Source organism: Euprymna scolopes, chromosome 46, assembly GCF_053919585.1.
Source record: "Euprymna scolopes isolate OS-2025 chromosome 46, ASM5391958v1, whole genome shotgun sequence".
Taxonomy (NCBI): domain Eukaryota; kingdom Metazoa; phylum Mollusca; class Cephalopoda; order Sepiida; family Sepiolidae; genus Euprymna; species Euprymna scolopes.
Window position 1 is genome coordinate 131,382,463 of NC_136527.1, and position 129,828 is coordinate 131,512,290.

General features: G+C 35.3%; 3 protein-coding genes across 3 annotated transcripts; all 3 read right to left on the reverse strand.

Moving 5' to 3' along the window:
* Nucleotides 1–24,393: 24,393 nt before the first annotated feature.
* On the reverse strand, nucleotides 24,394–28,131 carry LOC145270207 (uncharacterized). Its single transcript, XM_080125840.1, has 3 exons — nucleotides 27,656–28,131; nucleotides 27,278–27,362; nucleotides 24,394–24,495 (listed from the first exon to the last, which is right to left on the reverse strand). Exons 1-3 carry the CDS (start codon nucleotides 27,949–27,951, stop codon nucleotides 24,394–24,396), a joined length of 483 nt encoding a protein of 160 aa, XP_079981966.1. The 5' UTR covers nucleotides 27,952–28,131.
* On the reverse strand, nucleotides 28,004–73,392 carry LOC145270208 (uncharacterized). Its single transcript, XM_080125841.1, has 9 exons — nucleotides 72,184–73,392; nucleotides 71,658–71,750; nucleotides 69,200–69,254; nucleotides 67,750–68,108; nucleotides 67,368–67,452; nucleotides 64,466–64,563; nucleotides 29,104–29,158; nucleotides 28,978–28,990; nucleotides 28,004–28,014 (listed from the first exon to the last, which is right to left on the reverse strand). The coding sequence occupies exons 1-9, from the start codon at nucleotides 72,447–72,449 to the stop codon at nucleotides 28,004–28,006; spliced, it is 1,035 nt and encodes a 344-aa protein (XP_079981967.1). The 5' UTR covers nucleotides 72,450–73,392.
* Nucleotides 73,393–97,960: 24,568 nt separating this feature from the next.
* Nucleotides 97,961–106,111, reverse strand: LOC145270755 (uncharacterized). The gene is made up of 6 exons (XM_080126355.1): nucleotides 105,471–106,111; nucleotides 104,941–105,033; nucleotides 102,709–102,763; nucleotides 101,266–101,624; nucleotides 100,888–100,972; nucleotides 97,961–98,104 (listed from the first exon to the last, which is right to left on the reverse strand). The coding sequence occupies exons 1-6, from the start codon at nucleotides 105,734–105,736 to the stop codon at nucleotides 98,003–98,005; spliced, it is 960 nt and encodes a 319-aa protein (XP_079982481.1). The 5' UTR covers nucleotides 105,737–106,111; the 3' UTR covers nucleotides 97,961–98,002.
* Between the last annotated feature and the right edge of the window lie 23,717 nt (nucleotides 106,112–129,828).

Below are 129,828 nucleotides of genomic sequence, written 5' to 3' on the forward strand. Positions count from 1 at the left end.
AGTCAACGTGTATTCAATGTAAAATTTCTAAGTCCAAACAAGAGGGGATGTGGATATAGGTAGATGAGAATCCTATAGACCAATGCAAGTCAACGTGTATTGAATTGAAAATTTCTAAGTCCAAACAAGAGGGGATGTAGATATAGGTAGATGAGAATCCTATAGACCAATGCAAGTCAACGTGTATTCAATTGAAAATTTCTAAGTCCAAACAAGAGGGGATGTGGATATAGGTAGATGAGAATCCTATAGACCAATGCAAGTCAACGTGTATTCAATTGAAAATTTCTAAGTCCAAACAACAGGGGATGTGGATATAGGTAGATGAGAATCCTATAGACCAATGCAAGTCAACGTGTATTCAATTGAAAATTTCTAAGTCCAAACAAGAGGGGATGTGGATATAGGTAGATGAGAATCCTATAGACCAATGCAAGTCAACGTGTATTCAATTGAAAATTTCTAAGTCCAAACAACAGGGGATGTAGATATAGGTAGATGAGAATCCTATAGACCAATGCAAGTCAACGTGTATTCAATTGAAAATTTCTAAGTCCAAACAAGAGGGGATGTGGATATAGGTAGATGAGAATCCTATAGACCAATGCAAGTCAACGTGTATTCAATTGAAAATTTCTAAGTCCAAACAAGAGGGGATGTGGATATAGGTAGATGAGAATCCTATAGACCAATGCAAGTCAACGTGTATTCAATTGAAAGTTTCTAAGTCCAAACAAGAGGGGATGTGGATATAGGTAGATCAGAATCCTATAGACCAATGCAAGTTAACGTGTATTCAATTGAAAATTTCTAAGTCCAAACAACAGGGGATGTGGATATAGGTAGATCAGAATCCTATAGACCAATGCAAGTCAACGTGTATTCAATTGAAAATTTCTAAGTCCAAACAAGAGGGGATGTGGATATAGGTAGATCAGAATCCTATAGAGCAATGCAAGTCAACGTGTATTCAATTGAAAATTTCTAAGTCCAAACAAGAGGGGATGTAGATATAGGTAGATGAGAATCCTATAGACCAATGCAAGTCAACGTGTATTCAATTGAAAATTTCTAAGTCCAAACAAGAGGGGATGTGGATATAGGTAGATGAGAATCCTATAGACCAATGCAAGTCAACGTGTATTCAATTGAAAATTTCTAAGTCCAAACAACAGGGGATGTGGATATAGGTAGATGAGAATCCTATAGAGCAATGCAAGTCAACGTGTATTCAATCTAAAATTTCTAAGTCCAAACAAGAGGGGATGTGGATATAGGTAGATGAGAATCCTATAGACCAATGCAAGTCAACGTGTATTCAATTGAAAATTTCTAAGTCCAAACAAGACGGGATGTGGATATAGGTAGATGAGAATCCTATAGACCAATGCAAGTCAACGTGTATTCAATTGAAAATTTCTAAGTCCAAACAACAGGGGATGTGGATATAGGTAGATGAGAATCCTATAGACCAATGCAAGTCAACGTGTATTCAATTGAAAATTTCTAAGTCCAAACAAGAGGGGATGTGGATATAGGTAGATGAGAATCCTATAGACCAATGCAAGTCAACGTGTATTCAATTGAAAATTTCTAAGTCCAAACAACAGGGGATGTGGATATAGGTAGATGAGAATCCTATAGACCAATGCAAGTCAACGTGTATTCAATTGAAAATTTCTAAGTCCAAACAAGACGGGATGTGGATATAGGTAGATGAGAATCCTATAGACCAATGCAAGTCAACGTGTATTCAATTGAAAATTTCTAAGTCCAAACAAGAGGGGATGTGGATATAGGTAGATGAGAATCCTATAGACCAATGCAAGTCAACGTGTATTCAATTGAAAATTTCTAAGTCCAAACAAGAGGGGATGTGGATATAGGTAGATGAGAATCCTATAGACCAATGCAAGTCAACGTGTATTCAATTGAAAATTTCTAAGCCCAAACAAGAGGGGATGTAGATATAGGTAGATCAGAATCCTATAGACCAATGCAAGTCAACGTGTATTCAATGTAAAATTTCTAAGTCCAAACAAGAGGGGATGTGGATATAGGTAGATGAGAATCCTATAGACCAATGCAAGTCAACGTGTATTGAATTGAAAATTTCTAAGTCCAAACAAGAGGGGATGTAGATATAGGTAGATGAGAATCCTATAGACCAATGCAAGTCAACGTGTATTCAATTGAAAATTTCTAAGTCCAAACAAGAGGGGATGTGGATATAGGTAGATGAGAATCCTATAGACCAATGCAAGTCAACGTGTATTCAATTGAAAATTTCTAAGTCCAAACAACAGGGGATGTGGATATAGGTAGATGAGAATCCTATAGACCAATGCAAGTCAACGTGTATTCAATTGAAAATTTCTAAGTCCAAACAAGAGGGGATGTGGATATAGGTAGATGAGAATCCTATAGACCAATGCAAGTCAACGTGTATTCAATTGAAAATTTCTAAGTCCAAACAACAGGGGATGTGGATATAGGTAGATGAGAATCCTATAGACCAATGCAATTCAACGTGTATTCAATTGAAAATTTCTAAGTCCAAACAAGAGGGGATGTGGATATAGGTAGATGAGAATCCTATAGACCAATGCAAGTCAACGTGTATTCAATTGAAAATTTCTAAGTCCAAACAAGAGGGGATGTGGATATAGGTAGATGAGAATCCTATAGACCAATGCAAGTCAACGTGTATTCAATTGAAAATTTCTAAGTCCAAACAACAGGGGATGTAGATATAGGTAGATGAGAATCCTATAGACCAATGCAAGTCAACGTGTATTCAATTGAAAATTTCTAAGTCCAAACAACAGGGGATGTAGATATAGGTAGATGAGAATCCTATAGACCAATGCAAGTCAACGTGTATTCAATTGAAAATTTCTAAGTCCAAACAACAGGGGATGTAGATATAGGTAGATGAGAATCCTATAGACCAATGCAAGTCAACGTGTATTCAATTGAAAATTTCTAAGTCCAAACAACAGGGGATGTAGATATAGGTAGATGAGAATCCTATAGACCAATGCAAGTCAACGTGTATTCAAATGAAAATTTCTAAGTCCAAACAAGAGGGGATGTGGATATAGGTAGATGAGAATCCTATAGACCAATGCAAGTCAACGTGTATTCAATTGAAAATTTCTAAGTCCAAACAAGAGGGGATGTGGATATAGGTAGATCAGAATCCTATAGACCAATGCAAGTCAACGTGTATTCAATTGAAAATTTCTAAGTCCAAACAAGAGGGGATGTGGATATAGGTAGATGAGAATCCTATAGACCAATGCAAGTCAACGTGTATTCAATTGAAAGTTTCTAAGTCCAAACAAGAGGGGATGTGGATATAGGTAGATGAGAATCCTATAGACCAATGCAAGTTAACGTGTATTCAATTGAAAATTTCTAAGTCCAAACAAGAGGGGATGTGGATATAGGTAGATGAGAATCCTATAGACCAATGCAAGTCAACGTGTATTCAATTGAAAATTTCTAAGTCCAAACAAGAGGGGATGTGGATATAGGTAGATGAGAATCCTATAGACCAATGCAAGTCAACGTGTATTCAATTGAAAGTTTCTAAGTCCAAACAAGAGGGGATGTGGATATAGGTAGATCAGAATCCTATAGACCAATGCAAGTTAACGTGTATTCAATTGAAAATTTCTAAGTCCAAACAACAGGGGATGTGGATATAGGTAGATCAGAATCCTATAGACCAATGCAAGTCAACGTGTATTCAATTGAAAATTTCTAAGTCCAAACAAGAGGGGATGTGGATATAGGTAGATCAGAATCCTATAGACCAATGCAAGTCAACGTGTATTCAATTGAAAATTTCTAAGTCCAAACAACAGGGGATGTGGATATAGGTAGATGAGAATCCTATAGAGCAATGCAAGTCAACGTGTATTCAATCTAAAATTTCTAAGTCCAAACAAGAGGGGATGTGGATATAGGTAGATGAGAATCCTATAGACCAATGCAAGTCAACGTGTATTCAATTGAAAATTTCTAAGTCCAAACAAGACGGGATGTGGATATAGGTAGATGAGAATCCTATAGACCAATGCAAGTCAACGTGTATTCAATTGAAAATTTCTAAGTCCAAACAACAGGGGATGTGGATATAGGTAGATGAGAATCCTATAGACCAATGCAAGTCAACGTGTATTCAATTGAAAATTTCTAAGTCCAAACAAGAGGGGATGTGGATATAGGTAGATGAGAATCCTATAGACCAATGCAAGTCAACGTGTATTCAATTGAAAATTTCTAAGTCCAAACAACAGGGGATGTGGATATAGGTAGATGAGAATCCTATAGACCAATGCAAGTCAACGTGTATTCAATTGAAAATTTCTAAGTCCAAACAAGACGGGATGTGGATATAGGTAGATGAGAATCCTATAGACCAATGCAAGTCAACGTGTATTCAATTGAAAATTTCTAAGTCCAAACAAGAGGGGATGTGGATATAGGTAGATGAGAATCCTATAGACCAATGCAAGTCAACGTGTATTCAATTGAAAATTTCTAAGTCCAAACAAGAGGGGATGTGGATATAGGTAGATGAGAATCCTATAGACCAATGCAAGTCAACGTGTATTCAATTGAAAATTTCTAAGCCCAAACAAGAGGGGATGTAGATATAGGTAGATCAGAATCCTATAGACCAATGCAAGTCAACGTGTATTCAATGTAAAATTTCTAAGTCCAAACAAGAGGGGATGTGGATATAGGTAGATGAGAATCCTATAGACCAATGCAAGTCAACGTGTATTGAATTGAAAATTTCTAAGTCCAAACAAGAGGGGATGTAGATATAGGTAGATGAGAATCCTATAGACCAATGCAAGTCAACGTGTATTCAATTGAAAATTTCTAAGTCCAAACAAGAGGGGATGTGGATATAGGTAGATGAGAATCCTATAGACCAATGCAAGTCAACGTGTATTCAATTGAAAATTTCTAAGTCCAAACAACAGGGGATGTGGATATAGGTAGATGAGAATCCTATAGACCAATGCAAGTCAACGTGTATTCAATTGAAAATTTCTAAGTCCAAACAAGAGGGGATGTGGATATAGGTAGATGAGAATCCTATAGACCAATGCAAGTCAACGTGTATTCAATTGAAAATTTCTAAGTCCAAACAACAGGGGATGTGGATATAGGTAGATGAGAATCCTATAGACCAATGCAATTCAACGTGTATTCAATTGAAAATTTCTAAGTCCAAACAAGAGGGGATGTGGATATAGGTAGATGAGAATCCTATAGACCAATGCAAGTCAACGTGTATTCAATTGAAAATTTCTAAGTCCAAACAAGAGGGGATGTGGATATAGGTAGATGAGAATCCTATAGACCAATGCAAGTCAACGTGTATTCAATTGAAAATTTCTAAGTCCAAACAACAGGGGATGTAGATATAGGTAGATGAGAATCCTATAGACCAATGCAAGTCAACGTGTATTCAATTGAAAATTTCTAAGTCCAAACAACAGGGGATGTAGATATAGGTAGATGAGAATCCTATAGACCAATGCAAGTCAACGTGTATTCAATTGAAAATTTCTAAGTCCAAACAACAGGGGATGTAGATATAGGTAGATGAGAATCCTATAGACCAATGCAAGTCAACGTGTATTCAATTGAAAATTTCTAAGTCCAAACAACAGGGGATGTAGATATAGGTAGATGAGAATCCTATAGACCAATGCAAGTCAACGTGTATTCAAATGAAAATTTCTAAGTCCAAACAAGAGGGGATGTGGATATAGGTAGATGAGAATCCTATAGACCAATGCAAGTCAACGTGTATTCAATTGAAAATTTCTAAGTCCAAACAAGAGGGGATGTGGATATAGGTAGATCAGAAACCTATAGACCAATGCAAGTCAACGTGTATTCAATTGAAAATTTCTAAGTCCAAACAAGAGGGGATGTGGATATAGGTAGATGAGAATCCTATAGACCAATGCAAGTCAACGTGTATTCAATTGAAAGTTTCTAAGTCCAAACAAGAGGGGATGTGGATATAGGTAGATCAGAATCCTATAGACCAATGCAAGTTAACGTGTATTCAATTGAAAATTTCTAAGTCCAAACAAGAGGGGATGTGGATATAGGTAGATCAGAATCCTATAGACCAATGCAAGTCAACGTGTATTCAATTGAAAATTTCTAAGTCCAAACAAGAGGGGATGTGGATATAGGTAGATGAGAATCCTATAGACCAATGCAAGTCAACGTGTATTCAATTGAAAATTTCTAAGTCCAAACAAGAGGGGATGTAGATATAGGTAGATGAGAATCCTATAGACCAATGCAAGTCAACGTGTATTCAATTGAAAATTTCTAAGTCCAAACAAGAGGGGATGTGGATATAGGTAGATGAGAATCCTATAGACCAATGCAAGTCAACGTGTATTCAATTGAAAATTTCTAAGTCCAAACAACAGGGGATGTGGATATAGGTAGATGAGAATCCTATAGAGCAATGCAAGTCAACGTGTATTCAATCTAAAATTTCTAAGTCCAAACAAGAGGGGATGTGGATATAGGTAGATGAGAATCCTATAGACCAATGCAAGTCAACGTGTATTCAATTGAAAATTTCTAAGTCCAAACAAGAGGGGATGTGGATATAGGTAGATGAGAATCCTATAGACCAATGCAAGTCAACGTGTATTCAATTGAAAATTTCTAAGTCCAAACAACAGGGGATGTGGATATAGGTAGATGAGAATCCTATAGACCAATGCAAGTCAACGTGTATTCAATTGAAAATTTCTAAGTCCAAACAAGAGGGGATGTGGATATAGGTAGATGAGAATCCTATAGACCAATGCAAGTCAACGTGTATTCAATTGAAAATTTCTAAGTCCAAACAAGAGGGGATGTGGATATAGGTAGATGAGAATCCTATAGACCAATGCAAGTCAACGTGTATTCAATTGAAAATTTCTAAGCCCAAACAAGAGGGGATGTGGATATAGGTAGATCAGAATCCTATAGACCAATGCAAGTCAACGTGTATTCAATGTAAAATTTCTAAGTCCAAACAAGAGGGGATGTGGATATAGGTAGATGAGAATCCTATAGACCAATGCAAGTCAACGTGTATTGAATTGAAAATTTCTAAGTCCAAACAAGAGGGGATGTAGATATAGGTAGATGAGAATCCTATAGACCAATGCAAGTCAACGTGTATTCAATTGAAAATTTCTAAGTCCAAACAAGAGGGGATGTGGATATAGGTTGATGAGAATCCTATAGACCAATGCAAGTCAACGTGTATTCAATTGAAAATTTCTAAGTCCAAACAAGAGGGGATGTGGATATAGGTAGATGAGAATGCTATAGACCAATGCAAGTCAACGTGTATTCAATTGAAAATTTCTAAGTCCAAACAACAGGGGATGTGGATATAGGTAGATGAGAATCCTATAGACCAATGCAAGTCAACGTGTATTCAATTGAAAATTTCGAAGTCCAAACAAGAGGGGATGTAGATATAGGTAGATGAGAATCCTATAGAGCAATGCAAGTCAACGTGTATTCAATTGAAAATTTCTAAGTCCAAACAACAGGGGATGTGGATATAGGTAGATGAGAATCCTATAGACCAATGCAAGTCAACGTGTATTCAATTGAAAATTTCTAAGTCCAAACAAGAGGGGATGTAGATATAGGTAGATGAGAATCCTATAGACCAATGCAAGTCAACGTGTATTCAATTGAAAATTTCTAAGTCCAAACAAGAGGGGATGTGGATATAGGTAGATGAGAATCCTATAGACCAATGCAAGTCAACGTGTATTCAATTGAAAATTTCTAAGTCCAAACAAGAGGGGATGTGGATATAGGTAGATGAGAATCCTGTAGACCAATGCAAGTCAACGTGTATTCAATTGAAAATTTCTAAGTCCAAACAAGAGGGGATGTAGATATAGGTAGATGAGAATCCTATAGACCAATGCAAGTCAACGTGTATTCAATTGAAAATTTCTAAGTCCAAACAAGAGGGGATGTGGATATAGGTAGATGAGAATCCTATAGACCAATGCAAGTCAACGTGTATTCAATTGAAAATTTCTAAGTCCAAACAAGAGGGGATGTAGATATAGGTAGATGAGAATCCTATAGACCAATGCAAGTCAACGTGTATTCAATTGAAAATTTCTAAGTCCAAACAAGAGGGGATGTGGATATAGGTAGATGAGAATCCTATAGACCAATGCAAGTCAACGTGTATTCAATTGAAAATTTCTAAGTCCAAACAAGAGGGGATGTAGATATAGGTAGATGAGAATCCTATAGACCAATGCAAGTCAACGTGTATTCAATTGAAAATTTCTAAGTCCAAACAAGAGGGGATGTGGATATAGGTAGATGAGAATCCTATAGACCAATGCAAGTCAACGTGGATTCAATTGAAAATTTCTAAGTCCAAACAAGAGGGGATGTGGATATAGGTAGATGAGAATGCTGTAGACCAATGCAAGTCAACGTGTATTCAATTGAAAATTTCTAAGTCCAAACAAGAGGGGATGTGGATATAGGTAGATGAGATTCCTATAGACCAATGCAAGTCAACGTGTATTCAATTGAAAATTTCTAAGTCCAAACAACAGGGGATGTGGATATAGGTAGATGAGAATCCTATAGACCAATGCAAGTCAACGTGTATTCAATTGAAAATTTCTAAGTCCAAACAACAGGGGATGTGGATATAGGTAAATGAGAATCCTATAGACCAATGCAAGTCAACGTGTATTCAATTGAAAATTTCTAAGTCCAAACAAGAGGGGATGTGGATATAGGTAGATGAGAATCCTATAGACCAATGCAAGTCAACGTGTATTCAATTGAAAATTTCTAAGTCCAAACAAGAGGGGATGTAGATATAGGTAGATGAGAATCCTATAGACCAATGCAAGTCAACGTGTATTCAATTGAAAATTTCTTAGTCCAAACAAGAGGGGATGTGGATATAGGTTGATCAGAATCCTATAGACCAATGCAAGTCAACGTGTATTCAATTGAAAATTTCTAAGTCCAAACAAGAGGGGATGTGGATATAGGTAGATGAGAATCCTATAGACCAATGCAAGTCAACGTGGATTCAATTGAAAATTTCTAAGTCCAAACAAGAGGGGATGTGGATATAGGTAGATGAGAATCCTATAGAGCAATGCAAGTCAACGTGTATTCAATCTAAAATTTCTAAGTCCAAACAAGAGGGGATGTGGATATAGGTAGATGAGAATCCTATAGACCAATGCAAGTCAACGTGTATTCAATTGAAAATTTCTAAGTCCAAACAAGAGGGGATGTGGATATAGGTAGATGAGTATCCTATAGAGCAATGCAAGTCAACGTGTATTCAATCTAAAATTTCTAAGTCCAAACAAGAGGGGATGTGGATATAGGTAGATGAGAATCCTATAGACCAATGCAAGTCAACGTGTATTCAATTGAAAATTTCTAAGTCCAAACAAGAGGGGATGTGGATATAGGTAGATGAGAATCCTATAGACCAATGCAAGTCAACGTGTATTCAATTGAAAATTTCTAAGTCCAAACAAGAGGGGATGTGGATATAGGTAGATGAGAATCCTATAGACCAATGCAAGTCAACGTGGATTCAATTGAAAATTTCTAAGTCCAAACAAGAGGGGATGTGGATATAGGTAGATGAGAATCCTATAGACCAATGCAAGTCAACGTGTATTCAATTGAAAATTTCTAAGTCCAAACAAGAGGGGATGTGGATATAGGTAGATGAGAATCCTATAGACCAATGCAAGTCAACGTGTATTCAATTGAAAATTTCTAAGTCCAAACAAGAGGGGATGTAGGTATAGATAGGTGAGAATCCTATAGACCAAGCCTTCTAAACCTGTATTCAATTGAAAATTTCTAAGTCCTTACAGGGGTGGACGTAGGTATAGGTAGATGAGGAGCTACTAGACCAACACATGTCAAGTAGTATTCAATTGAAATCTCTAAGTTCAAAACAGTGTAAGTAAGTGTCTTGAAGTGCCCGATCGACGCCTACTGCCATGTTGGGTGCATGTAGGCGTAGCAAAATGCCTTCTAATCTGCTAAGCACATCGGGACTTAGTTTTTTTTCTGTCCTTTCTCTGCACCGTGTAGGTTGGCGTCTGGATGTGCCTCATCGACGCCTACTGTTACCTGGGATAGCAAGACGGGGAATAGGGATAAAGAATAAGAAAAGGGAGATAGACAGATCTAGATAAATACAGAGGTATAAAGAGAGACAGGCAAGGGAGATACATTTCATGATTCAACTTATATGCTAATAAGAAATAGTTGGTGTATCAGGAACACAAGCATTGTTTTTACTGGTTAATTCTACATCAGAATACACTTGTAGATTTTATGTAGCTTTTTTTCTATAGGGAACATGCAAATAGCACACATAACATCTAGACATATAAATATATACATAAAACAATTATAGTTATGAGATATATCTGAACTAATCCAAAAAGACAATAATGATGAATATCATCACTTACCTTGGAAAATTATCCAGGCTGTATGCCTACTCACATTCCATCAAACACCAGGAAATCATGAGCCATTGCTTGGTTGATTTTTTTTATTTTTATTTTTTTCATACACATTTGTAATTGTGTTTTGCTTTATCAAGTATTTTTGTAGTTAATCTGTGGTGTTGGGAGAGGTGTTAACATGAATCAATTTTGCTTAACATTTTTTATTATGTATATTTTTTTCAGTTTACAGAGTCATTGCAGTACCAAGTCTGACACTGTAATTGCTTGAAAAGTATTGCATTGGGAAGGATTCTTTTTTCTTTCTTTTTTTTTTTTTTTTTTTTGAGGTGTGCAGGAATTTCAGTAGGGGAAGTTTCTACTGATTTCAGATTCCAAGACAGCAAACTTGTATTTTATTGTTTGTGCATTCTTTTATCAAGTTTTTACAGATGTTTTTGTGTTATGAAAGTGAAAATGAATGAGTTGCAAAGACATTTACATTTTTGCATCCTTTTTTTAATTCTTCACCTTGTGTGTTTTAATGTCCCAAGAGTGAACCAAGACGGATGAGTCTTATTCAGCAGAGTGGAAAAAAACAGGTTACCTTTGGTTGTCCTCAATGGATTTGTCCATAGTATAATGTGTCCAAGTTATTGCCCTAATAAAGTGAGAACCATACCCCAAAACTAATGCAGAACTCTACTTACGTATTGCACAGCTACAAGAGTTAACTTGTCTAGGATAAGTGCCATATAAGTTTGCACAAGTCACTATATAGCTCTATTTATTAACTCATATGAACTTAAATTGCTGAACATGTCTCAAAAATTTTCTACAGAGCTCTACTTAGAAATGAGCACTCTCAAAGACAATTTATCTAACATAATTTTGAAATATGTTTTATAAAGTTACCATAGAGCTCTCAAATATATTAGGCACTCAAATAAGAAACTTGTTTTAAATACTTGTCATATATATATATATATATATATATATATATATATATATGTATATATATATATATATAAATATATATATATTAAACACTTACAGTATATCTATACTTACATATTGACATTTAGGTTTTCAAAACATACTGCAGAGCTCTTCATGTTTTCTGAATTTTATTCTTTCGTCTACTAATGTATTGAGCACTCTTAAGTATATTCGTGTAGCTGAATTGCCATACGTTTTTTGAAAGTCTATATTTAGCTCTACTAATGTATTGAACTCTGTCAAAATAAATTTATGCAGTTGAAATGCCATATGTTTCTCAAATGTTTTATTTAGCTCTACTAATATATTGAGCACTCTGGAAGTAGATTTGTCTAAAATAATTGCCAAAATGTTTCCAACTCTTACTACAAAGCTCTATAAATGCATTGAGCACTCTTAAAGTAAAATCGTCTTGTATAATTAAACAAAGCAATTTTTAAATTTACTACACAGCTATATAAAACTATGGAGCACATGCAAGAATCATTGGTAAATATATAAATCACATAATTATTAGAAGTTATTTTTTTAATTGAAATACATATATATATATATAATCTATATATATATATATATATTCAAGGGAGACAATTTGTATATAGATCACATAATTATTAGAAGTTTTTTTTATTGAAATAAATATATATATATATATATATATATATATTCAAGGGAGACAATTTGATATAGATCATATAATAATTAGAAGTTATTTTTATTAATTGAAGTAAATATATATATATATATATATATATATATATATATATATATATATATATATATATATATTTATTTCAATTCAATCAATGAGACATAGAGCAAAAAGTCATGTTATTTAGATTTTTACTTAATAATAACACTTTAAAATAGTGCTCAAAACTAGACAGAGCTGATATTATAAAACGTTTATTTTATTACAGGATAAGTAAACATTAAGATTTAACCAGAGTTATATAAGAGTGCTCAATAAGACATAGAGCAATAAAGACATTTTATTTAGATTTTTATTTAATAATTACACTTTAAATAGTGCTAAAAAAAGGGAGACAATTTGTATATAGATCATATAATTATCAGAAGCTGTGTGTACATTTCTGTCAATTTTAGTCTACATATTCCAAATTTTGATAAAAAGGGTACTGAGATTTTGGAAAATCTATGTGATTGGTACTTGGACAGAAATTTGGCGATTGAGGGGTCAAACTTCAATGATTTGGCCTTTGAGAACCCTACAAATCTCCTCCGACAATTATGGGTCTAAACACTTGAAATTTTACATATAGTTTCCTTGGACATGGATCTAACTTAATATCTCATTTGGAGCCCAAAACAATAAATTTTAAGGGTTCAAATTTTAAAAAATTAACCGTTTCTCTGCTTTCTTTTTTGTTGGGGAGGGGGGCAGCATACACCGCTAAACACCGGGGCTACGCCAGTAACCCATGCTAGTATAATATATATATATATATATATATATATATGTATATATAAAAATGTATTTATTTCAATTTAAAAAAATAATTCTAATAATTATCTGATTTATATACAAATTGTCTCCCTTGAATATATATTTATTTCAAATAAAAAAAATAACTTCTAATAATTATGTGATCTTTATACAAATTGTCTCCCTTGAATATATATATATATATATATATATATATATATTCAAGGAAGACTGTGAATATAGATAACAATTATTAGAAGTTATTTTTTTAATTGAAATAAATAAATAAATATATATATATATATATATATATATATATATTTGAATTAAAAAATAACTTCAAATAATTATATGATATATATACAAATTGTCTCCCTTGAATATATATATATATTTCAATTAAAAAAATAACTTCTAATTATTATGTAATCTATATACCAATGGTCTCCCTTGAATATGTATATATATATATATTCAAGGGAGACAATTTGTATATAGATTACATAATTATTGAATTTATTTTTTTTATGCTTAATTGAACTTTAATGCTTAGTTTTTCCATCAATTGTTTGACTTGGGTAATTTTTTTTAATGTATATTTGAAAAAAATCTATGCACTAGTTGAGATAAGAAATAAAGAAAATTCTTACCTGTTACTTCCCAGGTGTTATCTCCACTTTTTCTCTTTTCTGCTTCTTGCTGAAACTCATGGCAATTTCATGTTTGTTTGTGTTCTTTGTTACATATATATAATTTTTACTGTGATGATTTTTTTCCTTTTAATAATTTAAAAACTTTTTTTTTTTAATGATATATTTAACTTTCTGGTTATGATCAAACACCCATGTACTACTTTTTTTTTGTAGTTGCATAAGTTAGCTGATGAGAAGAAATACAAGCAGAACTGCATTCATTTAAATAAAGCTAATAGTTTAGAATTTGATTGTACCCAGATGTGCATGTACACAAAGAAAGAAACACTTACTTGAGGACTTCTGTAACTACAGGAAACATGTGGCAGCTAGGATAGGTGATGCTGCTGGATTCAGTTGTTTTTTCCAATCCACATAATTCTCACAATAGCTGATAGTAGAATTCCATCATGATCAAGAGGAGTACCTGAAATTATAAAGATATACACACAGAAGGAAAGAAAAAGAATACTTACTCTACTTCTATGACAATGATTGCTGCCAAGACTTCGAGATGCTAATGTTGGAAGAAACAGATAGACATACATCATACGCAGTTTGATTGTACCCAGATGTGCTTGAACGCAAAGAAAGAAATACTGGATTCAAAGTGCACAAGACATGTGGCAGACAGGAACGGTGATGCTGCTAGGTTTCATTGCTTGTTCCAATCTATAAAAAAGAGATGATATTTATAGTGTTGATAATCTACTGCTGTGTAAAAGCTGGAACAATGGAAACAGTTAAATTAAATTATCAAATCACAAAGACTGAAATCGAAATAAAAAGAAGAAAGGGTGATACTATACTCATCTTCCTGTCGGTGCAGACCACTTGCTGGTGACTGTTCGTTCGCCATTAAACTGGAAAGTAAAATAAAAAAAAGAAAAAAAAAAGAGGTTCCACCGGAGAAAGCTCTCGTCTGGGCAGCGAGGTGATGAACTCCCGAAAGGAGGGGCACTATATAAAAACAAGCTTTGCTGCGAACATCTCCTAAAAAGCGGTTTCTACTCAGAATAACAGGCGGAGCAGAAAACAGAGGTGTTCTCTCTACCCAACAGGATTCGTAAAGAGACCACTAGTTTGTGTTCATAAGACGGCGATGATCGCTCACAAAACTGGCATTCCTACTATCATATCGGAGGACCGTCATATATAATTGCACTACCATTTCGTATTGGAGGACGGTCATATATAATTGCACTACCATACCGTTTCGGAGTTCCTAGACAGTAGGAATAATAAAAGCGGCCTTAAAGCGGCTTGTGAGCACACAATCTAGTCGAACTCTAGTCGTCCTTAGTCGAGTCGAGGCAAGCCTGCATTACATAGTAACACGAGCACGTGTCGCCTGCTTAGAGGGTAGCCCCCTTCGGGAGATTCGAAAGCGCACCTCACAGCGGAAGAGCTTCGGAACCAATCGGACCGTACCCAGACTTGCAGCTATTTGTTAACTTGGAAGTGGAGTCAACACCCCGACACTGAGAAAAGAGCTTTCCAAAAGCTCAAAACCAGTTGCATGCAAAGTCGGGGAAACTGGGAGCAGGCTGGGGAGAACACGGGGCCTTGCAGGGAGGCCCATTTTTCTCTTTCGTTCGGTTTACATCTTTCGGGTATTGTTCTCCTTTCAGCCTGCCCCCATCACGCCTTTTTGCTCGCCACATGCAAGCGTATAAAAAGACGACCAGATGACGGACGCAACAAACTAATGCCGACATTTTCTGGATTTTTTTTTTTTTTTTTTTTTGCCAGAGCCCATTTAGCCGTGTAGCTGTTAAACTACAACGTTACACCCCCCTACCACGGTGAGGATAGGGTTGGACTTTAGGGGGGAAAATACACATCCAGTATTTTATCCAAAAAAAGAACGGTTTATAAACTGCACAATTGTCACGGTAATTCTACAGTTTATGGACCGCCCTTAAATAATATTATATACATGCTTTCATCTAACAAATTTAAAAAAAAGACGTTAATTTAGATTTAAATTAAAAATATTTTATCCAAGAACAGCACGGTTTATAAACTGCACAATTGTCACGGTAATTCTATAGTTTATCGACCACCCTTAAATAATATTATATGTATGCTTTCACCTAACAAATTAAAAAAAAAGACGTTAATTTAGATTTAAATTTTAATATTTTTTCCCCAGAACAGCACGGTTTATAAACTGCACAATTGTCACGGTAATTCTATAGTCTATCGACCGCCCTTAAATAATATTATATGTATGCTTTCACCTAACAAATTTAAACAAAAGACGTTAATTGAGATTTAAATTAAAAATATTTTTTCCAGCAAAAGCACGGTTTATAAACTGCACAATTGTCACGGTAATTCTATAGTTTATCGACCACCCTTAAATAATATTATATGTATGCTTTCATCTAACAAATTTAAAAAAAAAGACGTTAATTAAGATTAAAATGTTAATATTTTTTTCCCAGAACAGCACGGTTTATAAACTGCACAACTGTCACGGTAATTCTATAGTTTATCGACCACCCTTAAATAATATTATATGTATGCTTTCACCTAACAAATTTTAAAAAAAGACGTTAATTTAGATTTAAATTTTAATATTTTTTCCCTAGAACAGCACGGTTTATAAACTGCACAATTGTCACGGTAATTCTATAGTCTATCGACCGCCCTTAAATAATATTATATGTATGCTTTCACCTAACAAATTTAAACAAAAGACGTTAATTGAGATTTAAATTAAAAATATTTTTTCCAGCAAAAGCACGGTTTATAAACTGCACAATTGTCACGGTAATTCTATAGTTTATTGACCACCCTTAAATAATATTATATGTATGCTTTCACCTAACAAATTTAAAAAAAAAGACGTTAATTGAGATTTAAATTAAAAATATTTTTCCAGCAAAAGCACGGTTTATAAACTGCACAATTGTCACGGTAATTCTATAGTTTATCGACCACCCTTAAATAATATTATATACATGTTTTCATCTAACAAATTAAAAAAAAAAGACGTTAATTTAGATTTAAATTTAAAATATTTTTTCCAAGAACAGCACGGTTTATAAACTGCACAATTCTCACGGTAATTCTACAGTTTATCGACCGGCCTTAATAATATTATATATATACTTTCATCTAACAAATTAAATTAAAAGACGTTAATTTAGATTTAAATTAAAAATATTTTATCCAAGAAAAGTATGGTCTATAAACTGCACAATTGTCACGGTAATTTTTATTGGCTGGGTTTCTAACAGTATTTTGTATAATAAAATATAAAATTAAATATAAAAAGACGTTAAACGTGAAAATCGTGTAAACTACACAAGTGTCGAAATTTGAAAAGAAATTCGACTTGTTTATGAACTGTGCGCATAGTAACAACGTTCATTTGAACACTCGTGCAGTTTACACACCTTAAATAAATGCGTCGTCTACTTTGAAATGAGGAAAATATAAATACCTTAAATTTGTTTGACATCAGAGAAATAGGCAAAAATAAAGCAGCGGCAGGGCGGCGGTTATCTTTTCAGACGACGGGGGTGGTAAGTGGCGGCCAGTCGTGCTACTTCGGTGATATGTATCAGGGTTCTTCTTCTTTTTTTTTGTAGGTCGGGTGGAAGAATGTCCGTGCGTTCACTGACACAGCTGGGCGAATCTCTGTTCTTCTGCTTTCTGGTCCCCTCGTTTTATAGTCGTAAACCGGCTCCCAGCGGCTGTCATATTTCAGGCCTTTATTTTCGGCGGGGAGCTCTGCCATTGGTTCATAATTCTTTTTATGGTTTCTTATTTTTCTTTTTCCAAACGGAAGCGATGCGTGGAGCCATGTGCAAACGAAGATTTTTTTATTTTGTCTCTATGCTGGAGATGTTAGCATCCGGTTGGCATGTTCCCACAAGTTTGAAGAGTGAATGTAGACGTGTGTGCGTCTGTATATGTGTGTGTTAATGCAAGTGTGTGTGTATGTGGGTGTGTGCGTCGTTGGTGGACGAGAGCTGTCTCTTTCGGTCTCTCCCCCCCTTTTCCCTCTCTGTCTGTCTATATATAAGGACACGGAGAAGCGAGAGAGAGAGAGAGAGAGAGAGAGAGAGAGAGAGAGATAGATAGGCAGGTGGGGGGGAGTGGGCGAAGGGAAGGGGAATTGGCAAACGAAGTTGAAATGAAATCCATTTCGTTAACTTTCAAATTCGCTTGACACTTATGCCACCCACCCCTCCCCAGCTCATGACAGTTTTTAACGGAAAGTTGATTTGTGTTGGTGTGTATTTGTGTGTACGTGTGTGTCTGTGTATGTGTATGTTTATGCGAGTGTGTGTGTTTATGAAAGTGTGTGTGTATGTGTGTGTTTATGCATTTATATTTAAAAATACAAACAATAATATCTCGAAAACTATTTGTCTTTCTCTGCTAATTTTCCTTGCGATATTCGTTTTCAGCATACCTAAACAAACAGAGGCTTGGCCCCTTTCATATGCCGCCTGTTCAAACATGGTCGCCAGTGATTTACATTTCAAAATACACGCATTAATAAAACTAGCTCGAAAACTAGTAGTCTTTCTGTCTGTGCTAATTTTCCTTGCGATATTCGTATTCAGCATACCTGAACAAACTGAGGGTTGGCCCCTTTCATATGCCGCCTGTTCAAACATGCTCGCCAGGGATTTACATTTCAAAATACACGCATTAATAAAACTAGCTCCAAAACTAGTAGTCTGTCTGTCTGTCTCTGCCAATTTTCCTTGCGATATTCGTTTTCAGCATACCTGAACAAACTGAGGGTTGGCCTCTTTCATATGCCGCCTGTTCAAACATGGTCGCCAGTGATTTATATTTAAAAATACACGTAATAATAAAACTAGCTCAAAAACTAGTAGTCTGTCTTTCTCTGTCAATTTTCTTTGCGATATTCGTTTTCAGCATACCTGAACAAACTGAGGGTTGGCCCCTTTCATATGCCGCCTGTTCAAACATGGTCGCCAGTGATTTACATTTCACAATACACGCATTAATAAAACTAGCTCCAAAACTATTTTTCTCTGCTAATTTACCTTGCGATATTCGTTTTCAGCATACCTGAACAAACTGAACAGTACGAGTTTTCCGGGTACCGTTTTTCCGGAGACGAGTTTTCCCGGGACAAGTTTTCCGGGCACTGGTATAAGTGCTATGGATTCATCAGAGCACATCTCATTAAAGTACTTGTAAACAGGGATGCAACACTGAGGCGATGGGACAGACTTTGGAGATTGGCCTATAGCACGCACGGGGCATTAGATACTCTTTTTGTTTTTGTTTTTTTGCTCAACGATAAAAACCGACTTCTTCATTTGTGTTTGCTTCTCATTTTAACTTTTGCTCTAATAAGAGTTTCGCTAATGTGAAAAAGAAAACATGTTCGAACGTTTGCTGACATTTATTGGATGTGTTGCTTTGCTACCAGTATTTTGCTTAATTTTCGAGTTTGGAGCGATTGTCGAGTGTCACAAGATGACTGTAAAATATCAGACACTTATTTATTGTTCTAACTTAAAACTGTGCGCTACTTTTGTTTGTGTTAAATAAACGTTTTAAAATAAGTTAAAACAACATTTTCTCATATATTTATTTGTTCACTACTTTTTCGTTTTGTTCTTATTGAATGCGAAATATTCGCCGTAGAATTTCCACGGGTCACGATTATTTCGTTTTATTAATCTTAAGTTTCATAGAATAAAAAGTTCAGACACAACTTTGTCGAGCCATTTTTTAAAACTTACGTTTGACCCCGGCACGTGCAGTGCAGAGAACACGACCCTTTCTCTCCTTCACCCACTTTCTCTCTTCTTTAGCTTGCTGACAAGCGAATGCTTATGTGTGCGTGCGTGTGTGTGTGTGTGTGTGTGTGTGTGCGTGTGTGTGTGTGTGCGTGCGTGTGTGTGCGTGCGTGCGTGCGTGCGTGCGACGTGCCAACGTCAAACGAAGTTTAAATTGAAATTCATTTCGTCGGTTTCAACAAAATTTAAAAAAATAAAAACGTTTTTCCCCGACCGGCCGGATTAGGGTTGTGAGGTGTGGTTAGAGTTCATGAAAATAAATGTTAGCAATAAAAACTTTTTAAAACTAAGTTAGAAAAATGAACACAATTTGCTTCCCCACCAAATTATCGTATTATTGGAGGCCCCGATTCTTCTTTTTTTTAGGCGATGTAATAAACCATATTTTTGAGTAGGTTTCCTCCTCTCTTTATTTTGGTTTGTATATTTTTTATGTTGCAAAAATGCTTCCGGGAGATTTTTTTAGGATTCTAAACGTTTACTTTTTTTTTACACTTTTTATTATCTTCGAAAAATGTACACAAATGTAAACAATCAGTTTACGAGTTGAAAGGCATCGTTAAAATATTTGTAGCGAGTTCTTTTCATTTTATATTTTTATTTCGTCCTCTTCAAGTCCAATGTAAACAAGTTCTTGATAAGCCGTTCCTCTTAAGGAATCCAATTTACAAAATTTATACTTCTAACGATTACTATGATATTGTCCCATTGACTACTGCACACTCTTTAAACCCTCGAGTGGTCTCTGGGCCTTGATAAGTAGTGATCCCTTTGTAAAACAAAAAATATTTCAATACTTTGATGTGCTAGTTTTCCTTTTCATTTCAAAATGCACGCATTAATAAAACTAGCTCCAACACTATTTGTCTCTGCTAATTTCCTTACGATATTCGTTTTCAGCATACCTGAACAAACTGAGGGTTGGCCCCCCTCATATGCCGCCTGTTCAAACATGGTCGCCAGTGATTTACATTTCAAAATACACGCGTTAATAAAACTAGCTCCAAAACTATTTGTCTCTGCTAATTTTCCTTGCGATATTCGTTTTCAGCATACCTGAACAAACTGAGGGTTGGCCCCTTTCATACACCGCCTGGTTAAACTGTTCAAACAGGGTCGCCAGTGATTTACATTTCAAAATACACGCATTAATAAAACTAGCTCCAAAACTATTTGTCTCTGCTAATTTTCCTTGCGATATTCGTTTTCAGCATACATGAACAAACTGAGAGTTGGCCCCTTTCATACACCGCCTGCTCAAACATGGTCGCCAGTGATTTACATTTCCAAATACACGCATTAATATCTCGAAAACTATTCGTCTGTCTGTGCTAATTTTCCTTGCGATATTCGTTTTCAGCATAAGGGGCAAGTTTTCCGGGCACTGGTATAAGTGCTATGGGTTCATCAGAGCACATCCCATTAAAGTACTTGTAAACAGGGATGCAACACTGAGGCGATGGGACAGACGTTGGGGATTGACCTATAGCACGCACGGTGCCTATTAGATTAGATACTCTTTTTTTTTGTTGTTTTTGTGCTCAACGATAAAAACCGACTTCTTCATTTGTGTTTGCTTCTCATTTTCGCTTTTTCTCTGATAAGTGTTTCGCTAATGTGAAAAAGAAAACATGTTCGAACGTTTGCTGACATGTATTGGATGTGTTCCTACCAGTATTTTGCTTAATTTTCGAGTTTGGAGCGATTATCGAGTCTCACAAGATGTGTGTAAAATGTCAGACACTTCTTTATTGTTCTAACTTAAAACCGTGCGCTACTTTTGTCTGTGTTAAATAAACGTTTTAAAATAAGTTAAAACAACAAAAATGTGATCTAGGTAGGTAGAAGAGTAACTTATCTTGCCTTTGGTAACATTCATTTTCTTATATATTTATTTGTTCACTACTTTTTCGTTTTGTTCTCTTGAATGCGAAATATTCGCCGTGGAATTTACACGGGTCACGATTATTTCGTTTTATTAATCTTAAGTTTCATAGAATAAAAAGTTCAGACACAACTTTGTCGAGCGATTTATAATCGATTTCATTTAACTTCTGTTTGACCCCGGCACGTACGATCCTTTCTCTCCTTCCCCCACTCTCTCTCTCTTCTTTAGCTTGGTGACAAGTGATATGCTTATGTGTGCGTGCGTGTGTGTGTGTGTGTATGTGTGTACATGCGTGCGTATGTGTGTTGTCGTATTCACCAAAATTTAAAAAAATAAAAACTTTTTTCCCCGACCGGCCGGATTAGGGTTGTGAGGTGTGGTTAGAGTTCATGAAAATAAATGTTAGCAATAAAAACTTTTTAAAACCAAGTTAGAAAAAAGAAAACAATTTACTTCCCCACGGAGCCCCCGATTCTTCTTCTTTTTTTAGGCGATGTAATAAACCATATTTTTGAGCAGGGTTGCCTCCTCTCTTTATTTTGGTTTGTATATTTTTCATGTTGCAAAAATGCTCCCGGGAGATCTTTTTAGGATTCTAAAGGTTTGCTTTTTTTTTACACTTTTTATTATCTTCGAAAAATGTACACAAATGTAAACAAGCAGTTTACGATTTGAAAGGCATCGTTAAAATGATATTTTTCGCGAGTTCTTTCAGCTGTATAGTTTTTATTCGTCGTCTTCAAGTCGAATGTAAACAAGTTCTTGATAAGCCGTTCATCTTAAGTAATCTGATTTACCAAATTTACACTTCTAACGATTACTATGATATTGTCCCATTGACTACTGTACACTCTTTAACCCCTCGAGTGGTCTCTGGGCCTTGATAGGCAGTGATTCCTTTGTAAAATAAAATAAAAACATTTCAATACTTTGATGGTGAATCTATAGTCAGACTATGCTAATTTTCCTTGCGATATTCGTTTTCAGCATACCTGAACAAACTTAGTGTTGGCCCCTTTCATATGCCGCCTGTTCAAACATGGTCGCCAGGGATTTACATTTCAAAATACACGCATTAGTATCTCGAAAACTATTTGTCTGTGCTAATTTTCCTTGTGATATTCGTTTTCAGCATACCCGAACGATTTTAAAATGGACAGTCCGAATGTTAACGAAGCACACACACACACACACACACACACACACACACACACACACACACACACAAAGACAACGTAAACTCAGTGAAAGTGTCTACTATCGATAAGCTAGTTGTAAATTAGATTACTGGCTCTTATGAGTTTTAGTCTAACCACCCTTTACAACTGTGATACAGTAGAACAGTCCGTCTCTGGACAATTAGCAGTGTATCGCATAACTCAATGACAGTGTCGAATGTTGACTAGCTAGTTGTAAGTTAGGTTACTGGCTCTGATGTGTTACACTCTAACCACCCTTAATAACTGTGATACAGCGGAACAGTCCGTTTTGGGACAAGTGGCGGTGATCGCATAACTCATTGAAAGTGCCGAATGTCTATTAGCTAGTTGAAACTTAGATTACTGGCTTTGATGAGTTTCAGTCTAACCACACTTAATAACTTTGATACAGCGGAACAGTCCGTCTGTTTCGCATAACTCATTGACAGTGTCGAGTGTCGATTAGCTAGTTGTAACTTCGTAGCCGAATGCCCCTTTAAGAAGAGACTTGAAGATAATTATTGTTGTCATTTGTATTATTATTCTTATCGTCCAGCCATGCACGTGCAGAAATCCATTTCCAACTCAACTGTGTTAAAAAAACTTACTTCTCCTTCAACGAGACAAGAACGCCGACACTCGACTTCGCACCGATATGACGATTCATAGAAATTAAAGCTGTTGATTTTATGTATTGAATGTTACAACTTTGCCCCCACTCCTACACACACAGACACAGCGACGAACGAACCTGGCGACGCTTTCGATTGTAAATATAAGAGCGTTGTCGGCGGCGACAACCGGAAATGGCAAACCCTGTGTCAGTCAGATTTCACTTTGAACTGCGAAATAATTCGTTTTAACTAATGAGACCTGTGGAAATTCTAAGGTTAATCCTTCCGAGTTAAGACAACAAAGCGTAAAATTTGAAAAAAAAAAAAAAAAAATACAAAACAAATATATAATATGTAAATGTTACCAAAAGATACCAAAGATAAGTTACTCTTCTAAATATATATATATATAATTAAATAATCTATATATCTTTAAAAATGAACTTATCTGTATGTCTGTCTGTGTGTCTGTAATGTTAACGAATTCCGCTCGTTTGAATACTCCAGAAATTTGTCTGTTAAGGGGTCAAAGTTATACCATTGAGAACTCTACCAAACTCCTCCGGCAATTTTGAGTCTAAACACTTGAAATTTTAGATATAGGTTCCTTGGACATGGAAGCCGTTATTTTATTTTATGTATTTATTTATTTATTTATTTTGCTCAATTTGCCAAGCCTCTACCTCAGGGCCACCAAACAATTGCCACGGAAATGGAAGAAATTAAGAACTAATTAACTACGAATTTGGGAGAGTACAATGACAATCTAGAGTGTTCGAACGAGTGGAAGTTGTGAACATTACATAGATGCTAGTTGATTACCTTATAACATGGCAATGTGTACGTTTTATTTCTTTTGCTCAGCATTCGGACAAATGAGTTGACAAAAAAAAATTTTTAAGAAAATAATTTTATTAACGGTAAATGCGCAAGAATTACGGGTGCAAAGAATTCTGCTTAAGTTTCTTTTAGCTGCTGTTTCTGCTCGTGTAAGGACTTCTTCAGGATGTTTATTGTTTTCAGTCAACCTGGACTTCTCTTTGCCACTGGAATCAAGTCGTGTTGACTCAGGAGAAGAGGGGTTAGTGATTGTGTAACCCGTGCTTCACTGTTTAGTGTGTGCCTATCATTCGGGTAAATGAGTCAACAAAATAAAACAAAAAATACATTTAGAAAATGATTTTATTAACAGGAAATGCGCAAGAATCACGGCTGCAAAGAATTCTGCGTCAGTTTCTCCACTCTGCCTTTTAGCTGCTGTTTCTGCTCGTGTAAGGACTTCTTCAGGATGGCAATGTCTTGCTCGGTCTGTAGGGAAGAGAAGATAAACAAAAAATTCAATCATTTTATTGTAGACTAGCATTTCAGCCCGGCGTTGCCCGGGTGTTTGGATGTGTTTGTTGAGCAAAAAAAAAAAAGTGGTAGTAGGAAGACAGGTTTGAACACGTACCCCAAAGGAGGAAAAGAACAGGAAAAAAACCTGACGTCTTTGCTGTAACGCCCACCGCCAAACCAGAAGTGACATGTTTAAATTAAAGCTAGACAATCGAAAGGAAAGGATGACTTTTGAAAATATTGGCGAAAAAAAGCGACCCCCCCCCTGTAGAAAAGTGTCCAGTTGAAGATGAAGTTATTAACATCTTTAGCCATTTTTTTTATATTTGTCGTCTGAAAGGTTGAACTTCAAAACGATACTGATCTGTTAAAAATCCGTCACCTCTGTCGAAAGTTTTAGGCAGACATGCAAACATACATACATAAATTTATATATTGGTAACTAAAAATTTTTGATCCAAACCGATTAAAAAGCTTGCCCTATCTCTGAATACCCTTTATGTAAAATTTCAAATGTTTAGATCAAAACATTGTCTGAGTAATTTGGTAGAGATCGCAACGGTCAATTTTTAAAAAAACTTTGAACCCCATTATGACCCCTGAACATTTGTTTTGGGCTCAAATCAAGTTATTAAGTTAAATCCATGTCCAAGGAACCTATATCTAAAATTTCAATTGTTTAGACCCAAAATTGTCGGAGGAGTTTGGTAGAGTTCTCAAAGGTCAAATCGTTGAACTTTGACCCCTTAACAGCCAAATTTCTGTCCGAAAACGGATTACAAAGATTTTCCCAAATTTCAGTACCCTATATATCAAATTTCGCGTCTGTAGACTGAAAATTGACAGAGTTATTGCGTAGGGGAATGTTCACGTTTATAGATATATAGATATGAGCAAAAATATCTTGCCTTTGGTAACAGTTATTTATAGAATTGTTAGATGAAAGTCTAGAACAGTTCTAACAAATCAGTCCCTCCAAATGTTAAGAATGGCTTTCTAAATAAAGTTCTCCATCTTCGGTTCGTAAACTTCATAAGTAACCTATTAAGTTGTTAGGTGGAAACTTGCAGTGTCTGTTCCAATGTCTGAGTCGCCTTGGCCATGTGCCAAAAATTGATACATCATCGTCCTAGTGACTCATGGCCGAGGCGACTAAGACGTTGGAACAGACATTGCAAGTCTCCAACGTGCTGAGTCCAATCCTGAGCGAAAGCAGTGGCAGTGACAACACAATGGCAGTGACAGGGATAGACGCAGCAGCAGCAGCAACAGCATTAAGCGGTAGCAGCAGGGACGGCCTGAATGGACCGAGAACATGGTACCCCCGTAACAATAAAGGGTTGGGTTCGAAATTCAAATAAAAGTTCGCGAGTTTGAGATACACCTGAAGAAGGCTGAAGGATAATACGGCCGAAGCGTAGTGAAAAAAACACCAAAGATGAGGAAATGAGTCCGAAAAACGAAATCCATAATATCTACACTCCTATAAATTTTTTTTTTTTTTGTGTGTAATTATATTCGTATTAAAACGCTTTTCTTCTATTTATTTAAAAAGATAATACAACTTTGTTATATATGGCTCGTAGCTGGGTTCATTCAGATTCGTGTGAAAGAAAACGTGGAAAGAAAGAAAGGGAGACCATGACAGAAAGAGACGAAGATATATATTTCTCTCACATGCAAGTCAGTCTGGTTTCCGATTTTGAACGGAGTAGACATGGTTGAGATTTCACTAAGATTCATAGAACCAAAGAAACATGTGGAACTACCAATAAAAAAAGAATAAGCCACACAATGAGATATACACATAAGAGACAAAATTCTCCCCCTCCCCATTATTTTATTCTACTTGTGAGTCAAGGCCTGAAGACCACCCGAGGATAAGGGTTAATGTATGTAAGGTGTTAGTGCAGTAATAGTTAATGGTATAAATTGGATAGAATTTTTATTATTTATGGGGACGGCTCAACAAGAACTTGTTTACATTGGATTTGAAGGCCAGCAGATAGAGAGTGAGGAGGATTCATATATAGTGGTTGTAGCTAATCAAGTGTTTTTTTGTTTTTGTTAAAGTTTTGCCAGGGGGCCCGTAGCCGGGGTCATTCATATTCGTATGAAAGAAAACGTGGAAAGAAAGAAAGAAAGAGAGGGGGATATCTTTTCTCTCGCATGCAAGTCAGTCTGGTTTCCGATTTTGAACAGAGCAGACACGGTTGAGATTTCACTAAGATGCATAGAAGTAAAGCAAGATGCGGAACTGTCAAGAAATAGAAGAATAAGCCAAGCGTTAATTAATCAAAGGAAGCCTTCGATTTGTTATCTTGTACAGCTGCAAGCGACAAAGAAAAAAATGGTGAACTTTATCGCATATATATGCATCGCAATTGCATTCACAAATACAAAGAGACACACAGGATGAGATATACACGCAAGAGGCAAAATCCCCCCCCCCATTTTAGTCAAAGTCCGAAGTCCACTCAAAGATAAGGGTTAATGAATGTAAGATGTTAGTGCAGTAATGGTTAATGGTATTTGGGTAGAAGTTTGATTATTGATGTGGACGGCTCAACAAGAACTTGTCAATCATGAAGCTTCCCAAGACGAGAGCCATTGATTTAAATTGGGACGTGATGGGAGTCAGAGCGATCATGATGAAAATAGAGAAGGTTCTGTTGTTTTAAATTTACTGGGGAGGAACCATTTTAGACATGAATAGTAGTCTGAAGAATCCAAATGTTATGAAACGTTGCCTTACCTGTGAGAGTTCAGCATCAATAGATGCTATATCTGGATCTTTCGTTTCCCATGACTGCAACATATTCAGGTATTCTTTCAGTGATCTTAATTTGTAAAAATATATAACAATAAATGTTAGCTTCAATTTTAATATTTGCTGCTTCTGCACTATTGGGACGAGATTTTGTAGTCGATAAATGGAGTTTTCAGATAAAAAAAAAATAATGGTTTTAATTGATTTTTTTTGTCAATTCTAATAAATTACAATGTTAGCTTCCAAATTATGCAGTCGAAATTACCTAAATATTACTGAATTATTAAAAAAAAAATTTAATCGTGTTAGCAAGTGAAGAAATTGCCGCCACCTTGTTTAAATTGAAACATGCAATGTACTTACGCTAATTTCTCTCGTTGGGTTTTGTAATTCAATAACAACTTGTTCGTCTCGAGCACTTCCAACCGCAGATTAGCATCAGTCGCCTCCTTTGAGACCCGGAAATCGCTCGGGGTCATCAGCAAAACATCCGAGTCTTTTTCCTGAACTGGACCAGGACCAGCATTCTTGGCTAATGGATTCCCAGACTGAAGTTTTGTATCGGGCTGAACGTCTACTAGCTGCGGCTCGGGAGAAAGAACCAGTCGGCTTGCAGGAGAGAGTCTTTCAGATGAATTCTCGGGAGGAGTCTGGTTCATTTTAATCAGCCTCTCTGGCCCTTCTTCAAATCTAGGTTTGACCAAAGGTTTTTCAATCGTAAACTGTAAAGAAATGAAATTTTAAATTCAAATTCATGTCAAATCCTGGTGAAAATGAACAAACGGTGCAGTTTTAGGCTTTAATATATGTACATTTGAGTTCTGCAACCATACAAAAAAAAAAAAAAATACAGCAAAATGTCACTTTAAATGTAAGATCCCTTAGCACATTGAAAAATAGGGTGGAAGGGATGTCACTTGATGTATGATCCCTTAGCACAATGAAAAATAGGATAGGGGAACTTACTTTGAATGTAAGATCTCTTAGCACAATAAAAAAGTAGAGGTATGTCACTTTATAGGTGAGATCCCTTAGCAAAATGAAAAAAAAGTAGGGCATGTTACTTTAAAAGTAAGATCCCTTAGCACAATAATAAATAAGGTCGAATGTGGGATTTTTCTTTAAATGTGAGATCACTTTTCAAATTAAAATATTGGGTGGAGAGATGTCACTTTAAATGTAAGATCCCTTAGCACATTGAAAAATAGGTTTGGTGGGTAAGTCACATTACATATAAGATCCCTTAGCACAATGCAAAATAGGATAGGGAGAAATAACTTTAAATGGAAGATCCCTTACCACAATGAAAAAAAAGTAGAGTATTGTAACTTTAAAGTTAACATCCCTTAGCACATTGAAAAATATGGTGGGGGATGTATGATCCCTTAGCATAAGGAAAACTAGAGTGAGAGGATATCTCTTTAAATATGAGATCCCTTAGCACAATTAAAAATAAGGTTGGGAGTGGGATTTTGTTTTAAACACATTTAAAAATAGTAGGGGTCAGAGTGGACCTGGGAGCAAATAGCAATTAAAGGGTGGCTCCACACTCCCCAAAGCCTGCAAGCTGGGGCCTAACCACTGGATATAGTGTAAGGTCATATCCAGGACCACAGATATATATAGATAGGTACAGAGATTGAGAACGCACTAAAAATGTGGCTTCATTTCGGTACCTAACTTACCTGGGTGGGTTGCCTGTAGGCGGAGAAAAACCGTGTCACACAGACAGACAAACAGTAGGAAAATTTATAATAAGATATAACAAAAATAAAAAAAGAAATAATACCATCAAAATAGACAATTCTCACCTGATTTTCAATGTCTTTGGTTATAGCTTTTTCCATCTTGATAGGAATTTCGGGACTGAAAAAAGAAAAACAAATTGCTAACTTAGCGATACAAATCCGATACATATATATATATATATATATTTAAAATATAATTATTTTTTATTTTTTTAAAACTTTTTACAATTACAACAATTTTACAATTTACAACAAGTAAACGTGTATTCAATTGCAAATTTCGTAGTCCAAACAAGAGGGGATGTGGATATAGGTAGATGAGAATCCTATAGACCAATGCAAGTCAACGTGGATTCAATTGAAAATTTCTTAGTCCAAACAAGAGGGTATGTGGATATAGGTAGATGAGAATCCTATAGACCAATGCAAGTCAACGTGTATTCAATTGAAAATTTCTAAGTCCAAACAAGAGGGGATCTAGATATAGGTAGATGAGAATCCTATAGAGCAATGCAAGTAAACGTGTATTCAATTGCAAATTTCTAAGTCCAAACAAGAGGGGATATGGATATAGGTATATGAGAATCCTATAGACCAATGCAAGTCAACGTGTATTCAATTGAAAATTTCTAAGTCCAAACAAGAGGGGATGTGGATATAGGTAGATGAGAATCCTATAGACCAATGCAAGTCAACGTGTATTCAATTGAAAATTTCTGAGTCCAAACAAGAGGGGATGTGGATATAGGTAGATGAGAATCCTATAGACCAATGCAAGTCAACGTGTATTCAATTGAAAATTTCTAAGTCCAAACAAGAGGGGATCTAGATATAGGTAGATGAGAATCCTATAGACCAATGCAAGTCAACGTGTATTCAATTGAAAATTTCTAAGTCCAAACAACAGGGGATGTGGATATAGGTAGATGAGAATCCTATAGACCAATGCAAGTCAACGTGTATTCAATTGAAAATTTCTAAGTCCAAACAAGAGGGGATGTGGATATAGGTAGATGAGAATCCTATAGACCAATGCAAGTCAACGTGTATTCAATTGAAAATTTCTGAGTCCAAACAAGAGGGGATGTGGATATAGGTAGATGAGAATCCTATAGACCAATGCAAGTCAACGTGTATTCAATTGAAAATTTCTAAGTCCAAACAAGAGGGGATGTGGATATAGGTAGATGAGAATCCTATAGACCAATGCAAGTCAACGTGTATTCAATTGAAAATTTCTAAGTCCAAACAAGAGGGGATGTGGATATAGGTAGATGAGAATCCTATAGACCAATGCAAGTCAACGTGTATTCAATTGAAAATTTCTAAGTCCAAACAAGAGGGGATGTGGATATAGGTAGATGAGAATCCTATAGACCAATGCAAGTCAACGTGTATTCAATTGAAAATTTCTAAGTCCAAACAAGAGGGGATGTGGATATAGGTAGATGAGAATCCTATAGACCAATGCAAGTCAACGTGTATTCAATTGAAAATTTCTAAGTCCAAACAAGAGGGGATGTGGATATAGGTAGATGAGAATCCTATAGACCAATGCAAGTCAAGGTGTATTCAATTGAAAATTTCTAAGTCCAAACAAGAGGGGATGTGGATATAGGTAGATGAGAATCCTATAGACCAATGCAAGTCAACGTGTATTCAATTGAAAATTTCTAAGTCCAAACAAGAGGGGATGTGGATATAGGTAGATGAGAATCCTATAGACCAATGCAAGTCAACGTGTATTCAATTGCAAATTTCTAAGTCCAAAAAACAGGGGATGTGGATAGAGGTAGATGAGAATCCTATAGACCAATGCAAGTCAACGTGTATTCAATTGAAAATTTCTAAGTCCAAACAAGAGGGGATGTGGATATAGGTAGATGAGAATCCTATAGACCAATGCAAGTAAACGTGTATTCAATTGAAAATTTCTAAGTCCAAACAAGAGGGGATGTGGATATAGGTAGATGAGAATCCTATAGACCAATGCAAGTCAACGTGTATTCAATGTAAAATTTCTAAGTCCAAACAAGAGGGGATGTGGATATAGGTAGATGAGAATCCTATAGACCAATGCAAGTCAACGTGTATTCAAATGAAAATTTCTAAGTCCAAACAAGAGGGGATGGGGATATAGGTAGATGAGAATCCTATAGACCAATGCAAGTCAACGTGTATTCAATTGAAAATTTCTAAGTCCAAACAAGAGGGGATGTGGATATAGGTAGATGAGAATCCTATAGACCAATGCAAGTCAACGTGTATTCAATTGAAAATTTCTAAGTCCAAACAAGAGGGGATGTAGATATAGGTAGATGAGAATCCTATAGACCAATGCAAGTCAACGTGTATTCAATTGAAAATTTCTAAGTCCAAACAAGAGGGGATGTGGATATAGGTAGATGAGAATCCTATAGACCAATGCAAGTCAACGTGTATTCAATTGAAAATTTCTAAGTCCAAACAAGAGGGGATGTGGATATAGGTAGATCAGAATCCTATAGACCAATGCAAGTCAACGTGTATTCAATTGAAAATTTCTAAGTCCAAACAACAGGGGATGTGGATATAGGTAGATGAGAATCCTATAGACCAATGCAAGTCAACGTGTATTCAATTGAAAATTTCTAAGTCCAAACAGGAGGGGATGTGGATATAGGAAGATGAGAATCCTATAGACCAATGCAAGTCAACGTGTATTCAATTGAAAATTTCTAAGTCCAAACAACAGGGGATGTGGATATAGGTAGATGAGAATCCTATAGACCAATGCAAGTCAACGTGTATTCAATTGAAAATTTCTAAGTCCAAACAAGAGGGGATGTGGATATAGGTAGATGAGAATCCTATAGACCAATGCAATTCAACGTGTATTCAATTGAAAATTTCTAAGTCCAAACAAGAGGGGATGTGGATATAGGTAGATGAGAATCCTATAGACCAATGCAAGTCAACGTGTATTCAATTGAAAATTTCTAAGTCCAAACAAGAGGGGATGTGGATATAGGTAGATGAGAATCCTATAGACCAATGCAATTCAACGTGTATTCAATTGAAAATTTCTAAGTCCAAACAAGAGGGGATGTGGATATAGGTAGATGAGAATCCTATAGACCAATGCAATTCAACGTGTATTCAATTGAAAATTTCTAAGTCCAAACAAGAGGGGATGTGGATATAGGTAGATGAGAATCCTATAGACCAATGCAAGTCAACGTGTATTCAATTGAAAATTTCTAAGTCCAAACAAGAGGGGATGTGGATATAGGTAGATGAGAATCCTATAGACCAATGCAATTCAACGTGTATTCAATTGAAAATTTCTAAGTCCAAACAAGAGGGGATGTGGATATAGGTAGATGAGAATCCTATAGACCAATGCAAGTCAACGTGTATTCAATTGAAAATTTCTAAGTCCAAACAAGAGGGGATGTGGATATAGGTAGATGAGAATCCTATAGACCAATGCAAGTCAACGTGTATTCAATTGAAAATTTCTAAGTCCAAACAAGAGGGGATCTAGATATAGGTAGATGAGAATCCTATAGAGCAATGCAAGTAAACGTGTATTCAATTGCAAATTTCTAAGTCCAAACAAGAGGGGATATGGATATAGGTATATGAGAATCCTATAGACCAATGCAAGTCAACGTGTATTCAATTGAAAATTTCTAAGTCCAAACAAGAGGGGATGTGGATATAGGTAGATCAGAATCCTATAGACCAATGCAAGTCAACGTGTATTCAATTGAAAATTTCTAAGTCCAAACAAGAGGGGATGTGGATATAGGTAGATGAGAATCCTATAGACCAATGCAAGTCAACGTGGATTCAATTGAAAATTTCTTAGTCCAAACAAGAGGGTATGTGGATATAGGTAGATGAGAATCCTATAGACCAATGCAAGTCAACGTGTATTCAATTGAAAATTTCTAAGTCCAAACAAGAGGGGATCTAGATATAGGTAGATGAGAATCCTATAGACCAATGCAAGTCAACGTGTATTCAATTGAAAATTTCTAAGTCCAAACAACAGGGGATGTGGATATAGGTAGATGAGAATCCTATAGACCAATGCAAGTCAACGTGTATTCAATTGAAAATTTCTAAGTCCAAACAAGAGGGGATGTGGATATAGGTAGATGAGAATCCTATAGACCAATGCAAGTCAACGTGTATTCAATTGAAAATTTCTGAGTCCAAACAAGAGGGGATGTGGATATAGGTAGATGAGAATCCTATAGACCAATGCAAGTCAACGTGTATTCAATTGAAAATTTCTAAGTCCAAACAAGAGGGGATGTGGATATAGGTAGATGAGAATCCTATAGACCAATGCAAGTCAACGTGTATTCAATTGAAAATTTCTAAGTCCAAACAAGAGGGGATGTGGATATAGGTAGATGAGAATCCTATAGACCAATGCAAGTCAACGTGTATTCAATTGAAAATTTCTAAGTCCAAACAAGAGGGGATGTGGATATAGGTAGATGAGAATCCTATAGACCAATGCAAGTCAACGTGTATTCAATTGAAAATTTCTAAGTCCAAACAAGAGGGGATGTGGATATAGGTAGATGAGAATCCTATAGACCAATGCAAGTCAACGTGTATTCAATTGAAAATTTCTAAGTCCAAACAAGAGGGGATGTGGATATAGGTAGATGAGAATCCTATAGACCAATGCAAGTCAAGGTGTATTCAATTGAAAATTTCTAAGTCCAAACAAGAGGGGATGTGGATATAGGTAGATGAGAATCCTATAGACCAATGCAAGTCAACGTGTATTCAATTGAAAATTTCTAAGTCCAAACAAGAGGGGATGTGGATATAGGTAGATGAGAATCCTATAGACCAATGCAAGTCAACGAGTATTCAATTGAAAATTTCTAAGTCCAAACAAGAGGGGATGTGGATATAGGTAGATCAGAATCCTATAGACCAATGCAAGTCAACGTGTATTCAATTGAAAATTTCTAAGTCCAAACAAGAGGGGATGTTGATATAGGTAGATGAGAATCCTATAGACCAATGCAAGTCAACGTGTATTCAATTGAAAATTTCTAAGTCCAAACAACAGGGGATGTGGATATAGGTAGATGAGAATCCTATAGACCAATGCAAGTCAACGTGTATTCAATTGAAAATTTCTAAGTCCAAACAAGAGGGGATGTGGATATAGGTAGATGAGAATCCTATAGACCAATGCAAGTCAACGTGTATTCAATTGAAAATTTCTAAGTCCAAACAAGAGGGGATGTGGATATAGGTAGATGAGAATCCTATCGACCAATGGAAGTCAACGTGTATTCAATTGAAAATTTCTAAGTCCAAACAAGAGGGGATGTGGATATAGGTAGATGAGAATCCTATAGACCAATGCAAGTCAACGTGTATTCAATTGAAAATTTCTAAGTCAAAACAACAGGGGATGTTGATATAGGTAGATGAGAATCCTATAGACCAATGCAAGTCAACGTGTATTCAATTGAAAATTTCTAAGTCCAAACAAGAGGGGATGTGGATATAGGTAAATGAGAATCCTATAGACCAATGCAAGTCAACGTGTATTCAATTGAAAATTTCTAAGTCCAAACAAGAGGGGATGTGTATATAGGTAGATCAGAATCCTATAGACCAATGCAAGTCAACGTGTATTCAATTGAAAATTTCTAAGTCCAAACAAGAGGGGATGTGGATTTAGGTAAATGAGAATCCTATAGACCAATGCAAGTCAACGTGTATTCAATTGAAAATTTCTAAGTCCAAACAAGAGGGGATGTGGATATAGGTAGATGAGAATCCTATAGACCAATGCAAGTCAACGTGTATTCAATTGAAAATTTCTAAGTCCAAACAAGAGGGGATGTGTATATAGGTAGATCAGAATCCTATAGACCAATGCAAGTCAACGTGTATTCAATTGAAAATTTCTAAGTCCAAACAAGAGGGGATGTGGATATAGGTAGATGAGAATCCTATAGACCAATGCAAGTCAACGTGTATTCAATTGAAAATTTCTAAGTCCAAACAACAGGGGATGTAGATATAGGTAGATAAGAATCCTATTGACCAATGCAAGTCAACGTGTATTCAATTGAAAATTTCTAAGTCCAAACAAGAGGGGATGTGGATATAGGTAGATGAGAATCCTATAGACCAATGCAAGTCAACGTGTATTCAATTGAAAATTTCTAAGTCCAAACAAGAGGGGATGTAGATATAGGTAGATAAGAATCCTATAGACCAATGCAAGTCAACGTGTATTCAATTGAAAGTTTCTAAGTCCAAACAAGAGGGGATGTGGATATAGGTAGATGAGAATCCTATAGACCAATGCAAGTTAACGTGTATTCAATTGAAAATTTCTAAGTCCAAACAAGAGGGGATGTGGATATAGGTAGATGAGAATCCTATAGACCAATGCAAGTCAACGTGTATTCAATTGAAAATATCTAAGTCCAAACAAGAGGGGATGTGGATATAGGTAGATGAGAATCCTATAGACCAATGCAAGTTAACGTGTATTCAATTGAAAATTTCTAAGTCCAAACAAGAGGGGATGTAGATATAGGTAGATGAGAATCCTATAGACCAATGCAAGTCAACGTGTATTCAATTGAAAATTTCTAAGTCCAAACAAGAGGGGATGTGGATATAGGTAGATCAGAATCCTATAGACCAATGCAAGTCAACGTGTATTCAATTGAAAATTTCTAAGTCCAAACAAGAGGGGATGTGGATATAGGTAGATGAGAATCCTATAGACCAATGCAAGTCAACGTGTATTCAATTGAAAATTTCTAAGTCCAAACAAGAGGGGATGTGGATATAGGTAGATGAGAATCCTATAGACCAATGCAAGTCAACGTGTATTCAATTGAAAATTTACAAGTCCAAACAAGAGGGGATGTGGATATAGGTAGATGAGAATCCTATAGACCAATGCAAGTCAACGTGTATTCAATTGAAAATTTACAAGTCCAAACAAGAGGGGATGTGGATATAGGTAGATGAGAATCCTATAGACCAATGCAAGTCAACGTGTATTCAATTGAAAATTTCTAAGTCCAAACAAGAGGGGATGTAGATATAGGTAGATAAGAATCCTATAGACCAATGCAAGTCAACGTGTATTCAATTGAAAATTTCTAAGTCCAAACAAGAGGGGATGTGGATATAGGTAGATGAGAATCCTATAGACCAATGCAAGTCAACGTGTATTCAATTGAAAATTTCTAAGTCCAAACAAGAGGGGATGTGGATATAGGTAGATGAGAATCCTATAGACCAATGCAAGTCAACGTGTATTCAATTGAAAATTTACAAGTCCAAACAAGAGGGGATGTGGATATAGGTAGATGAGAATCCTATAGACCAATGCAAGTCAACGTGTATTCAATTGAAAATTTCTAAGTCCAAACAAGAGGGGATGTGGATATAGGTAGATGAGAATCCTATAGACCAATGCAAGTCAACGTGTATTCAATTGAAAATTTCTAAGTCCAAACAAGAGGGGATGTGGATATAGGTAGATGAGAATCCTATAGACCAATGCAAGTCAACGTGTATTCAATTGAAAATTTCTAAGTCCAAACAAGAGGGGATGTGGATATAGGTAGATCAGAATCCTATAGACCAATGCAAGTCAACGTGTATTCAATTGAAAATTTCTAAGTCCAAACAACAGGGGATGTGGATATAGGTAGATGAGAATCCTATAGACCAATGCAAGTCAACGTGTATTCAATTGAAAATTTCTAAGTCCAAACAGGAGGGGATGTGGATATAGGAAGATGAGAATCCTATAGACCAATGCAAGTCAACGTGTATTCAATTGAAAATTTCTAAGTCCAAACAACAGGGGATGTGGATATAGGTAGATGAGAATCCTATAGACCAATGCAAGTCAACGTGTATTCAATTGAAAATTTCTAAGTCCAAACAAGAGGGGATGTGGATATAGGTAGATGAGAATCCTATAGACCAATGCAATTCAACGTGTATTCAATTGAAAATTTCTAAGTCCAAACAAGAGGGGATGTGGATATAGGTAGATGAGAATCCTATAGACCAATGCAAGTCAACGTGTATTCAATTGAAAATTTCTAAGTCCAAACAAGAGGGGATTTGGATATAGGTAGATGAGAATCCTATAGACCAATGCAATTCAACGTGTATTCAATTGAAAATTTCTAAGTCCAAACAAGAGGGGATGTGGATATAGGTAGATGAGAATCCTATAGACCAATGCAATTCAACGTGTATTCAATTGAAAATTTCTAAGTCCAAACAAGAGGGGATGTGGATATAGGTAGATGAGAATCCTATAGACCAATGCAAGTCAACGTGTATTCAATTGAAAATTTCTAAGTCCAAACAAGAGGGGATGTGGATATAGGTAGATGAGAATCCTATAGACCAATGCAATTCAACGTGTATTCAATTGAAAATTTCTAAGTCCAAACAAGAGGGGATGTGGATATAGGTAGATGAGAATCCTATAGACCAATGCAAGTCAACGTGTATTCAATTGAAAATTTCTAAGTCCAAACAAGAGGGGATGTGGATATAGGTAGATGAGAATCCTATAGACCAATGCAAGTCAACGTGTATTCAATTGAAAATTTCTAAGTCCAAACAAGAGGGGATCTAGATATAGGTAGATGAGAATCCTATAGAGCAATGCAAGTAAACGTGTATTCAATTGCAAATTTCTAAGTCCAAACAAGAGGGGATATGGATATAGGTATATGAGAATCCTATAGACCAATGCAAGTCAACGTGTATTCAATTGAAAATTTCTAAGTCCAAACAAGAGGGGATGTGGATATAGGTAGATCAGAATCCTATAGACCAATGCAAGTCAACGTGTATTCAATTGAAAATTTCTAAGTCCAAACAAGAGGGGATGTGGATATAGGTAGATGAGAATCCTATAGACCAATGCAAGTCAACGTGGATTCAATTGAAAATTTCTTAGTCCAAACAAGAGGGTATGTGGATATAGGTAGATGAGAATCCTATAGACCAATGCAAGTCAACGTGTATTCAATTGAAAATTTCTAAGTCCAAACAAGAGGGGATCTAGATATAGGTAGATGAGAATCCTATAGACCAATGCAAGTCAACGTGTATTCAATTGAAAATTTCTAAGTCCAAACAACAGGGGATGTGGATATAGGTAGATGAGAATCCTATAGACCAATGCAAGTCAACGTGTATTCAATTGAAAATTTCTAAGTCCAAACAAGAGGGGATGTGGATATAGGTAGATGAGAATCCTATAGACCAATGCAAGTCAACGTGTATTCAATTGAAAATTTCTGAGTCCAAACAAGAGGGGATGTGGATATAGGTAGATGAGAATCCTATAGACCAATGCAAGTCAACGTGTATTCAATTGAAAATTTCTAAGTCCAAACAAGAGGGGATGTAGATATAGGTAGATAAGAATCCTATAGACCAATGCAAGTCAACGTGTATTCAATTGAAAATTTCTAAGTCCAAACAAGAGGGGATGTGGATATAGGTAGATGAGAATCCTATAGACCAATGCAAGTCAACGTGTATTCAATTGAAAATTTCTAAGTCCAAACAAGAGGGGATGTGGATATAGGTAGATGAGAATCCTATAGACCAATGCAAGTCAACGTGTATTCAATTGAAAATTTACAAGTCCAAACAAGAGGGGATGTGGATATAGGTAGATGAGAATCCTATAGACCAATGCAAGTCAACGTGTATTCAATTGAAAATTTCTAAGTCCAAACAAGAGGGGATGTAGATATAGGTAGATAAGAATCCTATAGACCAATGCAAGTCAACGTGTATTCAATTGAAAATTTCTAAGTCCAAACAAGAGGGGATGTGGATATAGGTAGATGAGAATCCTATAGACCAATGCAAGTCAACGTGTATTCAATTGAAAATTTCTAAGTCCAAACAAGAGGGGATGTGGATATAGGTAGATGAGAATCCTATAGACCAATGCAAGTCAACGTGTATTCAATTGAAAATTTACAAGTCCAAACAAGAGGGGATGTGGATATAGGTAGATGAGAATCCTATAGACCAATGCAAGTCAACGTGTATTCAATTGAAAATTTCTAAGTCCAAACAAGAGGGGATGTGGATATAGGTAGATGAGAATCCTATAGACCAATGCAAGTCAACGTGTATTCAATTGAAAATTTACAAGTCCAAACAAGAGGGGATGTGGATATAGGTAGATGAGAATCCTATAGACCAATGCAAGTCAACGTGTATTCAATTGAAAATTTCTAAGTCCAAACAAGAGGGGATGTGGATATAGGTAGATGAGAATCCTATAGACCAATGCAAGTCAACGTGTATTCAATTGAAAGTTTCTAAGTCCAAACAAGAGGGGATGTGGATATAGGTAGATGAGAATCCTATAGACCAATGCAAGTTAACGTGTATTCAATTGAAAATTTCTAAGTCCAAACAAGAGGGGATGTGGATATAGGTAGATGAGAATCCTATAGACCAATGCAAGTCAACGTGTATTCAATTGAAAATATCTAAGTCCAAACAAGAGGGGATGTGGATATAGGTAGATGAGAATCCTATAGACCAATGCAAGTTAACGTGTATTCAATTGAAAATTTCTAAGTCCAAACAAGAGGGGATGTAGATATAGGTAGATGAGAATCCTATAGACCAATGCAAGTCAACGTGTATTCAATTGAAAATTTCTAAGTCCAAACAAGAGGGGATGTGGATATAGGTAGATCAGAATCCTATAGACCAATGCAAGTCAACGTGTATTCAATTGAAAATTTCTAAGTCCAAACAAGAGGGGATGTGGATATAGGTAGATGAGAATCCTATAGACCAATGCAAGTCAACGTGTATTCAATTGAAAATTTCTAAGTCCAAACAAGAGGGGATGTGGATATAGGTAGATGAGAATCCTATAGACCAATGCAAGTCAACGTGTATTCAATTGAAAATTTCTAAGTCCAAACAAGAGGGGATGTGGATATAGGTAGATGAGAATCCTATAGACCAATGCAAGTCAACGTGTATTCAATTGAAAATTTCTAAGTCCAAACAAGAGGGGATGTGGATATAGGTAGATCAGAATCCTATAGACCAATGCAAGTCAACGTGTATTCAATTGAAAATTTCTAAGTCCAAACAACAGGGGATGTGGATATAGGTAGATGAGAATCCTATAGGCCAATGCAAGTCAACGTGTATTCAATTGAAAATTTCTAAGTCCAAACAAGAGGGGATGTGGATATAGGTAGATGAGAATCCTATAGACCAATGCAAGTCAACGTGTATTCAATTGAAAATTTCTAAGTCCAAACAAGAGGGGATGTGGATATAGGTAGATGAGAATCCTATAGACCAATGCAAGTCAACGTGTATTCAATTGAAAATTTCTAAGTCCAAACAAGAGGGGATGTGGATATAGGTAGATGAGAATCCTATAGACCAATGCAAGTCAACGTGTATTCAATTGAAAATTTCTAAGTCCAAACAAGAGGGGATGTGGATATAGGTAGATGAGAATCCTATAGACCAATGCAAGTCAACGTGTATTCAATTGAAAATTTCTAAGTCCAAACAAGAGGGGATGTGGATATAGGTAGATGAGAATCCTATAGACCAATGCAAGTCAACGTGTATTCAATTGAAAATTTCTAAGTCCAAACAAGAGGGGATGTGGATATAGGTATATGAGAATCCTATAGACCAATGCAAGTCAACGTGTATTCAATTGAAAATTTCTAAGTCCAAACAAGAGGGGATGTGGATATAGGTAGATCAGAATCCTATAGACCAATGCAAGTCAACGTGTATTCAATTGAAAATTTCTAAGTCCAAACAAGAGGGGATGTGGATATAGGTAGATGAGAATCCTATAGACCAATGCAAGTCAACGTGGATTCAATTGAAAATTTCTTAGTCCAAACAAGAGGGTATGTGGATATAGGTAGATGAGAATCCTATAGACCAATGCAAGTCAACGTGTATTCAATTGAAAATTTCTAAGTCCAAACAAGAGGGGATCTAGATATAGGTAGATGAGAATCCTATAGACCAATGCAAGTCAACGTGTATTCAATTGAAAATTTCTAAGTCCAAACAACAGGGGATGTGGATATAGGTAGATGAGAATCCTATAGACCAATGCAAGTCAACGTGTATTCAATTGAAAATTTCTAAGTCCAAACAAGAGGGGATGTGGATATAGGTAGATGAGAATCCTATAGACCAATGCAAGTCAACGTGTATTCAATTGAAAATTTCTGAGTCCAAACAAGAGGGGATGTGGATATAGGTAGATGAGAATCCTATAGACCAATGCAAGTCAACGTGTATTCAATTGAAAATTTCTAAGTCCAAACAAGAGGGGATGTGGATATAGGTAGATGAGAATCCTATAGACCAATGCAAGTCAACGTGTATTCAATTGAAAATTTCTAAGTCCAAACAAGAGGGGATGTGGATATAGGTAGATGAGAATCCTATAGACCAATGCAAGTCAACGTGTATTCAATTGAAAATTTCTAAGTCCAAACAAGAGGGGATGTGGATATAGGTAGATGAGAATCCTATAGACCAATGCAAGTCAACGTGTATTCAATTGAAAATTTCTAAGTCCAAACAAGAGGGGATGTGGATATAGGTAGATGAGAATCCTATAGACCAATGCAAGTCAACGTGTATTCAATTGAAAATTTCTAAGTCCAAACAAGAGGGGATGTGGATATAGGTAGATGAGAATCCTATAGACCAATGCAAGTCAAGGTGTATTCAATTGAAAATTTCTAAGTCCAAACAAGAGGGGATGTGGATATAGGTAGATGAGAATCCTATAGACCAATGCAAGTCAACGTGTATTCAATTGAAAATTTCTAAGTCCAAACAAGAGGGGATGTGGATATAGGTAGATGAGAATCCTATAGACCAATGCAAGTCAACGTGTATTCAATTGCAAATTTCTAAGTCCAAAAAACAGGGGATGTGGATAGAGGTAGATGAGAATCCTATAGACCAATGCAAGTCAACGTGTATTCAATTGAAAATTTCTAAGTCCAAACAAGAGGGGATGTGGATATAGGTAGATGAGAATCCTATAGACCAATGCAAGTAAACGTGTATTCAATTGAAAATTTCTAAGTCCAAACAAGAGGGGATGTGGATATAGGTAGATGAGAATCCTATAGACCAATGCAAGTCAACGTGTATTCAATGTAAAATTTCTAAGTCCAAACAAGAGGGGATGTGGATATAGGTAGATGAGAATCCTATAGACCAATGCAAGTCAACGTGTATTCAAATGAAAATTTCTAAGTCCAAACAAGAGGGGATGGGGATATAGGTAGATGAGAATCCTATAGACCAATGCAAGTCAACGTGTATTCAATTGAAAATTTCTAAGTCCAAACAAGAGGGGATGTGGATATAGGTAGATGAGAATCCTATAGACCAATGCAAGTCAACGTGTATTCAATTGAAAATTTCTAAGTCCAAACAAGAGGGGATGTAGATATAGGTAGATGAGAATCCTATAGACCAATGCAAGTCAACGTGTATTCAATTGAAAATTTCTAAGTCCAAACAAGAGGGGATGTGGATATAGGTAGATGAGAATCCTATAGACCAATGCAAGTCAACGTGTATTCAATTGAAAATTTCTAAGTCCAAACAAGAGGGGATGTGGATATAGGTAGATCAGAATCCTATAGACCAATGCAAGTCAACGTGTATTCAATTGAAAATTTCTAAGTCCAAACAACAGGGGATGTGGATATAGGTAGATGAGAATCCTATAGACCAATGCAAGTCAACGTGTATTCAATTGAAAATTTCTAAGTCCAAACAGGAGGGGATGTGGATATAGGAAGATGAGAATCCTATAGACCAATGCAAGTCAACGTGTATTCAATTGAAAATTTCTAAGTCCAAACAACAGGGGATGTGGATATAGGTAGATGAGAATCCTATAGACCAATGCAAGTCAACGTGTATTCAATTGAAAATTTCTAAGTCCAAACAAGAGGGGATGTGGATATAGGTAGATGAGAATCCTATAGACCAATGCAATTCAACGTGTATTCAATTGAAAATTTCTAAGTCCAAACAAGAGGGGATGTGGATATAGGTAGATGAGAATCCTATAGACCAATGCAAGTCAACGTGTATTCAATTGAAAATTTCTAAGTCCAAACAAGAGGGGATGTGGATATAGGTAGATGAGAATCCTATAGACCAATGCAATTCAACGTGTATTCAATTGAAAATTTCTAAGTCCAAACAAGAGGGGATGTGGATATAGGTAGATGAGAATCCTATAGACCAATGCAATTCAACGTGTATTCAATTGAAAATTTCTAAGTCCAAACAAGAGGGGATGTGGATATAGGTAGATGAGAATCCTATAGACCAATGCAAGTCAACGTGTATTCAATTGAAAATTTCTAAGTCCAAACAAGAGGGGATGTGGATATAGGTAGATGAGAATCCTATAGACCAATGCAATTCAACGTGTATTCAATTGAAAATTTCTAAGTCCAAACAAGAGGGGATGTGGATATAGGTAGATGAGAATCCTATAGACCAATGCAAGTCAACGTGTATTCAATTGAAAATTTCTAAGTCCAAACAAGAGGGGATGTGGATATAGGTAGATGAGAATCCTATAGACCAATGCAAGTCAACGTGTATTCAATTGAAAATTTCTAAGTCCAAACAAGAGGGGATCTAGATATAGGTAGATGAGAATCCTATAGAGCAATGCAAGTAAACGTGTATTCAATTGCAAATTTCTAAGTCCAAACAAGAGGGGATATGGATATAGGTATATGAGAATCCTATAGACCAATGCAAGTCAACGTGTATTCAATTGAAAATTTCTAAGTCCAAACAAGAGGGGATGTGGATATAGGTAGATCAGAATCCTATAGACCAATGCAAGTCAACGTGTATTCAATTGAAAATTTCTAAGTCCAAACAAGAGGGGATGTGGATATAGGTAGATGAGAATCCTATAGACCAATGCAAGTCAACGTGGATTCAATTGAAAATTTCTTAGTCCAAACAAGAGGGTATGTGGATATAGGTAGATGAGAATCCTATAGACCAATGCAAGTCAACGTGTATTCAATTGAAAATTTCTAAGTCCAAACAAGAGGGGATCTAGATATAGGTAGATGAGAATCCTATAGACCAATGCAAGTCAACGTGTATTCAATTGAAAATTTCTAAGTCCAAACAACAGGGGATGTGGATATAGGTAGATGAGAATCCTATAGACCAATGCAAGTCAACGTGTATTCAATTGAAAATTTCTAAGTCCAAACAAGAGGGGATGTGGATATAGGTAGATGAGAATCCTATAGACCAATGCAAGTCAACGTGTATTCAATTGAAAATTTCTGAGTCCAAACAAGAGGGGATGTGGATATAGGTAGATGAGAATCCTATAGACCAATGCAAGTCAACGTGTATTCAATTGAAAATTTCTAAGTCCAAACAAGAGGGGATGTGGATATAGGTAGATGAGAATCCTATAGACCAATGCAAGTCAACGTGTATTCAATTGAAAATTTCTAAGTCCAAACAAGAGGGGATGTGGATATAGGTAGATGAGAATCCTATAGACCAATGCAAGTCAACGTGTATTCAATTGAAAATTTCTAAGTCCAAACAAGAGGGGATGTGGATATAGGTAGATGAGAATCCTATAGACCAATGCAAGTCAACGTGTATTCAATTGAAAATTTCTAAGTCCAAACAAGAGGGGATGTGGATATAGGTAGATGAGAATCCTATAGACCAATGCAAGTCAACGTGTATTCAATTGAAAATTTCTAAGTCCAAACAAGAGGGGATGTGGATATAGGTAGATGAGAATCCTATAGACCAATGCAAGTCAAGGTGTATTCAATTGAAAATTTCTAAGTCCAAACAAGAGGGGATGTGGATATAGGTAGATGAGAATCCTATAGACCAATGCAAGTCAACGTGTATTCAATTGAAAATTTCTAAGTCCAAACAAGAGGGGATGTGGATATAGGTAGATGAGAATCCTATAGACCAATGCAAGTCAACGAGTATTCAATTGAAAATTTCTAAGTCCAAACAAGAGGGGATGTGGATATAGGTAGATCAGAATCCTATAGACCAATGCAAGTCAACGTGTATTCAATTGAAAATTTCTAAGTCCAAACAAGAGGGGATGTTGATATAGGTAGATGAGAATCCTATAGACCAATGCAAGTCAACGTGTATTCAATTGAAAATTTCTAAGTCCAAACAACAGGGGATGTGGATATAGGTAGATGAGAATCCTATAGACCAATGCAAGTCAACGTGTATTCAATTGAAAATTTCTAAGTCCAAACAAGAGGGGATGTGGATATAGGTAGATGAGAATCCTATAGACCAATGCAAGTCAACGTGTATTCAATTGAAAATTTCTAAGTCCAAACAAGAGGGGATGTGGATATAGGTAGATGAGAATCCTATCGACCAATGGAAGTCAACGTGTATTCAATTGAAAATTTCTAAGTCCAAACAAGAGGGGATGTGGATATAGGTAGATGAGAATCCTATAGACCAATGCAAGTCAACGTGTATTCAATTGAAAATTTCTAAGTCAAAACAACAGGGGATGTTGATATAGGTAGATGAGAATCCTATAGACCAATGCAAGTCAACGTGTATTCAATTGAAAATTTCTAAGTCCAAACAAGAGGGGATGTGGATATAGGTAAATGAGAATCCTATAGACCAATGCAAGTCAACGTGTATTCAATTGAAAATTTCTAAGTCCAAACAAGAGGGGATGTGTATATAGGTAGATCAGAATCCTATAGACCAATGCAAGTCAACGTGTATTCAATTGAAAATTTCTAAGTCCAAACAAGAGGGGATGTGGATTTAGGTAAATGAGAATCCTATAGACCAATGCAAGTCAACGTGTATTCAATTGAAAATTTCTAAGTCCAAACAAGAGGGGATGTGGATATAGGTAGATGAGAATCCTATAGACCAATGCAAGTCAACGTGTATTCAATTGAAAATTTCTAAGTCCAAACAAGAGGGGATGTGTATATAGGTAGATCAGAATCCTATAGACCAATGCAAGTCAACGTGTATTCAATTGAAAATTTCTAAGTCCAAACAAGAGGGGATGTGGATATAGGTAGATGAGAATCCTATAGACCAATGCAAGTCAACGTGTATTCAATTGAAAATTTCTAAGTCCAAACAACAGGGGATGTAGATATAGGTAGATAAGAATCCTATTGACCAATGCAAGTCAACGTGTATTCAATTGAAAATTTCTAAGTCCAAACAAGAGGGGATGTGGATATAGGTAGATGAGAATCCTATAGACCAATGCAAGTCAACGTGTATTCAATTGAAAATTTCTAAGTCCAAACAACAGGGGATGTAGATATAGGTAGATAAGAATCCTATTGACCAATGCAAGTCAACGTGTATTCAATTGAAAATTTCTAAGTCCAAACAAGAGGGGATGTGGATATAGGTAGATGAGAATCCTATAGACCAATGCAAGTCAACGTGTATTCAATTGAAAATTTCTAAGTCCAAACAAGAGGGGATGTAGATATAGGTAGATAAGAATCCTATAGACCAATGCAAGTCAACGTGTATTCAATTGAAAATTTCTAAGTCCAAACAAGAGGGGATGTGGATATAGGTAGATGAGAATCCTATAGACCAATGCAAGTCAACGTGTATTCAATTGAAAGTTTCTAAGTCCAAACAAGAGGGGATGTGGATATAGGTAGATGAGAATCCTATAGACCAATGCAAGTTAACGTGTATTCAATTGAAAATTTCTAAGTCCAAACAAGAGGGGATGTGGATATAGGTAGATGAGAATCCTATAGACCAATGCAAGTCAACGTGTATTCAATTGAAAATATCTAAGTCCAAACAAGAGGGGATGTGGATATAGGTAGATGAGAATCCTATAGACCAATGCAAGTCAACGTGTATTCAATTGAAAATTTCTAAGTCCAAACAAGAGGGGATGTAGATATAGGTAGATGAGAATCCTATAGACCAATGCAAGTCAACGTGTATTCAATTGAAAATTTCTAAGTCCAAACAAGAGGGGATGTGGATATAGGTAGATCAGAATCCTATAGACCAATGCAAGTCAACGTGTATTCAATTGAAAATTTCTAAGTCCAAACAAGAGGGGATGTGGATATAGGTAGATGAGAATCCTATAGACCAATGCAAGTCAACGTGTATTCAATTGAAAATTTCTAAGTCCAAACAAGAGGGGATGTGGATATAGGTAGATGAGAATCCTATAGACCAATGCAAGTCAACGTGTATTCAATTGAAAATTTACAAGTCCAAACAAGAGGGGATGTGGATATAGGTAGATGAGAATCCTATAGACCAATGCAAGTCAACGTGTATTCAATTGAAAATTTCTAAGTCCAAACAAGAGGGGATGTGGATATAGGTAGATGAGAATCCTATAGACCAATGCAAGTCAACGTGTATTCAATTGAAAATTTACAAGTCCAAACAAGAGGGGATGTGGATATAGGTAGATGAGAATCCTATAGACCAATGCAAGTCAACGTGTATTCAATTGAAAATTTCTAAGTCCAAACAAGAGGGGATGTAGATATAGGTAGATAAGAATCCTATAGACCAATGCAAGTCAACGTGTATTCAATTGAAAATTTCTAAGTCCAAACAAGAGGGGATGTGGATATAGGTAGATGAGAATCCTATAGACCAATGCAAGTCAACGTGTATTCAATTGAAAATTTCTAAGTCCAAACAAGAGGGGATGTGGATATAGGTAGATGAGAATCCTATAGACCAATGCAAGTCAACGTGTATTCAATTGAAAATTTCTAAGTCCAAACAAGAGGGGATGTGGATATAGGTAGATGAGAATCTTATAGACCAATGCAAGTCAACGTGTATTCAATTGAAAATTTCTAAGTCCAAACAACAGGGGATGTGGATATAGGTAGATGAGAATCCTATAGACCAATGCAAGTCAACGTGTATTCAATTGAAAATTTCTAAGTCCAAACAAGAGGGGATGTGGATATAGGTAGATGAGAATCCTATAGACCAATGCAAGTCAACGTGTATTCAATTGAAAATTTCTAAGTCCAAACAACAGGGGATGTGGATATAGGTAGATGAGAATTCTATAGACCAATGCAAGTCAACGTGTATTCAATTGAAAATTTCTAAGTCCAAACAAGAGGGGATGTGGATATAGGTAGATGAGAATTCTATAGACCAATGCAAGTCAACGTGTATTCAATTGAAAATTTCTAAGTCCAAACAAGAGGGGATGTAGATATAGGTAGATGAGAATCCTATAGACCAATGCAAGTCAACGTGTATTCAATTGAAAATTTCTATGTCCAAACAAGAAGGGATGTGGATATAGGTAGATGAGAATCCTATAGACCAATGCAAGTCAACGTGTATTCAATTGAAAATTTCTAAGTCCAAACAAGAGGGGATGTAGATATAGGTAGATGAGAATCCTATAGAGCAATGCAAGTCAACGTGTATTCAATTGAAAATTTCTTAGTCCAAACAAGAAGGGATGTAGATATAGGTAGATGAGAATCCTATAGAGCAATGCAAGTCAACGTGTATTCAATTGAAAATTTCTAAGTCCAAACAAGAGGGGATGTCGATATAGGTAGATGAGAATCCTATAGAGCAATGCAAGTCAACGTGTATTCAATTGAAAATTTCTAAGTCCAAACAAGAGGGGATGTAGATATAGGTAGATGAGAATCCTATAGACCAATGCAAGTCAACGTGTATTCAATTGAAAATTTCTAAGTTCAAACAAGAGGGGATGTAGGTATAGATAGGTGAGAATCCTATAGATCAAGCCTTCTCAACGTGTATTCAATTGAAAATTTCTTAGTCCTTACAGGGGTGGACGTAGGTATAGGTAGATGAGGAGCTACTAGGTCAACACATGTCAAGTAGTATTCAATTGAAATCTCTAAGGTCAAAACAGTGTAAGTAAGTGTCTTGAAGTACCCGATCGACGCCTACTGCCATGTTGGGTGTATGTAGGCGTAGCAAAATGCCTTCTAATCTGCTAGGCACATCGGGACTTAGTTTTTTTTCTGTCCTTTCTCTGCACCGTGTAGGTTGGCGTCTGGATGTGCCTCATCGACGCCTACTGTTACCTGGGATAGCAAGACAGGGAATAGGGATAAAGAATAAGAAAAGGGGGATAGACAGATCTAGATAAATACAGAGGTATAAAGAGAGACAGGCAAGGGAGATGCATTTCATGATTCAACTTATATGCTAATAAGAAATAGTTGGTGTATCAGGAACACAAGCATTGTTTTTACTGGTTAATTCTACATCAGAATACACTTGTAGATTTTATGTAGCTTTTTTTCTATAGGGAACATGCAAATAGCACACATAACATCTAGACATATAAATATATACATAAAACAATTATAGTTATGAGATATATCTGAACTAATCCAAAAAGACAATAATGATGAATATCATCACTTACCTTGGAAAATTATCCAGGCTGTATGCCTACTCACATTCCATCAAACACCAGGAAATCATGAGCCATTGCTTGGTTGATTTTTTTTATTTTTATTTTTTTCATACACATTTGTAATTGTGTTTTGCTTTATCAAGTATTTTTGTAGTTAATCTGTGGTGTTGGGAGAGGTGTTAACATGAATCAATTTTGCTTAACATTTTTTATTATGTATATTTTTTTCAGTTTACAGAGTCATTGCAGTACCAAGTCTGACACTGTAATTGCTTGAAAAGTATTGCATTGGGAAGGATTCTTTTTTCTTTCTTTTTTTTTTTTTTTTTTTTGAGGTGTGCAGGAATTTCAGTAGGGGAAGTTTCTACTGATTTCAGATTCCAAGACAGCAAACTTGTATTTTATTGTTTGTGCATTCTTTTATCAAGTTTTTACAGATGTTTTTGTGTTATGAAAGTGAAAATGAATGAGTTGCAAAGACATTTACATTTTTGCATCCTTTTTTTAATTCTTCACCTTGTGTGTTTTAATGTCCCAAGAGTGAACCAAGACGGATGAGTCTTATTCAGCAGAGTGGAAAAAAAACAGGTTACCTTTGGTTGTCCTCAATGGATTTGTCCATAGTATAATGTGTCCAAGTTATTGCCCTAATAAAGTGAGAACCATACCCCAAAACTAATGCAGAACTCTACTTACGTATTGCACAGCTACAAGAGTTAACTTGTCTAGGATAAGTGCCATATAAGTTTGCACACGTCACTATATAGCTCTATTTATTAACTCATATGAACTTAAATTGCTGAACATGTCTCAAAAATTTTCTACAGAGCTCTACTTAGAAATGAGCACTCTCAAAGACAATTTATCTAACATAATTTTGAAATATGTTTTATAAAGTTACCATAGAGCTCTCAAATATATTAGGCACTCAAATAAGAAACTTGTTTTAAATACTTGTCATATATATATATATATATATATATATATATTAAACACTTACAGTATATCTATACTTACATATTGACATTTAGGCTTTCAAAACATACTGCAGAGCTCTTCATGTTTTCTGAATTTTATTCTTTCGTCTACTAATGTATTGAGCACTCTTAAGTATATTCGTGTAGCTGAATTGCCATACGTTTTTTGAAAGTCTATATTTAGCTCTACTAATGTATTGAACTCTGTCAAAATAAATTTATGCAGTTGAAATGCCATATCTGTTTCTCAAATGTTTTATTTAGCTCTACTAATATATTGAGCACTCTGGAAGTAGATTTGTCTAAAATAATTGCCAAAATGTTTCCAACTCTTACTACAAAGCTCTATAAATGCATTGAGCACTCTTAAAGTAAAATCGTCTTGTATAATTAAACAAAGCAATTTTTAAATTTACTACACAGCTATATAAAACTAGGGAGCACATGCAAGAATCATTGGTAAATATATAAATCACATAATTATTAGAAGTTATTTTTTTAATTGAAATACATATATATATATAATCTATATATATATATATTCAAGGGAGACAATTTGTATATAGATCACATAATTATTAGAAGTTTTTTTTTATTGAAATAAATAAATATATATATATATATGTATATACATATATATATATATTCAAGGGAGACAATTTGATATAGATCATATAATAATTAGAAGTTATTTTTATTAATTGAAGTAAATATATATATATATATATATATATATTTATTTATTTCAATTCAATCAATGAGACATAGAACAATAAAGTCATGTTATTTAGATTTTTACTTAATAATAACACTTTAAAATAGTGCTCAAAACTAGACAGAGCTGATATTATAAAACGTTTATTTTATTACAGGATAAGTAAACAAAGATTTAACCAGAGTTATATAAGAGTGCTCAATAAGACAGAGCAATAAAGACATTTTATTTAGATTTTTATTTAATAATTACACTTTAAATAGTGCTAAAAAAAGGGAGACAATTTGTATATAGATCATATAATTATCAGAAGTTATTTTTTTATTGAAATAAGTAAATATATGTGTATATATATATATATATATATATATATATATATATATATTACAGGGGGACAATTTGTAATTTTTATTAGACCTTATTTTTTTTATTGAAATAAATATTTATAAATATATATATATATATATATATATATATATATATATATATATATATATATATATATATTCAAGGGAGACAATTTTAATATAGATCACATAATTATTAGAAGTTATTTTTTTTAATAAATATATATATATATATATATATATATATATATATATAAATATATATATTTAATATATATATATAATCTATATATGTTCAAGGGAGACAATTGTTATATAGATGACATAATTATTAGAAGTTATTCTTTTTATTGAAATATATATATATATGTATATATATATATATATATATATATTGACATTTTAGATTTTTCATTGAGAATCATAACATTTAGAATAAAATTATTAAAATTTATATTACATTATGTCATATTCACACAAGAATACCAAAAAAATTGTGGTTATCTAAATTGACGTATACATTTTTTTTAATTTATTACCTTGCTCTACTGATGTATTGAGCACTCTACATATAAGTCCTGTCATTTGAATTTCTGTGTATATATTTTAAATATTTACAGTTAGCTCTAAGTCTTACCATCAAATTGCCATACATATTTCCAAAAAAAATTTAACAACTATCTCTACTAATTCATTAATCATCGTATATATTTATCTTTCTGTCTCTCATTATTTATCTATCTATCTATCTATAGAATTGAATATGTCTGTCTGTGTGTACATTTCTGTCAATTTTAGTCTACATATTCCAAATTTTGATAAAAAGGGTACTGAGATTTTGGAAAATCTATGTGATTGGTACTTGGACAGAAATTTGGCGATTGAGGGGTCAAACTTCAATGATTTGGCCTTTGAGAACCCTACAAATCTCCTCCGACAATTATGGGTCTAAACACTTGAAATTTTACATATAGTTTCCTTGGACATGGATCTAACTTAATATCTCATTTGGAACCCAAAACAATAAATTTTAAGGGTTCATAATAGGGGTCAAGTTTTAAAAAATTAACCGTTTCTCTGCTTTCTTTTTTGTTGGGGAGGGGGGCAGCATACACCGCTAAACACCGGGGCTACGCCAGTAACCTATGCTAGTATAATATATATATATATATATATATATATATATATATATAAATGTATTTATTTCAATTTAAAAAATAATTCTAATAATTATCTGATCTATATACAAATTGTCTCCCTTGAATATATATATTTATTTCAATTAAAAAAAATAACTTCTAATAATTATGTGATCTTTATACAAATTGTCTCCCTTGAATATATATATATATATATATATTCAAGGAAGACTATGTGAATATAGATAACAATTATTAGAAGTTATTTTTTTAATTGAAATAAATAAATAAATATATATATATATATATATTTGAATTAAAAAATAACTTCAAATAATTATATGATATATATACAAATTGTCTCCCTTGAATATATATATATATTTCAATTAAAAAAATAACTTCTAATTATTATGTAATCTATATACCAATGGTCTCCCTTGAATATGTATATATATATATATTCAAGGGAGACAATTTGTATATAGATTACATAATTATTAGAATTTATTTTTTTTATGCTTAATTGAACTTTAATGCTTAGTTTTCCCATCAATTGTTTGACTTGGGTAATTTTTTTTAATGTATATTTGAAAAAAATCTATGCGCTAGTTGAGATAAGAAATAAAGAAAATTCTTACCTGTTACTTCCCAGGTGTTATCTCCACTTTTTCTCTTTTGTGCTTCTTGCTGAAACTCATGGCAATTTCATGTTTGTTTGTGTTCTTTGTTACATATATATAATTTTTACTGTGATGATTTTTTTCCTTTTAATAATTTAAAAACTTCTTTTTTTTAATAATTTAAAAACTTTTTTTTTTTAATGATATATTTAACTTTCTGGTTATGATCAAACACCCATGTACTACTTTTTTTTTTGTAGTTGCATAAGTTAGCTGATGAGAAGAAATACAAGCAGAACTGCATTCATTTAAATAAAGCTAATAGTTTAGAATTTGATTGTACCCAGATGTGCATGTACACAAAGAAAGAAACACTTACTTGAGGACTTCTGTAACTACAGGAAACATGTGGCAGCTAGGATAGGTGATGCTGCTGGATTCAGTTGTTTTTTCCAATGCACATAATTCTCACAATAGCTGATAGTAGAATTCCATCATGATCAAGAGGAGTACCTGAAATTATAAAGATATACACACAGAAGGAAAGAAAAAGAATACTTACTCTACTTCTATGACAATGATTGCTGCCAAGACTTCGAGATGCTAATGTTGGAAGAAACAGATAGACATACATCATACGCAGTTTGATTGTACCCAGATGTGCTTGAACGCAAAGAAAGAAATACTGGATTCAAAGTGCACAAGACATGTGGCAGACAGGAACGGTGATGCTGCTAGGTTTCATTGCTTGTTCCAATCTATAAAAAAGAGATGATATTTATAGTGTTGATAATCTACTGCTGTGTAAAAGCTGGAACAATGGAAACAGTTAAATTAAATTATCAAATCACAAAGACTGAAATCGAAATAAAAAGAAGAAAGGGTGATACTATACTCATCTTCCTGTCGGTGCAGACCACTTGCTGGTGACTGTTCGTTCGCCATTAAACTGGAAAGTAAAATAAAAAAAAGAAAAAAAAAAGAGGTTCCACCGGAGAAAGCTCTCGTCTGGGCAGCGAGGTGATGAACTCCCGAAAGGAGGGGCACTATATAAAAACAAGCTTTGCTGCGAACATCTCCTAAAAAGCGGTTTCTACTCAGAATAACAGGCGGAGCAGAAAACAGAGGTGTTCTCTCTACCCAACAGGATTCGTAAAGAGACCACTAGTTTGTGTTCATAAGACGGCGATGATCGCTCACAAAACTGGCATTCCTACTATAATATCGGAGGACCGTCATATATAATTGCACTACCATTTCGTATTGGAGGACGGTCATATATAATTGCACTACCATACCGTTTCGGAGTTCCTAGACAGTAGGAATAATAAAAGCGGCCTTAAAGCGGCTTGTGAGCACACAATCTAGTCGAACTCTAGTCGTCCTTAGTCGAGTCGAGGCAATCCTGCATTACATAGTAACACGAGCACGTGTCGCCTGCTTAGAGGGTAGCCCCCTTCGGGAGATTCGAAAGCGCACCTCACAGCGGAAGAGCTTCGGAACCAATCGGACCGTACCCAGACTTGCAGCTATTTGTTAACTTGGAAGTGGAGTCAACACCCCGACACTGAGAAAAGAGCTTTCCAAAAGCTCAAAACCAGTTGCATGCAAAGTCGGGGAAACTGGGAGCAGGCTGGGGAGAACACGGGGCCTTGCAGGGAGGCCCATTTTTCTCTTTCGTTCGGTTTACATCTTTCGGGTATTGTTCTCCTTTCAGCCTGCCCCCATCACGCCTTTTTGCTCGCCACATGCAAGCGTATAAAAAGACGACCAGATGACGGACGCAACAAACTAATGCCGACATTTTCTGGATTTTTTTTTTTTTTTTTTTTTTGCCAGAGCCCATTTAGCCGTGTAGCTGTTAAACTACAACGTTACACCCCCCTACCACGGTGAGGATAGGGTTGGACTTTAGGGGGGAAAATACACATCCAGTATTTTATCCAAAAAAAGAACGGTTTATAAACTGCACAATTGTCACGGTAATTCTACAGTTTATGGACCGCCCTTAAATAATATTATATACATGCTTTCATCTAACAAATTTAAAAAAAAGACGTTAATTTAGATTTAAATTAAAAATATTTTATCCAAGAACAGCACGGTTTATAAACTGCACAATTGTCACGGTAATTCTATAGTTTATCGACCACCCTTAAATAATATTATATGTATGCTTTCACCTAACAAATTTAAAAAAAAGACGTTAATTTAGATTTAAATTTTAATATTTTTTCCCCAGAACAGCACGGTTTATAAACTGCACAATTGTCACGGTAATTCTATAGTCTATCGACCGCCCTTAAATAATATTATATGTATGCTTTCACCTAACAAATTTAAACAAAAGACGTTAATTGAGATTTAAATTAAAAATATTTTTTCCAGCAAAAGCACGGTTTATAAACTGCACAATTGTCACGGTAATTCTATAGTTTATCGACCACCCTTAAATAATATTATATGTATGCTTTCATCTAACAAATTAAAAAAAAAAGACGTTAATTAAGATTAAAATGTTAATATTTTTTTCCCAGAACAGCACGGTTTATAAACTGCACAACTGTCACGGTAATTCTATAGTTTATCGACCACCCTTAAATAATATTATATGTATGCTTTCACCTAACAAATTTAAAAAAAAGACGTTAATTTAGATTTAAATTTTAATATTTTTTCCCTAGAACAGCACGGTTTATAAACTGCACAATTGTCACGGTAATTCTATAGTCTATCAACCGCCCTTAAATAATATTATATGTATGCTTTCACCTAACAAATTTAAACAAAAGACGTTAATTGAGATTTAAATTAAAAATATTTTTTCCAGCAAAAGCACGGTTTATAAACTGCACAATTGTCACGGTAATTCTATAGTTTATTGACCACCCTTAAATAATATTATATGTATGCTTTCACCTAACAAATTTATACAAAAGACGTTAATTGAGATTTAAATTAAAAATATTTTTTCCAGCAAAAGCACGGTTTATAAACTGCACAATTGTCACGGTAATTCTATAGTTTATTGACCACCCTTAAATAATATTATATGTATGCTTTCACCTAACAAATTTAAAAAAAAAGACGTTAATTGAGATTTAAATTAAAAATATTTTTCCAGCAAAAGCACGGTTTATAAACTGCACAATTGTCACGGTAATTCTATAGTTTATCGACCACCCTTAAATAATATTATATACATGTTTTCATCTAACAAATTAAAAAAAAAAGACGTTAATTTAGATTTAAATTTAAAATATTTTTTCCAAGAACAGCACGGTTTATAAACTGCACAATTCTCACGGTAATTCTATAGTTTATCGACCGGCCTTAATAATATTATATATATACTTTCATCTAACAAATTAAATTAAAAGACGTTAATTTAGATTTAAATTAAAAATATTTTATCCAAGAAAAGTATGGTCTATAAACTGCACAATTGTCACGGTAATTTTTATTGGCTGGGTTTCTAACAGTATTTTGTATAATAAAATATAAAATTAAATATAAAAAGACGTTAAACGTGAAAATCGTGTAAACTACACAAGTGTCGAAATTTGAAAAGAAATTCGACTTGTTTATGAACTGTGCGCATAGTAACAACGTTCATTTGAACACTCGTGCAGTTTACACACCTTAAATAAATGCGTCGTCTACTTTGAAATGAGGAAAATATAAATACCTTAAATTTGTTTGACATCAGAGAAATAGGCAAAAATAAAGCAGCGGCAGGGCGGCGGTTATCTTTTCAGACGACGGGGGTGGTAAGTGGCGGCCAGTCGTGCTACTTCGGTGATATGTATCAGGCTTTTAACTGGAGAGCGACGACTACATTTATCAACCTGGCAGCGCGGCGTTTTCGCCTCCTGTGTTCTTCTTCTTCTTTTTTTTTGTAGGTCGGGTGGAAGAATGTCCGTGCGTTCACTGACACAGCTGGGCGAATCTCTGTTCTTCTGCTTTCTGGTCCCCTCGTTTTATAGTCGTAAACCGGCTCCCAGCGGCTGTCATATTTCAGGCCTTTATTTTCGGCGGGGAGCTCTGCCATTGGTTCATAATTCTTTTTATGGTTTCTTATTTTTCTTTTTCCAAACGGAAGCGATGCGTGGAGCCATGTGCAAACGAAGATTTTTTTATTTTGTCTCTATGCTGGAGATGTTAGCATCCGGTTGGCATGTTCCCACAAGTTTGAAGAGTGAATGTAGACGTGTGTGCGTCTGTATATGTGTGTGTTAATGCAAGTGTGTGTGTATGTGGGTGTGTGCGTCGTTGGTGGACGAGAGCTGTCTCTTTCGGTCTCTCCCCCCCTTTTCCCTCTCTGTCTGTCTATATATAAGGACACGGAGAAGCGAGAGAGAGAGAGAGAGAGAGAGAGAGAGAGAGAGAGAGAGAGAGAGAGAGAGAGAGAGAGATAGGCAGGTGGGGGGGAGTGGGCGAAGGGAAGGGGAATTGGCAAACGAAGTTGAAATGAAATCCATTTCGTTAACTTTCAAATTCGCTTGACACTTATGCCACCCACCCCTCCCCAGCTCATGACAGTTTTTAACGGAAAGTTGATTTGTGTTGGTGTGTATTTGTGTGTACGTGTGTGTCTGTGTATGTGTATGTTTATGCGAGTGTGTGTGTTTATGAAAGTGTGTGTGTATGTGTGTGTTTATGCATTTATATTTAAAAATACAAACAATAATATCTCGAAAACTATTTGTCTTTCTCTGCTAATTTTCCTTGCGATATTCGTTTTCAGCATACCTAAACAAACAGAGGCTTGGCCCCTTTCATATGCCGCCTGTTCAAACATGGTCGCCAGTGATTTACATTTCAAAATACACGCATTAATAAAACTAGCTCGAAAACTAGTAGTCTTTCTGTCTGTGCTAATTTTCCTTGCGATATTCGTATTCAGCATACCTGAACAAACTGAGGGTTGGCCCCTTTCATATGCCGCCTGTTCAAACATGCTCGCCAGGGATTTACATTTCAAAATACACGCATTAATAAAACTAGCTCCAAAACTAGTAGTCTGTCTGTCTGTCTCTGCCAATTTTCCTTGCGATATTCGTTTTCAGCATACCTGAACAAACTGAGGGTTGGCCTCTTTCATATGCCGCCTGTTCAAACATGGTCGCCAGTGATTTATATTTAAAAATACACGTAATAATAAAACTAGCTCAAAAACTAGTAGTCTGTCTTTCTCTGTCAATTTTCTTTGCGATATTCGTTTTCAGCATACCTGAACAAACTGAGGGTTGGCCCCTTTCATATGCCGCCTGTTCAAACATGGTCGCCAGTGATTTACATTTCACAATACACGCATTAATAAAACTAGCTCCAAAACTATTTTTCTCTGCTAATTTACCTTGCGATATTCGTTTTCAGCATACCTGAACAAACTGAACAGTACGAGTTTTCCGGGTACCGTTTTTCCGGAGACGAGTTTTCCCGGGACAAGTTTTCCGGGCACTGGTATAAGTGCTATGGATTCATCAGAGCACATCTCATTAAAGTACTTGTAAACAGGGATGCAACACTGAGGCGATGGGACAGACTTTGGAGATTGGCCTATAGCACGCACGGGGCCTATTAGATTAGATACTCTTTTTGTTTTTGTTTTTGTGCTCAACGATAAAAACCGACTTCTTCATTTGTGTTTGCTTCTCATTTTAACTTTTGCTCTAATAAGAGTTTCGCTAATGTGAAAAAGAAAACATGTTCGAACGTTTGCTGACATTTATTGGATGTGTTGCTTTGCTACCAGTATTTTGCTTAATTTTCGAGTTTGGAGCGATTGTCGAGTGTCACAAGATGACTGTAAAATATCAGACACTTATTTATTGTTCTAACTTAAAACTGTGCGCTACTTTTGTTTGTGTTAAATAAACGTTTTAAAATAAGTTAAAACAACATTTTCTCATATATTTATTTGTTCACTACTTTTTCGTTTTGTTCTTATTGAATGCGAAATATTCGCCGTAGAATTTCCACGGGTCACGATTATTTCGTTTTATTAATCTTAAGTTTCATAGAATAAAAAGTTCAGACACAACTTTGTCGAGCCATTTTTTAAAACTTACGTTTGACCCCGGCACGTGCAGTGCAGAGAACACGACCCTTTCTCTCCTTCACCCACTTTCTCTCTTCTTTAGCTTGCTGACAAGCGAATGCTTATGTGTGCGTGCGTGTGTGTGTGTGTGTGTGTGTGTGTGTGTGTGTGTGTGTGTGTGTGTGTGCGTGTGTGTGTGTGCGTGCGTGTGTGTGCGTGCGTGCGTGCGTGCGACGTGCCAACGTCAAACGAAGTTTAAATTGAAATTCATTTCGTCGGTTTCAACAAAATTTAAAAAAATAAAAACTTTTTCCCGACCGGCCGGATTAGGGTTGTGAGGTGTGGTTAGAGTTCATGAAAATAAATGTTAGCAATAAAAACTTTTTAAAACTAAGTTAGAAAAATGAACACAATTTGCTTCCCCACCAAATTATCGTATTATTGGAGGCCCCGATTCTTCTTTTTTTTAGGCGATGTAATAAACCATATTTTTGAGTAGGTTTCCTCCTCTCTTTATTTTGGTTTGTATATTTTTTATGTTGCAAAAATGCTTCCGGGAGATTTTTTTAGGATTCTAAACGTTTACTTTTTTTTTTACACTTTTTATTATCTTCGAAAAATGTACACAAATGTAAACAATCAGTTTACGAGTTGAAAGGCATCGTTAAAATATTTGTAGCGAGTTCTTTTCATTTTATATTTTTATTTCGTCCTCTTCAAGTCCAATGTAAACAAGTTCTTGATAAGCCGTTCCTCTTAAGGAATCCAATTTACAAAATTTATACTTCTAACGATTACTATGATATTGTCCCATTGACTACTGCACACTCTTTAAACCCTCGAGTGGTCTCTGGGCCTTGATAAGTAGTGATCCCTTTGTAAAACAAAAAATATTTCAATACTTTGATGTGCTAGTTTTCCTTTTCATTTCAAAATGCACGCATTAATAAAACTAGCTCCAACACTATTTGTCTCTGCTAATTTCCTTACGATATTCGTTTTCAGCATACCTGAACAAACTGAGGGTTGGCCCCCCTCATATGCCGCCTGTTCAAACATGGTCGCCAGTGATTTACATTTCAAAATACACGCGTTAATAAAACTAGCTCCAAAACTATTTGTCTCTGCTAATTTTCCTTGCGATATTCGTTTTCAGCATACCTGAACAAACTGAGGGTTGGCCCCTTTCATACACCGCCTGGTTAAACTGTTCAAACAGGGTCGCCAGTGATTTACATTTCAAAATACACGCATTAATAAAACTAGCTCCAAAACTATTTGTCTCTGCTAATTTTCCTTGCGATATTCGTTTTCAGCATACATGAACAAACTGAGAGTTGGCCCCTTTCATACACCGCCTGCTCAAACATGGTCGCCAGTGATTTACATTTCCAAATACACGCATTAATATCTCGAAAACTATTCGTCTGTCTGTGCTAATTTTCCTTGCGATATTCGTTTTCAGCATAAGGGGCAAGTTTTCCGGGCACTGGTATAAGTGCTATGGGTTCATCAGAGCACATCCCATTAAAGTACTTGTAAACAGGGATGCAACACTGAGGCGATGGGACAGACATTGGGGATTGACCTATAGCACGCACGGGGCCTATTAGATTAGATACTCTTTTTTTTTGTTGTTTTTGTGCTCAACGATAAAAACCGACTTCTTCATTTGTGTTTGCTTCTCATTTTCGCTTTTTCTCTGATAAGTGTTTCGCTAATGTGAAAAAGAAAACATGTTCGAACGTTTGCTGACATGTATTGGATGTGTTCCTACCAGTATTTTGCTTAATTTTCGAGTTTGGAGCGATTATCGAGTCTCACAAGATGTGTGTAAAATGTCAGACACTTCTTTATTGTTCTAACTTAAAACCGTGCGCTACTTTTGTCTGTGTTAAATAAACGTTTTAAAATAAGTTAAAACAACAAAAATGTGATCTAGGTAGGTAGAAGAGTAACTTATCTTGCCTTTGGTAACATTCATTTTCTTATATATTTATTTGTTCACTACTTTTTCGTTTTGTTCTCTTGAATGCGAAATATTCGCCGTGGAATTTACACGGGTCACGATTATTTCGTTTTATTAATCTTAAGTTTCATAGAATAAAAAGTTCAGACACAACTTTGTCGAGCGATTTATAATCGATTTCATTTAACTTCTGTTTGACCCCGGCACGTATGATCCTTTCTCTCCTTCCCCCACTCTCTCTCTCTTCTTTAGCTTGGTGACAAGTGATATGCTTATGTGTGCGTGCGTGTGTGTGTGTGTATGTGTGTACATGCGTGCGTATGTGTGTTGTCGTATTCACCAAAATTTAAAAAAATAAAAACTTTTTTCCCCGACCGGCCGGATTAGGGTTGTGAGGTGTGGTTAGAGTTCATGAAAATAAATGTTAGCAATAAAAACTTTTTAAAACCAAGTTAGAAAAAAGAAAACAATTTACTTCCCCACGGAGCCCCCGATTCTTCTTCTTTTTTTAGGCGATGTAATAAACCATATTTTTGAGCAGGGTTGCCTCCTCTCTTTATTTTGGTTTGTATATTTTTCATGTTGCAAAAATGCTCCCGGGAGATCTTTTTAGGATTCTAAAGGTTTGCTTTTTTTTTACACTTTTTATTATCTTTGAAAAATGTACACAAATGTAAACAAGCAGTTTACGATTTGAAAGGCATCGTTAAAATGATATTTTTCGCGAGTTCTTTCAGCTGTATAGTTTTTATTCGTCGTCTTCAAGTCGAATGTAAACAAGTTCTTGATAAGCCGTTCATCTTAAGTAATCTGATTTACCAAATTTACACTTCTAACGATTACTATGATATTGTCCCATTGACTACTGTACACTCTTTAACCCCTCGAGTGGTCTCTGGGCCTTGATAGGCAGTGATTCCTTTGTAAAATAAAATAAAAACATTTCAATACTTTGATGGTGAATCTATAGTCAGACTATGCTAATTTTCCTTGCGATATTCGTTTTCAGCATACCTGAACAAACTTAGTGTTGGCCCCTTTCATATGCCGCCTGTTCAAACATGGTCGCCAGGGATTTACATTTCAAAATACACGCATTAGTATCTCGAAAACTATTTGTCTGTGCTAATTTTCCTTGTGATATTCGTTTTCAGCATACCCGAACGATTTTAAAATGGACAGTCCGAATGTTAACGAAGCACACACACACACACACACACACACACACACACACACACACACACACACACACACACAAAGACAACGTAAACTCAGTGAAAGTGTCTACTGTCGATAAGCTAGTTGTAAATTAGATTACTGGCTCTTATGAGTTTTAGTCTAACCACCCTTTACAACTGTGATACAGTAGAACAGTCCGTCTCTGGACAATTAGCAGTGTATCGCATAACTCAATGACAGTGTCGAATGTTGACTAGCTAGTTGTAAGTTAGGTTACTGGCTCTGATGTGTTACACTCTAACCACCCTTAATAACTGTGATACAGCGGAACAGTCCGTTTTGGGACAAGTGGCGGTGATCGCATAACTCATTGAAAGTGCCGAATGTCTATTAGCTAGTTGAAACTTAGATTACTGGCTTTGATGAGTTTCAGTCTAACCACACTTAATAACTTTGATACAGCGGAACAGTCCGTCTGTTTCGCATAACTCATTGACAGTGTCGAGTGTCGATTAGCTAGTTGTAACTTCGTAGCCGAATGCCCCTTTAAGAAGAGACTTGAAGATAATAATTATTGTTGTCATTTGTATTGTTATTCTTATCGTCCAGCCATGCACGTGCAGAAATCCATTTCCAACTCAACTGTGTTAAAAAAACTTACTTCTCCTTCAACGAGACAAGAACGCCGACACTCGACTTCGCACCGATATGACGATTCATAGAAATTAAAGCTGTTGATTTTATGTATTGAATGTTACAACTTTGCCCCCACTCCTACACACACAGACACAGCGACGAACGAACCTGGCGACGCTTTCGATTGTAAATATAAGAGCGTTGTCGGCGGCGACAACCGGAAATGGCAAACCCTGTGTCAGTCAGATTTCACTTTGAACTGCGAAATAATTCGTTTTAACTAATGAGACCTGTGGAAATTCTAAGGTTAATCCTTCCGAGTTAAGACAACAAAGCGTAAAATTTGAAAAAAAAAAAAAAAAATACAAAACAAATATATAATATGTAAATGTTACCAAAAAATACCAAAGATAAGTTACTCTTCTAAATATATATATATATAATTAAATAATCTATATATCTTTAAAAATGAACTTATCTGTATGTCTGTCTGTGTGTCTGTAATGTTAACGAATTCCGCTCGTTTGAATACTCCAGAAATTTGTCTGTTAAGGGGTCAAAGTTATACCATTGAGAACTCTACCAAACTCCTCCGGCAATTTTGAGTCTAAACACTTGAAATTTTAGATATAGGTTCCTTGGACATGGAAGCCGTTATTTTATTTTATGTATTTATTTTATTTTTTTTTTTGCTCAATTTGCCAAGCCTCTACCTCAGGGCCACCAAACAATTGCCACGGAAATGGAAGAAATTAAGAACTAATTAACTACGAATTTGGGAGAGTACAATGACAATCTAGAGTGTTCGAACGAGTGGAAGTTGTGAACATTACATAGATGCTAGTTGATTACCTTATAACATGGCAATGTGTACGTTTTATTTCTTTTGCTCAGCATTCGGACAAATGAGTTGACAAAAAAAAAATTTTAAGAAAATAATTTTATTAACGGTAAATGCGCAAGAATTACGGGTGCAAAGAATTCTGCTTAAGTTTCTTTTAGCTGCTGTTTCTGCTCGTGTAAGGACTTCTTCAGGATGTTTATTGTTTTCAGTCAACCTGGACTTCTCTTTGCCACTGGAATCAAGTCGTGTTGACTCAGGAGAAGAGGGGTTAGTGATTGTGTAACCCGTGCTTCACTGTTTAGTGTGTGCCTATCATTCGGGTAAATGAGTCAACAAAATAAAACAAAAAATACATTTAGAAAATGATTTTATTAACAGGAAATGCGCAAGAATCACGGCTGCAAAGAATTCTGCGCCAGTTTCTCCACTCTGCCTTTTAGCTGCTGTTTCTGCTCGTGTAAGGACTTCTTCAGGATGGCAATGTCTTGCTCGGTCTGTAGGGAAGAGAAGATAAACAAAAAATTCAATCATTTTATTGTAGACTAGCATTTCAGCCCGGCGTTGCCCGGGTGTTTGGATGTGTTTGTTGAGCAAAAAAAAAAAAGTGGTAGTAGGAAGACAGGTTTGAACACGTACCCCAAAGGAGGAAAAGAACAGGAAAAAAACCTGACGTCTTTGCTGTAACGCCCACCACCAAACCAGAAGTGACATGTTTAAATTAAAGCTAGACAATCGAAAGGAAAGGATGACTTTTGAAAATATTGGCGAAAAAAAAGCGACACCCCCCCCTGTAGAAAAGTGTCCAGTTGAAGATGAAGTTATTAACATCTTTAGCCATTTTTTTTATATTTGTCGTCTGAAAGGTTGAACTTCAAAACGATACTGATCTGTTAAAAATCCGTCACCTCTGTCGAAAGTTTTAGGCAGACATGCAAACATACATACATAAATTTATATATTGGTAACTAAAAATTTTTGATCCAAACCGATTAAAAAGCTTGCCCTATCTCTGAATACCCTTTATGTAAAATTTCAAATGTTTAGATCAAAACATTGTCTGAGTAATTTGGTAGAGATCGCAACGGTCAATTTTTAAAAAAACTTTGAACCCCATTATGACCCCTGAACATTTGTTTTGGGCTCAAATCAAGTTATTAAGTTAAATCCATGTCCAAGGAACCTATATCTAAAATTTCAATTGTTTAGACCCAAAATTGTCGGAGGAGTTTGGTAGAGTTCTCAAAGGTCAAATCGTTGAACTTTGACCCCTTAACAGCCAAATTTCTGTCCGAAAACGGATTACAAAGATTTTCCCAAATTTCAGTACCCTATATATCAAATTTCGCGTCTGTAGACTGAAAATTGACAGAGTTATTGCGTAGGGGAATGTTCACGTTTATAGATATATAGATATGAGCAAAAATATCTTGCCTTTGGTAACAGTTATTTATAGAATTGTTAGATGAAAGTCTAGAACAGTTCTAACAAATCAGTCCCTCCAAATGTTAAGAATGGCTTTCTAAATAAAGTTCTCCATCTTCGGTTCGTAAACTTCATAAGTAACCTATTAAGTTGTTAGGTGGAGACTTGCAATGTCTGTTCCAATGTCTGAGTCGCCTTGGCCATGTGCCAAAAATTGATACATCATCGTCCCAGTGACTCATGGCCGAGGCGACTAAGACGTTGGAACAGACATTGCAAGTCTCCAACGTGCTGAGTCCAATCCTGAGCGAAAGCAGTGGCAGTGACAACACAATGGCAGTGACAGGGATAGACGCAGCAGCAGCAGCAACAGCATTAAGCGGTAGCAGCAGGGACGGCCTGAATGGACCGAGAACATGGTACCCCCGTAACAATAAAGGGTTGGGTTCGAAATTCAAATAAAAGTTCGCGAGTTTGAGATACACCTGAAGAAGGCTGAAGGATAATACGGCCGAAGCGTAGTGAAAAAAATACCGAAGATGAGGAAATGAGTCCGAAAAACGAAATCCATAATATCTACACTCCTATAAATTTTTTTTTTTTTGTGTGTGTAATTATATTCGTATTGAAACGCTTTTCTTCTATTTATTTAAAAAGATAATACAACTTTGTTATATATGGCTCGTAGCTGGGTTCATTCAGATTCGTGTGAAAGAAAACGTGGAAAGAAAGAAAGGGAGACCATGACAGAAAGAGACGAAGATATATATTTCTCTCACATGCAAGTCAGTCTGGTTTCCGATTTTGAATGGAGTAGACATGGTTGAGATTTCACTAAGATTCATAGAACTAAAGAAACATGTGGAACTACCAAGAAATAGAAGAATAAGCCACACAATGAGATATACACATAAGAGACAAAATTCTCCCCCTCCCCATTATTTTATTCTACTTGTGAGTCAAGGCCTGAAGACCACCCGAGGATAAGGGTTAATGTATGTAAGGTGTTAGTGCAGTAATAGTTAATGGTATAAATTGGATAGAATTTTTATTATTTATGGGGACGGCTCAACAAGAACTTGTTTACATTGGATTTGAAGGCCAGCAGATAGAGAGTGAGGAGGATTCATATATAGTGGTTGTAGCTAATCAAGTGTTTTTTTTTGTTTTTAAAGTTTTGCAAGGGGGCCCGTAGCTGGGGTCATTCAGATTCGTGTGAAAGAAAACGTGGAAAGAAAGAAAGAAAGAAAGAGCATGAAAGAAAGAGAGGTGGATATCTTTTCTCTCGCATGCAAGTCAGTCTGGTTTCCGATTTTGAACAGAGCAGACACGGTTGAGATTTCACTAAGATGCATAGAAGTAAAGCAAGATGCGGAACTGTCAAGAAATAGAAGAATAAGCCAAGCGTTAATTAATTAAAGGAAGCCTTCGATTTGTTATCTTGTACAGCTGCAAGCGACAAAGAAAAAAATGGTGAACTTTATCGCATATATATGCATCGCAATTGCATTCACAAATACAAAGAGACACACAGGATGAGATATACACGCAAGAGGCAAAATCCCCCCCCCCCATTTTAGTCAAAGTCCGAAGTCCACTCAAAGATAAGGGTTAATGAATGTAAGATGTTAGTGCAGTAATGGTTAATGGTATTTGGGTAGAAGTTTGATTATTGATGTGGACGGCTCAACAAGAACTTGTCAATCATGAAGCTTCCCAAGACGAGAGCCATTGATTTAAATTGGGACGTGATGGGAGTCAGAGCGATCATGATGAAAATAGAGAAGGTTCTGTTGTTTTAAATTTACTGGGGAGGAACCATTTTAGACATGAATAGTAGTCTGAAGAATCCAAATGTTATGAAACGTTGCCTTACCTGTGAGAGTTCAGCATCAATAGACGCTATATCTGGATCTTTCGTTTCCCATGACTGCAACATATTCAGGTATTCTTTCAGTGATCTTAATTTGTAAAAATATATAACAATAAATGTTAGCTTCAATTTTAATATTTGCTGCTTCTGCACTATTAGGACGAGATTTTGTAGGCGATAAATGGAGTTTTCAGATAAAAAAAAAAATAATGGTTTTAATTGATTTTTTTTTGTCAATTCTAATAAATTACAATGTTAGCTTCCAAATTATGCAGTCGAAATTACCTAAATATTACTGAATTATTAAAAAAAAAAAATTTAATCGTGTTAGCAAGTGAAGAAATTGCCGCCACCTTGTTTAAATTGAAACATGCAATGTACTTACGCTAATTTCTCTCGTTGGGTTTTGTAATTCAATAACAACTTGTTCGTCTCGAGCACTTCCAACCGCAGATTAGCATCAGTCGCCTCCTTTGAGACCCGGAAATCGCTCGGGGTCATCAGCAAAACATCCGAGTCTTTTTCCTGAACTGGACCAGGACCAGCATTCTTGGCTAATGGATTCCCAGACTGAAGTTTTGTATCGGGCTGAACGTCTACTAGCTGCGGCTCGGGAGAAAGAACCAGTCGGCTAGCAGGAGAGAGTCTTTCAGATGAATTCTCGGGAGGAGTCTGGTTCATTTTAATCAGCCTCTCTGGCCCTTCTTCAAATCTAGGTTTGACCAAAGGTTTTTCAATCGTAAACTGTAAAGAAATGAAATTTTAAATTCAAATTCATGTCAAATCCTGGTGAAAATGAACAAACGGTGCAGTTTTAGGCTTTTAATATATGTACATTTGAGTTCTGCAACCATACAAAAAAAAAAAAAAATACAGCAAAATGTCACTTTAAATGTAAGATCCCTTAGCACATTGAAAAATAGGGTGGAAGGGATGTCACTTGATGTATGATCCCTTAGCACAATGAAAAATAGGATAGGGGAACTTACTTTGAATGTAAGATCTCTTAGCACAATAAAAAAGTAGAGGTATGTCACTTTATAGGTGAGATCCCTTAGCAAAATGAAAAAAAAAGTAGGGCATGTTACTTTAAAAGTAAGATCCCTTAGCACAATGATAAATAAGGTCGAATGTGGGATTTTTCTTTAAATGTGAGATCACTTTTCAAATTAAAATATTGGGTGGGGAGATGTCACTTTAAATGTAAGATCCCTTAGCACATTGAAAAATAGGTTTGGTGGGGAAGTCACATTACATATAAGATCCCTTAGCACAATGCAAAATAGGATAGGGAGAAATAACTTTAAATGGAAGATCCCTTACCACAATGAAAAAAAAGTAGAGTATTGTAACTTTAAAGTTAACATCCCTTAGCACATTGAAAAATATGGTGGGGGATGTATGATCCCTTAGCATAAGGAAAACTAGAGTGAGAGGATATCTCTTTAAATATGAGATCCCTTAGCACAATTAAAAATAAGGTTGGGAGTGGGATTTTGTTTTAAACACATTTAAAAATAGTAGGGGTCAGAGTGGACCTGGGAGCAAATAGCAATTAAAGGGTGGCTCCACACTCCCCAAAGCCTGCAAGCTGGGGCCTAACCACTGGATATAGTGTAAGGTCATATCCAGGACCACAGATATATATAGATAGGTACAGAGATTGAGAACGCACTAAAAATGTGGCTTCATTTCGGTACCTAACTTACCTGGGTGGGTTGCCTGTAGGCGGAGAAAAACCGTGTCACACAGACAGACAAACAGTAGGAAAATTTATAATAAGATATAACAAAAATAAAAAAAGAAATAATACCATCAAAATAGACAATTCTCACCTGATTTTCAATGTCTTTGGTTATAGCTTTTTCCATCTTGATAGGAATTTCGGGACTGAAAAAAGAAAAACAAATTGCTAACTTAGCGATACAAATCATATATATATATATATATATATATATATATATATATATATATATATATATATATATATATATATATATATATATATATTTAAAATATAATTATTTTTTATTTTTTTATAACTTTTTACAATTTCGGGTGCTAACCTCTCTCTCTCTCTCTCTCTCTCTCTCTCTCTCTCTCTCTCTCTCTCTCTCTCTGGCTTCTCCGCGTCCTTGCTACGAATATAAATATGAGAGAGACAGAGAGAGAGAGAGAGAGGAAAGGGGGAGACAGAGGGGGAGAGAGCGAAACAGAGAATATGTTTCACGTCAACGAAGCACACATTTGCATAAACACACACACACACACACACAAATACTTAAACACGCCCACATTCACTCTTCAAACTAAACAAGTTTAACTCAGCACACACACACACACACACACACTTGCATAAACGCACACACACATACTTGCATAAACACACTAACACACACAAACACAAAGTATTACTCTGTGTGTGCGTGCGTGCGCGCATGTAAACCAACCGGAAAAGCACGTCCACATTCACTCTTCAAACCAAACAAGTTTAAATCAACCAATGAAAAGGCAGCTACGTAACACACACTCCATAAAAGGTAAAAAAGGTTGTAACGACGATTGCGATCTGTTTGATTTTTCCCGGAAAAAGTTAACCGTTTCCACATCGATGGTCAAATTTTTTTTTTTTTGCTTACATGGAGGCAAGAAGCGACTCGGGGATAAGGGTTATTGTGTGTATTGTCTATCTTGCTCCCTCTGTCCCCCTCTCTCTGTATGTCGCTCTGTCTCACGCACTCCGCCTCCTCCCTCCCTCCTCTCTCGACGTATTTTTAATCAAATTTCTATTTTCTAACGTCAATTTTAGATTTAAAAATTTGAAGGAAAACATGAATTACCTCCCTTTGTCCTTTCAAATTCCACTTCGTTTTTTGTTATTTTATTATGCAATAAATTGAAATATTGAATTTCAAGCGAAACCAATGATATCTACTGAATTGTCATGTCGCAGTACTGAACATATCCAAAAATTACGAAAAACGATTCTAGAAAATTAATCTTTTCATCAAAGAAATTTAAGAATGTAAACTGTGTCAAAATACTATTAGAAACTCACCGATGACAAAATTAAGTTTCTTATATGTATATTATATAAACTGTGTGAATCACTTTATTGCAGACTAGCATTTCAGCCCGGCGTTGCCCGGGTGTTTTGAGGTGTATGCTGAGCAAAACAAAAAAAAAAACGGTCAATTTTTTTAACTTTGACCCCTATTATGACCCCTTAAAATTTATTGTTCAGGGCTCAAATAAAGTTATTAAGTTAGATCAATGTCCAAAGAACCTATATCTAAAATTTCATGTGTTTAGATCCAAAATTGTCGGAGGAGTTTGGTAGAGTTCTCAAAGGTCAAATCGTTGAACTTTGACCCCTTAATCGCAAAATTTCTGTCCAAAAACCAATCACATCGATTTTCCCCAAATCTCAGTACCCTGTATATCATATTTCAAGTCTGTAGGCTTAAAATTGACAGAGTTATTGCGTAGGGAAATGTAGATACACAGACACTTTCACTTTTATAGATATATATAGATAGATTAGTTAAATATGAATATTTCACTAAATATTCGTCAAAAAATAAAATTATATCATCAAAGGATTGCTTTAAGGTTTGTTATTTCTAAAAATGTTATTTAAATCCATGCGATATTCACAAAGTTATGGCATTTTATTCTTTATCGAAGAATTTATACTGTCCATCGCTTTTATTGCTGGTCTCTTTAAATGTTGTTTCAGGACAAAAAATACAATGTCTAATGATGAAAACCTTATTTTTAATATTTGTTTTTAAATATATTTTTATGTCATAGAATAATGAAAAAGAAGCACATTCTAGGTGCTAAGCCTCAAATAAATTATTTATCGACATATCCGCCATTTTTTTAAAACAACTTAAAACAACCTTTTGTCTCCTGGGGAAATCAATCGTTTGATTTCAAAAAGAACTTATGGCTCTAGCAATATCAACTATATTCTCCACAAGGCATCTTTTGAAGTAAATTACTCTCCTCTCTCCTAAACTCCTCTTTTTAATATTGACCAGAGATATTCAATGGGCTTAAGGTCTGGAGAACACGGTGGTCAGGCCATGAGAGTTTCTCCAAAGAAGCCCATAGATTCAAGGAAGAGATTCCAACACAAAACCTATCAAAGAACACTGCCCAGCACATAAAGCACCTTGGTGCGAAAGCTCATAAAAGCTGGCCCAGCCATTTTAGAGTCCAAAGGGAACGAACTCACAGAAACACAGACAAAGTTCCAATATTGATATTCATCTCCGGAATACTCACCTGGAATTTTCTAGATCAACATCGTGGGAGTCGTCTAAAAACGACGGATAGAGAGGCTGTGGCCGATGTGTGGGAACCAATACTTCGGAAGTACTGAAAAAAAAAACAAAAAAAACACAAACACAAGAGATGAGTAACGTGTACACTTTTTATTTATTTAAAACTAGCAGGGAGACCCAACGTTGCCTGGGATTAAATGATGATTAACGCTCCAATCGTCTGTTCCGTCTTTCATCGAAGGCATTCCGATATGAAACCTATCTAAGAACACTGTCGGCCACATGAAGTACATTCGTGTGAAATTTCATAAAAATCGACCCAGCCGTTTTTGAGTACATAGGGAATGAACTCATATAACGTTACTTCCCCACCTAACCTATTTTTCAATGTGCTAAGGGATCTTACATTTTAAGAGATATCCTCTCACCCTAGATTTCATCGAGTTAAGGGATCATACATCACCCCCCATTTTTTAATGTACTCAGGGACGTTCAATTTAACGTGACAAAAAGTGTGTTATACTCACAATGATATTCTGGGGTCACCAACTGATATTTCGGGGAAGACGATTGGTCGGTGTCTGGTGATTCCTGAGTTCGGTGCCACTAAGGCTGACCTATGACATCTCGCAGCAATTGTTTTCTGGTGCCAACGGTGAGCAAAATGTCGAACCTTATTAACGATGGACACAGCTGACTGAGCAAGGAAAAAAAAACACAACGATTTTACACATTTAATTTTAACGTCTGCAGATTCAAAAAAATTATACGAAAATATAAAATTAGAAGCCATTTGCGATTAAAATGGACAGTTCTCCAAGATTTTTAAGAGGGGCCCTTTTCGGCTCCTAAATTCCAGTGAAGACCACTGAGTTTTCCTATTTACTTGCCTCCCCACGAGGGCAGAGTTAGGTCGGTTTTTAATGTGGGGAAAATCCAGTTCGCAAAATGAGTAACTCTGGATAAGAGCAAGAATAAAAATGGTCTCAGTCATGAAGGATTTCTCCTCCACTGACCGAGGACAGAAAAGGTGAAGTGTACCATCAGAACAGATACTACACTGTGATCTTGGCCCGAAGGTCAGATAGGTGCCAGCAAAAAAATTCAATGGGAAATGACTGCTGCGATAACGCAAATTCATCTGCAAAGTTTATCGGAACAGGTGGAGAGCATTAGAAACCTGGGTAGACTTGTTGTCACTCAGATTCCAGGGAACACCACAGATTGCTCTCAGAGAGAAATCTTTGATGACAGTCTGTGTGAAAACTCCTAGAGAATACAAATAATATTAATAATAGCAAGACCTGTGGAAATTCCAGAGGGTTCATTCATATGTAATATAATGATGTTGGCATTCTGCAGATGTTCAGTGTAAATGGAGACGCTCTGATATTATTGTAGCTCTTTTGTTAAAACTGCAAAACTATTTATCTAAGCTAGCTTGGCATAGCACGGTCGTAAAGTATGCGCTCTTGGCAAAGTGCGATTGCAAAGTATGCTTAAATATGATATTTTAATTCGTGCAGATTTCGTATTGGAAGTACATAACAATTAAACGACCTGGATTTAAGCGTGACTCAGAAAATAACATACACACTATCATATTAATATATATAGACTAGCGAGAACTGTGGAAATTCCACAGGGGACTCATTCATATCTAATATATTGATGTTAGCGTTTTCTAAATATTCAACGCAAATGGAGACGCTCTGATATTATTGTACCTATTTACAATGCCTCCCCACGGGACAGAGTTAGACACCAGGGTCGTTTTTTTAACGTGGAGAAAAGGTACAAAAAATAAAAAAAATTGTCAGCATCTGAAGAACAGATACTACACTTTGATCTTGATTATTGTAGCTTTACTGTAAAAACTGCAAAAGTATTTATCTAAGCTAGCACAAACGCGGGGTAAAACCCAGTCGTAAAGTACGCTTAAATATGATATTTTAATTCTTGCAGATGTTGTATGGGTAGAGAGTTAGGAATGAAGTTAGGTAGGTAGAAAGGTAGGTAAGTAGGAATGGCTGGAGGTAGTTAGGTAGAAAAATATGTATGTATATGTAGGTAGGCAGAAACGGAGGTAAGTACGTGGTATGTAGACAGGTAGATGGGAAGGTAGATAGAAACGAAAGTAGGTAGATAGGAATGGTGATAAGTAGAAAAGTGGATAGATAGATAGGTAGTTAAGTAGGTAAAAATGTAAATTGGTAGGTAAGTAGATAGGGAGGTAGAAAGTGAGGTGTATAAGTAAGTAAACAGGCATATATATATATATATATATATATATATATATATATATATATATCTTATCAATAAGATAAAAAGCTATAGCAAACATCTACTTTAACCACAGTTCCTGATTTCAAAAAAAGAAAAATTAAAAGATTCATCTGCCTTACTTTTAATGCTAGGTTTATTTATGGTGTCTTTTAAATTCAATAAAAACCCTCCTAAATTTGCTGATGAGGAGACCTTGCTTACCAAAAAACTATATCTAATTGTTCTACATAACTTCATGTATACCACAATAAAAAGCACGGATTTCCGAAACGATCGTACAGATAATTGATTTTGTTGTTGTTCCTTCTTATGAAACTGATTTTTAATTTAATTAAAATTTGATTTTTAAATTTTAAATTATAAATCACATTACTTAATATTGAATTAGCTCTAGGACATTTAACTATCGAGCTTATTATATATCTAAATTACAACGAGCTCTTTCTATTTCCTGTATTTTAATTGAACTAGTAATTTCACTGTTACATTAAAATACACTCAGCTCTTTAGACTATTGTTCTAATCTCCTTTAAATTTATATATATATATATATATATATATATATATTGTTTACAGAAAATTTTAGATGAGATAAATCATTGGTATCGTCGGTTTCAAACCTAATAATTATGACTGTTTTAGATACGCAGGCTCTCTTCAGTCAACACATATATATATATATAGTGTTTTGGAGTAAGAAATCCAGCAGAGTGCTCAATTATAAGGATAATCCGAAAATAGGAGCGTATTATTTATATTTTGTTTACAGAAAGTTTAAGAGGAGATAATACATCTTATTTACCTACCTATATATATATATATATATATATATATATATATATATATATAAATATATATATATATATAGAGTTATGTGTGTGTAGCTGTTGTAGTAAGGAACCTCGTGGGTGTTAAAAAAAAAGAAAAAGAGGCCACGGGTAATCAAAGGTTGAGAAACGCTGCCCTAGGATTTGTGACTAATTCCTAAGTCCAAACAAGAGGGGATGTGGGTATAGGTAGATGAGAATCCTATAGACCAAGGCAAGTTAACGTGTATTAAACTGAAAATTTCTAAGTCCAAACAAGAGGGGATGTGGATATAGGTAGATGAGAATCCTATAGACCAATGCAAATGCAAGTCAACGTGTATTTAATTGAAAATTTCTTAGTCCAAACAAGAGGGGATGTAGATATAGGTAGATGAGAATCCTGTAGACCAATGCAAGTCAACGTGTATTCAATTGAAAATTTCTAAGTCCAAACAAGAGGGGATGTGGATATAGGTAGATGAGAATCCTATAGACCAATGCAAGTCAACGTGTATTCAATTGAAAATTTCTAAGTCCAAACAAGAGGGGATGTGGATATAGGTAGATGAGAATCCTATAGACCAATGCAAGTCAACGTGTATTCAATTGAAAATTTCTAAGTCCAAACAAGAGGGGATGTGGATATAGGTAGATGAGAATCCTATAGACCAATGCAAGTCAACGTGTATTCAATTGAAAATTTCTAAGTCCAAACAACAGGGGATGTGGATATAGGTAGATCAGAATCCTATAGACCAATGCAAGTCAACGTGTATTCAATTGAAAATTTCTAAGTCCAAACAAGAGGGGATGTGGATATAGGTAGATGAGAATCCTATAGACCAATGCAAGTCAACGTGTATTCAATTGAAAATTTCTAAGTCCAAACAAGAGGGGATGTGGATATAGGTAGATGAGAATCCTTTAGACCAATGCAAGTCAACGTGTATTCAATTGAAAATTTCTAAGTCCAAACAAGAGGGGATGTGGATATGGGTAGATGAGAATCCTATAGACCAATGCAAGTCAACGTGTATTCAATTGAAAATTTCTAAGTCCAAACAAGAGGGGATGTGGATATAGGTAGATGAGAATCCTATAGACCAATGCAAGTCAACGTGTATTCAATTGAAAATTTCTAAGTCCAAACAACAGGGGATGTTGATATAGGTAGATGAGAATCCTATAGACCAATGCAAGTCAACGTGTATTCAATTGAAAATTTCTAAGTCCAAACAAGAGGGGATGTGGATATAGGTAGATGAGAATCCTATAGACCAATGCAAGTCAACGTGTATTCAATTGAAAATTTCTAAGTCCAAACAAGAGGGGATGTGGATATAGGTAGATGAGAATCCTATAGACCAATGCAAGTCAACGTGTATTCAATGTAAAATTTCTAAGTCCAAACAAGAGGGGATGTTGATATAGGTAGATGAGAATCCTATAGACCAATGCAAGTCAACGTGTATTCAATTGAAAATTTCTAAGTCCAAACAAGAGGGGATGTGGATATAGGTAGATGAGAATCCTATAGACCAATGCAAGTCAACGTATATTCAATGTAAAATTTCTAAGTCCAAACAAGAGGGGATGTAGATATAGGTAGATGAGAATCCTATAGACCAATGCAAGTCAACGTGTATTCAATTGAAAATTTCTAAGTCCAAACAAGAGGGGATGTGGATATAGGTAGATGAGAATCCTATAGACCAATGCAAATGCAAGTCAACGTGTATTTAATTGAAAATTTCTTAGTCCAAACAAGAGGGGATGTAGATATAGGTAGATGAGAATCCTGTAGACCAATGCAAGTCAACGTGTATTCAATTGAAAATTTCTAAGTCCAAACAAGAGGGGATGTGGATATAGGTAGATGAGAATCCTATAGACCAATGCAAGTCAACGTGTATTCAATTGAAAATTTCTAAGTCCAAACAAGAGGGGATGTGGATATAGGTAGATGAGAATCCTATAGACCAATGCAAGTCAACGTGTATTCAATTGAAAATTTCTAAGTCCAAACAAGAGGGGATGTGGATATAGGTAGATGAGAATCCTATAGACCAATGCAAGTCAACGTGTATTCAATTGAAAATTTCTAAGTCCAAACAACAGGGGATGTGGATATAGGTAGATCAGAATCCTATAGACCAATGCAAGTCAACGTGTATTCAATTGAAAATTTCTAAGTCCAAACAAGAGGGGATGTGGATATAGGTAGATGAGAATCCTATAGACCAATGCAAGTCAACGTGTATTCAATTGAAAATTTCTAAGTCCAAACAAGAGGGGATGTGGATATAGGTAGATGAGAATCCTATAGACCAATGCAAGTCAACGTGTATTCAATTGAAAATTTCTAAGTCCAAACAACAGGGGATGTTGATATAGGTAGATGAGAATCCTATAGACCAATGCAAGTCAACGTGTATTCAATTGAAAATTTCTAAGTCCAAACAAGAGGGGATGTGGATATAGGTAGATGAGAATCCTATAGACCAATGCAAGTCAACGTGTATTCAATTGAAAATTTCTAAGTCCAAACAAGAGGGGATGTGGATATAGGTAGATGAGAATCCTATAGACCAATGCAAGTCAACGTGTATTCAATTGAAAATTTCTAAGTCCAAACAAGAGGGGATGTGGATATAGGTAGATGAGAATCCTATAGACCAATGCAAGTCAACGTGTATTCAATTGAAAATTTCTAAGTCCAAACAAGAGGGGATGTGGATATAGGTAGGTGAGAATCCTATAGACCAATGCAAGTCAACGTGTATTCAATTGAAAATTTCTAAGTCCAAACAAGAGGGGATGTGGATATAGGTAGATGAGAATCCTATAGACCAATGCAAGTCAACGTGGATTCAATTGAAAATTTCTAAGTCCAAACAAGAGGGGATGTGGATATAGGTAGATGAGAATCCTATAGACCAATGCAAGTCAACGTGTATTCAATTGAAAATTTCTAAGTCCAAACAAGAGGGGATGTGGATATAGGTAGATGAGAATCCTATAGACCAATGCAAGTCAACGTGTATTCAATTGAAAATTTCTAAGTCCAAACAAGAGGGGATGTCGATATAGGTAGAAGAGAATCCTATAGACCAATGCAAGTCAACGTGTATTCAATTGAAAATTTCTAAGTCCAAACAAGAGGGGATGTGGATATAGGTAGATGAGAATCCTATAGACCAATGCAAGTCAACGTGTATTCAATTGAAAATTTCTAAGTCCAAACAAGAGGGGATGTGGATATAGGTAGATGAGAATCCTATAGACCAATGCAAGTCAACGTGTATTCAATTGAAAATTTCTAAGTCCAAACAAGAGGGGATGTCGATATAGGTAGAAGAGAATCCTATAGACCAATGCAAGTCAACGTGTATTCAATTGAAAATTTCTAAGTCCAAACAAGAGGGGATGTCGATATAGGTAGAAGAGAATCCTATAGACCAATGCAAGTCAACGTGTATTCAATTGAAAATTTCTAAGTCCAAACAAGAGGGGATGTGGATATAGGTAGATGAGAATCCTATAGACCAATGCAAGTCAACGTGTATTCAATTGAAAATTTCTAAGTCCAAACAAGAGGGGATGTGGATATAGGTAGATGAGAATCCTATAGACCAATGCAAGTCAACGTGTATTCAATTGAAAATTTCTAAGTCCAAACAAGAGGGGATGTCGATATAGGTAGAAGAGAATCCTATAGACCAATGCAAGTCAACGTGTATTCAATTGAAAATTTCTAAGTCCAAACAAGAGGGGATGTCGATATAGGTAGAAGAGAATCCTATAGACCAATGCAAGTCAACGTGTATTCAATTGAAAATTTCTAAGTCCAAACAAGAGGGGATGTCGATATAGGTAGAAGAGAATCCTATAGACCAATGCAAGTCAACGTGTATTCAATTGAAAATTTCTAAGTCCAAACAACGGGGGATGTGGATATAGGTAGATGAGAATCCTATAGACCAATGCAAGTCAACGTGTATTCAATTGAAAATTTCTAAGTCCAAACAAGAGGGGATGTCGATATAGGTAGATGAGAATCCTATAGACCAATGCAAGTCAACGTGTATTCAATTGAAAATTTCTAAGTCCAAACAAGAAGGGATGTGGATATAGGTAGATGAGAATCCTATAGACCAATGCAAGTCAACGTGTATTCAATTGAAAATTTCTAAGTCCAAACAAGAGGGGATGTGGATATAGGTAGATGAGAATCCTATAGACCAATGCAAGTCAACGTGTATTCAATTGAAAATTTCTAAGTCCAAACAAGAGGGGATGTGGATATAGGTAGATGAGAATCCTATAGACCAATGCAAGTCAACGTGTATTCAATTGAAAATTTCTAAGTCCAAACAAGAGGGGATGTCGATATAGGTAGATGAGAATCCTATAGACCAATGCAAGTCAACGTGTATTCAATTGAAAATTTCTAAGTCCAAACAAGAAGGGATGTGGATATAGGTAGATGAGAATCCTATAGACCAATGCAAGTCAACGTGTATTCAATTGAAAATTTCTAAGTCCAAACAAGAGGGGATGTGGATATAGGTAGATGAGAATCCTATAGACCAATGCAAGTCAACCTGTATTCAATTGAAAATTTCTAAGTCCAAACAACGGGGGATGTGGATATAGGTAGATGAGAATCCTATAGACCAATGCAAGTCAACGTGTATTCAATTGAAAATTTCTAAGTCCAAACAAGAGGGGATGTCGATATAGGTAGATGAGAATCCTATAGACCAATGCAAGTCAACGTGTATTCAATTGAAAATTTCTAAGTCCAAACAAGAGGGGATGTGGATATAGGTAGATGAGAATCCTATAGACCAATGCAAGTCAACGTGTATTCAATTGAAAATTTCTAAGTCCAAACAAGAGGGGATGTCGATATAGGTAGAAGAGAATCCTATAGACCAATGCAAGTCAACGTGTATTCAATTGAAAATTTCTAAGTCCAAACAAGAGGGGATGTGGATATAGGTAGATGAGAATCCTATAGACCAATGCAAGTCAACGTGTATTCAATTGAAAATTTCTAAGTCCAAACAAGAGGGGATGTGGATATAGGTAGATGAGAATCCTATAGACCAATGCAAGTCAACGTGTATTCAATTGAAAATTTCTAAGTCCAAACAAGAGGGGATGTCGATATAGGTAGAAGAGAATCCTATAGACCAATGCAAGTCAACGTGTATTCAATTGAAAATTTCTAAGTCCAAACAAGAGGGGATGTCGATATAGGTAGAAGAGAATCCTATAGACCAATGCAAGTCAACGTGTATTCAATTGAAAATTTCTAAGTCCAAACAAGAGGGGATGTGGATATAGGTAGATGAGAATCCTATAGACCAATGCAAGTCAACGTGTATTCAATTGAAAATTTCTAAGTCCAAACAAGAGGGGATGTGGATATAGGTAGATGAGAATCCTATAGACCAATGCAAGTCAACGTGTATTCAATTGAAAATTTCTAAGTCCAAACAAGAGGGGATGTCGATATAGGTAGAAGAGAATCCTATAGACCAATGCAAGTCAACGTGTATTCAATTGAAAATTTCTAAGTCCAAACAAGAGGGGATGTCGATATAGGTAGAAGAGAATCCTATAGACCAATGCAAGTCAACGTGTATTCAATTGAAAATTTCTAAGTCCAAACAAGAGGGGATGTCGATATAGGTAGAAGAGAATCCTATAGACCAATGCAAGTCAACGTGTATTCAATTGAAAATTTCTAAGTCCAAACAACGGGGGATGTGGATATAGGTAGATGAGAATCCTATAGACCAATGCAAGTCAACGTGTATTCAATTGAAAATTTCTAAGTCCAAACAAGAGGGGATGTCGATATAGGTAGATGAGAATCCTATAGACCAATGCAAGTCAACGTGTATTCAATTGAAAATTTCTAAGTCCAAACAAGAAGGGATGTGGATATAGGTAGATGAGAATCCTATAGACCAATGCAAGTCAACGTGTATTCAATTGAAAATTTCTAAGTCCAAACAAGAGGGGATGTGGATATAGGTAGATGAGAATCCTATAGACCAATGCAAGTCAACGTGTATTCAATTGAAAATTTCTAAGTCCAAACAAGAGGGGATGTGGATATAGGTAGATGAGAATCCTATAGACCAATGCAAGTCAACGTGTATTCAATTGAAAATTTCTAAGTCCAAACAAGAGGGGATGTCGATATAGGTAGATGAGAATCCTATAGACCAATGCAAGTCAACGTGTATTCAATTGAAAATTTCTAAGTCCAAACAAGAAGGGATGTGGATATAGGTAGATGAGAATCCTATAGACCAATGCAAGTCAACGTGTATTCAATTGAAAATTTCTAAGTCCAAACAAGAGGGGATGTGGATATAGGTAGATGAGAATCCTATAGACCAATGCAAGTCAACCTGTATTCAATTGAAAATTTCTAAGTCCAAACAACGGGGGATGTGGATATAGGTAGATGAGAATCCTATAGACCAATGCAAGTCAACGTGTATTCAATTGAAAATTTCTAAGTCCAAACAAGAGGGGATGTCGATATAGGTAGATGAGAATCCTATAGACCAATGCAAGTCAACGTGTATTCAATTGAAAATTTCTAAGTCCAAACAAGAGGGGATGTGGATATAGGTAGATGAGAATCCTATAGACCAATGCAAGTCAACGTGTATTCAATTGAAAATTTCTAAGTCCAAACAACAGGGGATGTGGATATAGGTAGATGAGAATCCTATAGACCAATGCAAGTCAACGTGTATTCAATTGAAAATTTCTAAGTCCAAACAAGAGGGGATGTGGATATAGGTAGATGAGAATCCTATAGACCAATGCAAGTCAACGTGTATTCAATTGAAAATTTCTAAGTCCAAACAAGAGGGGATGTCGATATAGGTAGATGAGAATCCTATAGACCAATGCAAGTCAACGTGTATTCAATTGAAAATTTCTAAGTCCAAACAAGAGGGGATGTGGATATAGGTAGATGAGAATCCTATAGACCAATGCAAGTCAACGTGTATTCAATTGAAAATTTCTAAGTCCAAACAACAGGGGATGTGGATATAGGTAGATGAGAATCCTATAGACCAATGCAAGTCAACGTGTATTCAATTGAAAATTTCTAAGTCCAAACAAGAGGGGATGTGGATATAGGTAGATGAGAATCCTATAGACCAATGCAAGTCAACGTGTATTCAATTGAAAATTTCTAAGTCCAAACAAGAGGGGATGTGGATATAGGTAGATGAGAATCCTATAGACCAATGCAAGTCAACGTGTATTCAATTGAAAATTTCTAAGTCCAAACAAGAGGGGATGTGGATATAGGTAGATGAGAATCCTATAGACCAATGCAAGTCAACGTGTATTCAATTGAAAATTTCTAAGTCCAAACAAGAGGGGATGTGGATATAGGTAGATGAGAATCCTATAGACCAATGCAAGTCAACGTGTATTCAATTGAAAATTTCTAAGTCCAAACAAGAGGGGATGTGGATATAGGTAGATGAGAATCCTATAGACCAATGCAAGTCAACGTGTATTCAATTGAAAATTTCTAAGTCCAAACAAGAGGGGATGTGGATATAGGTAGATGAGAATCCTATAGACCAATGCAAGTCAACGTGGATTCAATTGAAAATTTCTAAGTCCAAACAAGAGGGGATGTGGATATAGGTAGATGAGAATCCTATAGACCAATGCAAGTCAACGTGTATTCAATTGAAAATTTCTAAGTCCAAACAAGAGGGGATGTGGATATAGGTAGATCAGAATCCTATAGACCAATGCAAGTCAACGTGTATTCAATTGAAAATTTCTAAGTCCAAACAAGAGGGGATGTGGATATAGGTAGATGAGAATCCTATAGACCAATGCAAGTCAACGTGTATTCAATTGAAAATTTCTAAGTCCAAACAAGAGGGGATGTGGATATAGGTAGATGAGAATCCTATAGACCAATGCAAGTCAACGTGTATTCAATTGAAAATTTCTAAGTCCAAACAAGAGGGGATGTAGGTATAGATAGGTAAGAATCCTATAGACCAAGCCTTCTAAACCTGTATTCAATTGAAAATTTCTAAGTCCTTACAGGGGTGGACGTAGGTATAGGTAGATGAGGAGCTACTAGACCAACACATGTCAAGTAGTATTCAATTGAAATCTCTAAGTTCAAAACAGTGTAAGTAAGTGTCTTGAAGTGCCCGATCGACGCCTACTGCCATGTTGGGTGCATGTAGGCGTAGCAAAATGCCTTCTAATCTGCTAGGCACATCGGGACTTAGTTTTTTTTCTGTCCTTTCTCTGCACCGTGTAGGTTGGCGTCTGGATGTGCCTCATCGACGCCTACTGTTACCTGGGATAGCAAGACGGGGAATAGGGATAAAGAATAAGAAAAGGGAGATAGACAGATCTAGATAAATACAGAGGTATAAAGAGAGACAGGCAAGGGAGATACATTTCATGATTCAACTTATATGCTAATAAGAAATAGTTGGTGTATCAGGAACACAAGCATTGTTTTTACTGGTTAATTCTACATCAGAATACACTTGTAGATTTTATGTAGCTTTTTTTCTATAGGGAACATGCAAATAGCACACATAACATCTAGACATATAAATATATACATAAAACAATTATAGTTATGAGATATATCTGAACTAATCCAAAAAGACAATAATGATGAATATCATCACTTACCTTGGAAAATTATCCAGGCTGTATGCCTACTCACATTCCATCAAACACCAGGAAATCATGAGCCATTGCTTGGTTGATTTTTTTTATTTTTATTTTTTTCATACACATTTGTAATTGTGTTTTGCTTTATCAAGTATTTTTGTAGTTAATCTGTGGTGTTGGGAGAGGTGTTAACATGAATCAATTTTGCTTAACATTTTTTATTATGTATATTTTTTTCAGTTTACAGAGTCATTGCAGTACCAAGTCTGACACTGTAATTGCTTGAAAAGTATTGCATTGGGAAGGATTCTTTTTTCTTTCTTTTTTTTTTTTTTTTTTTTGAGGTGTGCAGGAATTTCAGTAGGGGAAGTTTCTACTGATTTCAGATTCCAAGACAGCAAACTTGTATTTTATTGTTTGTGCATTCTTTTATCAAGTTTTTACAGATGTTTTTGTGTTATGAAAGTGAAAATGAATGAGTTGCAAAGACATTTACATTTTTGCATCCTTTTTTTAATTCTTCACCTTGTGTGTTTTAATGTCCCAAGAGTGAACCAAGACGGATGAGTCTTATTCAGCAGAGTGGAAAAAAACAGGTTACCTTTGGTTGTCCTCAATGGATTTGTCCATAGTATAATGTGTCCAAGTTATTGCCCTAATAAAGTGAGAACCATACCCCAAAACTAATGCAGAACTCTACTTACGTATTGCACAGCTACAAGAGTTAACTTGTCTAGGATAAGTGCCATATAAGTTTGCACATGTCACTATATAGCTCTATTTATTAACTCATATGAACTTAAATTGCTGAACATGTCTCAAAAATTTTCTACAGAGCTCTACTTAGAAATGAGCACTCTCAAAGACAATTTATCTAACATAATTTTGAAATATGTTTTATAAAGTTACCATAGAGCTCTCAAATATATTAGGCACTCAAATAAGAAACTTGTTTTAAATACTTGTCATATATATATATATATATATATATATATATATATATATATATATATATATATATATATATGTATATATATATATATATATATTAAACACTTACAGTATATCTATACTTACATATTGACATTTAGGTTTTCAAAACATACTGCAGAGCTCTTCATGTTTTCTGAATTTTATTCTTTCGTCTACTAATGTATTGAGCACTCTTAAGTATATTCGTGTAGCTGAATTGCCATACGTTTTTTGAAAGTCTATATTTAGCTCTACTAATGTATTGAACTCTGTCAAAATAAATTTATGCAGTTGAAATGCCATATGTTTCTCAAATCTTTTATTTAGCTCTACTAATATATTGAGCACTCTGGAAGTAGATTTGTCTAAAATAATTGCCAAAATGTTTCCAACTCTTACTACAAAGCTCTATAAATGCATTGAGCACTCTTAAAGTAAAATCGTCTTGTATAATTAAACAAAGCAATTTTTAAATTTACTACACAGCTATATAAAACTATGGAGCACATGCAAGAATCATTGGTAAATATATAAATCACATAATTATTAGAAGTTATTTTTTTAATTGAAATACATATATATATATATAATCTATATATATATATATATATATATTCAAGGGAGACAATTTGTATATAGATCACATAATTATTAGAAGTTTTTTTTATTGAAATAAATATATATATATATATATATATATATATATATATTCAAGGGAGACAATTTGATATAGATCATATAATAATTAGAAGTTATTTTTATTAATTGAAGTAAATATATATATATATATATATATATATATATATTTATTTCAATTCAATCAATGAGACATAGAGCAAAAAGTCATGTTATTTAGATTTTTACTTAATAATAACACTTTAAAATAGTGCTCAAAACTAGACAGAGCTGATATTATAAAACGTTTATTTTATTACAGGATAAGTAAACATTAAGATTTAACCAGAGTTATATAAGAGTGCTCAATAAGACATAGAGCAATAAAGACATTTTATTTAGATTTTTATTTAATAATTACACTTTAAATAGTGCTAAAAAAAGGGAGACAATTTGTATATAGATCATATAATTATCAGAAGTTATTTTTTTTATTGAAATAAGTAAATATATGTGTATATATATATATATATATATATATATATATATATATATATATATATATATATATATATTACAGGGGGACAATTTGTAATTTTTATTAGACCTTATTTTTTTTTATTGAAATATATATATATATATATATATATATATATATATTCAAGGGAGACAATTTTAATATAGATCACATAATTATTAGAAGTTATTTTTTTTTAATAAATATATATATATATATATATATATATATATATATATATATATAAATATATATATTTAATATATATAAATAATCTATATATGTTCAAGGGAGACAATTGTTATATAGATGACATAATTATTAGAAGTTATTCTTTTTATTGAAATATATATATATGTATATATATATATATATATATATATATTGACATTTTAGATTTTTCATTGAGAATCATAACATTTAGAATAAAATTATTAAAATTTATATTACATTATGTCATATTCACACAAGAACACCAAAAAAATTGTGGTTATCTAAATTGACGTATACATTTTTTTTAACTTATTACCTTGCTCTACTGATGTATTGAGCACTCTACATATAAGTCCTGTCATTTGAATTTCTGTGTATATATTTTAAATATTTACAGTTACCTCTAAGTCTTACCATCAAATTGCCATACATATTTCCAAAAATGTAACAACTATCTCTACTAATTCATTAATCATTGTATATATTTATCTTTCTGTCTCTCATTATTTATCTATCTATCTATCTATAGAATTGAATATGTCTGTCTGTGTGTACATTTCTGTCAATTTTAGTCTACATATTCCAAATTTTGATAAAAAGGGTACTGAGATTTTGGAAAATCTATGTGATTGGTACTTGGACAGAAATTTGGCGATTGAGGGGTCAAACTTCAATGATTTGGCCTTTGAGAACCCTACAAATCTCCTCCGACAATTATGGGTCTAAACACTTGAAATTTTACATATAGTTTCCTTGGACATGGATCTAACTTAATATCTCATTTGGAGCCCAAAACAATAAATTTTAAGGGTTAATAATAGGGGTCAAATTTTAAAAAATTAACCGTTTCTCTGCTTTCTTTTTTGTTAGGGAGGGGGGCAGCATACACCGCTAAACACCGGGGCTACGCCAGTAACCCATGCTAGTATAATATATATATATATATATATATATATATATATATATATAAAAATGTATTTATTTCAATTTAAAAAAATAATTCTAATAATTATCTGATCTATATACAAATTGTCTCCCTTGAATATATATTTATTTCAAATAAAAAAAATAACTTCTAATAATTATGTGATCTTTATACAAATTGTCTCCCTTGAATATATATATATATATATATATTCAAGGAAGACTATGTGAATATAGATAACAATTATTAGAAGTTATTTTTTTAATTGAAATAAATAAATAAATAAATATATATATATATATATATATATTTGAATTAAAAAATAACTTCAAATAATTATGATATATATACAAATTGTCTCCCTTGAATATATATATATATTTCAATTAAAAAAAAAACTTCTAATTATTATGTAATCTATATACCAATGGTCTCCCTTGAATATGTATATATATATATTCAAGGGAGACAATTTGTATATAGATTACATAATTATTAGAATTTATTTTTTTTATGCTTAATTGAACTTTAATGCTTAGTTTTTCCATCAATTGTTTGACTTGGGTAATTTTTTTTAATGTATATTTGAAAAAAATCTATGCACTAGTTGAGATAAGAAATAAAGAAAATTCTTACCTGTTACTTCCCAGGTGTTATCTCCACTTTTTCTCTTTTCTGCTTCTTGCTGAAACTCATGGCAATTTCATGTTTGTTTGTGTTCTTTGTTACATATATATAATTTTTACTGTGATGATTTTTTTCCTTTTAATAATTTAAAAACTTCTTTTTTTTAATAATTTAAAAACTTTTTTTTTTAATGATATATTTAACTTTCTGGTTATGATCAAACACCCATGTACTACTTTTTTTTTGTAGTTGCATAAGTTAGCTGATGAGAAGAAATACAAGCAGAACTGCATTCATTTAAATAAAGCTAATAGTTTAGAATTTGATTGTACCCAGATGTGCATGTACACAAAGAAAGAAACACTTACTTGAGGACTTCTGTAACTACAGGAAACATGTGGCAGCTAGGATAGGTGATGCTGCTGGATTCAGTTGTTTTTTCCAATGCACATAATTCTCACAATAGCTGATAGAATTCCATCATGATCAAGAGGAGTACCTGAAATTATAAAGATATACACACAGAAGGAAAGAAAAAGAATACTTACTCTACTTCTATGACAATGATTGCTGCCAAGACTTCGAGATGCTAATGTTGGAAGAAACAGATAGACATACATCATACGCAGTTTGATTGTACCCAGATGTGCTTGAACGCAAAGAAAGAAATACTGGATTCAAAGTGCACAAGACATGTGGCAGACAGGAACGGTGATGCTGCTAGGTTTCATTGCTTGTTCCAATCTATAAAAAAGAGATGATATTTATAGTGTTGATAATCTACTGCTGTGTAAAAGCTGGAACAATGGAAACAGTTAAATTAAATTATCAAATCACAAAGACTGAAATCGAAATAAAAAGAAGAAAGGGTGATACTATACTCATCTTCCTGTCGGTGCAGACCACTTGCTGGTGACTGTTCGTTCGCCATTAAACTGGAAAGTAAAATAAAAAAAAGAAAAAAAAAAGAGGTTCCACCGGAGAAAGCTCTCGTCTGGGCAGCGAGGTGATGAACTCCCGAAAGGAGGGGCACTATATAAAAACAAGCTTTGCTGCGAACATCTCCTAAAAAGCGGTTTCTACTCAGAATAACAGGCGGAGCAGAAAACAGAGGTGTTCTCTCTACCCAACAGGATTCGTAAAGAGACCACTAGTTTGTGTTCATAAGACAGCGATGATCGCTCACAAAACTGGCATTCCTACTATCATATCGGAGGACCGTCATATATAATTGCACTACCATTTCGTATTGGAGGACGGTCATATATAATTGCACTACCATACCGTTTCGGAGTTCCTAGACAGTAGGAATAATAAAAGCGGCCTTAAAGCGGCTTGTGAGCACACAATCTAGTCGAACTCTAGTCGTCCTTAGTCGAGTCGAGGCAAGCCTGCATTACATAGTAACACGAGCACGTGTCGCCTGCTTAGAGGGTAGCCCCCTTCGGGAGATTCGAAAGCGCACCTCACAGCGGAAGAGCTTCGGAACCAATCGGACCGTACCCAGACTTGCAGCTATTTGTTAACTTGGAAGTGGAGTCAACACCCCGACACTGAGAAAAGAGCTTTCCAAAAGCTCAAAACCAGTTGCATGCAAAGTCGGGGAAACTGGGAGCAGGCTGGGGAGAACACGGGGCCTTGCAGGGAGGCCCATTTTTCTCTTTCGTTCGGTTTACATCTTTCGGGTATTGTTCTCCTTTCAGCCTGCCCCCATCACGCCTTTTTGCTCGCCACATGCAAGCGTATAAAAAGACGACCAGATGACGGACGCAACAAACTAATGCCGACATTTTCTGGATTTTTTTTTTTTTTTTTTTTGCCAGAGCCCATTTAGCCGTGTAGCTGTTAAACTACAACGTTACACCCCCCTACCACGGTGAGGATAGGGTTGGACTTTAGGGGGGAAAATACACATCCAGTATTTTATCCAAAAAAAGAACGGTTTATAAACTGCACAATTGTCACGGTAATTCTACAGTTTATGGACCGCCCTTAAATAATATTATATACATGCTTTCATCTAACAAATTTAAAAAAAAGACGTTAATTTAGATTTAAATTAAAAATATTTTATCCAAGAACAGCACGGTTTATAAACTGCACAATTGTCACGGTAATTCTATAGTTTATCGACCACCCTTAAATAATATTATATGTATACTCTCACCTAACAAATTAAAAAAAAAGACGTTAATTTAGATTAAAATTTTAATATTTTTTTCCCAGAACAGCACGGTTTATAAACTGCACAATTGTCACGGTAATTCTATAGTTTATCGACCACCCTTAAATAATATTATATGTATGCTTTCACCTAACAAATTTAAAAAAAAAGACGTTAATTTAGATTTAAATTTTAATATTTTTTCCCCAGAACAGCACGGTTTATAAACTGCACAATTGTCACGGTAATTCTATAGTCTATCGACCACCCTTAAATAATATTATATGTATGCTTTCACCTAACAAATTTAAAAAAAAGACGTTAATTTAGATTTAAATTTTAATATTTTTTCCCTAGAACAGCACGGTTTATAAACTGCACAATTGTCACGGTAATTCTATAGTCTATCGACCGCCCTTAAATAATATTATATGTATGCTTTCACCTAACAAATTTAAACAAAAGACGTTAATTGAGATTTAAATTAAAAATATTTTTTCCAGCAAAAGCACGGTTTATAAACTGCACAATTGTCACGGTAATTCTATAGTTTATTGACCACCCTTAAATAATATTATATGTATGCTTTCACCTAACAAATTTAAAAAAAAAGACGTTAATTGAGATTTAAATTAAAAATATTTTTCCAGCAAAAGCACGGTTTATAAACTGCACAATTGTCACGGTAATTCTATAGTTTATCGACCACCCTTAAATAATATTATATACATGTTTTCATCTAACAAATTAAAAAAAAAGACGTTAATTTAGATTTAAATTTAAAATAATTTTTCCAAGAACAGCACGGTTTATAAACTGCACAATTCTCACGGTAATTCTACAGTTTATCGACCGGCCTTAATAATATTATATATATACTTTCATCTAACAAATTAAATTAAAAGACGTTAATTTAGATTTAAATTAAAAATATTTTATCCAAGAAAAGTATGGTCTATAAACTGCACAATTGTCACGGTAATTTTTATTGGCTGGGTTTCTAACAGTATTTTGTATAATAAAATATAAAATTAAATATAAAAAGACGTTAAACGTGAAAATCGTGTAAACTACACAAGTGTCGAAATTTGAAAAGAAATTCGACTTGTTTATGAACTGTGCGCATAGTAACAACGTTCATTTGAACACTCGTGAAGTTTACACACCTTAAATAAATGCGTCGTCTACTTTGAAATGAGGAAAATATAAATACCTTAAATTTGTTTGACATCAGAGAAATAGGCAAAAATAAAGCAGCGGCAGGGCGGCGGTTATCTTTTCAGACGACGGGGGTGGTAAGTGGCGGCCAGTCGTGCTACTTCGGTGATATGTATCAGGCTTTTAACTGGAGAGCGACGACTACATTTTCGCCTCCTGTGTTCTTCTTTTTTTTTTGTAGGTCGGGTGGAAGAATGTCCGTGCGTTCACTGACACAGCTGGGCGAATCTCTTTTCTTCTGTTCTTCTTCTTTCTGGTCCCCTCGTTTTATAGTCGTAAACCGGCTCCCAGCGGCTGTCATATTTCAGGCCTTTATTTTCGGCGGGGAGCTCTGCCATTGGTTCATAATTCTTTTTATGGTTTCTTATTTTTCTTTTTCCAAACGGAAGCGATGCGTGGAGCCATGTGCAAACGAAGATTTTTTTATTTTGTCTCTATGCTGGAGATGTTAGCATCCGGTTGGCATGTTCCCACAAGTTTGAAGAGTGAATGTAGACGTGTGTGCGTCTGTATATGTGTGTGTTAATGCAAGTGTGTGTGTATGTGGGTGTGTGCGTCGTTGGTGGACGAGAGCTGTCTCTTTCGGTCTCTCCCCCCCTTTTCCCTCTCTGTCTGTCTATATATAAGGACACGGAGAAGCGAGAGAGAGAGAGAGAGAGAGAGAGAGAGAGAGAGAGAGAGAGAGATAGGCAGGTGGGGGGGAGTGGGCGAAGGGAAGGGGAATTGGCAAACGAAGTTGAAATGAAATCCATTTCGTTAACTTTCAAACTCGCTTGACACTTATGCCACCCACCCCTCCCCAGCTCATGACAGTTTTTAACGGAAAGTTGATTTGTGTTGGTGTGTATTTGTGTGTACGTGTGTGTCTGTGTATGTGTATGTTTATGCGAGTGTGTGTGTTTATGAAAGTGTGTGTGTATGTGTGTGTTTATGCATTTATATTTAAAAATACAAACAATAATATCTCGAAAACTATTTGTCTTTCTCTGCTAATTTTCCTTGCGATATTCGTTTTCAGCATACCTAAACAAACAGAGGCTTGGCCCCTTTCATATGCCGCCTGTTCAAACATGGTCGCCAGTGATTTACATTTCAAAATACACGCATTAATAAAACTAGCTCCAAAACTAGTAGTCTTTCTGTCTGTGCTAATTTTCCTTGCGATATTCGTATTCAGCATACCTGAACAAACTGAGGGTTGGCCCCTTTCATATGCCGCCTGTTCAAACATGCTCGCCAGGGATTTACATTTCAAAATACACGCATTAATAAAACTAGCTCCAAAACTAGTAGTCTGTCTGTCTGTCTCTGCCAATTTTCCTTGCGATATTCGTTTTCAGCATACCTGAACAAACTGAGGGTTGGCCTCTTTCATATGCCGCCTGTTCAAACATGGTCGCCAGTGATTTATATTTAAAAATACACGTAATAATAAAACTAGCTCAAAAACTAGTAGTCTGTCTTTCTCTGTCAATTTTCTTTGCGATATTCGTTTTCAGCATACCTGAACAAACTGAGGGTTGGCCCCTTTCATATGCCGCCTGTTCAAACATGGTCGCCAGTGATTTACATTTCACAATGCACGCATTAATAAAACTAGCTCCAAAACTATTTTTCTCTGCTAATTTACCTTGCGATATTCGTTTTCAGCATACCTGAACAAACTGAACAGTACGAGTTTTCCGGGTACGGTTTTTCCGGAGACGAGTTTTCCCGGGACAAGTTTTCTGGGCACTGGTATAAGTGCTATGGATTCATCAGAGCACATCACATCTCATTAAAGTACTTGTAAACAGGGATGCAACACTGAGGCGATGGGACAGACTTTGGAGATTGGCCTATAGCACGCACGGGGCCTATTAGATTAGATACTCTTTTTGTTTTTGTTTTTGTGCTCAACGATAAAAACCGACTTCTTCATTTGTGTTTGCTTCTCATTTTAACTTTTGCTCTAATAAGAGTTTCGCTAATGTGAAAAAGAAAACATGTTCGAACGTTTGCTGACATTTATTGGATGTGTTGCTTTGCTACCAGTATTTTGCTTAATTTTCGAGTTTGGAGCGATTGTCGAGTGTCACAAGATGACTAAAATATCAGACACTTATTTATTGTTCTAACTTAAAACTGTGCGCTACTTTTGTTTGTGTTAAATAAACGTTTTAAAATAAGTTAAAACAACATTTTCTCATATATTTATTTGTTCACTACTTTTTCGTTTTGTTCTTATTGAATGCGAAATATTCGCCGTAGAATTTCCACGGGTCACGATTATTTCGTTTTATTAATCTTAAGTTTCATAGAATAAAAAGTTCAGACACAACTTTGTCGAGCCATTTTTTAAAACTTACGTTTGACCCCGGCACGTGCAGTGCAGAGAACACGACCCTTTCTCTCCTTCACCCACTTTCTCTCTTCTTTAGCTTGCTGACAAGCGAATGCTTATGTGTGCGTGCGTGTGTGTGTGTGTGTGTGTGTGTGTGTGTGTGCGTGTGTGTGTGTGTGCGTGCGTGTGTGTGCGTGCGTGTGCGTGCGTGCGTGCGTGCGTGCGACGTGCCAACGTCAAACGAAGTTTAAATTGAAATTCATTTCGTCGGTTTCAACAAAATTTAAAAAAATAAAAACTTTTTCCCGACCGGCCGGATTAGGGTTGTGAGGTGTGGTTAGAGTTCATGAAAATAAATGTTAGCAATAAAAACTTTTTAAAACTAAGTTAGAAAAATGAACACAATTTGCTTCCCCACCAAATTATCGTATTATTGGAGGCCCCGATTCTTCTTTTTTTTAGGCGATGTAATAAACCATATTTTTGAGTAGGTTTCCTCCTCTCTTTATTTTGGTTTGTATATTTTTTATGTTGCAAAAATGCTTCCGGGAGATTTTTTTAGGATTCTAAACGTTTACTTTTTTTTTACACTTTTTATTATCTTCGAAAAATGTACACAAATGTAAACAATCAGTTTACGAGTTGAAAGGCATCGTTAAAATATTTGTAGCGAGTTCTTTTCATTTTATATTTTTATTTCGTCCTCTTCAAGTCCAATGTAAACAAGTTCTTGATAAGCCGTTCCTCTTAAGGAATCCAATTTACAAAATTTATACTTCTAACGATTACTATGATATTGTCCCATTGACTACTGCACACTCTTTAAACCCTCGAGTGGTCTCTGGGCCTTGATAAGTAGTGATCCCTTTGTAAAACAAAAAATATTTCAATACTTTGATGTGCTAGTTTTCCTTTTCATTTCAAAATGCACGCATTAATAAAACTAGCTCCAACACTATTTGTCTCTGCTAATTTCCTTACGATATTCGTTTTCAGCATACCTGAACAAACTGAGGGTTGGCCCCCCTCATATGCCGCCTGTTCAAACATGGTCGCCAGTGATTTACATTTCAAAATACACGCGTTAATAAAACTAGCTCCAAAACTATTTGTCTCTGCTAATTTTCCTTGCGATATTCGTTTTCAGCATACCTGAACAAACTGAGGGTTGGCCCCTTTCATACACCGCCTGGTTAAACTGTTCAAACAGGGTCGCCAGTGATTTACATTTCAAAATACACGCATTAATAAAACTAGCTCCAAAACTATTTGTCTCTGCTAATTTTCCTTGCGATATTCGTTTTCAGCATACATGAACAAACTGAGAGTTGGCCCCTTTCATACACCGCCTGCTCAAACATGGTCGCCAGTGATTTACATTTCCAAATACACGCATTAATATCTCTAAAACTATTCGTCTGTCTGTGCTAATTTTCCTTGCGATATTCGTTTTCAGCATAAGGGGCAAGTTTTCCGGGCACTGGTATAAGTGCTATGGGTTCATCAGAGCACATCCCATTAAAGTACTTGTAAACAGGGATGCAACACTGAGGCGATGGGACAGACGTTGGGGATTGACCTATAGCACGCACGGGGCCTATTAGATTAGATACTCTTTTTTTTGTTGTTTTTGTGCTCAACGATAAAAACCGACTTCTTCATTTGTGTTTGCTTCTCATTTTCGCTTTTTCTCTGATAAGTGTTTCGCTAATGTGAAAAAGAAAACATGTTCGAACGTTTGCTGACATGTATTGGATGTGTTCCTACCAGTATTTTGCTTAATTTTCGAGTTTGGAGCGATTATCGAGTCTCACAAGATGTGTGTAAAATGTCAGACACTTCTTTATTGTTCTAACTTAAAACCGTGCGCTACTTTTGTCTGTGTTAAATAAACGTTTTAAAATAAGTTAAAACAACAAAAATGTGATCTAGGTAGGTAGAAGAGTAACTTATCTTGCCTTTGGTAACATTCATTTTCTTATATATTTATTTGTTCACTACTTTTTCGTTTTGTTCTCTTGAATGCGAAATATTCGCCGTGGAATTTACACGGGTCACGATTATTTCGTTTTATTAATCTTAAGTTTCATAGAATAAAAAGTTCAGACACAACTTTGTCGAGCGATTTATAATCGATTTCATTTAACTTCTGTTTGACCCCGGCACGTACGATCCTTTCTCTCCTTCCCCCACTCTCTCTCTCTCTTCTTTAGCTTGGTGACAAGTGATATGCTTATGTGTGCGTGCGTGCGTGTGTGTGTATGTGTGTACATGCGTGCGTATGTGTGTTGTCGTATTCACCAAAATTTAAAAAAATAAAAACTTTTTTCCCCGACCGGCCGGATTAGGGTTGTGAGGTGTGGTTAGAGTTCATGAAAATAAATGTTAGCAATAAAAACTTTTTAAAACCAAGTTAGAAAAAAGAAAACAATTTACTTCCCCACGGAGCCCCCGATTCTTCTTCTTTTTTTAGGCGATGTAATAAACCATATTTTTGAGCAGGGTTGCCTCCTCTCTTTATTTTGGTTTGTATATTTTTCATGTTGCAAAAATGCTCCCGGGAGATCTTTTTAGGATTCTAAAGGTTTGCTTTTTTTTTACACTTTTTATTATCTTCGAAAAATGTACACAAATGTAAACAAGCAGTTTACGATTTGAAAGGCATCGTTAAAATGATATTTTTCGCGAGTTCTTTCAGCTGTATAGTTTTTATTCGTCGTCTTCAAGTCGAATGTAAACAAGTTCTTGATAAGCCGTTCATCTTAAGTAATCTGATTTACCAAATTTACACTTCTAACGATTACTATGATATTGTCCCATTGACTACTGTACACTCTTTAACCCCTCGAGTGGTCTCTGGGCCTTGATAGGCAGTGATTCCTTTGTAAAATAAAATAAAAACATTTCAATACTTTGATGGTGAATCTATAGTCAGACTATGCTAATTTTCCTTGCGATATTCGTTTTCAGCATACCTGAACAAACTTAGTGTTGGCCCCTTTCATATGCCGCCTGTTCAAACATGGTCGCCAGGGATTTACATTTCAAAATACACGCATTAGTATCTCGAAAACTATTTGTCTGTGCTAATTTTCCTTGTGATATTCGTTTTCAGCATACCCGAACGATTTTAAAATGGACAGTCCGAATGTTAACGAAGCACACACACACACACACACACACACAAAGACAACGTAAACTCAGTGAAAGTGTCTACTGTCGATAAGCTAGTTGTAAATTAGATTACTGGCTCTTATGAGTTTTAGTCTAACCACCCTTTACAACTGTGATACAGTAGAACAGTCCGTCTCTGGACAATTAGCAGTGTATCGCATAACTCAATGACAGTGTCGAATGTTGACTAGCTAGTTGTAAGTTAGGTTACTGGCTCTGATGTGTTACACTCTAACCACCCTTAATAACTGTGATACAGCGGAACAGTCCGTTTTGGGACAAGTGGCGGTGATCGCATAACTCATTGAAAGTGCCGAATGTCTATTAGCTAGTTGAAACTTAGATTACTGGCTTTGATGAGTTTCAGTCTAACCACACTTAATAACTTTGATACAGCGGAACAGTCCGTCTGTTTCGCATAACTCATTGACAGTGTCGAGTGTCGATTAGCTAGTTGTAACTTCGTAGCCGAATGCCCCTTTAAGAAGAGACTTGAAGATAATAATTATTGTTGTCATTTGTATTGTTATTCTTATCGTCCAGCCATGCACGTGCAGAAATCCATTTCCAACTCAACTGTGTTAAAAAAAACTTACTTCTCCTTCAACGAGACAAGAACGCCGACACTCGACTTCGCACCGATATGACGATTCATAGAAATTAAAGCTGTTGATTTTATCTATTGAATGTTACAACTTTGCCCCCACTCCTACACACACAGACACAGCGACGAACGAACCTGGCGACGCTTTCGATTGTAAATATAAGAGCGTTGTCGGCGGCGACAACCGGAAATGGCAAACCCTGTGTCAGTCAGATTTCACTTTGAACTGCGAAATAATTCGTTTTAACTAATGAGACCTGTGGAAATTCTAAGGTTAATCCTTCCGAGTTAAGACAACAAAGCGTAAAATTTGAAAAAAAAAAAAAAAAAATACAAAACAAATATATAATATGTAAATGTTACCAAAAGATACCAAAGATAAGTTACTCTTCTAAATATATATATATATAATTAAATAATCTATATATCTTTAAAAATGAACTTATCTGTATGTCTGTCTGTGTGTCTGTAATGTTAACGAATTCCGCTCGTTTGAATACTCCAGAAATTTGTCTGTTAAGGGGTCAAAGTTATACCATTGAGAACTCTACCAAACTCCTCCGGCAATTTTGAGTCTAAACACTTGAAATTTTAGATATAGGTTCCTTGGACATGGAAGCCGTTATTTTATTTTATGTATTTATTTATTTTTTTTTTTTTGCTCAATTTGCCAAGCCTCTACCTCAGGGCCACCAAACAATTGCCACGGAAATGGAAGAAATTAAGAACTAATTAACTACGAATTTGGGAGAGTACAATGACAATCTAGAGTGTTCGAACGAGTGGAAGTTGTGAACATTACATAGATGCTAGTTGATTACCTTATAACATGGCAATGTGTACGTTTTATTTCTTTTGCTCAGCATTCGGACAAATGAGTTGACAAAAAAAAAATGTTAAGAAAATAATTTTATTAACGGTAAATGCGCAAGAATTACGGGTGCAAAGAATTCTGCTTAAGTTTCTTTTAGCTGCTGCTTCTGCTCGTGTAAGGACTTCTTCAGGATGTTTATTGTTTTCAGTCAACCTGGACTTCTCTTTGCCACTGGAATCAAGTCGTGTTGACTCAGGAGAAGAGGGGTTAGTGATTGTGTAACCCGTGCTTCACTATCATTCGGGTAAATGAGTCAACAAAATAAAACAAAAAATACATTTAGAAAATGATTTTATTAACAGGAAATGCGCAAGAATCACGGCTGCAAAGAATTCTGCGTCAGTTTCTCCACTCTGCCTTTTAGCTGCTGTTTCTGCTCGTGTAAGGACTTCTTCAGGATGGCAATGTCTTGCTCGGTCTGTAGGGAAGAGAAGATAAACAAAAAATTCAATCATTTTATTGTAGACTAGCATTTCAGCCCGGCGTTGCCCGGGTGTTTGGATGTGTTTGTTGAGCAAAAAAAAAAAAGTGGTAGTAGGAAGACAGGTTTGAACACGTACCCCAAAGGAGGAAAAGAACAGGAAAAAAACCTGACGTCTTTGCTGTAACGCCCACCGCCAAACCAGAAGTGACATGTTTAAATTAAAGCTAGACAATCGAAAGGAAAGGATGACTTTTGAAAATATTGGCGAAAAAAAGCGACCCCCCCCCTGTAGAAAAGTGTCCAGTTGAAGATGAAGTTATTAACATCTTTAGCCATTTTTTTTATATTTGTCGTCTGAAAGGTTGAACTTCAAAACGATACTGATCTGTTAAAAATCCGTCACCTCTGTCGAAAGTTTTAGGCAGACATGCAAACATACATACATAAATTTATATATTGGTAACTAAAAATTTTTGATCCAAACCGATTAAAAAGCTTGCCCTATCTCTGAATACCCTTTATGTAAAATTTCAAATGTTTAGATCAAAACATTGTCTGAGTAATTTGGTAGAGATCGCAACGGTCAATTTTTAAAAAAACTTTGAACCCCATTATGACCCCTGAACATTTGTTTTGGGCTCAAATCAAGTTATTAAGTTAAATCCATGTCCAAGGAACCTATATCTAAAATTTCAATTGTTTAGACCCAAAATTGTCGGAGGAGTTTGGTAGAGTTCTCAAAGGTCAAATCGTTGAACTTTGACCCCTTAACAGCCAAATTTCTGTCCGAAAACGGATTACAAAGATTTTCCCAAATTTCAGTACCCTATATATCAAATTTCGCGTCTGTAGACTGAAAATTGACAGAGTTATTGCGTAGGGGAATGTTCACGTTTATAGATATATAGATATAAGCAAAAATATCTTGCCTTTGGTAACAGTTATTTATAGAATTGTTAGATGAAAGTCTAGAACAGTTCTAACAAATCAGTCCCTCCAAATGTTAAGAATGGCTTTCTAAATAAAGTTCTCCATCTTCGGTTCGTAAACTTCATAAGTAACCTATTAAGTTGTTAGGTGGAGACTTGCAATGTCTGTTCCAATGTCTGAGTCGCCTTGGCCATGTGCCAAAAATTGATACATCATCGTCCTAGTGACTCATGGCCGAGGCGACTAAGACGTTGGAACAGACATTGCAAGTCTCCAACGTGCTGAGTCCAATCCTGAGCGAAAGCAGTGGCAGTGACAACACAATGGCAGTGACAGGGATAGACGCAGCAGCAGCAGCAACAGCATTAAGCGGTAGCAGCAGGGACGGCCTGAATGGACCGAGAACATGGTACCCCCGTAACAATAAAGGGTTGGGTTCGAAATTCAAATAAAAGTTCGCGAGTTTGAGATACACCTGAAGAAGGCTGAAGGATAATACGGCCGAAGCGTAGTGAAAAAAACACCGAAGATGAGGAAATGAGTCCGAAAAACGAAATCCATAATATCTACACTCCTATAAATTTTTTTTTTTTTGTGTGTGTAATTATATTCGTATTGAAACGCTTTTCTTCTATTTATTTAAAAAGATAATACAACTTTGTTATATATGGCTCGTAGCTGGGTTCATTCAGATTCGTGTGAAAGAAAACGTGGAAAGAAAGAAAGGGAGACCATGACAGAAAGAGACGAAGATATATATTTCTCTCACATGCAAGTCAGTCTGGTTTCCGATTTTGAACGGAGTAGACATGGTTGAGATTTCACTAAGATTCATAGAACCAAAGAAACATGTGGAACTACCAATAAAAAAAGAATAAGCCACACAATGAGATATACACATAAGAGACAAAATTCTCCCCCTCCCCATTATTTTATTCTACTTGTGAGTCAAGGCCTGAAGACCACCCGAGGATAAGGGTTAATGTATGTAAGGTGTTAGTGCAGTAATAGTTAATGGTATAAATTGGATAGAATTTTTATTATTTATGGGGACGGCTCAACAAGAACTTGTTTACATTGGATTTGAAGGCCAGCAGATAGAGAGTGAGGAGGATTTATATATAGTGGTTGTAGCTAATCAAGTGTTTTTTTGTTTTTGTTAAAGTTTTGCCAGGGGGCCCGTAGCTGGGGTCATTCATATTCGTGTGAAAGAAAACGTGGAAAGAAAGAAAGAAAGAGAGGGGGATATCTTTTCTCTTGCATGCATGTCAGTCTGGTTTCCGATTTTGAACAGAGCAGACACGGTTGAGATTTCACTAAGATGCATAGAAGTAAAGCAAGATGCGGAACTGTCAAGAAATAGAAGAACAAGCTAAGCATTAATTAATTAAAGGAAGCCTTCGATTTGTTATCTTGTGCAGCTGCAAGCGACAAAGAAAAAAATGGTGAACTTTATCGCATATATATGCATCGCAATTGCATTCACAAATACAAAGAGACACACACGATGAGATATACACGCAAGAGGCAAAATCCCCCCCCCCATTTTAGTCAAAGTCCGAAGTCCACTCAAAGATAAGGGTTAATGAATGTAAGATGTTAGTGCAGTAATGGTTAATGGTATTTGGGTAGAAGTTTGATTATTGATGTGGACGGCTCAACAAGAACTTGTCAATCCTGAAGCTTCCCAAGACGAGAGCCATTGATTTAAATTGGGACGTGATGGGAGTCAGAGCGATCATGATGAAAATAGAGAAGGTTCTGTTGTTTTAAATTTACTGGGGAGGAACCATTTTAGACATGAATAGTAGTCTGAAGAATCCAAATGTTATGAAACGTTGCCTTACCTGTGAGAGTTCAGCATCAATAGACGCTATATCTGGATCTTTCGTTTCCCATGACTGCAACATATTCAGGTATTCTTTCAGTGATCTTAATTTGTAAAAATATATAACAATAAATGTTAGCTTCAATTTTAATATTTGCTGCTTCTGCACTATTGGGACGAGATTTTGTAGTCGATAAATGGAGTTTTCAGATAAAAAAAAAATAATGGTTTTAATTGATTTTTTTTGTCAATTCTAATAAATTACAATGTTAGCTTCCAAATTATGCAGTCGAAATTACCTAAATATTACTGAATTATTAAAAAAAAAATTTAATCGTGTTAGCAAGTGAAGAAATTGCCGCCACCTTGTTTAAATTGAAACATGCAATGTACTTACGCTAATTTCTCTCGTTGGGTTTTGTAATTCAATAACAACTTGTTCGTCTCGAGCACTTCCAACCGCAGATTAGCATCAGTCGCCTCCTTTGAGACCCGGAAATCGCTCGGGGTCATCAGCAAAACATCCGAGTCTTTTTCCTGAACTGGACCAGGACCAGCATTCTTGGCTAATGGATTCCCAGACTGAAGTTTTGTATCGGGCTGAACGTCTACTAGCTGCGGCTCGGGAGAAAGAACCAGTCGGCTAGCAGGAGAGAGTCTTTCAGATGAATTCTCGGGAGGAGTCTGGTTCATTTTAATCAGCCTCTCTGGCCCTTCTTCAAATCTAGGTTTGACCAAAGGTTTTTCAATCGTAAACTGTAAATAAATGAAATTTTAAATTCAAATTCATGTCAAATCCTGGTGAAAATGAACAAACGGTGCAGTTTTAGGCTTTTAATATATGTACATTTGAGTTCTGCAACCATACAAAAAAAAATACAGCAAAATGTCACTTTAAATGTAAGATCCCTTAGCACATTGAAAAATAGGGTGGAAGGGATGTCACTTGATGTATGATCCCTTAGCACAATGAAAAATAGGATAGGGGAAGTTACTTTGAATGTAAGATCTCTTAGCACAATAAAAAAGTAGAGGTATGTCACTTTATAGGTGAGATCCCTTAGCAAAATGAAAAAAAAGTAGGGCATGTTACTTTAAAAGTAAGATCCCTTAGTACAATGATAAATAAGGTCGAATGTGGGATTTTTCTTTAAATGTGAGATCACTTTTCAAATTAAAATATTGGGTGGGGAGATGTCACTTTAAATGTAAGATCCCTTAGCACATTGAAAAATAGGTTTGGTGGGTAAGTCACATTACATATAAGATCCCTTAGCACAATGCAAAATAGGATAGGGAGAAATAACTTTAAATGGAAGATCCCTTACCACAATGAAAAAAAAGTAGAGTATTGTCACTTTAAAGTTAACGTCCCTTAGCACATTGAAAAATATGGTGGGGGATGTATGATCCCTTAGCATAAGGAAAACTAGAGTGAGAGGATATCTCTTTAAATATGAGATCCCTTAGCACAATTAAAAATAAGGTTGGGAGTGGGATTTTGTTATAAACACATTAAAAAATAGTAGGGGTCAGAGTGGACCTGGGAGCAAATAGCAATTAAAGGGTGGCTCCACACTCCCCAAAGCCTGCAAGCTGGGGCCTAACCACTGGATATAGTGTAAGGTCATATCCAGGACCACAGATATATATAGATAGGTACAGAGATTGAGAACGCACTAAAAATGTGGCTTCATTTCGGTACCTAACTTACCTGGGTGGGTTGCCTGTAGGCGGAGAAAAACCGTGTCACACAGACAGACAAACAGTAGGAAAATTTATAATAAGATATAACAAAAATAAAAAAAGAAATAATACCATCAAAATAGACAATTCTCACCTGATTTTCAATGTCTTTGGTTATAGCTTTTTCCATCTTGATAGGAATTTCGGGACTGAAAAAAGAAAAACAAATTGCTAACTTAGCGATACAAATCCGATACATGTATATATATATATATATATATTTAAAATATAATTATTTATTATTTTTTTATAACTTTTTACAAACGAAGCACACATTCGCATAAACACACACACACAAATACTTAAACACGCACACATTCACTCTTCAAACTAAACAAGTTTAACTCAGCACACACACACACACTCGCATAAACACACACACACACACACACACTCGCATAAACACACACACATACTCGCATAAACACACCAATACACACAAACACAAAGTATTACTCTGTGTGTGCGTGCGTGCGCGCATGTAAACCAACCGGAAAAGCACGCCCACATTCACTCTTCAAACCAAACAAGTTTAAATCAACCAATGAAAAGGCAGCTACGTAACACACACTCCATAAAAGGTAAAAAAGGTTGTAACGTCGATTGCGATCTGTTTGATTTTTCCCGGAAAAATGTTAACCGTTCCACATCGATGGTCAAATTTTTTTTTTTTTTTTGCTTACATGGAGGTCAGAAGCGACTCGGGGATAAGGGTTATTGTGTGTATTGTCTATCTTGCTCCCTCTGTCCCCCTCTCTCTGTATGTCGCTCTGTCTCACGCACTCCGCCTCCTCCCTCCCTCCTCTCTCGACGTATTTTTAATCAAATTTCTATTTTCTAACGTCAATTTTAGATTTAAAAATTTGAAGGAAAACATGAATTACCTCCCTTTGTCCTTTCAAATTCCACTTCGTTTTTTGTTATTTTATTATGCAATAAATTGAAATATTGAATTTCAAGCGAAACCAATGATATCTACTGAATTGTCATGTCGCAGTACTGAACATATCCAAAAATTACGAAAAACGATGCTAGAAAATTAATCTTTTCATCAAAGAAATTTAAGAATGTAAACTGTGTCAAAATACTATTAGAAACTCACCGATGACAAAATTAAGTTTCTTATATGTATATTATATAAACTGTGTGAATCACTTTATTGCAGACTAGCATTTCAGCCCGGCGTTGCCCGGGTGTTTTGAGGTGTATGCTGAGCAAAACAAACAAAAAAAAACGGTCAATTTTTTTAACTTTGACCACTATTATGACCCCTTAAAATTTATTGTTCAGGGCTCAAATAAAGTTATTAAGTTAGATCAATGTCCAAAGAACCTATATCTAAAATTTCATGTGTTTAGATCCAAAATTGTCGGAGGAGTTTGGTAGAGTTCTCAAAGGTCAAATCGTTGAACTTTGACCCCTTAATCGCAAAATTTCTGTCCAAAAACCAATCACATCGATTTTCCCCAAATCTCAGTACCCTGTATATCATATTTCGAGTCTGTAGGCTTAAAATTGACAGAGTTATTGCGTAGGGAAATGTAGATACACAGACACTTTCACTTTTATAGATATATATAGATAGATTAGTTAAATATGAATATTTCACTAAATATTCGTCAAAAAATAAAATTATATCATCAAAGGATTGCTTTAAGGTTTGTTATTTCTAAAAATGTTATTTAAATCCATGCGATATTCACAAAGTTATGGCATTTTATTCTTTATCGAAGAATTTATACTGTCCATCGCTTTTATTGCTGGTCTCTTTAAATCTTGTTTCAGGACAAAAAATACAATGTCTAATGATGAAAACCTTATTTTTAATATTTGTTTTTAAATATATTTTTATGTCATAGAATAATGAAAAAGAAGCACATTCTAGGTGCTAAGCCTCAAATAAATTATTTATCGACATATCCGCCATTTTTTAAAACAACCTTTTGTCTCCTGGGGAAATCAATCGTTTGATTTCAAAAAGAACATGGCTCTAGCAATATCAACTATATTCTCCACAAGGCATCTTTTGAAGTAAATTACTCTCCTCTCTCCTAAACTCCTCTTTTTAATATTGACCAGAGATATTCAATGGGCTTAAGGTCTGGAGAACACGGTGGTCAGGCCATGAGAGTTTCTCCAAAGAAGCCCATAGATTCAAGGAAGAGATTCCAACACAAAACCTATCAAAGAACACTGCCCAGCACATAAAGCACCTTGGTGCGAAAGTTCATAAAAGCTGGCCCAGCCATTTGAGAGTCCAAAGGGAACGAACTCACAGAAACACAGACAAAGTTCCAATATTGATATTCATCTTCGGAATACTCACCTGGAATTTTCTAGATCAACATCGTGGGAGTCGTCTAAAAACGACGGATAGAGAGGCTGTGGCCGATGTGTGGGAACCAATACTTCGGAAGTACTGAAAAAAAAAACAAAAAAAACACAAACACAAGAGATGAGTAACGTGTACACTTTTTATTTATTTAAAACTAGCAGGGAGACCCAACGTTGCCTGGGATTAAATGATGATTAACGCTCCAATCGTCTGTTCCGTCTTTCATCGAAGGCATTCCGATATGAAACCTATCTAAGAACACTGTCGGCCACATGAAGTACATTCGTGTGAAATTTCATAAAAATCGACCCAGCCGTTTTTGAGTACATAGGGAATGAACTCATATAACGTTACTTCCCCACCTAACCTATTTTTCAATGTGCTAAGGGATCTTACATTTTAAGAGATATCCTCTCACCCTCCCTAGATTTCATCGAGTTAAGGGATCATACATCACCCCCCATTTTTTAATGTACTCAGGGACGTTCAATTTAACGTGACAAAAAGTGTGTTATACTCACAATGATATTCTGGGGTCACCAACTGATATTTCGGGGAAGACGATTGGTCGGTGTCTGGTGATTCCTGAGTTCGGTGCCACTAAGGCTGACCTATGACATCTCGCAGCAATTGTTTTCTGGTGCCAACGGTGAGCAAAATGTCGAACCTTATTAACGATGGACACAGCTGACTGAGCAAGGAAAAAAAAACACAACGATTTTACACATTTAATTTTAACGTCTGCAGATTCAAAAAAATTATACGAAAATATAAAATTAGAAGCCATTTGCGATTAAAATGGACAGTTCTCCAAGATTTTTAAGAGGGGCCCTTTTCGGCTCCTAAATTCCAGTGAAGACCACTGAGTTTTCCTATTTACTTGCCTCCCCACGAGGGCAGAGTTAGACACAAGGTCGGTTTTTAATGTGGGGAAAATCCAGTTCGCAAAATGAGTAACTCTGGATAAGAGCAAGAATAAAAATGGTCTCAGTCATGAAGGATTTCTCCTCCACTGACCGAGGACAGAAAAGGTGAAGTGTACCATCAGAACAGATACTACACTGTGATCTTGGCCCGAAGGTCAGATAGGTGCCAGCAAAAAAATTCAATGGGAAATGACTGCTGCGATAACGCAAATTCATCTGCAAAGTTTATCGGAACAGGTGGAGAGTATTAGAAACCTGGGTAGACTTGTTGTCACTCAGATTCCAGGGAACACCACAGATTGCTCTCAGAGAGAAATCTTTGATGACAGCCTGTGTGAAAACTCCTAGAGAATACAAATAATATTAATAATAGCAAGACCTGTGGAAATTCCAGAGGGTTCATTCATATGTAATATAATGATGTTGGCATTCTGCAGATGTTCAGTGTAAATGGAGACGCTCTGATATTATTGTAGCTCTTTTGTTAAAACTGCAAAACTATTTATCTAAGCTAGCTTGGCATAGCACGGTCGTAAAGTATGCGCTTCTTGGCAAAGTGCGATTGCAAAGTATGCTTAAATATGATATTTTAATTCGTGCAGATTTCGTATTGGAAGTACATAACAATTAAACGACCTGGATTTAAGCGTGACTCAGAAAATAACATACACACTATCATATTAATATATATAGACTAGCGAGAACTGTGGAAATTCCACAGGGGACTCATTCATATCTAATATATTGATGTTAGCGTTTTCTAAATATTCAACGCAAATGGAGACGCTCTGATATTATTGTACCTATTTACAATGCCTCCCCACGGGACAGAGTTAGACACCAGGGTCGTTTTTTTAACGTGGAGAAAAGGTACAAAAAATAAAAAAAATTGTCAGCATCTGAAGAACAGATACTACACTTTGATCTTGATTATTGTAGCTTTACTGTAAAAACTGCAAAAGTATTTATCTAAGCTAGCACAAACGCGGGGTAAAACCCAGTCGTAAAGTACGCTTAAATATGATATTTTAATTCTTGCAGATGTTGTATGGGTAGAGAGTTAGGAATGAAGTTAGGTAGGTAGAAAGGTAGGTAAGTAGGAATGGCTGGAGGTAGTTAGGTAGAAAAATATGTATGTATGCAGGTAGGTAGGCAGAAACGGAGGTAAGTACGTGGGTATGTAGACAGGTAGATGGGAAGGTAGATAGAAACGAAAGTAGGTAGATAGGAATGGTGATAAGTAGAAAAGTGGATAGATAGATAGGTAGTTAAGTAGGTAAAAATGTAAATTGGTAGGTAAGTAGATAGGGAGGTAGAAAGTGAGGTGTATAAGTAAGTAAACAGGCATATATATATATATATATATATATATATATATATATATATATATATATCTTATCAATAAGATAAAAAGCTATAGCAAACATCTACTTTAACCACAGTTCCTGATTTCAAAAAAAGAAAAATTAAAAGATTCATCTGCCTTACTTTTAATGCTAGGTTTATTTATGGTGTCTTTTAAATTCAATAAAAACCCTCCTAAATTTGCTGATGAGGAGACCTTGCTTACCAAAAAACTATATCTAATTGTTCTACATAACTTCATGTATACCACAATAAAAAGCACGGATTTCCGAAACGATCGTACAGATAATTGATTTTGTTGTTGTTCCTTCTTATGAAACTGATTTTTAATTTAATTAAAATTTGATTTTTAAATTTTAAATTATAAATCACATTACTTAATATTGAATTAGCTCTAGGACATTTAACTATCGAGCTTATTATATATCTAAATTACAACGAGCTCTTTCTATTTCCTGTATTTTAATTGAACTAGTAATTTCACTGTTACATTAAAATACACTCAGCTCTTTAGACTATTGTTCTAATCTCCTTTAAATTTATATATATATATATATATATATATATATATTGTTTACAGAAAATTTTAGATGAGATAAATCATTGGTATCGTCGGTTTCAAACCTAATAATTATGACTGTTTTAGATACGCAGGCTCTCTTCAGTCAACACATATATATATATATAGTGTTTTGGAGTAAGAAATCCAGCAGAGTGCTCAATTATAAGGATAATCCGAAAATAGGAGCGTATTATTTATATTTTGTTTACAGAAAGTTTAAGAGGAGATAATACATCTTATTTACCTACCTATATATATATATATATATATATATATATATATATATATAAATATATATATATATATAGAGTTATGTGTGTGTAGCTGTTGTAGTAAGGAACCTCGTGGGTGTTAAAAAAAAAGAAAAAGAGGCCACGGGTAATCAAAGGTTGAGAAACGCTGCCCTAGGATTTGTGACTAATTCCTAAGTCCAAACAAGAGGGGATGTGGGTATAGGTAGATGAGAATCCTATAGACCAAGGCAAGTTAACGTGTATTAAACTGAAAATTTCTAAGTCCAAACAAGAGGGGATGTGGATATAGGTAGATGAGAATCCTATAGACCAATGCAAATGCAAGTCAACGTGTATTTAATTGAAAATTTCTTAGTCCAAACAAGAGGGGATGTAGATATAGGTAGATGAGAATCCTGTAGACCAATGCAAGTCAACGTGTATTCAATTGAAAATTTCTAAGTCCAAACAAGAGGGGATGTGGATATAGGTAGATGAGAATCCTATAGACCAATGCAAGTCAACGTGTATTCAATTGAAAATTTCTAAGTCCAAACAACAGGGGATGTGGATATAGGTAGATCAGAATCCTATAGACCAATGCAAGTCAACGTGTATTCAATTGAAAATTTCTAAGTCCAAACAAGAGGGGATGTGGATATAGGTAGATGAGAATCCTATAGACCAATGCAAGTCAACGTGTATTCAATTGAAAATTTCTAAGTCCAAACAAGAGGGGATGTGGATATAGGTAGATGAGAATCCTTTAGACCAATGCAAGTCAACGTGTATTCAATTGAAAATTTCTAAGTCCAAACAAGAGGGGATGTGGATATGGGTAGATGAGAATCCTATAGACCAATGCAAGTCAACGTGTATTCAATTGAAAATTTCTAAGTCCAAACAAGAGGGGATGTGGATATAGGTAGATGAGAATCCTATAGACCAATGCAAGTCAACGTGTATTCAATTGAAAATTTCTAAGTCCAAACAACAGGGGATGTTGATATAGGTAGATGAGAATCCTATAGACCAATGCAAGTCAACGTGTATTCAATTGAAAATTTCTAAGTCCAAACAAGAGGGGATGTGGATATAGGTAGATGAGAATCCTATAGACCAATGCAAGTCAACGTGTATTCAATTGAAAATTTCTAAGTCCAAACAAGAGGGGATGTGGATATAGGTAGATGAGAATCCTATAGACCAATGCAAGTCAACGTGTATTCAATGTAAAATTTCTAAGTCCAAACAAGAGGGGATGTTGATATAGGTAGATGAGAATCCTATAGACCAATGCAAGTCAACGTGTATTCAATTGAAAATTTCTAAGTCCAAACAAGAGGGGATGTGGATATAGGTAGATGAGAATCCTATAGACCAATGCAAGTCAACGTATATTCAATGTAAAATTTCTAAGTCCAAACAAGAGGGGATGTAGATATAGGTAGATGAGAATCCTATAGACCAATGCAAGTCAACGTATATTCAATTGAAAATTTCTAAGTCCAAACAAGAGGGGATGTGGATATAGGTAGATGAGAATCCTATAGACCAATGCAAGTCAACGTGTATTCAATTGAAAATTTCTAAGTCCAAACAAGAGGGGATGTGGATATAGGTAGATGAGAATCCTATAGACCAATGCAAATGCAAGTCAACGTGTATTTAATTGAAAATTTCTTAGTCCAAACAAGAGGGGATGTAGATATAGGTAGATGAGAATCCTGTAGACCAATGCAAGTCAACGTGTATTCAATTGAAAATTTCTAAGTCCAAACAAGAGGGGATGTGGATATAGGTAGATGAGAATCCTATAGACCAATGCAAGTCAACGTGTATTCAATTGAAAATTTCTAAGTCCAAACAAGAGGGGATGTGGATATAGGTAGATGAGAATCCTATAGACCAATGCAAGTCAACGTGTATTCAATTGAAAATTTCTAAGTCCAAACAAGAGGGGATGTGGATATAGGTAGATGAGAATCCTATAGACCAATGCAAGTCAACGTGTATTCAATTGAAAATTTCTAAGTCCAAACAACAGGGGATGTGGATATAGGTAGATCAGAATCCTATAGACCAATGCAAGTCAACGTGTATTCAATTGAAAATTTCTAAGTCCAAACAAGAGGGGATGTGGATATAGGTAGATGAGAATCCTATAGACCAATGCAAGTCAACGTGTATTCAATTGAAAATTTCTAAGTCCAAACAAGAGGGGATGTGGATATAGGTAGATGAGAATCCTATAGACCAATGCAAGTCAACGTGTATTCAATTGAAAATTTCTAAGTCCAAACAACAGGGGATGTTGATATAGGTAGATGAGAATCCTATAGACCAATGCAAGTCAACGTGTATTCAATTGAAAATTTCTAAGTCCAAACAAGAGGGGATGTGGATATAGGTAGATGAGAATCCTATAGACCAATGCAAGTCAACGTGTATTCAATTGAAAATTTCTAAGTCCAAACAAGAGGGGATGTGGATATAGGTAGATGAGAATCCTATAGACCAATGCAAGTCAACGTGTATTCAATGTAAAATTTCTAAGTCCAAACAAGAGGGGATGTTGATATAGGTAGATGAGAATCCTATAGACCAATGCAAGTCAACGTGTATTCAATTGAAAATTTCTAAGTCCAAACAAGAGGGGATGTGGATATAGGTAGATGAGAATCCTATAGACCAATGCAAGTCAACGTATATTCAATGTAAAATTTCTAAGTCCAAACAAGAGGGGATGTGGATATAGGTAGATGAGAATCCTATAGACCAATGCAAGTCAACGTGTATTCAATTGAAAATTTCTAAGTCCAAACAAGAGGGGATGTAGATATAGGTAGATGAGAATCCTATAGACCAATGCAAGTCAAGGTGTATTCAATTGAAAATTTCTAAGTCCAAACAAGAGGGGATGTGGATATAGGTAGATGAGAATCCTATAGACCAATGCAAGTCAACGTGTATTCAATTGACAATTTCTAAGTCCAAACAAGAGGGAATGTGGATATAGGTAGATGAGAATCCTATAGACCAATGCAAGTCAACGTGTATTCAATTGAAAATTTCTAAGTCCAAACAACAGGGGATGTGGATATAGGTAGATGAGAATCCTATAGACCAATGCAAGTCAACGTGTATTCAATTGAAAATTTCTAAGTCCAAACAACAGGGGATGTGGATATAGGTAGATGAGAATCCTATAGACCAATGCAAGTCAACGTGTATTCAATTGAAAATTTCTAAGTCCAAACAAGAGGGGATGTGGATATAGGTAGATGAGAATGCTATAGACCAATGCAAGTCAACGTGTATTCAATTGAAAATTTCTAAGTCCAAACAAGAGGGGATGTGGATATAGGTAGATGAGAATCCTATAGACCAATGCAAGTCAACGTGTATTCAATTGAAAATTTCTAAGTCCAAACAACAGGGGATGTGGATATAGGTAGATCAGAATCCTATAGACCAATGCAAGTCAACGTGTATTCAATTGAAAATTTCTAAGTCCAAACAAGAGGGGATGTGGATATAGGTAGATGAGAATCCTATAGACCAATGCAAGTCAACGTGTATTCAATTGAAAATTTCTAAGTCCAAACAAGAGGGGATGTGGATATAGGTAGATGAGAATCCTATAGACCAATGCAAGTCAACGTGTATTCAATTGAAAATTTCTAAGTCCAAACAAGAGGGGATGTGGATATAGGTAGGTGAGAATCCTATAGACCAATGCAAGTCAACGTGTATTCAATTGAAAATTTCTAAGTCCAAACAAGAGGGGATGTGGATATAGGTAGATGAGAATCCTATAGACCAATGCAAGTCAACGTGGATTCAATTGAAAATTTCTAAGTCCAAACAAGAGGGGATGTGGATATAGGTAGATGAGAATCCTATAGACCAATGCAAGTCAACGTGTATTCAATTGAAAATTTCTAAGTCCAAACAAGAGGGGATGTGGATATAGGTAGATGAGAATCCTATAGACCAATGCAAGTCAACGTGTATTCAATTGAAAATTTCTAAGTCCAAACAAGAGGGGATGTCGATATAGGTAGAAGAGAATCCTATAGACCAATGCAAGTCAACGTGTATTCAATTGAAAATTTCTAAGTCCAAACAAGAGGGGATGTGGATATAGGTAGATGAGAATCCTATAGACCAATGCAAGTCAACGTGTATTCAATTGAAAATTTCTAAGTCCAAACAAGAGGGGATGTGGATATAGGTAGATGAGAATCCTATAGACCAATGCAAGTCAACGTGTATTCAATTGAAAATTTCTAAGTCCAAACAAGAGGGGATGTCGATATAGGTAGATGAGAATCCTATAGACCAATGCAAGTCAACGTGTATTCAATTGAAAATTTCTAAGTCCAAACAAGAGGGGATGTCGATATAGGTAGAAGAGAATCCTATAGACCAATGCAAGTCAACGTGTATTCAATTGAAAATTTCTAAGTCCAAACAAGAGGGGATGTCGATATAGGTAGAAGAGAATCCTATAGACCAATGCAAGTCAACGTGTATTCAATTGAAAATTTCTAAGTCCAAACAACAGGGGATGTGGATATAGGTAGATGAGAATCCTATAGACCAATGCAAGTCAACGTGTATTCAATTGAAAATTTCTAAGTCCAAACAAGAGGGGATGTGGATATAGGTAGATGAGAATCCTATAGACCAATGCAAGTCAACGTGTATTCAATTGAAAATTTCTAAGTCCAAACAAGAGGGGATGTCGATATAGGTAGATGAGAATCCTATAGACCAATGCAAGTCAACGTGTATTCAATTGAAAATTTCTAAGTCCAAACAACAGGGGATGTGGATATAGGTAGATGAGAATCCTATAGACCAATGCAAGTCAACGTGTATTCAATTGAAAATTTCTAAGTCCAAACAAGAGGGGATGTGGATATAGGTAGATGAGAATCCTATAGACCAATGCAAGTCAACGTGTATTCAATTGAAAATTTCTAAGTCCAAACAAGAGGGGATGTGGATATAGGTAGATGAGAATCCTATAGACCAATGCAAGTCAACGTGTATTCAATTGAAAATTTCTAAGTCCAAACAAGAGGGGATGTCGATATAGGTAGAAGAGAATCCTATAGACCAATGCAAGTCAACGTGTATTCAATTGAAAATTTCTAAGTCCAAACAAGAGGGGATGTCGATATAGGTAGAAGAGAATCCTATAGACCAATGCAAGTCAACGTGTATTCAATTGAAAATTTCTAAGTCCAAACAAGAGGGGATGTCGATATAGGTAGAAGAGAATCCTATAGACCAATGCAAGTCAACGTGTATTCAATTGAAAATTTCTAAGTCCAAACAACGGGGGATGTGGATATAGGTAGATGAGAATCCTATAGACCAATGCAAGTCAACGTGTATTCAATTGAAAATTTCTAAGTCCAAACAAGAGGGGATGTCGATATAGGTAGATGAGAATCCTATAGACCAATGCAAGTCAACGTGTATTCAATTGAAAATTTCTAAGTCCAAACAAGAAGGGATGTGGATATAGGTAGATGAGAATCCTATAGACCAATGCAAGTCAACGTGTATTCAATTGAAAATTTCTAAGTCCAAACAAGAGGGGATGTGGATATAGGTAGATGAGAATCCTATAGACCAATGCAAGTCAACGTGTATTCAATTGAAAATTTCTAAGTCCAAACAAGAGGGGATGTGGATATAGGTAGATGAGAATCCTATAGACCAATGCAAGTCAACGTGTATTCAATTGAAAATTTCTAAGTCCAAACAAGAGGGGATGTCGATATAGGTAGATGAGAATCCTATAGACCAATGCAAGTCAACGTGTATTCAATTGAAAATTTCTAAGTCCAAACAAGAAGGGATGTGGATATAGGTAGATGAGAATCCTATAGACCAATGCAAGTCAACGTGTATTCAATTGAAAATTTCTAAGTCCAAACAAGAGGGGATGTGGATATAGGTAGATGAGAATCCTATAGACCAATGCAAGTCAACCTGTATTCAATTGAAAATTTCTAAGTCCAAACAACGGGGGATGTGGATATAGGTAGATGAGAATCCTATAGACCAATGCAAGTCAACGTGTATTCAATTGAAAATTTCTAAGTCCAAACAAGAGGGGATGTCGATATAGGTAGATGAGAATCCTATAGACCAATGCAAGTCAACGTGTATTCAATTGAAAATTTCTAAGTCCAAACAAGAGGGGATGTGGATATAGGTAGATGAGAATCCTATAGACCAATGCAAGTCAACGTGTATTCAATTGAAAATTTCTAAGTCCAAACAACAGGGGATGTGGATATAGGTAGATGAGAATCCTATAGACCAATGCAAGTCAACGTGTATTCAATTGAAAATTTCTAAGTCCAAACAAGAGGGGATGTGGATATAGGTAGATGAGAATCCTATAGACCAATGCAAGTCAACGTGTATTCAATTGAAAATTTCTAAGTCCAAACAAGAGGGGATGTCGATATAGGTAGATGAGAATCCTATAGACCAATGCAAGTCAACGTGTATTCAATTGAAAATTTCTAAGTCCAAACAAGAGGGGATGTGGATATAGGTAGATGAGAATCCTATAGACCAATGCAAGTCAACGTGTATTCAATTGAAAATTTCTAAGTCCAAACAACAGGGGATGTGGATATAGGTAGATGAGAATCCTATAGACCAATGCAAGTCAACGTGTATTCAATTGAAAATTTCTAAGTCCAAACAAGAGGGGATGTGGATATAGGTAGATGAGAATCCTATAGACCAATGCAAGTCAACGTGTATTCAATTGAAAATTTCTAAGTCCAAACAAGAGGGGATGTGGATATAGGTAGATGAGAATCCTATAGACCAATGCAAGTCAACGTGTATTCAATTGAAAATTTCTAAGTCCAAACAAGAGGGGATGTGGATATAGGTAGATGAGAATCCTATAGACCAATGCAAGTCAACGTGTATTCAATTGAAAATTTCTAAGTCCAAACAAGAGGGGATGTGGATATAGGTAGATCAGAATCCTATAGACCAATGCAAGTCAACGTGTATTCAATTGAAAATTTCTAAGTCCAAACAAGAGGGGATGTGGATATAGGTAGATGAGAATCCTATAGACCAATGCAAGTCAACGTGTATTCAATTGAAAATTTCTAAGTCCAAACAAGAGGGGATGTGGATATAGGTAGATGAGAATCCTATAGACCAATGCAAGTCAACGTGGATTCAATTGAAAATTTCTAAGTCCAAACAAGAGGGGATGTGGATATAGGTAGATGAGAATCCTATAGACCAATGCAAGTCAACGTGTATTCAATTGAAAATTTCTAAGTCCAAACAAGAGGGGATGTGGATATAGGTAGATCAGAATCCTATAGACCAATGCAAGTCAACGTGTATTCAATTGAAAATTTCTAAGTCCAAACAAGAGGGGATGTGGATATAGGTAGATGAGAATCCTATAGACCAATGCAAGTCAACGTGTATTCAATTGAAAATTTCTAAGTCCAAACAAGAGGGGATGTGGATATAGGTAGATGAGAATCCTATAGACCAATGCAAGTCAACGTGTATTCAATTGAAAATTTCTAAGTCCAAACAAGAGGGGATGTAGGTATAGATAGGTGAGAATCCTATAGACCAAGCCTTCTAAACCTGTATTCAATTGAAAATTTCTAAGTCCTTACAGGGGTGGACGTAGGTATAGGTAGATGAGGAGCTACTAGACCAACACATGTCAAGTAGTATTCAATTGAAATCTCTAAGTTCAAAACAGTGTAAGTAAGTGTCTTGAAGTGCCCGATCGACGCCTACTGCCATGTTGGGTGCATGTAGGCGTAGCAAAATGCCTTCTAATCTGCTAGGCACATCGGGACTTAGTTTTTTTTCTGTCCTTTCTCTGCACCGTGTAGGTTGGCGTCTGGATGTGCCTCATCGACGCCTACTGTTACCTGGGATAGCAAGACGGGGAATAGGGATAAAGAATAAGAAAAGGGAGATAGACAGATCTAGATAAATACAGAGGTATAAAGAGAGACAGGCAAGGGAGATACATTTCATGATTCAACTTATATGCTAATAAGAAATAGTTGGTGTATCAGGAACACAAGCATTGTTTTTACTGGTTAATTCTACATCAGAATACACTTGTAGATTTTATGTAGCTTTTTTTCTATAGGGAACATGCAAATAGCACACATAACATCTAGACATATAAATATATACATAAAACAATTATAGTTATGAGATATATCTGAACTAATCCAAAAAGACAATAATGATGAATATCATCACTTACCTTGGAAAATTATCCAGGCTGTATGCCTACTCACATTCCATCAAACACCAGGAAATCATGAGCCATTGCTTGGTTGATTTTTTTTATTTTTATTTTTTTCATACACATTTGTAATTGTGTTTTGCTTTATCAAGTATTTTTGTAGTTAATCTGTGGTGTTGGGAGAGGTGTTAACATGAATCAATTTTGCTTAACATTTTTTATTATGTATATTTTTTTCAGTTTACAGAGTCATTGCAGTACCAAGTCTGACACTGTAATTGCTTGAAAAGTATTGCATTGGGAAGGATTCTTTTTTCTTTCTTTTTTTTTTTTTTTTTTTGAGGTGTGCAGGAATTTCAGTAGGGGAAGTTTCTACTGATTTCAGATTCCAAGACAGCAAACTTGTATTTTATTGTTTGTGCATTCTTTTATCAAGTTTTTACAGATGTTTTTGTGTTATGAAAGTGAAAATGAATGAGTTGCAAAGACATTTACATTTTTGCATCCTTTTTTTAATTCTTCACCTTGTGTGTTTTAATGTCCCAAGAGTGAACCAAGACGGATGAGTCTTATTCAGCAGAGTGGAAAAAAACAGGTTACCTTTGGTTGTCCTCAATGGATTTGTCCATAGTATAATGTGTCCAAGTTATTGCCCTAATAAAGTGAGAACCATACCCCAAAACTAATGCAGAACTCTACTTACGTATTGCACAGCTACAAGAGTTAACTTGTCTAGGATAAGTGCCATATAAGTTTGCACATGTCACTATATAGCTCTATTTATTAACTCATATGAACTTAAATTGCTGAACATGTCTCAAAAATTTTCTACAGAGCTCTACTTAGAAATGAGCACTCTCAAAGACAATTTATCTAACATAATTTTGAAATATGTTTTATAAAGTTACCATAGAGCTCTCAAATATATTAGGCACTCAAATAAGAAACTTGTTTTAAATACTTGTCATATATATATATATATATATATATATATATATATATATATATATATATATATATGTATATATATATATATATATATATTAAACACTTACAGTATATCTATACTTACATATTGACATTTAGGTTTTCAAAACATACTGCAGAGCTCTTCATGTTTTCTGAATTTTATTCTTTCGTCTACTAATGTATTGAGCACTCTTAAGTATATTCGTGTAGCTGAATTGCCATACGTTTTTTGAAAGTCTATATTTAGCTCTACTAATGTATTGAACTCTGTCAAAATAAATTTATGCAGTTGAAATGCCATATGTTTCTCAAATCTTTTATTTAGCTCTACTAATATATTGAGCACTCTGGAAGTAGATTTGTCTAAAATAATTGCCAAAATGTTTCCAACTCTTACTACAAAGCTCTATAAATGCATTGAGCACTCTTAAAGTAAAATCGTCTTGTATAATTAAACAAAGCAATTTTTAAATTTACTACACAGCTATATAAAACTATGGAGCACATGCAAGAATCATTGGTAAATATATAAATCACATAATTATTAGAAGTTATTTTTTTAATTGAAATACATATATATATATATAATCTATATATATATATATATATATATTCAAGGGAGACAATTTGTATATAGATCACATAATTATTAGAAGTTTTTTTTATTGAAATAAATATATATATATATATATATATATATATATATATATTCAAGGGAGACAATTTGATATAGATCATATAATAATTAGAAGTTATTTTTATTAATTGAAGTAAATATATATATATATATATATATATATATATATATATATATTTATTTCAATTCAATCAATGAGACATAGAGCAAAAAGTCATGTTATTTAGATTTTTACTTAATAATAACACTTTAAAATAGTGCTCAAAACTAGACAGAGCTGATATTATAAAACGTTTATTTTATTACAGGATAAGTAAACATTAAGATTTAACCAGAGTTATATAAGAGTGCTCAATAAGACATAGAGCAATAAAGACATTTTATTTAGATTTTTATTTAATAATTACACTTTAAATAGTGCTAAAAAAAGGGAGACAATTTGTATATAGATCATATAATTATCAGAAGTTATTTTTTTTATTGAAATAAGTAAATATATGTGTATATATATATATATATATATATATATATATATATATATATATATATATATATATATATATATATTACAGGGGGACAATTTGTAATTTTTATTAGACCTTATTTTTTTTTATTGAAATATATATATATATATATATATATATATATATATATTCAAGGGAGACAATTTTAATATAGATCACATAATTATTAGAAGTTATTTTTTTTTAATAAATATATATATATATATATATATATATATATATATATATATATAAATATATATATTTAATATATATAAATAATCTATATATGTTCAAGGGAGACAATTGTTATATAGATGACATAATTATTAGAAGTTATTCTTTTTATTGAAATATATATATATGTATATATATATATATATATATATATATTGACATTTTAGATTTTTCATTGAGAATCATAACATTTAGAATAAAATTATTAAAATTTATATTACATTATGTCATATTCACACAAGAACACCAAAAAAATTGTGGTTATCTAAATTGACGTATACATTTTTTTTAACTTATTACCTTGCTCTACTGATGTATTGAGCACTCTACATATAAGTCCTGTCATTTGAATTTCTGTGTATATATTTTAAATATTTACAGTTACCTCTAAGTCTTACCATCAAATTGCCATACATATTTCCAAAAATGTAACAACTATCTCTACTAATTCATTAATCATTGTATATATTTATCTTTCTGTCTCTCATTATTTATCTATCTATCTATCTATAGAATTGAATATGTCTGTCTGTGTGTACATTTCTGTCAATTTTAGTCTACATATTCCAAATTTTGATAAAAAGGGTACTGAGATTTTGGAAAATCTATGTGATTGGTACTTGGACAGAAATTTGGCGATTGAGGGGTCAAACTTCAATGATTTGGCCTTTGAGAACCCTACAAATCTCCTCCGACAATTATGGGTCTAAACACTTGAAATTTTACATATAGTTTCCTTGGACATGGATCTAACTTAATATCTCATTTGGAGCCCAAAACAATAAATTTTAAGGGTTAATAATAGGGGTCAAATTTTAAAAAATTAACCGTTTCTCTGCTTTCTTTTTTGTTAGGGAGGGGGGCAGCATACACCGCTAAACACCGGGGCTACGCCAGTAACCCATGCTAGTATAATATATATATATATATATATATATATATATATATATAAAAATGTATTTATTTCAATTTAAAAAAATAATTCTAATAATTATCTGATCTATATACAAATTGTCTCCCTTGAATATATATTTATTTCAAATAAAAAAAATAACTTCTAATAATTATGTGATCTTTATACAAATTGTCTCCCTTGAATATATATATATATATATATATTCAAGGAAGACTATGTGAATATAGATAACAATTATTAGAAGTTATTTTTTTAATTGAAATAAATAAATAAATAAATATATATATATATATATATATATTTGAATTAAAAAATAACTTCAAATAATTATGATATATATACAAATTGTCTCCCTTGAATATATATATATATTTCAATTAAAAAAAAAACTTCTAATTATTATGTAATCTATATACCAATGGTCTCCCTTGAATATGTATATATATATATTCAAGGGAGACAATTTGTATATAGATTACATAATTATTAGAATTTATTTTTTTTATGCTTAATTGAACTTTAATGCTTAGTTTTTCCATCAATTGTTTGACTTGGGTAATTTTTTTTAATGTATATTTGAAAAAAATCTATGCACTAGTTGAGATAAGAAATAAAGAAAATTCTTACCTGTTACTTCCCAGGTGTTATCTCCACTTTTTCTCTTTTCTGCTTCTTGCTGAAACTCATGGCAATTTCATGTTTGTTTGTGTTCTTTGTTACATATATATAATTTTTACTGTGATGATTTTTTTCCTTTTAATAATTTAAAAACTTCTTTTTTTTAATAATTTAAAAACTTTTTTTTTTAATGATATATTTAACTTTCTGGTTATGATCAAACACCCATGTACTACTTTTTTTTTGTAGTTGCATAAGTTAGCTGATGAGAAGAAATACAAGCAGAACTGCATTCATTTAAATAAAGCTAATAGTTTAGAATTTGATTGTACCCAGATGTGCATGTACACAAAGAAAGAAACACTTACTTGAGGACTTCTGTAACTACAGGAAACATGTGGCAGCTAGGATAGGTGATGCTGCTGGATTCAGTTGTTTTTTCCAATGCACATAATTCTCACAATAGCTGATAGAATTCCATCATGATCAAGAGGAGTACCTGAAATTATAAAGATATACACACAGAAGGAAAGAAAAAGAATACTTACTCTACTTCTATGACAATGATTGCTGCCAAGACTTCGAGATGCTAATGTTGGAAGAAACAGATAGACATACATCATACGCAGTTTGATTGTACCCAGATGTGCTTGAACGCAAAGAAAGAAATACTGGATTCAAAGTGCACAAGACATGTGGCAGACAGGAACGGTGATGCTGCTAGGTTTCATTGCTTGTTCCAATCTATAAAAAAGAGATGATATTTATAGTGTTGATAATCTACTGCTGTGTAAAAGCTGGAACAATGGAAACAGTTAAATTAAATTATCAAATCACAAAGACTGAAATCGAAATAAAAAGAAGAAAGGGTGATACTATACTCATCTTCCTGTCGGTGCAGACCACTTGCTGGTGACTGTTCGTTCGCCATTAAACTGGAAAGTAAAATAAAAAAAAGAAAAAAAAAAGAGGTTCCACCGGAGAAAGCTCTCGTCTGGGCAGCGAGGTGATGAACTCCCGAAAGGAGGGGCACTATATAAAAACAAGCTTTGCTGCGAACATCTCCTAAAAAGCGGTTTCTACTCAGAATAACAGGCGGAGCAGAAAACAGAGGTGTTCTCTCTACCCAACAGGATTCGTAAAGAGACCACTAGTTTGTGTTCATAAGACAGCGATGATCGCTCACAAAACTGGCATTCCTACTATCATATCGGAGGACCGTCATATATAATTGCACTACCATTTCGTATTGGAGGACGGTCATATATAATTGCACTACCATACCGTTTCGGAGTTCCTAGACAGTAGGAATAATAAAAGCGGCCTTAAAGCGGCTTGTGAGCACACAATCTAGTCGAACTCTAGTCGTCCTTAGTCGAGTCGAGGCAAGCCTGCATTACATAGTAACACGAGCACGTGTCGCCTGCTTAGAGGGTAGCCCCCTTCGGGAGATTCGAAAGCGCACCTCACAGCGGAAGAGCTTCGGAACCAATCGGACCGTACCCAGACTTGCAGCTATTTGTTAACTTGGAAGTGGAGTCAACACCCCGACACTGAGAAAAGAGCTTTCCAAAAGCTCAAAACCAGTTGCATGCAAAGTCGGGGAAACTGGGAGCAGGCTGGGGAGAACACGGGGCCTTGCAGGGAGGCCCATTTTTCTCTTTCGTTCGGTTTACATCTTTCGGGTATTGTTCTCCTTTCAGCCTGCCCCCATCACGCCTTTTTGCTCGCCACATGCAAGCGTATAAAAAGACGACCAGATGACGGACGCAACAAACTAATGCCGACATTTTCTGGATTTTTTTTTTTTTTTTTTTTGCCAGAGCCCATTTAGCCGTGTAGCTGTTAAACTACAACGTTACACCCCCCTACCACGGTGAGGATAGGGTTGGACTTTAGGGGGGAAAATACACATCCAGTATTTTATCCAAAAAAAGAACGGTTTATAAACTGCACAATTGTCACGGTAATTCTACAGTTTATGGACCGCCCTTAAATAATATTATATACATGCTTTCATCTAACAAATTTAAAAAAAAGACGTTAATTTAGATTTAAATTAAAAATATTTTATCCAAGAACAGCACGGTTTATAAACTGCACAATTGTCACGGTAATTCTATAGTTTATCGACCACCCTTAAATAATATTATATGTATACTCTCACCTAACAAATTAAAAAAAAAGACGTTAATTTAGATTAAAATTTTAATATTTTTTTCCCAGAACAGCACGGTTTATAAACTGCACAATTGTCACGGTAATTCTATAGTTTATCGACCACCCTTAAATAATATTATATGTATGCTTTCACCTAACAAATTTAAAAAAAAAGACGTTAATTTAGATTTAAATTTTAATATTTTTTCCCCAGAACAGCACGGTTTATAAACTGCACAATTGTCACGGTAATTCTATAGTCTATCGACCACCCTTAAATAATATTATATGTATGCTTTCACCTAACAAATTTAAAAAAAAGACGTTAATTTAGATTTAAATTTTAATATTTTTTCCCTAGAACAGCACGGTTTATAAACTGCACAATTGTCACGGTAATTCTATAGTCTATCGACCGCCCTTAAATAATATTATATGTATGCTTTCACCTAACAAATTTAAACAAAAGACGTTAATTGAGATTTAAATTAAAAATATTTTTTCCAGCAAAAGCACGGTTTATAAACTGCACAATTGTCACGGTAATTCTATAGTTTATTGACCACCCTTAAATAATATTATATGTATGCTTTCACCTAACAAATTTAAAAAAAAAGACGTTAATTGAGATTTAAATTAAAAATATTTTTCCAGCAAAAGCACGGTTTATAAACTGCACAATTGTCACGGTAATTCTATAGTTTATCGACCACCCTTAAATAATATTATATACATGTTTTCATCTAACAAATTAAAAAAAAAGACGTTAATTTAGATTTAAATTTAAAATAATTTTTCCAAGAACAGCACGGTTTATAAACTGCACAATTCTCACGGTAATTCTACAGTTTATCGACCGGCCTTAATAATATTATATATATACTTTCATCTAACAAATTAAATTAAAAGACGTTAATTTAGATTTAAATTAAAAATATTTTATCCAAGAAAAGTATGGTCTATAAACTGCACAATTGTCACGGTAATTTTTATTGGCTGGGTTTCTAACAGTATTTTGTATAATAAAATATAAAATTAAATATAAAAAGACGTTAAACGTGAAAATCGTGTAAACTACACAAGTGTCGAAATTTGAAAAGAAATTCGACTTGTTTATGAACTGTGCGCATAGTAACAACGTTCATTTGAACACTCGTGAAGTTTACACACCTTAAATAAATGCGTCGTCTACTTTGAAATGAGGAAAATATAAATACCTTAAATTTGTTTGACATCAGAGAAATAGGCAAAAATAAAGCAGCGGCAGGGCGGCGGTTATCTTTTCAGACGACGGGGGTGGTAAGTGGCGGCCAGTCGTGCTACTTCGGTGATATGTATCAGGCTTTTAACTGGAGAGCGACGACTACATTTTCGCCTCCTGTGTTCTTCTTTTTTTTTTGTAGGTCGGGTGGAAGAATGTCCGTGCGTTCACTGACACAGCTGGGCGAATCTCTTTTCTTCTGTTCTTCTTCTTTCTGGTCCCCTCGTTTTATAGTCGTAAACCGGCTCCCAGCGGCTGTCATATTTCAGGCCTTTATTTTCGGCGGGGAGCTCTGCCATTGGTTCATAATTCTTTTTATGGTTTCTTATTTTTCTTTTTCCAAACGGAAGCGATGCGTGGAGCCATGTGCAAACGAAGATTTTTTTATTTTGTCTCTATGCTGGAGATGTTAGCATCCGGTTGGCATGTTCCCACAAGTTTGAAGAGTGAATGTAGACGTGTGTGCGTCTGTATATGTGTGTGTTAATGCAAGTGTGTGTGTATGTGGGTGTGTGCGTCGTTGGTGGACGAGAGCTGTCTCTTTCGGTCTCTCCCCCCCTTTTCCCTCTCTGTCTGTCTATATATAAGGACACGGAGAAGCGAGAGAGAGAGAGAGAGAGAGAGAGAGAGAGAGAGAGAGAGAGAGAGATAGGCAGGTGGGGGGGAGTGGGCGAAGGGAAGGGGAATTGGCAAACGAAGTTGAAATGAAATCCATTTCGTTAACTTTCAAACTCGCTTGACACTTATGCCACCCACCCCTCCCCAGCTCATGACAGTTTTTAACGGAAAGTTGATTTGTGTTGGTGTGTATTTGTGTGTACGTGTGTGTCTGTGTATGTGTATGTTTATGCGAGTGTGTGTGTTTATGAAAGTGTGTGTGTATGTGTGTGTTTATGCATTTATATTTAAAAATACAAACAATAATATCTCGAAAACTATTTGTCTTTCTCTGCTAATTTTCCTTGCGATATTCGTTTTCAGCATACCTAAACAAACAGAGGCTTGGCCCCTTTCATATGCCGCCTGTTCAAACATGGTCGCCAGTGATTTACATTTCAAAATACACGCATTAATAAAACTAGCTCCAAAACTAGTAGTCTTTCTGTCTGTGCTAATTTTCCTTGCGATATTCGTATTCAGCATACCTGAACAAACTGAGGGTTGGCCCCTTTCATATGCCGCCTGTTCAAACATGCTCGCCAGGGATTTACATTTCAAAATACACGCATTAATAAAACTAGCTCCAAAACTAGTAGTCTGTCTGTCTGTCTCTGCCAATTTTCCTTGCGATATTCGTTTTCAGCATACCTGAACAAACTGAGGGTTGGCCTCTTTCATATGCCGCCTGTTCAAACATGGTCGCCAGTGATTTATATTTAAAAATACACGTAATAATAAAACTAGCTCAAAAACTAGTAGTCTGTCTTTCTCTGTCAATTTTCTTTGCGATATTCGTTTTCAGCATACCTGAACAAACTGAGGGTTGGCCCCTTTCATATGCCGCCTGTTCAAACATGGTCGCCAGTGATTTACATTTCACAATGCACGCATTAATAAAACTAGCTCCAAAACTATTTTTCTCTGCTAATTTACCTTGCGATATTCGTTTTCAGCATACCTGAACAAACTGAACAGTACGAGTTTTCCGGGTACGGTTTTTCCGGAGACGAGTTTTCCCGGGACAAGTTTTCTGGGCACTGGTATAAGTGCTATGGATTCATCAGAGCACATCACATCTCATTAAAGTACTTGTAAACAGGGATGCAACACTGAGGCGATGGGACAGACTTTGGAGATTGGCCTATAGCACGCACGGGGCCTATTAGATTAGATACTCTTTTTGTTTTTGTTTTTGTGCTCAACGATAAAAACCGACTTCTTCATTTGTGTTTGCTTCTCATTTTAACTTTTGCTCTAATAAGAGTTTCGCTAATGTGAAAAAGAAAACATGTTCGAACGTTTGCTGACATTTATTGGATGTGTTGCTTTGCTACCAGTATTTTGCTTAATTTTCGAGTTTGGAGCGATTGTCGAGTGTCACAAGATGACTAAAATATCAGACACTTATTTATTGTTCTAACTTAAAACTGTGCGCTACTTTTGTTTGTGTTAAATAAACGTTTTAAAATAAGTTAAAACAACATTTTCTCATATATTTATTTGTTCACTACTTTTTCGTTTTGTTCTTATTGAATGCGAAATATTCGCCGTAGAATTTCCACGGGTCACGATTATTTCGTTTTATTAATCTTAAGTTTCATAGAATAAAAAGTTCAGACACAACTTTGTCGAGCCATTTTTTAAAACTTACGTTTGACCCCGGCACGTGCAGTGCAGAGAACACGACCCTTTCTCTCCTTCACCCACTTTCTCTCTTCTTTAGCTTGCTGACAAGCGAATGCTTATGTGTGCGTGCGTGTGTGTGTGTGTGTGTGTGTGTGTGTGTGCGTGTGTGTGTGTGTGCGTGCGTGTGTGTGCGTGCGTGTGCGTGCGTGCGTGCGTGCGTGCGACGTGCCAACGTCAAACGAAGTTTAAATTGAAATTCATTTCGTCGGTTTCAACAAAATTTAAAAAAATAAAAACTTTTTCCCGACCGGCCGGATTAGGGTTGTGAGGTGTGGTTAGAGTTCATGAAAATAAATGTTAGCAATAAAAACTTTTTAAAACTAAGTTAGAAAAATGAACACAATTTGCTTCCCCACCAAATTATCGTATTATTGGAGGCCCCGATTCTTCTTTTTTTTAGGCGATGTAATAAACCATATTTTTGAGTAGGTTTCCTCCTCTCTTTATTTTGGTTTGTATATTTTTTATGTTGCAAAAATGCTTCCGGGAGATTTTTTTAGGATTCTAAACGTTTACTTTTTTTTTACACTTTTTATTATCTTCGAAAAATGTACACAAATGTAAACAATCAGTTTACGAGTTGAAAGGCATCGTTAAAATATTTGTAGCGAGTTCTTTTCATTTTATATTTTTATTTCGTCCTCTTCAAGTCCAATGTAAACAAGTTCTTGATAAGCCGTTCCTCTTAAGGAATCCAATTTACAAAATTTATACTTCTAACGATTACTATGATATTGTCCCATTGACTACTGCACACTCTTTAAACCCTCGAGTGGTCTCTGGGCCTTGATAAGTAGTGATCCCTTTGTAAAACAAAAAATATTTCAATACTTTGATGTGCTAGTTTTCCTTTTCATTTCAAAATGCACGCATTAATAAAACTAGCTCCAACACTATTTGTCTCTGCTAATTTCCTTACGATATTCGTTTTCAGCATACCTGAACAAACTGAGGGTTGGCCCCCCTCATATGCCGCCTGTTCAAACATGGTCGCCAGTGATTTACATTTCAAAATACACGCGTTAATAAAACTAGCTCCAAAACTATTTGTCTCTGCTAATTTTCCTTGCGATATTCGTTTTCAGCATACCTGAACAAACTGAGGGTTGGCCCCTTTCATACACCGCCTGGTTAAACTGTTCAAACAGGGTCGCCAGTGATTTACATTTCAAAATACACGCATTAATAAAACTAGCTCCAAAACTATTTGTCTCTGCTAATTTTCCTTGCGATATTCGTTTTCAGCATACATGAACAAACTGAGAGTTGGCCCCTTTCATACACCGCCTGCTCAAACATGGTCGCCAGTGATTTACATTTCCAAATACACGCATTAATATCTCGAAAACTATTCGTCTGTCTGTGCTAATTTTCCTTGCGATATTCGTTTTCAGCATAAGGGGCAAGTTTTCCGGGCACTGGTATAAGTGCTATGGGTTCATCAGAGCACATCCCATTAAAGTACTTGTAAACAGGGATGCAACACTGAGGCGATGGGACAGACGTTGGGGATTGACCTATAGCACGCACGGGGCCTATTAGATTAGATACTCTTTTTTTTGTTGTTTTTGTGCTCAACGATAAAAACCGACTTCTTCATTTGTGTTTGCTTCTCATTTTCGCTTTTTCTCTGATAAGTGTTTCGCTAATGTGAAAAAGAAAACATGTTCGAACGTTTGCTGACATGTATTGGATGTGTTCCTACCAGTATTTTGCTTAATTTTCGAGTTTGGAGCGATTATCGAGTCTCACAAGATGTGTGTAAAATGTCAGACACTTCTTTATTGTTCTAACTTAAAACCGTGCGCTACTTTTGTCTGTGTTAAATAAACGTTTTAAAATAAGTTAAAACAACAAAAATGTGATCTAGGTAGGTAGAAGAGTAACTTATCTTGCCTTTGGTAACATTCATTTTCTTATATATTTATTTGTTCACTACTTTTTCGTTTTGTTCTCTTGAATGCGAAATATTCGCCGTGGAATTTACACGGGTCACGATTATTTCGTTTTATTAATCTTAAGTTTCATAGAATAAAAAGTTCAGACACAACTTTGTCGAGCGATTTATAATCGATTTCATTTAACTTCTGTTTGACCCCGGCACGTACGATCCTTTCTCTCCTTCCCCCACTCTCTCTCTCTCTTCTTTAGCTTGGTGACAAGTGATATGCTTATGTGTGCGTGCGTGTGTGTGTGTGTATGTGTGTACATGCGTGCGTATGTGTGTTGTCGTATTCACCAAAATTTAAAAAAATAAAAACTTTTTTCCCCGACCGGCCGGATTAGGGTTGTGAGGTGTGGTTAGAGTTCATGAAAATAAATGTTAGCAATAAAAACTTTTTAAAACCAAGTTAGAAAAAAGAAAACAATTTACTTCCCCACGGAGCCCCCGATTCTTCTTCTTTTTTTAGGCGATGTAATAAACCATATTTTTGAGCAGGGTTGCCTCCTCTCTTTATTTTGGTTTGTATATTTTTCATGTTGCAAAAATGCTCCCGGGAGATCTTTTTAGGATTCTAAAGGTTTGCTTTTTTTTTACACTTTTTATTATCTTCGAAAAATGTACACAAATGTAAACAAGCAGTTTACGATTTGAAAGGCATCGTTAAAATGATATTTTTCGCGAGTTCTTTCAGCTGTATAGTTTTTATTCGTCGTCTTCAAGTCGAATGTAAACAAGTTCTTGATAAGCCGTTCATCTTAAGTAATCTGATTTACCAAATTTACACTTCTAACGATTACTATGATATTGTCCCATTGACTACTGTACACTCTTTAACCCCTCGAGTGGTCTCTGGGCCTTGATAGGCAGTGATTCCTTTGTAAAATAAAATAAAAACATTTCAATACTTTGATGGTGAATCTATAGTCAGACTATGCTAATTTTCCTTGCGATATTCGTTTTCAGCATACCTGAACAAACTTAGTGTTGGCCCCTTTCATATGCCGCCTGTTCAAACATGGTCGCCAGGGATTTACATTTCAAAATACACGCATTAGTATCTCGAAAACTATTTGTCTGTGCTAATTTTCCTTGTGATATTCGTTTTCAGCATACCCGAACGATTTTAAAATGGACAGTCCGAATGTTAACGAAGCACACACACACACACACACACAAAGACAACGTAAACTCAGTGAAAGTGTCTACTGTCGATAAGCTAGTTGTAAATTAGATTACTGGCTCTTATGAGTTTTAGTCTAACCACCCTTTACAACTGTGATACAGTAGAACAGTCCGTCTCTGGACAATTAGCAGTGTATCGCATAACTCAATGACAGTGTCGAATGTTGACTAGCTAGTTGTAAGTTAGGTTACTGGCTCTGATGTGTTACACTCTAACCACCCTTAATAACTGTGATACAGCGGAACAGTCCGTTTTGGGACAAGTGGCGGTGATCGCATAACTCATTGAAAGTGCCGAATGTCTATTAGCTAGTTGAAACTTAGATTACTGGCTTTGATGAGTTTCAGTCTAACCACACTTAATAACTTTGATACAGCGGAACAGTCCGTCTGTTTCGCATAACTCATTGACAGTGTCGAGTGTCGATTAGCTAGTTGTAACTTCGTAGCCGAATGCCCCTTTAAGAAGAGACTTGAAGATAATAATTATTGTTGTCATTTGTATTGTTATTCTTATCGTCCAGCCATGCACGTGCAGAAATCCATTTCCAACTCAACTGTGTTAAAAAAAACTTACTTCTCCTTCAACGAGACAAGAACGCCGACACTCGACTTCGCACCGATATGACGATTCATAGAAATTAAAGCTGTTGATTTTATCTATTGAATGTTACAACTTTGCCCCCACTCCTACACACACAGACACAGCGACGAACGAACCTGGCGACG

What these genes read in the sequence shown, in the direction of transcription:
- LOC145270207 (XM_080125840.1), bottom strand. Translation starts at nt 27,951, where the DNA reads ATGAACCAGACTCCTCCCGAGAATTCATCTGAAAGACTCTCTCCTGCA. An exon ending in ACCCAACGAGAGAAATTAGC is followed by an intron (nt 27,363 to 27,655) that starts GTAAGTACATTG and finishes TTACAAATTAAG; the next exon opens with ATCACTGAAAGAATACCTGA. An exon ending in TTGATGCTGAACTCTCACAG is followed by an intron (nt 24,496 to 27,277) that starts GTAAGGCAACGT and finishes TCTTCCCTACAG; the next exon opens with ACCGAGCAAGACATTGCCAT.
- LOC145270208 (XM_080125841.1), bottom strand. Translation starts at nt 72,449, where the DNA reads ATGGCTTCTAATTTTATATTTTCGTATAATTTTTTTGAATCTGCAGAC. An exon ending in CCAAAGACATTGAAAATCAG is followed by an intron (nt 68,109 to 69,199) that starts GTGAGAATTGTC and finishes ATTTCTTTACAG; the next exon opens with TTTACGATTGAAAAACCTTT. An exon ending in ACCCAACGAGAGAAATTAGC is followed by an intron (nt 67,453 to 67,749) that starts GTAAGTACATTG and finishes TTACAAATTAAG; the next exon opens with ATCACTGAAAGAATACCTGA.
- LOC145270755 (XM_080126355.1), bottom strand. Translation starts at nt 105,736, where the DNA reads ATGGCTTCTAATTTTATATTTTCGTATAATTTTTTTGAATCTGCAGAC. An exon ending in GTTGATCTAGAAAATTCCAG is followed by an intron (nt 102,764 to 104,940) that starts GTGAGTATTCCG and finishes TTCTTTTTTCAG; the next exon opens with TCCCGAAATTCCTATCAAGA. An exon ending in ACCCAACGAGAGAAATTAGC is followed by an intron (nt 100,973 to 101,265) that starts GTAAGTACATTG and finishes TTACAAATTAAG; the next exon opens with ATCACTGAAAGAATACCTGA.